The sequence below is a fragment of the Carcharhinus amblyrhynchos genome, chromosome 13, assembly GCF_965287045.1.
Source record: "Carcharhinus amblyrhynchos chromosome 13, sCarAmb.v2.hapA, whole genome shotgun sequence".
Lineage (NCBI taxonomy): Eukaryota > Metazoa > Chordata > Chondrichthyes > Carcharhiniformes > Carcharhinidae > Carcharhinus > Carcharhinus amblyrhynchos.
Window position 1 is genome coordinate 78,540,570 of NC_137336.1, and position 144,179 is coordinate 78,684,748.

At 45.1% G+C, this 144,179-nt stretch overlaps 2 protein-coding genes across 8 annotated transcripts; one reads left to right on the plus strand and one right to left on the minus strand.

Moving 5' to 3' along the window:
- The first annotated feature begins 17,084 nt into the window (after nt 1–17,084).
- On the plus strand, nt 17,085–20,886 carry LOC145351608 (uncharacterized). Its single transcript, XM_080201188.1, has 2 exons — nt 17,085–17,190; nt 19,163–20,886. The coding sequence occupies exons 1-2, from the start codon at nt 17,117–17,119 to the stop codon at nt 19,707–19,709; spliced, it is 621 nt and encodes a 206-aa protein (XP_080057314.1). The 5' UTR covers nt 17,085–17,116; the 3' UTR covers nt 19,710–20,886.
- Nucleotides 20,887–33,537: 12,651 nt separating this feature from the next.
- Nucleotides 33,538–102,759, minus strand: zfp91 (ZFP91 zinc finger protein, atypical E3 ubiquitin ligase). 7 transcript variants are annotated; one of them, XM_080201861.1, is made up of 13 exons: nt 102,376–102,756; nt 94,802–95,178; nt 74,047–74,078; nt 68,387–68,917; nt 60,639–60,968; nt 58,171–58,210; nt 57,617–57,709; nt 57,078–57,152; nt 54,184–54,234; nt 53,636–53,714; nt 47,187–47,301; nt 38,756–38,855; nt 33,538–36,523 (listed from the first exon to the last, which is right to left on the minus strand). In XM_080201861.1, the coding sequence occupies exons 1-13, from the start codon at nt 102,727–102,729 to the stop codon at nt 36,310–36,312; spliced, it is 2,391 nt and encodes a 796-aa protein (XP_080057987.1). In that variant the 5' UTR covers nt 102,730–102,756; the 3' UTR covers nt 33,538–36,309. The 7 variants fall into 7 exon arrangements, with proteins under 7 accessions (XP_080057987.1, XP_080057988.1, XP_080057986.1 ...); XM_080201862.1 differs by having other exon boundaries at nt 57,638–57,709; nt 60,639–60,971; XM_080201860.1 differs by having other exon boundaries at nt 60,639–60,971.
- Between the last annotated feature and the right edge of the window lie 41,420 nt (nt 102,760–144,179).

The window sequence follows — 144,179 nt, forward strand, 5'->3', positions numbered from 1 at the left end:
ATTGACTTTTCTTCTGTGTCGTTCCATCAGAGAAAATTAAACAAGATATATATAGAGAGAGAGAACTTAGAACACTACAGCGCAGTACAGGCCATTTGGCCCTCGATGTTGCACCGACCAGTGGAACCAATCTAATGACCCTCTAACCTAAACCATTCTCATGTTATCCAGGACCTCAGGGTCCTTGTGCATGATTCGCAAAACCCCAGCCTGCAGGTGCAGCAGGTGGTCAGGAAGGCGAATGGGATGCTGGCCTTCATAGCGAGGGGGATTGAATATAAAAGTAGGGAGGTCTTGCTGCGGCTGTATAGGGCATTGGTGAGGCCGCAGCTGGAGTACTGTGTTCAGTTTTGGGCGCCGTACTTACGCAAGGATATTTTGGCCTTGGAGGGAGTGCAGAGGAGGTTTACTAGGCTGATGCCGGAGTTGAGGGGGTTGAGCTATGAGGAGAGGCTGAATAAACTAGGCTTGTACTCGTTAGAGTTTAGAAGAATGGGGGGGGATCTCATTGAGACGTATAAGATGATGAATGGGATGGATAGGATAGAGGTGGAGAGACTCTTCCCGCTCAGAAAGGATAGTAGGACTAGGGGGCACAGCCTCAAGATAAAGGGGGGGCAGTTTAGAACAGAGTTGAGGAGGAACTTCTTCACTCAAAGGGTGGTGAATCTCTGGAATTCTCTGCCCGTTGAAGTGGTGGAGGCTGCCTCGCTAAATATTTTTAAGACGCGGGTTGATGGGTTTTTGATAAGAGAGGGAATTAAGGGTTATGGGGAGAGGGCGGGAATGTGGAACTGAGCCACGACAGATCAGCCATGATCTTATTGAATGGCGGGGCAGGCTCGAAGGGCTAGATGGCCTACTCCTGCTCCTATTTCTTATGTTCTTATATGCCTATCCACTGACCATTTGAACACCCTTAAAGTTGGCGAGTCCACAACTGCTGCAGGCTGGGCATTCCATGCCCTTACTACCCTCTGTGTAAAGAACCTACCTCTGACATCCGTCCTATAATTACCACCCCTTAATTTAAAGCTATGTCCCCTCATGTTAGCCATAAAGAGAGAGAGATTATTGCTTGAAACACCAGAATAAATATGTTAGTTCAGGCCTCACCAGATCCATCAATGCCCATGAATGTCATATTCAGCGTCGTAATTCAGCCAAGAGTCAATCGTAGATCAATCAAACTGCATTGGGGAAAGAGTTGTCAATCGGATATTTAAACACACTGCTACTGGGGGAGGTGGTAGCGTGGGGTATTGTCGCTAGACTCGTAAGCCAGTGACCCCAGGTTCATACTCTGGTCGACCTGGATTCGAATCCCCAGTATGGCAGCTGGTGAAATTTGAGTTCAGTGAAACAACAGTCTAATCAGTACCTGTGTTCATTGTTGTAAAATAACCATCTGGGTCACTAATGCTATTTTAAGGAAGTGTGTTGTTTTTACCTGGTCTGGCCTACATGTAACTCATCAGTCACAGTAATGTGGCTGACTCTCAGGAATGGACAATAAATGCCGAACGAACAAAAAAAAAGTTACTTCAAAAATGTCAATCAAGATTTGACTGTGTCATCATTTGGCATTTTTTAAATTTATTCGTGTGACATGGGCGTCACTGGCTTTGTGTAGTGGCCCTGGTTCAGAGAGCAGTTGAGAATCTAACTGGTTAGTGGAATTTGCTTTATTTGGCACCACAGATTCAGTTTGATTTAGTTGAGTCGATTCATATTAGCACAAAATTGGCAGTTACTGATCTACAGATCCAATAACCCATTGTGAGTGAAATTAGGATAAAATAAACGGGATGTACGTTGGCCGATCGTGCTTTTGTGGGTTATTTGACGGAGATATCCAATTAAGCCAAAATCCACACACATCCCATATAGGCTCAATTATGTACAATCAAGTGCTTGTTCTATTCTATTCTTAAAATCTACCTTTGGAAATGCTTCACCGTATTTCATAACAACTCAGTTGTGAAAATAATTGGTTCTCGTGCCGGACCCTTTATTTTGTTCAAGGCTGAGTTGGACAAATGGAACGACGGAGGTTGAGGGGCGACCTGATAGAAGTCTACAAGATTATCAGAGGCATGGACAGAGTGGATAGTCAAAAAGCTTTTTCCCAGGGTGGAAGAGTCAATTACTAGGCAGCGTAAGTTTAAGGTGCGAGAGGCAAGGTTTAAAGGCAGAATTTGTTGACCTCTGTCACTCCAGTGAGAACAAACCAAGTTTCTCCAACCTCTCCTCATAGCGAATATCCGTCATAGCAGGCAACACCCTGGTAGATATTTTCTGCACCTTCTCCAAAACCTCCACAACCTTCTGGTAGCGTGGCGACAAGAATTGAACACTATAATCCGAGAGCAGCCTAACTAAGTTTCTATACAACTGCAACATGATTTGCCAATTTTTAAACTCAATGCCCGGCTGATGAAGGCAAGCATGCTGTCTGCCTTCTTGATTATCTTCTCCACCTACATTGGTACTTTCAGTTACCTGTGTACCAGTACACACAGATGTGAGCAACAGGTAAAGATGCTGTTAACACATATATCTGTGCACCATAGAAAAATAGCATAAAGTTAGGTAGACTGGATATAGTCAGGCACATTGACTATATGTGCCTGACTATATCCACATTATAAGAACATAAGAACATAAGAAATAGGAGCAGGAGTAGGCCATCTAGCCCTTCGAGCCTGCCCCGCCATTCAATAAGATCATGGCTGATCTGTTGTGGCTCAGTTCCACTTTCCCGCCCTCTCCCCATAACCCTTAATCCCCTCTCTTATCAAGAACCCATCAACCCGCTTCTTAAAAATATTTAGCGAGGCAGCCTCCACCACTTCAACGGGCAGAGAATTCCAGAGATTCACCACCCTTTGAGTGAAGAAGTTCCTCCTCAACTCCGTTCTAAACCGCCTCCCCTTTATCTTGAGGCTGTGCCCCCTAGTCCTACTGTATGGAAACAACTGTGGTTTTAGTCACAAACATAGGACATAAAATTCGCTGCTTCTAACAGAGCAATAGTCAGGGACAATAAAAAGACTGCCTGTGGTGTAGGAATAACACCAGATGTGTGGGTCCAAGTTATAAAAAGCAAATGGTATACAAGATGTGTTGTTTCTACAACGAAGCATAAAAGGGGGAAAAAGGTCACTGAGATAGTCGGGACAGCAGTGATTAAGTTGGCAAAGGATTGATTACCGCCAATCTGAACTGGACTTGTAACAGTGTTAGATAAGATGGATGAGTTTACTAATGCACTCTTGTGATAACAGGAGACATTGTTAGATGGGGAGTAGAGGGGATGGAAACTTGGGGCACCTCGAGCCAATAGGGGAATGACAACACATAGATGGGACAGGGACCACCAATTAGGGGACAACAACACATTGCAAAGCCATTACAATGCTTGTAAAAAAGTATAAATAGGAGGCAGAGAGTGGGGGTCAATGGGTGCTATTCGGATTGGCGGTTGGTGACTAGTGGGGTGCCCCAGGGGTCGGTGCTGGGGCCTCAGCTATTTAGCATTTATATAGATGATCTGGAGGAGGGAACCAAGTGCAGGGTGTCGAAATTTGCTGATGACACCAAGATTGGGGGAACGGCAAATTGTGCAGAGGGTGTGGAGAGTCTGCAGAAGGATCTAGATAGGCTGGGCGAATGGGCCAGGAAATGGCAAACGGAATTTAATGTTGGCAAGTGTGAGGTGGTCCACTTTGGTAGGAAAAATGGTAGGAAGGACTATTACTTACAAGGCGAAAAACTGCAGCAGGCGACGGTGCAGAGGGACCTTGGGGTCCTTGTGCATGAGTCGCAAAAACCCAGCTTGCAGGTGCAGCAGGTGGTCAGGAAGGCGAATGGGATGCTGGCCTTCATAGCGAGGGGGATTGAATATAAAAGTAGGGAGGTCTTGCTGCAACTGTATAGGGCATTGGTGAGGCCGCAGCTGGAGTACTGTGTGCAGTTTTGGGCGCCGCACCTGCGCAAGGATATTTTGGCCCTGGAGGGAGTGCAGAGGAGGTTTACTAGGCTGATACCGGAGTTGAGGGGATTGAGCTATGAGGAGAGGCTGAATAAACTAGGCTTGTACTCGTTAGAGTTTAGAAGAATGAGGGGAGATCTCATTGAGACATATAAGATGATGAATGGGATGGATAGGATAGAGGTGGAGAGACTCTTCCCGCTCAAAAAAGACAGTAGGACTAGGGGGCACAGCCTCAAGATAAAGGGGAGGCGGTTTAGAACAGAGTTGAGGAGGAACTTCTTCACTCAAAGGGTGGTGAATCTCTGGAATTCTCTGCCCGTTGAAGTGGTGGAGGCTGCCTCGCTAAATATTTTTAAGACGCGGGTTGATGGGTTTTTGATAAGAGAGGGGATTAAGGGTTATGGGGAGAGGGCGGGAAAGTGGAACTGAGCCACGACAGATCAGCCATGATCTTATTGAATGGCGGGGCAGGCTCGAAGGGCTAGATGGCCTACTCCTGCTCCTATTTCTTATGTTCTTATGTTCTTATAAAAATGTGCTGCAAATCTATGTAAGGTGTACCTATTTTGTTGGACACCCGGTCTTGCAAGAACGTTAAATAAAATATCTTGCTCCTTCAGAACTTGACTTGACTAAATTGTTTGACTGTGAGCTGCGTTTCTCACACAGATTCCTTTGCCTATGAGTATTCTTAAGGGTCCTGCCACTTACTGTATATTATCTATCTGTATTACATAGTGGGTGCCTGCAACTTGTTGCCACGGGAGGTAGTGGAAGCGGATATGGTAGCGACTTTTAAGGGGCATCTTTACAAAAATATGAATAAGATGGGAATAGAAGGAAAGGGTTCCGGGAAGGTTAGGGGATTTTAGTTAAACCGGTTGGCATGGTCGATGAAGGCTTGAGGGCCGAAGGGGGTGTTCCTGTGTTGAAATTATCTTTGTTCTTTGACATCCAAAGTTATAAGGAATACTGCTGAAAAAAAAAATCTATCATGAGTCATGGGGCAATTTATAATGATGTGTGAGCAACAACAGAAATCAAAAGAAAACTTCGTTGCAGTCTTCATTGAGGAAGACGTAAAGCTTCTTAAAATAATAGTAGAGGATGAAATGATTAGATTGAATCGGAAATTAGAAGAAGCTAACGTTGCTAACAAAAAAAAACCTAGCTGAACAAACTAATTGGACTTAACTCGGGTAAATTTCCGAGAGCTTGATCTGCGTGACAAGTTGTTGGAATATGTGATTGTGGAGAGTCTGGATACATTGGTGGCTTATTCAAAATACTGTAGGTTCTGCATAGATTCCTACAAATTGGTGGGTAGCGAGTGTAGTCCACTGTTTAAGAAAGCAGGAAGAGAGAAAGACAATTTGTGAGCCTGACGTCAGTAGAAACAATGCTAGAATTCATTGCGAAGGACACTGACTTTCTTTCTTTCCTTCATCCTCTCTTTCTGGGAGGCACACTAGTATAGTGGTTAGCATTGCTGTCTCAAGGTGCCAAGGACCTGCGTTCGATTCCCAGCTTGGGGCACCCTGATAAGTGGAGTGCCCCAGGGGTCGGTGCTGGGGCCTCAGCTATTTACCATTTATATAGATGATCTGGAGGAGGGAACCAAGTGTTGGGTGTCGAAATTTGCAGATGACACCAAGACTGGGGGAACGGCAAATTGTGCAGAGGGTGTGGAGAGTCTGCAGAAGGATCCAGATAGGCTGGGCGAATGGGCCAGGAAATGGCAAATGGAATTTAATGTTGGTAAGTGTGAGGTGGTCCACTTTGGTAGGAATAATGGTAGGAAGGACTATTACTTACATGGCAAAAAACTGCAGCAGGCGACGGTGCAGAGGGACCTCGGGGTCCTTGTGCATGAGTCGCAAAAACCCAGCTTGCAGGTGCAGCAGGTGGTCAGGAAGGCGAATGGGATGTTGGCCTTCATCGCGAGGGGGATTGAATATAAAAGTAGGGAGGTCTTGCTGCAGCTGTATAGGGCATTGGTGAGGCCGCAGCTGGAGTACTGTGTGCAGTTTTGGGCGCCGCACCTGCGCAAAGATATTTTGGCCTTGGAGGGAGTGCAGAGGAGGTTTACTAGGCTGATACCGGAGTTGAGGGGGTTGAGCTATGAGGAGAGGCTGAATAAACTAGGCTTGTACTCGTAAGAGTTTAGAAGAATGAGGGGAGATCTCATTGAGACATATAAGATGATGAATGGGATGGATAGGATAGAGGTGGAGAGACTCTTCCCGCTCAAAAGAGACAGTAGGACTAGAGGGCACAGCCTCAAGATAAAGGGGGGCGTTTTAGAACGGAGTTGAGGAGGAACTTCTTCACTCAAAGGGTGTTGAATCTCTGGAATTCTCTGCCCGTTGAAGTGGTGGAGGCTGCCTCGCTAAATATTTTTAAGAAGCGGGTCGATGGGTTTTTGATAAGAGAGGGGATTAAGGGTTATGGGGAGAGGGCGGGAATGTGGAACTGAGCCACGACAGATCAGCCATGATCTTATTGAATGGCGGGGCAGGCTCGAAGGGCCAGATGGCCTACTCCTGCTCCTATTTCTTATGTTCTTATGTAAACTCCATACTGTCGGTGTGGAGTTTGCATATTCTCTCCCTGTGTGCTTGGACTTCCCCTCACAATCTAAAGAGGTGCTGGTTATAAGAACATAAGAAATAGGAGCAGGAGTAGGCCATCTAGCCCTTCGAGCCTGCCCCACCATTCAATAAGATCATGGCTGATCTGTCGTGGCTCAGTTCCACTTTCCCGCCCTCTCCCCATAACCCTTAATCCCCTCTCTTATCAAAAACCCATCAACCCGCTTCTTAAAAATATTTAGCGAGGCAGCCTCCACCACTTCAACGGGCAGAGAATTCCAGAGATTCACCACCCTTTGAGTGAAGAAGTTCCTCCTCAACTCCGTTCTAAACCGCCCCCCCTTTATCTTGAGGCTGTGCCCCCTAGTCCTACTGTCCTTTCTGAGCGGGAAGAGTCTCTCCACCTCCATGTGTATTCACACCAGAGTGGGGCGACTGGGGGAATTTCATATTCACTTTGTTTGCAGTTTTAATGCAAGCCTTACTTGTGATTAATAAATAAAGGTTATTTATTTATTAATTAGTGGCACAGGTAGGCTTACATTGACAATGCAATGAAGCTACTGTGACATATCACCTAGATGAGAAGTCAATATGGATTTATAAAAGGGAAATCATGTTTGACGGATCGTGCTGGTGCTTTCTTAGTATTTAGGTTTTCAAGAAAACAACTCAGAAAAACAACAATTGAACCTGAAGGGCATCCATCCTGACAGAGAAACTGACCAAGATGATAGGATAGAGGTGGAGAGACTCTTCCCGCTCAGAAAGGACAGTAGGACTAGGGGGCACAGCCTCAAGATAAAGGGGGGGGCGGTTTAGAACGGAGTTGAGGAGGAACTTCTTCACTCAAAGGGTGGTGAATCTCTGGAATTCTCTGCCCGTTGAAGTGGTGGAGGCTGCCTCGCTAAATATTTTTAAGACACGGGTTGATGGGTTTTTGATAAGAGAGGGGATTAAGGGTTATGGGGAGAGGGCGGGAATGTGGGACTGAGCCACGACAGATCAGCCATGATCTTATTGAATGGCGGGGCAGGCTCGAAGGGCTAGATGGCCTACTCCTGCTCCTATTTCTTATGTTCTTATGAAGAGAACTGGAAGAAAGTGCGTAAAGAGGTGGTGGACAGTGCTTATAAGGTGTTAAAATTTAGATCGGAGTTGAGGAGGAACGTCTTCACTCAGAGGGTGGTGAATCTCTGGAATTCTCTGCCCATTGAAATGGTGGAGGCTACGTTGTTGAATATATTTAAGTCACGGGTAGATAGGTTTCTGATAGACAAGGGAATTAAGGGCTATGGGGAGAAAGCGGGAAAGTGGAACTGATCCACTTCAGATCAGCCATGATCTTATTGAATGGCGGGGCAGGCTCGAAGGGCTAGATGGCCTACTCCTACTCCTATTTCTAATGTTCTTAAAAACTACACTTCCTGGGATGTTTGTGGCAGACCGAGGGAGACAATTATGGAAAACCTGTGTGAGGTATACCCTATTTCCATTGTGGTCAAGAATTTTTTGTAGCATTAAAAATGAAGAACAAATAGCAAAAGGTCGATTTAAGTGTGCAGAACATTCATTACATCATCATGGTGCTCTGTTCCGCATTCGGATGTCGCACTGAGTTTCGGGCAACCACTTAGCTGAAACTGAATGAGACACACGCGCACACGCACATCCATCCGCACACACATGCATGTTCGCTCACGTCCACGCACACAGTTTATCAAGGCTTTGGAGAAATTTCAACACAGATTTGTTAGGCTGCATGGTGTAGGGAATCACATAAGCAGCAAAAATTCAACTTTCAATGTGATGACGGCCAATATTGGTTTAGTTAGAACACTTGCTATTGTGGAAAATATGATGAAAATATTGAATACTGCAAAACGCATTGGAGATGTAATGATGAAGTGATAATTCAATGTGTACAGATATTTTACTGATTGATTTTTGATTTGATTTGATTTATTATTGTCATATGTATCAACATAGAGTGAAAATTATTGTTTCTTGTGCGCTTTACAGACAAAACATACCGTTCATAGACAAAGATCAAGAGAGTGCAGAATGTAGTGAAGTAATAGCTAGGGTGTAGAGAAAGATCAACTTAATGCAAGATAAGTCTATTCAAAAGTCTGACAGCAGCAGGGAAGAAGCTGTTCTTGAGTCGGTCTGTACCTGACCTCAGACTTTTGTATCTTTTTTTTCCCGAAGGAAGAAGGTGGAAGAGAGAACGTGGAAGAGACTGGACTCGCCCACATATCAGCAATATGGGAAGGCATATTTCGATAGAGTGTTTCGTTTTGAGAGCTCACTCTTCTTTTGGTAACATAAGAAGTAACTAAGTAATGATGAGGAATCATCCCCGTGAGATTTGGTTCCGGGTTCAAAGAGTATTGAAACAAAGGCATTCTTACAAGATGTTTATCTGCAAAAGGGGTATTGTTTTTGTTTGTATGCCTGCACAAATTAAAAATATATTGATTGAACCAATATCATATTTAGACCTATTTCGTTCAGCTCACCAGAAACCAATTTCCCAGGTTTTCCATCGCTGCAGATAATCAGCCTGAACTATATGCTCAGTCTGAACTGATCCTGCGTTGTGTTTAAGGTAAGTATGTACCAAATATCTGACTGAGTTGGCAAGAAAATAATTTTAAAAGATTCCTGAAATTCAGGAGCAGTGGAACTGCGTTGCAGGAATAGTTAGCACTGCTGCCTCACAGCGCCAGGATCCCAGGTTCAATTCCAGCCTCGGATGACTGCCTGAGTGGAGTTTCTCCCCTTGTCTGCTTGGGTGTCCTCCGTGTGCTCCAGTTTCCTCCCACAGTCCAAAGATGTGCAGGTTAGGTTGATTGATCATACTAAGTTGGCCCGAGTGTCGGGGAACTATCAGGGTAGATGCATGGGGTTACGGGAATAAGGCCTGGGTGGGACTGTGGTTAGTGCAGACTCGATGGACCGAATGGCCTCCTTCTGTACTTTCAAGATTCTATGAAAATGTAAAATGGGGAAATGGGGCCAATGCGGTAATTGTGATAAGTGCCGAGAAGTAGCTCTCCTGGACAGTGTGTCAACAAGGTCATATGCAAAGTCAAATAAACTACCCAAATCTTCATATTACCAGAAATTAGCTGAAACCTGAGATCTCTTTTTCTAAACGAAATCTTCTGTCTCTGTACTGCCATATGACGATTTTGATTTAGTAAAATGCCTTAAGTTCTTCTTGGGTGTGTTATGAAATCCAATTTGACAAGAGGCCACATATGACAATTTGAACATGTGCTGATAAAAAAATAGCTGAAGTGTCACGGTTAAATATGATCTGGGAAGGAGATTGAGAAGTGAAGCAGTAGATATCTTCACACTTTGTGTCAATAAAGGTGGTACCGCAGCTGCACGTTTTGAGTTGAAGGTCCTGGTGAATGTCTTACCAAAGTTCTATACAAGTCCAACTTGACCACTGCGTTTTTGAATCTATGCCTAACAGGAAGTTCACAGAAACATAAGAACATAAGAAATAGGAGCAGGAGTAGGCCATCTAGCCCCTCGAGCCTGCCCCGCCATTCAATAAGATCATGGCTGATCTGTCATGGCTCAGTTCCACATTCCCACCCTCTCCCCATAATCCTTAATCCCCTCTCTTATCAAAAACCCATCAACCCGCGTCTTAAAAATATTTAGCGAGGCAGCCTCCACCACTTCAACGGGCAGAGAATTCCAGAGATTCACCACCCTTTGAGTGAAGAAGTTCCTCCTCAACTCCGTTCTAAACCGTCCCCCCTTTATCTTAAGACTGTGCCCTCTAGCCCTACTGTCCTTTCTGAGCAGGAAGAGCCTCTCCACCTCTATCCTATCCATCCCATTCATCATCTTATATGTCTCAATGTGATCTCCCCTCATTCTTCTAAACTCTAACGAGTACAAGCCTAGTTTATTCAGCCTCTCCTCATAGTTCAACACCCTCAACTCCGGAATCAGCCTAGTAAACCTCCTCTGCACTCCCTCCAAGGCCAAAATATCCTTGCGTAAGTGCGGCGACCAAAACTGCACACAGTACTCCAGCTGCGGCCTCACCAATGCCCTATACAGCTGCAGCAAGACCTCCCTACTTTTATATTCAATCCCCCTCGCGATGAAGGCCAGCATCCCATTCGCCTTCCTGACCACCTGCTGCACCTGCAAGCTGGGTTTTTGCGACTCATGCACAAGGACCCCGAGGTCCCTCTGCACCGTCGCCTGCTGCAGTTTTTTGCCACGTAAGTAATAATCCTTCCTACCATTATTCCTACCAAAGTGGACCACCTCACATTTGCCAACATTAACTTTAGCTTTTCCAGAGCTGGACAGTGCTGAAGATGCCAGGCTATTGTTTTTCTTCAAATATTATTTTGTAAAGGAGAATGAAAAAGCTACGAGAACATGGTGGAATGATGAACGAAGGTTCTGGGCGAGCTTGGGTGTAGAATCATAGAATCACATGGTGCAAAGGAGGCCATTTAGCCCATTGAGTCCATATCACCACACAAAAAACTCCTGAACACCCATCTAATCCAAATTATCAGCACTTGAGCCATGAACTTGAATGTTATGATGTGCCAAGTACTCTTCCAGGTACTTCTTAAAGGATGTGAGGCAACCTGCCTCCACCACCCTCCCAGGTAGCACATTCCACACTGTCACCACCCTCTGGGTAAAACAAAGACTTTTCCTCACATACCCCCTAACCCTTCTGTCCCTCACGTCAACCTTATGTCCCCTCATGACTGTTCTTGGACTAAGGGGAACAGCCGTTCCCTATCCAATCTGTCCATGCCTCTTATAAACTTGTACCCTCGATCAGTTCGTTCCTTAGTCTTCCCTGCTCCAACAGAAATGGCCTTGGAGGGAGTGCAGAGGAGGTTTATAGGCTGATTCCGGAGTTGAGGGGGTTGAGCTATGAGGAGAGGCTGAATAAACAAGGCTTGTACTCATTAGAGTTTAGAAGAATGAGGGGAGATCTCACTGAGATGTATAAGATGTTGAATGGGATGGATAGGATAGAGGTGGAGAGGCTCTTCCCGCTCAGAAAGGACAGTAGGACTAGAGGGCACAGCCTCAAGATAAAGGGGGGGGCGGTTTAGAACAGAGTTGAGGAGGAACTTCTTCACTCAAAGGGTGGTGAATCTCTGGAATTCTCTGCCCGTTGAAGTGGTGGAGGCTGCCTCGCTAAATATTTTTAAGACGCGGGTTGATAGGTTTTTGATAAGAGAGGGGATTAAGGGTTATGGGGAGAGGGCGGGAATGTGGAACTGAGCCACGACAGATCAGCCATGATCTTATTGAATGGCGGGGCAGCCTCAAGGGCCGGATGGCCTACTCCTGCTCCTATTTCTTATGTTCTTATGTAACTTATCCAGCCTCTCTTCATAACTCTCCAGTGTAATCACATCTTTCCTGTAATGTAGTGACCATAACTACACACAATACTCTAGCTGTGGCCTTACCAAAGTTCTATACAAGTCCAACTTGACCACTGCGTTTTTGAATCTATGCCATTATTGATGAAGGCAAGTGTGCCATGTCTTTCTCACAACAGGGTACTAACATACCTTTCCACCTTCCAACAAGCACACCAAGGTCCCTTTGTTCCACAGAACTTCCAAGTGTTCTGATATTCATCGAATAGTTACATCTCAAATGTGAGAGTCCAAGGCAGACAAATAGAACATGGATTCATGGACCCTTGTTGGAATAAATCATGGATAACTGTTTCAGCAGTGTGTGAGCACACTGTCGAAATAAAGGAGGTTATGGAGACAGAAACTTCTCTAGTTGCGGCCAGACGGGTCAAAGCTCAGATTGAGGGAAGTATGAGACCTTATGGAGCTCATCAAGCTCCTGAATATTTTCCAACCCGGTGCAGCAGGTGGTCAGGAAGGCGAATGGGATGCTGGCCTTCATCGCGAGGGGGATTGAATATAAAAGTAGGGAGGTCTTGCTGCGGCTGTGTAGGGCATTGGTGAGGCCGCAGCTGGAGTACTGTGTGCAGTTTTGGGCGCCATACTTACGCAAGGATATTTTGGCCTTGGAGGGAGTGCAGAGGAGGTTTACTAGGCTGATTCCGGAGTTGAGGGGGTTGAGCTATGAGGAGAGGCTGAATAAACTAGGCTTGTACTCGTTAGAGTTTAGAACGAGGGGAGATCTCATTGAGACGTATAAGATGATGAATGGGATGGATAGGATAGAGGTGGAGAGACTCTTCCCGCTCAGAAAGGACAGTAGGACTAGGGGGCACAGCCTCAAGATAGAGGGGGGGCGGTTTAGAACGGAGTTGAGGAGGAACTTCTTCACTCAAAGGGTGGTGAATCTCTGGAATTCTCTGCCTGTTGAAGTGGTGGAGGCTGCCTCGCTAAATATTTTTAAGACGCGGGTTGATGGGTTTTTGATAAGCGAGGGGATTAAGGGTTATGGGGAGAGGGCGGGAATGTGGAACTGAGCCACGACAGATCAGCCATGATCTTATTGAATGGCGGGGCAGGCTCGAAGGGCTAGATGGCCTACTCCTGCTCCTATTTCTTATGTTCTTATGTTCGTAAAATTGCACTAGAAGGGAAACGCAAGAGGAGAAGGCTGAGGGGAGACTTGATTGTGATTTAAAGTCATGAAGGAGCTGGACAGAGTAAATGGGGAGAAACTGCTCCCATTCGTAAATGGGTGAAGAACTCACGAGTGCAGACCAAAGGTGAGTTGCAAAAGAAGCAAGTGTGATGATGTGAGTAAAACCTATTCACATAGGAAGGAAAGTCATGGGGTGGGGTCAAGTGAAGGCACAATGACGCAATAATCGGTGGGAGAGATTTACCATGGGGGTGTGTTCAGACTCACGTCACCAAAATAGACTCCATCCCTCTCACAGCAGATACCGGGGGAACTCATCAGGTAGAAGAGGCTGAGGGAGTTCTTCCACAAACCCAAGAGGCCGACAGCGAACACAATGACGCAGCCAATGAACTAGAACAGCCAACAGAGAGATCCACAGTGCAGCAACAGAAGAGGAAAGAGTGGAATTGGACTCCTCTGGAAGGCCGCTGCCTTCCACTTGACATGTATGCTCAAGCCATCAGGAGCTGCGCTAATACCAGGTTCATCAGCCACATTCACAAGACAGCCCCAAACATCACCCAAGCACAATGCAATGCCATGTACGCTCTCAAGACCAACCGCAACATTGTCACCAAGCCAGCAGATAAAGAAGGGGCTATCATCGTACTGAACAGAACTGGTTACTGCAAAGAAGTATACCTGCAACTGAACAACAAGGAAAACTACAGACAGTTACCCACAGATCCAACCAAAGAACACACCCATCAACTCAACAAACTGATCAAGACCTTTGATCCGGACCTTCAGAGCACTCTTGTGCTCTCATCCCACGTACCCCCCATGTTGGAGATCTCTATTGCCTCCTGAAATTACACAAGACAAACACACCCGGTCATCCCATTGTATCAGCACATGTTCAAATCGTCATACATGGCCTCCTGTCAAATTGGATTTCATAACACACCCGAGAAGAACTTAAGGCATTTTACTAAATCAAAATCGTCATATGGCAGTACAGGGACAGAAGATTTCATTTAGAAAAAGAGATCTCAGGTTTCAGCTAATTTCTGGTAATATGAAGATTTGGGTAGCTTATTTGACTTTGCATATGATCTTGATGACACACTGTCCAGGAGAGCTACTTCTCAGCATTTATCGCAATTACTGCATTGGCCCCATTTCCCCATTTTACATTTTCATAGAATCTTGAAAGTACAGAAGGAGGCCATTCGGTCCATCGAGTCTGCACCGACCACAGTCCCACCCAGGCCTTATTCTCGTAACCCCATGCATCTACCCTGATAGTTCCCTGACACTAGGGCCAATTTAGTATGATCAATCAACCTAACCTGCACATCTTTGGACTGTGCAGGAATGTCTCCGGCAATCTCGAAGGCATCCTAACACCCATTGTAGAAAAACACCCCAGTTTTTTTCGTGACACGACAGAATTCCTACAGAAACTCATCACACATGGAGCAGTTGAACCAGGAGCACTCCTTGTCACAATGGATGTCTCGGTGTTCTACACCAGCATCCAATGATAGCATTGCTGCAACTGTCTCAGTATTCAATGCCAACAACTGCCATTCTCCAGATGTAATTTTACATCTCATCTGTTTCATCCTGGACCACAAAGTCTTTACTTTCAACAATCAGTTCTTCATCCAGACAGATGGAACAGCCATGGGGATCAAACTCACACCTCAAATGCTAACATCTTCATGCACAGGCTCGAACAAGAACTGTTCACTGCGCAGGACCTTCAACCGATGCTGTACACTAGGTACATCGATGACATTTTCTTCCTTTGGACTCATGATGAACAATCACTGAAACAACTATATGATGATGTCAATGAGTTCCATCCCACCATCAGTCTCACCATGGACTACTCTCCGGAATTGGTTGCATTTTTGGACACACACATCTCCATCAAGGATGGTCACCTCAGCACTTCACTGTACCGCAAGCCCACGGATAACCTCACAATGATCCACTTCTCCAACTTCCACCTGAAACATGTTAAAGAAGCCATTCCCTATGGACAAGCCCTCAGTATACAAAGGATCTGCTCAGATGAGGAGGATTGCAACAGATACCTCCAGATGCTGAAAGATGCCCTCATAAGGACAGGATATGGTGCTCGAGTAATCGATTGAATGTTCTGACGCGCCACAGCGAAAATCCACACTGACCTCCTCAAAAGACAAACACGGGACACAGCAGATAGAGTCCCCTTCATCATCCAGTGCTTCCCCGGAGCTTTCAATGTATCATTGACGAAGATGAATATTTCACCAAGTCCATCCCCACAACCCCACTTCTTGCCTTCAAACAACTAGTGACCACGACACCACACAACCCTGCCACAGCAACCTCTGCAAGATGTGCCAGGACTTTAACCTGGTGTTGTGAGACTTCTTATTGAGTGGGAAGTGGAGCAGTGAGACTCAGGGGGCGGGGTTAGTTTTGTGGGCGGAGTAACAGTTGATAACAGGAGAAAGCTAGCACGAGGGGGCATGGCTTTAAATTAAGGGGGGGTAGCTACAGGACGGATGTCAGGGGTAGGTTCTTTACCCAGCGGGTGGTGAGGGATTGGAATGCCCTGCCTGCTGCAGTTGTAAATGCGTCTAGTTTGGGGGCGTTTAAGAGATCTCTGGATAGGTTTATGGATGAAAAGGGATTGGTATAGGCTAGTGGGTCATTGTTTTTGTAACTGGTCGGCGCAACATCGTGGGCCGAAGGGCCTGTTCTGCGCTGTAATGTTCTATGTTCTATGTTCTATGTTCTATAATTAGGGGGCGGGACATGCTGAAAGGCATGACCTCAGTGGGCGGGATTAGTTTTGTGGGCGGAGTAACCGTTGATAATTAGGGGGTGGGGCATGCTGAAAGGTGAGTGAATCAAAGACAGAAAATGCTGGAAGATTTTAGCAGGTCCAACTGCATTTGTGGGGAGGGAACAGAGCCAACGTTTCAAGTCTGGATGGCCATTCAGCAGAGCTAACAAAGCTTCGAAATGTTAGCACTGTTCTCTCCCAATGTGGAGGTGCTGGCGTTGGACTGGGGTAAACACAGTAAGAAGTCTCATAACACCAGGTTAAAGTCCAACAGGTTTATTTGGTAGCAAAATCCACCAGCTTTCGGAGCACTGTCCCTTTGCCAGGATTGGAATGCGGGTGGGGCTAGGCTGTAAAGACGCATTACTAAATAGGCGGGATTTCTTTGCGGGGCCATATTGCGATGACGCATTAACAAGAGCGGGATCAGGATGGAGGCGGGGCTCAGCTGTGATGACGCATTCACATGGGCGGGTTCAGGATGGAGGCGGGTCCCAGCTACGATGACGGTTGATAAGGGGGCGGGATCGGAATGGGGGCGGGGCCCATTTCATAAATGGGCGGTATTTGAATGTGGCGGAGCCCAGCTGCGATGAGGCGATAACATGGGCGGGATCAGAATGTGGGCGGTGCTCAGCCGCGACGACGGATTTTTAAGTGGGCGGGATCAGAATGGGGGCTGGGCCCTGCTGTGATGACGTTTTATAAATGGGCGGGTTTGAATGTGGTGTGGCCCTGCTGTGATGACGTTTCATAAATGGGCCGGTTTGAATGTGGTGTAGCCCCGCTGTGATGACGTTTCATAAATGGGCGGGTTTGAATGTGGTGTGGCCCTGCTGTGATGAAGTTTCATAAATGGGCGGGTTTGAATGTGGTGAGGCCCTGCTGTGATGACGTTTCATAAATGGGCGGGTTTGAATATGGAGTAGCTCTGCTGTGATGACGTTTCATAATTGGGCGGGTTTGAATGTGGCGTCGCCCTGCTGTGATGACGCATTGACATGGGCGGGATTAGAAAGGGGCGGGACCAGCTGTGATGACGCATTATCATGGGCGGGATCAGAATGTGGGCGGGGCTGAAAGCGAAGCTCCGGAGGGAAGATGGCGGCGCTGGTGGCGGATTACGGCTCGTCGGAGAGTGAGGGAGAGACAGAGAGCGGGAGCACGGAGCCCAGGTCGGCGGAGAGAGGGGGAGAGAGAGGGCGGGGAGGGTGCAGGGGTAGGAGGGCGCGGAGAGTGATTGGATTGGGGTGAAGGGGGAAAGAGCAGGGAGCGGAGACACAGTGGTTTGCACTGCAGCCTCACAGCGCCAGAGACCCGGCTTCAGCTCCCGGCCTCGGATCACTGTCTGCACATTCTCCCCATGTCTGCCTGGGCTTCCTCTGGGTGCTCCAGTTTCTTCTTCTCCCCCACCCTCCCCACCTCCCCTCCCCTCCCCACAACCTCCCCACATCCTCCCCTCCCTACAATCCCCCCCTCCCCTCCCCACAACCTCCCCTCCACCTCCTCCCCTCCCCTCCCCACAGTCCAAATATATGCGGGTTAGGTGGATTGGCCATGGTAAATTGAACCTTAGTTTTCAGGGGATTAGCAGGGTAAATACATGGGGTTACGGAGATAGGGCCTGGGTTAGATTGTTGCCAACGTTTTGGTTTGAATGGCCTCCCTCTCTTCTGTGGAGGGAGAGAAAGTGGATGTGCAGAGACCGGCACCATGGAGTGTGGGCTGGTGGGGTGCAGAGTGGGGGAAAGAGAGGCTGTGGGTCGGGGAGTGGTGGGGAAAGTGCGGCAGGAGCAGAGCTGGGCGGGAGGGAGAAAGATGGAGGATGGTGGGAGAGAGCAGGGATGGAGATCATGAGGTTGGGACAGGGGAGGGCAGCATATGTGTTGGTCTGGAGTCACTTGTCAGTCAGATTAGGGTAAGGATTTCCTTCCCTAAAGGGGCAGCAGTGAACGGTTTTCATAATCGTGAACCGTTAAGTAGCGTGAGCTGTTCGTTGCAGATTTTATTAATTGAATTTAAGTTGCCCTGGTGAGACTTGAACCCATGCCTCCAAAACATTTGTCTAATCCTGTGGGTTACTAGCCTAGTGACATTACCACCAAGACACAGATTTCCTCTCCCTCTCATGAGTCCCTGAGAGGAGAATTTACTCTTTGTTAGACATTTCAAGGGGTTTTGGGGTGAGGCGATTGTGCCATCGTTGAATTGTCATTGGACTTGTGATCCAGAGTCCCACACTCATACTCTGGATACATGGGTTCAAATCCCAGCACAGCAGCTCGTGGAATTTGGATTAAATTAAGACACTTGGAATTGAAAGCCTCAGTAAGGGTTACACAAAACTATAATCAATTATCGTAAAACGCTGTCTGGTTCACTAATGCACTGCCTTTCATTGCTCTGGCCTACAACATGAATCCAGTCCCACAGCAATGTGGATGACTCTTACCTGCCACTCTTTTTCAAGGGCAATTAGGGGTGGGCAAGAAATGCTGGCTGTGCCAGTGATGCAAAAATGCCGTGAGAGAGTACAGGAAATGTAGGAAATTGCATCAGTGAAAGCAGCAAGATCCCAAAAACTGCAATCCATAATGGACAGGGAATATTGCATCTGCTATATGTGAGAAAAACGAGAACAAGAGTTAATGTATCTGGGCCACGTCCTTATCTGAGCTGCTGTGTTGAATTTTTAGCATCTATAGTACTATTTTGTACAGGTCGATTGCTTCTGATGTTAGTTAACTGATAAATGTTGAGAACTTGCCTGTCTTAAGTATAAATTCTATTTGTCACAAGTAGGCTTACATTAACACTGCAATGAAGTTACTGTGAAAATCCCTTAGCCATCACACTCCGATGCCTGTTCAGGTACGCTGAGGGAGAATATAGCATGACAAATTCACCTAACCAGCACATCTTTTGGACTGTGGGAGAAAACTGGAGCATTGAAGGAAACCCACGTAGAATGTACAGGCTCCATATAGACAGTGACCCAAACCAAAAATCAAACCTAGGTCCCTGGCCCTGTAAGGCAGCAGTGCTAACTATTGTGCCACTGTCCTTAATTTAAGGGGACAGTGTCTTCGATGGTGGGAGTAACATTTGTGTCCGAACTGTTTTCTTTGTCTTTTGTTCTAAATGCAGAATCTTGAGTACAACTTCGGGAGTGAAGGCAGTGGAGTCTGAGAGTGAGGATGAGCCCACGGCTATCAAACCCCAGCAGAAATCGATGGGGGAGCCCCCAGATGCCTCAGCCCTCCTCAAGCTTCCACCCCCAGATTTGGAGGGAGGCCGGGGCCAACCAGTGGCAGGAGTCTTTACCAACCCTTTTGCCCAGGAGCGGCGTGAGCGGCTGAGCCTGCTGGAGAAGCACGTGAGGCTGACGGCTCGCGTCAGGACCGAGGAGTTCGGTGGCCGTAAGATCTGCCTGGCTTACCGCAAGGACGGCCGCTGTCGCTACGGGAGCAACTGCAAGTTTGCCCACGACAGTGACCTGCCGACCTACAATCCCGAGTCAGGCAGCCTCAACCCTCCGCTGGAGCCTCGCCCTCCGGAGAATGGTGGCAGAGAGGAATCGTGGCCCAAGAGCAGCAAGAAGAGGCCAGGCTTGGGGCCCGCTCTCATCCCTCCCAAGAGAAGCCTGAAAAACTACCAGGCCCAGCGAGCCAAGGAGGGGCCTGGCCTGTTGTAGCAGGCTCAGCATCATGAGCGATCCAGCCTCGTGTAGCATGCCCGGTGTTCAGACGGACCTGGCCCACTGTAACAGGCTCAGCACCATACGCCTATTTTTGACAAACCCAGTCTACTGTGGCTGATCCAGAACTAGGAGGGCCCCACGTACTGTAACAGATGTGGGACGAATAGGTACCCATGTACTGTAAAACCCAGGGTTGGGACAGCACTGGCCTTCTGAACCAGGCCCAGTGCCAGGAAGACTTCAAGGCCACTGGAACAGGCCTAGAGTTGGGAGTGGTCCCCGACATCAGTGCCAGGAACCTGAATTAGGAGCGCCCCAACCTACAGGAACAGGCCTACTGCCTGGACAGACCCAGCCTGCTGTATCATACCCAGTCCCAGGAGAGAACCAACCAACCATTAAAAGGCCCAGTACGAGGAGTGGGCCTGTTCTACTGGACTGGCCCAGTGTACTCAGATCAAGTCCATCCAAGTTTGGGCCTGAATGTGCAGACCAGGCCCAATGTTAGGGGTGTTAGCATTTTAGAAGAGACCCAAGGAGAGATGTGGCTTGCTCTTCAGGCAGACATCCACTGGATTACTGATACTGCCCCAACATCAGGAGGTGCCTCTTCCCATGTAACAGGGGTCTGGGTGAGGTCCATGATTGCCATTGATAGCAGTGGCCATTTGACCCGAGCTCCCACGTCTGAGGACCTGGAATCAGTTGGCCTCTTGCTCTGGAATCCTGTCCTTCTCCACCCCTGACAGTAACATACTTGGGCGGGTGGGATTCCCAGCGAGCCTCGCTATACAATGAGGCATTGGGTTCCCATCTGTCTGCCTCTGCAGAGTCCAGGGAAGGAGTGAAGAGGCCAGGGTACAGTGAGGTTAATCTCTGCTACTTGGTGGAAGGGTGAGAACTGGGGAGTGGTTGGAGGGTTGTGGATCTCAGCATTGACCAAGGTCTCTCTGCTGGCTGTGTGTATGAGGCTCTTCCTGGTGGAACAGCTCGCCACTGCTTCACATCTAGGCTGCCTAGATGTACAGGTTAACCAATGTTTCCCAGTCCACAGGAGCAAGCTGAGGCTGTTCCATTACTAACTGTGTTAACCTGGATGCCCTCTATGATAAGGGCCTTTGTTTGCCTGTGTATAATTTATTTATCTCTCTTGTTCTGACTGAATAAACTGATGAAATGATGAAACTGATCTGTGGAACTGATTCTATTTCCCTCATCTTTCTATCTCTCTTTTGTGTTTGGTGGACACGGGGATAGTTTGTGTGGGAGGGCACTGGGGTCCGTTATCGAATCCTTTAATCACTTTTTCCTTTGTTTTAAGTTTCCTTTGATACTCTGTTTACATTGATACAATATTCCTTTATGGGGCAGCTTTTTAATTTATTCATCACTGTTGAATTTATTTATTTGGTTAACCCACAAGAAGCGTCCCTATCTCTCTCTCTCTCTCTCTCTTTCTATCTCTTGCTGTCACTTTCCTCTTGTTTGCATGTTCTATCCCTCTCCCTCCCATTTCCCCACCCACGTCCTCTCCCTTTTCTTTACTTCCCTTTTGTTCTCCAAATTCCATCCTTTAGTCTCCACATTCTCCCTTTCTTCCCTGCTATAACATCACTCAGTCTTCCCTTTCTTTCCCAACACAGCTGCCTCTCTCTTTTCCCCTCCATTGGCTTCTTGTCTCTCTCCTCCCTTCTCTTCCTATCCAGTTCCTCCCCTCAGCCCCTTTCTTCACTGCTCCCTCAGCTCTGGGTATTGCCTGCTCACCTTTCGGTCTGAGCTGTCCCTTCACCTTTCTCTGTCTCCTCTTTTCTCTCCATTCAAATCCACCTCCCTCAGCTTTCTTTGCATCCCTGTCGTGTCACACTGTCCAAACCCATCTTCTTTCTTGCCTCTTCCCCTGCCTCACCCAAACCTGTCTCTTTCCCTCACTCCTTCCCTTTCCTCCGTCATCCTTCCCTCCTCCCATTCCCCCATCTCTATTGTGGGAATTGCTTGATAGGGCAGACGCAACACGGTTTCACTAAAGGGAAGTCGTGTCTGACAAATTTACTGGAGTTCTATGAGGATGTGTCTAGGGCGGTGGATAGAGGAGAGCCGGTGGATGTGGTCTTTCTGGATTTTCAGAAGGCGTTTGACAAGGTACCTCACAAGAGGTTATTGCAGAAGGTCAGGGGACATGGAGTTGGGGGTAGGGTGTTAGCGTGGATAGAGGATTGGTTGTCAAATAGGAGGCAGAGAGTGGGAGTCAATGGGTGCTATTCGGATTGGCGGATGGTGACTAGTGGAGTGCCCCAGGGGTCGGTGCTGGGGCCTCAGCTATTTACCATTTATATAGATGATCTGGAGGAGGGAACCGAGTGCAGGTTGTCGAAATTTGCTGATGACACCAAGATTGGGGGAAAGGCAAATTGTGCGGAGGTTGTGGAGAGTCTGCAGAAGGATCTAGATAGGCTGGGCGAATGGGCCAGGAAATGGCAAATGGAATTTAATGTTGGCAAGTGTGAGGTGGTCCACTTTGGTAGGAAGAATGGTAGGAATGACTATTACTTACGTGGCGAAAAACTGCAGCAGGCGACAGTGCAGAGGGACCTCGGGGTCCTTGTGCATGAGTCGCAAAAACCCAGCTTGCAGGTGCAGCAGGTGGTCAGGAAGGCGAATGGGATGCTGGCCTTCATAGCGAGGGGGATTGAATGTAAAAGTAGGGAGGTCTTGCTGCAGCTGTATAGGGCATTGGTGAGGCCGCAGCTGGAGTACTGTGTGCAGTTTTGGGCGCCGCACCTGCGCAAGGATATTTTGGCCCTGGAGGGAGTGCAGAGGAGGTTTACTAGGCTGATACCGGAGTTGAGGGGATTGAGCTATGAGGAGAGGCTGAATAAACTAGGCTTGTACTCGTTAGAGTTTTGAAGAATGAGGGGAGATCTCATTGAGACGTATAAGATGATGAATGGGATGGATAGGATAGAGGTGGAGAGACTCTTCCAGCTCAAAAAAGACAGTAGGACTAGGGGGCACAGCCTCAAGATAAAGGGGAGGCGGTTTAGAACGGAGTTGAGGAGGAACTTCTTCACTGAAAGGGTGGTGAATCTCTGGAATTCTCTGCCCGTTGAAGTGGTGGAGGCTGCCTTGCTAAATATTTTTAAGAAGCGGGTTGATGGGTTTTTGATAAGAGAGGGGATTAAGGGTTATGGGGAGAGGGTGGGAAAGTGGAACTGAGCCACGACAGATCAGCCATGATCTTATTGAATGGTGGGGCAGGCTCGAAGGGCTAGATGGCCTAGTCCTGCTCCTATTTCTTATGTTCTTATGTTCACTCTCCCCATCTACATTCCTCTCCCTTGTTTCTTCCTTCCTGACTCACTCCCTCCCTGTCCCAGTGCCTATTAAGATGATACGCAGGCTTGATACATTGAGGCTCGTGCTGTAGGTAAGTGATACTAAGCCACTAAGGGAGAGGTTGATGTCCAACTTGAATATTGTGTTCAATTCTGGGCCCCACACTTTCAGAATCATGTCAAGTTGCAGAGGAGATTTAAAATACAACTTCTTAAATTACATATAATGCTTTCACACTTAAACAGTCTGAAACTGTAGATGATGGAGTATTTATTGAAATATAGTTACTTTTATAGGCGCACATCAGGTATAATCGAACTTGCACAACTAACAATGTGACAAGAGTTAGTCAATGTGTTAGTTGTGCTGAATGAGTGGTAAGTATTAATCAGGACAACAGGGATAACTCATTTGCTCTTTGGGACAACACCATGGAATCTTTTGCATTCAAACAAGCAGGCAAATAATGGCTTCAGTTTAATGTTGGATCTGAAAACCAGTACTTTGGACAGTGCAGCAGTTCGTCAGCACTGTAAACAAGTTCTAGCCATGTTTTGTTTTAACTCAGGCCCTGGAGTGAATTTCAACGCACAACTTTGTGACCCTGATGAGAATGCTGCAAACTGAACCACAATTGCTCCCCTCCCCGCCCCTCCATACCCCCACAGATTTTACCCTGGCTAATCTACCTAACCTATAGATCTTTGGACACTCAGAGGCAATTTAGCACAGCCACTGCCCCCTCACAGCTCCAGAGACCTGGGTTCAATTCCCACCTTGGGTGACTGTGTGGAGTTTGCATGTTCTCCCCATGTTTCTGTGAGGTTTCCTCAGGGTGCTCCAGTATCCTCTCACACTCTAAAGATGTGCTGATTAGGTGCATTGGCTATGCTAAATTGCCCCTTAGTGTTCTAAAATGTGTAGGTTAGATGGATTAGCCATGGTAAAGGTGTGGGTTTACAGGGATGGAACGGGGAGAGGGCCTGGGTAAGACACTCTGTCAGAGATTTAGTGCAGACCTGATGGGCTGAATGGCATCTTCTCCACTGTAGGGATTCTATGATTCTAGGAATCCATCTAATCTGCACATAATTGGACTGTGGCAGGAAATCAGAGCGTCCGGAGGAAACACATGCAGACATAGGGAGGACGTGTGAACTCCACACACAAATACCCAAGCCAGAATTGAAACCAGGTCCATGGTGCTGTGAGGCAGCAGTGCTAACCATTGTACCATCATGCTGCCCTGATGTAGGTTTTGGTTAACAGAGAGGGAGAAACTAGATTAGGCTCAATGCAATCTCAACTGCACCATCAAAAAGTACAGCAGAAGTTGAGTTAATGTAACTTGGAAAAGATAATTGGATCAGTGCCTGAAGGGAGTGGAAATTGCAGGTGATAAAGAGTCTTTGCGAGACTGTACCTGGACTATTGTGTGCAGTGTTGCTGTCCTTACCTGAGGAATATAAAAGTAGGGAGGTCTTGCTGCAGCTGTATAGGGCATTGGTGAGGCCGCAGCTGGAGTACTGTGTGTAGTTTTGGGCGCCGCACCTGCGCAAAGATATTTTGGCCTTGGAGGGAGTGCAGAGGAGGTTTACTAGGCTGATTCTGGAGTTGAGGGGATGAGGAGGAGTTGAGATGAGGAGTTGAGCTATGAGGAGAGGCTGAATAAACTAGGCTTGTACTCGTTAGAGTTTAGAAGAATGAGGGGAGATCTCATTGAGACGTATAAGATGATGAATGGGATGGATAGGATAGAGGTGGAGAGACTCTTCCCGCTCAAAAAAGACAGTAGGACTAGGGGGCACAGCCTCAAGATAAAGGGGAGGCGGTTTAGAACGGAGTTGAGGAGGAACTTCTTCACTCAAAGGGTGGTGAATCTCTGGAATTCTCTGCCCGTTGAAGTGGTGGAGGCTGCCTCGCTAAATATTTTTAAGAAGCGGGTTGATGGGTTCTTGATAAGAGAGGGGATTAAGGGTTATGGGGAGAGGGCGGGAAAGTGGAACTGAGCCACGACAGATCAGCCATGATCTTATTGAATGGCGGGGCAGGCTCGAAGGGCTAGATGGCCTACTCCTGCTCCTATTTCTTATGTTCTTATGTTCTTATGAATAATATACAGGCCACAGTGTGTAAACATGTTCACCAAACTAATGCCTGAGATGGCAGAATTGCCTGATGAAAAGACATTGGCGATATTATGTCTATTCTCTTGGGTTGTGAAGAATGAGATGATCTTATTCGTGTATACAAAATTCTTAGGGGCTTGACATGGATGCAGGAAGGTTATGTCCACTGGTTGAATGGTAATAGAACCAGGAGGCACTTGTCTGTGGAAGTACAGGTAGATCATTTAAGACTGGGGCGGCACGGTAGCACAGTGGTTAGCACTGCTGCTTCACAGCTCCAGGGACCTGGGTTCGATTCCTGGCTTGGGTCACTGTCTGTGTGGAGTTTGCACATTCTACTCGTGTCTGTGTGGGTTTCCTCCCACAATCAAAAGATGTGCAGGTTATGTTGATCGGCCGTGCTAAAATTGCCCTTGGTGTCCTGACATGCATAGGTCAGAGGGATTAGTGGGTAAATGTGTAGGGATATGGGGGTAGTTCCTGGGTGGGATTGTGGTTGGTGCAGACTCAATGGGCTGAATGGCCTCTCTCTGTACTGTAGGGATTCTATGACTGAGGTGGGGAGGAATTTCTTCTGAGTCTTTGAATTCTCTATACAAAGGAGCTGTGGAAGCTCAGTCATTAAGTGTGCTCAAAGTAGAGGTTGATATATTTCTAGATACCAATGACGTCAAGTAGTGAGGGGACAGTGAGGAAGATGGCAATGAGGTAAAAGGTTACCTATGAACTAAGTTAAGTAATAGAGCAGATTTGCGATGCAGATGTCCTACTCCAGTTACAATGTTCCTATAAACAGAACAGGGTGGTGGAACTAAATGACTATCTCTGCGAAAGAAACAACACAGACCTGTGCAGTATAAAGGCAAACTGGAACATGGAGGTGGGTGTGATTGCAAGGTTTGGAGCAGAGATAACATTCTTATATAGGAGTCAAAGCCTCTTATGCTGAAATCCCTTTGTGGATTGGAGGACTGAGTCCAGGGTACCCCTACAGTACAGCATGGAGGAGAAGCTGCACTGGCAGATGCTGCAGTTAACTGAGACCCATCTTCGTCCCCAGTTCAACATAAAAGATCTCCTGGCACTATTTTGAAGGACAGCAAGAAAGTTCTTACTGATATCTCAAGCCCAATATTTTCCCTCACTTAGCATTATTAAAAAAGAACTCATCAGACCATTACCACATGTGTTTTTCTGGAACCACAAAACTATTACAGTGCAGAAAGACCATTTGGCCCATAATGCCTGCACTGGCTCTCCAAATGAGCACTATTACACCTTAGTGCCCTTTTGCTGCTATTTCCCCACACCACTGCATATTGTTTCAACTATTCATATAATACTCTTCTGAATGCCTCAAATTGAAACCGACTCCACCACATTTCCAGGCAGTTCATTCCAGTCACAGTGTGAAAAAAAAGTTTTATCTTACATCTCATTTGCAATTCACTTAAATCCGTGTCCCCTCATTCTTGATCCTCACACAAGCAGGATCAGTTTGTCTCTAGCTACTCTGTTTGCCCGCCCCCCTCATAATTTTTGAGCATCTCTATCAAATCTCCTCTTCGTCGCCTTCTCTCCAAGGAGAGTAGTCTCAACTTCTCCAATCTATCCTCGTACCTGAAGTTTTTCATCCCTGGAGCTGTTCTTATAAACCTCTTCTACTCATTCTCCAATAGTGTGACACCCAGAACTGTACTCTATTCTAGCTGAGATCTAAGTGGTATCTTGTATAGGTTCACCTATCAATGGGCTTTAAAAGTGATTCATTGTAAAGTGCTGTTGGTTTTGAAAATGACGGCATAAATGGATTATTTTCCTTCTGCTTCAATTGCAAACACATTTTTGAATCAAAGGAAGCTAGAAAAAAAACTTTAACTTGTACCCAGTGGACAGAGAAAAAGAAACATTGAATTCATCATTCTAAATTGAAGGTGGAAACCCAAAGTTTGATTCTTCCATAGAGCAGCAATCACCAGCAGGTTGTCATGCCACCCCTACTTTCATACTTCAGGTGGAAAATCTTTCTCATGGGGTGAAACCATGATCAGGCACGGGACGATGCTAGCCCATTGCTCTTAGGCTGTACTGCTGTCTGCGATCATAGTTTGTCTGTTAGGGTAGAGTAAAGACTATGGTAGTCAACAAGGTTAAACCAAGGCTTTACCTGATGCAACTTTTCAAACTGTTTTTGGCCTATTGGCTAAGGTGAAGCATTAGGACACACTCAGGAGGGGGTGCAATGCCTCATCCTCTCAGCATGAATCTTGCTTAATTGAGCCCAAGATGGGTTGCAATGATTGCCTTGTCAGCTTGGACTTGTTTGTGCCTAATGTGAGGACCATGATTGGACTTGATTGAAATTGGCTTTTCTGATTAGAAATAAAGTACTGAAAGGAACCAATAAAAAAAGACATTTCTCATATGGACTTCTGACCTGGACCTGCTGAGTAATGTGGAGCATACTTGCTCTTGCAGTCATTCCCTCGTACTTTCAGATGAACTATTCAGGGACTTTCGAACCACACCATTTATTTTGCAGCACCAACTGCAGTATTGGTGAGATCAAATCCTCCGGTCACTTTGTCGAGCTATGAAGAGAAGATAAGTATGAAAGGGAAGTGGGTGAGCAGCTCGAGGAGAAGGGGTTTGCGTTGGCAGATAGCTGGTCAGGGAGCAGCTGAGTGGTTGTGGTTGGGAGACTTGCATGGTCAGAGAGTGAGGTCAGGTGTGGGGTGGGTATTGGTTAGTGGGGTAGCCAAATAGGTAGGTCAGTAGGTCAGGGAGTTAATGCGGGGTGGGGGAGTTGGTTTCAGATGTAGGGCGGTTGGTCAGGAGCTGATGGAGTGCTTCAGGATGATGGGAGGGTACATAGTTGAGGTATGTGTGTGGCAGGGGTGGAGGGGGGAGGGAGGGGTGGGTGGAGGGGGGAGGGAGGGGTGGGTGGAGGGGGGAGGGAGGGGTGGGTGGAGGGGGGAGGGAGGGGTGGGTGGAGGGGGGAGACGGGAGGGAGGGAGTGTGTGCATGTGTTCAGTAATATACTTATCTGGGAATTGGAACTGGTTTTAATCCTAACATTTCCTGGTTAACTACTCTGAATGAGTCAGAACCATCTGAAGTCTCTGACTTGAAGTCAAAGTTATGGATGGCTCCCTCCAAGCACAGGATAATTATTCCCAGACAATTCCCATGCAGCTCTTGTTTGGGACTTGCCAGTGGGCCCCTCAGTGCATCTCCTGGGGTGTCTCTGGGTACAGTCTTCTGGTGAATGGAAGATATGGGCCCCAGTTAAAATAGATCTTTCACAAGCCATACCAGAGAATATTTGGTTCTACAGCCCACCTGGAAAGATGTTATCATTGGAGGCAGTATAGAGGAGGTTTGCTGAAATGACCCTGGATATGTGTGGGGACTGTCATATGAGGGAAGGTTAAATAAATTGGGTCTGTACTCCTTGGAGTTCAGAAGAATGAGTGATATGATTGAAACATGTATGATTTTTAAGGAATTAAAGATGAATTAACAAGGAAGTGATGCATCAAACTGAAGACAAGGTAAATGTTGGGAGTATGTTTCCACTCATAGGTGTGTGTAGGGCCAGACAGTGTAGTCAGAATCAGGGGGTGCTCATTCAAGTCAGGTTTGAGGAAGAACTTCTCTCAAAAGAGTGGTGAATCACCTGAATTGTTTACCCCAGGAATTGAGATTGAGGTTGATATGTTTGTAATCGGTAGGGGAATTAAGGTTTATGAAGAGAATGCAGGAACATGGATTTATTGAGTATTAGATCAGCTATGACCTTATAAATAGCAGAACAGTTCTGAACAACATACTTCTGCTCCTATTATGGCCTGCTGGATCTTTGGTGGAACTATTCAATTAGTCACACTTGCCTGCTTTTTTGGGTCAACCCTACAAATGTTTCCCCTTTAAGCATTTCTCCAGTTCCCTTTGAATGTCATGGCTGCATCTGCCCCACCACCCTTTTAGATAGTACATTCCAAAATGTGTTAACTCGGCCTCTGGCCAGTGTGTTTGCTATCACTTAAATTGAGAATGAGAGGGAGGTTTGAAAATAAAAAGGACAATCTGGGATGTGGTCATATTCGAAACAGCCTGATGTCAGGAATTTGCAATGTGATGATGTGGGAAAATATGAAAATTCCATTAACTAATGGAACAGAACAACATTAATGTAAAACATTGCGTATTGTAGGACAGGTAATGGGTGTTAAGAAACTACAGGTCTGAACAATGGATATCTCTCTGGAATTGAGTTTAATAAAAAAACATTTAAGTTCATTGTAAATGTAAAAACCTCATGAGAAATGAATACAGGGACCACTACACAAATACAATTTAGGTACCACAAGAGATAACACATTGTAACACACATTGTAGAGACTGATAAAGGTGAATTTCTGAAATGGGCAACAGAATTAAACTGTTGGACAAAATTTCACTTTCTTAAAATCTTTTAAATTAAATGTAATATGATGAATTAACAGGGAAGTGAAACTGAAGAAAAGGTACTTTTATATTACCTAACACAATCAAAAGACATGTCTTGCAAACTTTCTCATTGTGCACTCTTCTACATTTATACTGCATTGCAGGAACAGTTGCAAACTATTCCTCAACCTCCCTAGAAGAATCACTTCTGCCTGGCACGCTTGGTGAAAAATTCCCCATATCCTAAAATTCTTCCACTCAGCCTGAGTTTCCTGCATCAAATTTTCACCGTGAAGAGGCACCTCAATGATCCCTATTGCTTAAATCTGCAAGGGCCCTATTTGTTCTTTTTCATTTTCTTTCAAACAGAAAGTGAAGACTCACCAGCATCCTACTTGGTTGTTAATACATTTCAATAGATTTGTTTTCGATTCTCTCCCTGTAGCAACCAGTTCACGTGGACATGTTTCTGTGCTGATCCCTCTTTTTTGAACTCTTCGACATACTTAAAGGGATAATTTTAGCAACTTGTAAAATCCAGTATTCATGGCAAACCAGGCATCACAATGCAAAGGATACACAAGGCCACATCAGGAGATGGGAAAATCATAGCAGCTGGCAATATTATGCTTAAAGCAGAAAGGTTGGAGGGGACATTCAATGGTATTGTTGAAAATTGAGTTTTTTTTAAAAATAGAATAAATAAGTGGAAAATGATTTCATTGGCAGGAGGCTTAATCAGCAATAAGCACCATTTCTGCCTTCTATCACCCAAATGAAAGTAGCAGATATAGATGAACACCAGAACCTGCAAGGTCCCTTCCACATGACATCCTTGTCATTGCTTCATTGCCAGTGTTAAAATCCTGGAGTTCCCTAATAATAGGGGAGTAGCTATACTATATGGCCTACACAAGGTCAAAAATGTGTAGGGCAAGTAAGAATGGGGCAATAATGCCAGTGACAGTCTTATCACAAGAGCAAACATGTATTAAAGAAAAACAAAATCCTGATTAGGTCACTATTTAATTTTCTCTAGTCTGTGGAGAACAATTCCAACTTCACCTAATTAATGTTCCTTGTCACTGCCCTGAAGTATATATGAAGAGACGGTTACCCCATTATCCACGTGCAGACTTGTGTATTCAAAAGGAGAAGAAAAAAAAGCTCTAAAAGCGAGACAAGTTACTTGAAGGATACTGGGAGTGGCCAGGAAATGAAGGATCAAGAATAAAATGTTAAGAGCTTGATTCAATGACAAATAAAAAGTGCTGATGAGGAATGTCCAAGAAAACTAAGGGGAAGTTTCAAGAATTAGAAAATAATTATTTCCACGGCCTTACAGAGAAAGGAAGTAGAGAATCAATGTATTATAAGGAGAAAAAGAGTTGGGATTACATATGAACATATCAATAACAAGCAGTTGGCCATTGCATCCCGCTAGTCTTGGGTGCTGTTTAAAAAAGGTCTTAGCTGATCAGATAGTAACCTCAAATCTACATCACCAGCTGGCCCCAATAATCTATTGTCCCCTTGCTTATCAATAATCTGTCCACTTCTGCCTTAAATATTCAAAGAATCTGCTTCCAATGCCTTTTCATAGAATCCGTAGAATGCAGGAGACCATTTGGCTCAATCCCACTCAGCCTCTATCTCCATAACTCCACATATTTACCCCTGCTAATCCCCTAAATTGCAATATACCATGGCCAATCCACCTAACCTGCACATCGTTGGATTGTGGGAGGAAATCAGAACATCTGTAGGAAACCCATGCAGACACAAGGAGACTAAGCAAACTCCACAGTCCCCCAAGGCCGGAATTGAAAGAGTTCCTGGCGCTGCGAGACAGCAGTGCTGACCACTGTTCTGCCCTTTTCAGGAAGAAAGTTTCAAAGTTTGCAACTCTCAGTAAAAGTCTTTTCCTCATCACCCTTTTAAATGAGCGACCAGTATCTTTAAATAGTGGCCCTAGTTCTAGATTCTCCCACCAGAGGAAATATCTTCTCCACATTCCTTCAAGACCCTCAGGATCTCATATGTTTCAACCAAGTCACCTTTCACTCTTTTAGTGGAAACAAGCCCAGCCTTCCAACCTTTCTTCGTAAGGTAACCCACCCATTCCAAGTATTACTTTGGTAAACCTTTACTGAACTGCTTGCAACACATTCACATTCATTCTTAAATAAGGTGATCAAGACTGTACACAGTACTCCAAATGTGATCTCACTAGTGCCCTGTACAAATAAAGCTTAAAACAAACTCCCTACACTTAGTTCAATTCTCCTTGCAATAATTAACATCCTATGGCTTTCCTAATTACTTACTGTACCTGAACACTACCTTCTGTGATTCATACACCAACACTCAGATCCCTCTGAAATTTAGAACTTTGTAATCTGTCACCATTTAATGCCTATTTTTAATGCTTTCTTCCAAAATGGACAATTACACATTTTAGAATGTGGGGAGAATAAGCAATAGATGTGCACTATCTAGTTCCTGCAGTCCTTGTATCATTCCACATGAGATTATGGAATCATAAAACTCCTACAGTGCAGGAGGCAGCCATTTGGCTCATCAAGTCTGCACCAACTCTCCTGAAGTGCACCTTAGCCAGGTCCAACCCCCTGTCCTATCCCCATAATTGCATCATCTATCCAACTTGTCTTTGGGCATTAAAGGGGAATTTAGTATAACCAATCCACCTAACCTGCATATCTTTGGATTGTGGGAGGAAACTGCAGCAGCCAGAGGGAACCTACAGGTGGAGCGTGCAAACTGCAAAGTTACCCAAGGCTGGAATTGAATCTGGGTCCCTGGTGCTGTGAGGCAGCAGGGCTAACCACTGTGCCACAGTGAGGCCCACAGATCAGCAAAGCAATTAGATTTAGTTTAGAATGACAAATACAATGAAATCATTAGGCCCACAAGACTTGAGGCACATAGCAAGTCAAATGGCTCAGTCACACGGAAAGACTGTCAGGCACATATAGAAAGAGTAGGGAATCATGCCCACAGGGAAGAAAAGAGTCAACATCATGTATACAGAAAAGGCAAACAGACTGAGGCAGGCAGGATGAGCTGTTACACATAAACAAATGGCAAAAATACAAATTACTGTGAGCAAGACACAGATGGAGCACAGCCAGGGAAAGAGACATAATATAAACAGGTGTGTGTATCAAAGATGGCAGCCAAATTCTGCACATCAGGATTCATCAACCAGGATGAACGTTGGCTAAGGTATCAAGGAGAACCTCCCTGCTGTAAACTTAAATGTCAGAGGGTTTTTTTTAATGTTTAGCTGAGTGGGCAGGGGTTGAGCATCTCACCTGAAAAAGGAAAGTGTAACCATTGAAATAGTTTTGAAATTCATAAATAATCTGTTTCCATACTTCGTTACATTTGAGATTTCTTTATTTTTTTGAAAAAAATCTACAATTGAAAATTTAAAAACAGTCAGAAATGTGTCCACAAAAGGATTATGTGCAGATTCGGCACGTGGTCGTCATGGGTCCCATGTTTGGGCCCAATAAGCCATTGTTTACATTCATTTTTCCTTCATTATTCAAGACTTAAAACCCACTCTATGCCTCACTCACCTGAACATTCAAGCTTCCTGAGCAACTTGGGGATCACCACATTAAGTCAAGAATACCTCGATGGTGACTGGTGCAGAGAGTGGCTCAAGGGTCCAGGAGGCCAAGGCTACATCAACTTGGACAGTGTAGAAGTGAAATGAGATCAGCAACTCACAAAGGGGATGGAAGGGAAAGGGTGCAGGAAGGTTGTGTGTAAAACTATTCTTCAATAGCAGCATTGTATGGAACTTCAGGACTGGCCAATCTCCAAAAAAACTAATTTATCTGTCATGTCTTTCAATTACAAACATGGCCACAAAGAACTGCAGATTGTAACTATGCTGTATCCATAGTTTGGATACAATCCAAACATGGGAAGCACATGCAAAAAAATACACAAATGCAGAGCGTACAAAGAACTGAGATTATAGGAAGACAGATAGCATGTACACATGCTGACAGCCCACACAGACATATGTGGAGTATCCAGACAGATGGAGAACATGGAGATAAATAGAATCTACAGGTGCACACAGTGGACAAAGGCACAAGATTAGAGCCAGGCAGCAATTACACAGAACACCAAACATATGCAGAATATAGGCAGGCACAGAATAATGACAAACAGCATAGATAGACAGAGAACAACAGACACATGCAGAGAATACAGGCAATGTGTATAAAACAGACATGCAGCAAATAGAGTGCACAGAACAGAGGTACAGGAGAAGCAAGGCAGAGAGAACATGCAGGCATACAGAAATTAAGACATGCAAAGTACAGATATAGTTGCAGGCACTGAGGGAGCAGAGACAAATATTGAATCTTCAGGCACAAATGCAGAAAAGACAGACACAGAACACACACAAATGCAGAGATCCCAAGCAGGCATACAAGGAATACATGCTGGGAGCAGGGAGAGAGCACAGAGAATACAGACATATGTGGAATATACAGGTAGACACAATGGAGATGCAAAATGTACAGGCACACACATTGAACGGACAACACAAACAGACAGAGACATGGAGGGTAGATGGAAAAAGACAGACATATGCAGAGATTACAGATAGAGAATTAAGAGAACACAGACAGGCGCAGAGGGTCTATCAGACACAAAAGAATACCGGCAGAGATACACAGAACACAAACTCAGAGTTCAAGCAGATACACAGGTAATACAGACTTATGCAGATAATACAGTCACACATGGCAGTAACAGGTAAAGACAAAAAGACTGCAGAGAATGGGTAGATAGTGAACATGTATTCTTGAATACAACTGGGCAACAGTTGGACATCCAAGGAGCAGATACAGGCAGTTTGTATAGTCAGACATACAGAAGCACACCCACATAGTCAAACATAACAAAAACACAATTAGGGAATACAGGCAGACGCACAAATGAGGCACACAGATGCAGTGGAACCCGTAAAAAGACAACACAATGGAAGAAAATACTGTGTTTATTGCTCTTTTTTTTAATAGTTAATTATACAGATTTATTTCTACTAAACAGTGCTCACAGTGGAGTCTAATTGTTTTCATCTATGCAATCCATAACTTTAAACTGTAAGAAAAACCCCCGTGTGATTTCCCGCTCAGTATAAATCCAACTACAGCCATCAATGCCTTCTGACAGGGTCTGACTACAGGTATTTACACCATCAGGAGCAGAGAGACCTCTGATCCAGCACAGCACAACTGTAAGGAACAAAGACACACATACCCACTCTTTTGTGAACTCTCACACACGTGCTCAGATACATCTTTGCGCATTCACACACCCAGACACACACCCCACCCCGTGCAGCTAATCACACTTACCGTCTTACACAAACCTGTGTATGTGGGCACCCCCATGTGCTCTCAGTCCCATGTCTACATTCACATTTACTGGTGCATGTCTGGAGATCACACCCATTCATTGATAAACCCACACAAACGTGTGCGTATACCCAGACCCACTTGTGCCGGAGGTTTAGTCCCATACTCAAACTCAGTCCTATGTACACCCTCACCTATGTATAAGGACGCACTCACCACTCCCATTCCCACCACTGCCATGCATAAAGGAACATGCATTCCCACAAGCGCTGGTATTCTCATTGCCCCTGGTCGCCATGTCACTGCTTTCTTCCCGGTGAGCGGAAAGCAATGTGTGGTGATCCTATTTTAATCCTCCCAATGCATTGAATTTTGGAGCCAACACAACTTCCAAGGGCAATCAGATCCTACACTTTCCATAGTGTTGAGATGACAGGATGAAATGTTGCATGAACCTTGGATGAAATGCCCCTTTCCCTCCTTGCTGTGATGCCTCCTAACCACCCACTTACTGTCCCATCAACTGAGGGAAATGGAGAAGAAAGCAACTAGGACAACCTTCCTTCTCCAAACTTGACTCTCCGAGATCCCCAGCTTTCATCCTCTCTCTGTAATCCAGGCTGGCACTGGCCGTTGATCCAGCATACCAATCCTGGCTGATTTCCTTTCTCTGTCCAATGCAGGGGCCTGGATAGAAACCACACTGATCTCTCCCCACTCACAATCTTCCACCCCAACCTAATTTAGATTGTGCACAAGATGCCTTCCCTCTAAATTAACACAAGACACGCACATACATGTATACACACACTCACTCACACACACACACACATACATACATACCACCATGTGGTGCAGCACTCAGTTGATGCTTCTGGCAATCAATGAGCTGCCTTGTGAATGCAGTGATAAAGTTACCCCCCCCCCCGCACCCTGCCCAGGCCCATCAACAGTTTGCAGGACTCCCCAATGTGACTATCACTTGGCTGGTGGGTCTTGCCTTGTGGGCCTCGCCTTGTGGGCACAGTGGAGGGGTAGGGGTACAATCCGAGCGATGGTTAGGGCAGGAGAAGGGAGTGTGTCTGGGCTTGATTGAAGGTGTCACTCCTCCACTCCACATGCATACACCAGTTGAAATGAAGAGAGTCTCTTGTTTCTCTGTCTTTTCCTCCATCGCCAATGCCTCCTCCTTCTCACTCCGGCACTGAGGGGAAGGGATGGGGAGGTTCCGCATGGCACAAGTCTGACTCAGATGCACTGGGAGGGTCTCTAGGACTGCACAACCTCAGCACTCTCTGCCAGCGCCTCAGCGATGACCAGCTCTGGGTGGCTCTTGCTCTTGTGCGCCACCACACTGTCCTTCTTCTCAAACTTCTTCCCACACACATTGCAGGAGAACTGATAGTTAGCGTCAGCATCGTGTTTCTTCATGTGCCAGTTCAGGGAGGCCTTCTGTCGGCAGGTAAAGCCGCAGATCTCGCACCTAAGAGAGACATGGAGCGAGCAGAGGTCAGTGTTATTTCAAAACATAGTAAATAATGGCCATTTTGACCTTCGAGTTTGTTCCATTCATTATGATCATGGCTGATCATCCAACTGAATAGCTTGTAAATACTGAATAGCCTTCCCCCCCCATATCCTTTTATCTCCTTTGCCTCAATAGTTATGTCTAACTCCTTCTTGAAAACATATAACGTTTTGGCCTCAACTGCACTGTGTAGCAGTGAATTCCGCAGGCTTACCACTCTCTGGGTAAAGAAGTTCCTCCAAATCTCAGTCCTAAAAGGTTTACTCCATATCCTCAGACTGTGACTGCTGGTTCTGGACACCCCCACCATCCGGACCATCTTTCCTGCATCTCCCGTCTAGTCCTATTAGAATTTTATAGGTTTTTATAAGATCCCCGCCTCGTTCTTCTGATCTCCAATAAATATAATCCTAACTGAATCAATCTCTCCTCACGTCAGTCCTACCATCCCAGGAATTAGTCTGGTAAAAAAAATCACCGCACTCCCTCTAGAGCAAGGACATTCTTCCTCAGAGAAAGACACCAAAACTGCACACAATATTCCAGCTATGGCCTCACCAAGGCCCTGTATAATTGCAGTAAGACATCTCTGCTCCTGTACTCAAATCCTCTCGCTAAGGCTGCCAACGTTTAATTTGCCTTCTTTACCTGCATGCTTACCTTCAGTGACTGGTGTTCGAAAATTACCAGATCTCATTGCAAATTGCCCTCTCTTAATTTACAGCCATTCAGGTCTACCTTCCTGTTTTTGCTACCAAAGTGAATAACCTCACATTTATTCACATCATATTGCATCTGCCAATCATTTGCCCAGGCACTCAACTTGTCTAAATCGTGCTAAAGGATCTCTGCATCCTTCTCACAGCTGACCCTCCAATGCAGCTTTGTGCCAACTGCAAATTTGGTGATATTATATTTAGTTCCCTCATTAAAATCTTTGTACGGGGTCCTAGCCTGGATACTAATCCCTCCCTGTCACTTAGAAAAAGACTAGTTTATTCCTAGTCTTTGGTTCCTTTCTCTCAACTAGTTCCCTACCCCTCTCAATACACCACCACCAATCCCACCTGTTTTAATTTTACATGCTGATTACAATGGGGAGGTGCTGAGCACATAGGGAAAGGGCTGAGTACATGGGCAGGGAGCAGAGGGAGGGAGAAATAAGAGGGAGAAAGCTGCGGCAAGAAGGCTATAGGACAGCAGAGAAGTTTCTACAATGAAATGGAGAGGATGGCAGGAGTTTGATAGGACTGGAATAAGAGAGAGAGGCCGCATAAAGGCAGGGTACATGGGCTCTGGCGATGGGAAACTAAGGTATGGGGGCTGTGGGGAAGTGTGCACTGGCAAGTGGGGACAGAAAAGAGGGGACTATGGGTGGGTGAGGGGATTGGCGAGATGGGGCCATATGGGGGGGAAGAACAGGTGTGAGTGTGTGGTGTGGGGAGAGGGGGCCAGGGGGTTGTGGGTGAGGAAGGGGCCGTGGGACAGCCAAAAAGGGGAACTGGGCAAGAAGGGGCAGTGGCGTGTTCAGAATGGTAAGACAGTCCCATGAGGGTTAAGAAACTGGGAGAGATAGAGAGGCACCTCTGGTCTTTAGAACATAGAACACTACAGCACAAACAGGCCCTTCGGCCCACGAGTTGCGCCGATCACATCAACACCTACCTGTCCATAGACCTATCTATAACCCCCAATCCCATTAAATCCCATATACTCATCCAGAGGTCTTAAAAAGACCCCAGCGAGTTCGCCTCCACCACCACTGACGGCAGCCGATTCCATTCACTCACCACCCTCTGAGTGAAAAACTTACCCCTAACATCACTTCTGTACTTGCCTCCCCGCACCTTCAATCTGTGTCCTCTCGTAGCGACCATTTCAACCTGGGGAAATAGCCTCTGAGAATCCACCCTATCTATTCCTCTCAACATTTTATAAACCTCTATCAGGTCACCTCTCAACCTTCGTCTCTCCAGGGAGAAGAGTCCCAGCTCCCTCAACCTAACTTCATAAGGCATTCCTCCCAGTCCAGGCAACATCCTTGTAAATCTCCTCTGTACCCTTTCAAACGCTTCTACGTCCTTCCTATAGTGAGGCGACCAGAACTGCGCACAATACTCCAAGTGAGGCCTGACAAGGGTCTTATAAAGTTGCAGCTTTAAATATCAAATAGTCTATGATACGTACTGTAGTGGCTTCTCTCCAGTGTGGATCATCCTGTGAACAGCCAAATTGTGAGAACTCTTGAAGGCACGGGCGCAGTACTCACAAATATAATCCCTCTGATCTGTCCGGCATAAAGAGAGCATGATTAGGACCAAGAGGTGCGATAGAGACAATCAGACAAGCAGGGACACAGACACAGGGAGAAATACACAAAAAAGTCATTGCACAAGGGCCCATGGAGCTGGGTACAGTCAGCTAGCACAGATAGAGGATTGTGCAGTTTTGGGCGCCGCACCTGCGCAAAGATATTTTGGCCTTGGAGGGAGTGCAGAGGAAGTTTACTAGGCTGATACCGGAGTTGAGGGGGTTGAGCTATGAGGAGAGGCTGAATAAACTGGGCTTGTACTCGTTAGAGTTTAGAAGAATGAGGGGAGATCTCATTGAGACGTATATGATGATGAATGGGATGGATAGGATAGAGGTGGAGAGACTCTTCCCGCTCAGAAAAGACAGTAGGACTAGGGGGCACAGCCTCAAGATAAAAGGGGGGCGGTTTAGAACGGAGTTGAGGAGGAACTTCTTCACTCAAAGGGTGGTGAATCTCTGGAATTCTCTGCCCGTTGAAGTGGTGGAGGCTGCCTCGCTAAATATTTTTAAGACGCAGGTTGATGGGTTTTTGATAAGAGAGGGGATTAAGGGTTATGGGGAGAAAGCGGGAAAGTGGAACTGAGCAGCGACAGATCAGCCATGATCTTATTGAATGGCGGGGCAGGCTCGAAGGGCTAGATGGCCTACTCCTGCTCCTGTTTCTTATGTTCTTATGGTTCAAGGACAACAAATAGTCAGATAAATGTGTCACTTCCAAATTCATATGTTGTGACTAGCAAAATGCCACAAGAATTTGTGCACTCCATTCCAAATCAATGAGTTGGACAAAGGGACAGGGAACATTTTGTGCAACATAGTAAAACCAAAATGCTGCGGATGCTGGAAATCTGAAATAAAAACCAGAAATGTTGGAGAGACTCAGCAGGTCTGATAGCATCAGTGGATAGAGAAACGGAGCTAATGTTTTTAGTTTGGATGACTTCTGAGATAAAAAAAAAGGGTAGGAATGTGATAGGCGAGATGGTTGGGGCAGAGAGTGCAGCAGGGATAGGTCACAGCTGAGGACAGATTGACAATGATGTCATGGACACAAGACAAAGAGAATGTTCGTCGTAGCATTAAAGGATAAAGAAGTGGCAATAATGGCAGGAAGGTGGTACCAGATTATATTAGTCACGGAACAAGCATCAACAGTCTTTGAAAGCAAAACAAGTTGCAGTACTTTTATCCAGGTTTGCTGACGATGTGAAGCTGGGTGGAGGTGAGAGGGGTGGGAGTTAGACAACATGTGAAGAGATGAGAAGACTCCGATGTAGACAGGTTAAATGAGAAAATAAGATGGTGGCAGATGGAGAACAATTGTGGGGATCTGTAGGAAGAATATAAAAACTACATTGTGAGAAACTCCTAAGTGTTGGTATTCAGAAAGATTTTGATGTCTTTGTACAAGAAACACAGTGAACTTGTAGGTACTATAACTATCACAGCTTGTTATGATTCCTACTCTAAGATTGCAAGAAACTATAAAAGATCGTGAATGAGGCCTAGTCCATCATGCAAACCAGCCTCCCATCTGTTAACTCTGTCTACACTTCCCACCGCCTCGGAAAAGCAGCCAACATAATCAAATACCCCGAACATTCTCTTTCTACCTTCTTCTGTCAGAAAAAAATATAGATGTCTGAGGTCATGTGACAACTGACTCAAGAACAGCTTCTTCCCTGCTGCCATCAGACTTTTGAATGGACTCACCTCGTATTAAGGTGATCTTTTTCTACACTTTAGCTATGTCTGTAACACTACATTCTGCACCCGCTGCTTTCTTTGTAGGTATGACTTGTCTGTATAGTGTGCAAGAAACAATACTTTTTAGTGTATACTAATACATGTGACAAAAATAAATCAAATCAGATCAGTTAGATTATCAGAAACAGAAGTAGGCCATTTGGCCTATCTTGCCCACTCCATCATTCAATAATATCACGGTTAATCTGATTGTGGTCTTAACTACAGTTTCCTGACATCCTCCAAAGACCTCAACTCCCTTGTCAATCAAAAATCTAAGTCAGCTCTAAATGACTGTCAACACTGCTCTCTGGGGAAGAGAATTCCGCAGATTAAGACCCTAAGAAGCAATACACCTCATCTCCCGTTTTAACTGAAAGAGACTTTACTTCAAATTCCACTCCTAGTTCTAGATTCCTCTAAGAGGAGATGAAAGATTTTGCAACAACCCTGCCAAAAGCACTCAGAATCTTACAGGTTTCAATATGATGACCTCTCACTCTTCTGAACTCTAATTAGTATCATGCTAACCTTCCCCAAAGGATAGGCCTTCATCCGCAAAATCAGCTTAGTGAATGAACCTTCTCTGAACTAGCTCCTTTCAAGTATATTCTTCCCCAAGTCAGGAGATCAAAACCGCACAGGTCCAGATGGGAAGGCTAATGCTTTGCAGGCCTTAACTGCAGGGCAGTTGGAGCACCAAGAGTAACAAAAGTCTCGCTGCAATAAAAATAGAAAATGCTGGATAAACTCAGCAGGTCTGGCATCATCTGTGGAGAGAGAGAAAGAAACAGAGTTAATGTTTCAAGTCTGGATGCCTCTATTCAGAGTTAAAAAGAGGGAGACATGATGAATTATATGATGTATAAGAGGAACAAAAAGGTCAGTGATCGGTGGGAGCTAGGAGAGATTACAATAAAGATGCGGAGGACACAAGACTGAGAAAGTGTAAATGGCAGTGTTAAGGGCTATGGAAGGTGCTGATAGTGGCAAAAAGATAAATTGGCAGAATGTTTCAAGAGAAGAACTTTCCACCAACTGCAATGTTTTGCTTTTATTTTAAAGTCATGCTGCAGTTTTGGTCACTATATCCAAGGTACAATATCTGGATTCTATGATGGGGGGGTGAGGAGGAGGCCAAGATGGAACATCAACATGGCTCTTCAGGCTGAAGATGGCTTTGAGTATTTCAGCTTCATCTTGTGTTTACTTCTGCCATTGGTGCGGGGAGGCAGACTTGTGGAATTGTCTCTTCCAGGAGGTAGCTTAATTGTAAATCACCATTCACAACCAGACACGACAGGACTCAAAAGCTTTGATTGGATTTGATCATATAACTGCTGACCTATCTTTAGCATGCATATAACCCTGCGCTGTATCCTTAACACCTCAGCAGCACATTTTTAATTATGCCTGATGCTGCTGCTGGCATTTGTTACACACTTAATTTTATAAAGGGCTGGTCCCCTGGCTTGAAGGTGATGGCAGAGTGAAGGATATGTCAGTGAGAAAGTTGATTTCGGTTTTATCAATTCTGCTACCTGCAGTGCCTTATGGGCACTGTGTTTTGAGCTGTTTGATCTGTATTGTCCCATATAGCATGGTGACAGTGCTGATATGAAAATGCCCTCAAGACAGGATTTTATCTCCACAAGGACCATGCATTGTCACTCCCGGATTTTGTCCCAGCAACAGTGAATGTACGGCAATATATTTCCGAGTCAGTACGGTGAGTGACTTGGGGAGGTGGAGGAGAGACTGCAAGGTGGTGTACCTAGGTATCCGTTGCTCTTATCCTTCTAGACTGTAGTCAGTGCATCTTGTAAATGGTATACACACCAGCACTGTTTGTGGTGATGGAAGGATTCAATGTTCATGGAAGAGATAGTAATCAAGAGAGCTGCTTTGTCCTGGATGGTGTTAGGCCTCTTCAGTATTCTTGGAGCTGCACAGTCATACAGGAAACTGGAAAGTATGCCTTGTAGATGGTGGACAGGTAAGTCAGGAGGTGAGTTGCCCGCTGCAGGATTCATAGCCTCTGACCAACCCTGGTAGCTACAGTATGGGCGACGGTTAAATCTTCTCTTGTTGGAGAATGTCATTGCCTGCTACTCGTCTGCAGCAAATGTTAGCTGCTACTTGTCAGCCCAATCTGGATATTGTCTAGGTCTTGCTTCACTTCGACATGAACTGCTTCAGTATCTGAGGAATCATGGAGGTGACCATTGTGTACTCGTCAGCAAAAATCCCCACTTCTGACCTTTTGATGGAAGGCATTGATGAAGCAGCTGAAGATGACTGGGACTCAAACATTACCCTATCCTGGAGCTAGATGATTGACCTCCAACCACCACAACTACCTTTGTTTGTACCAGATTTGACTCTAACCAGAAGGTTTCCCTCCAATTGCCACTGACTCCAGATTTGCTAGGGCTCCTTGATACCACTCAGTCAAATGCTTGCTGCTTTGGTACTGACGACAGTCACTCTCAGCTCACCTCTGTTGTCCATGTTTGACCAGACCTGTAATATTTGAACCAAAGCTGTAGATTGTGAGGGATCAGTTCATGTAGTTCTTCCCTATTCTTGAGGGCTCAGTCAGCTTGGTCAGTAATGGGGCTACTGAGCCACCCTTGGTGATGGGCATTCAAGTCCTCTACTCTCTCTGCTCTCAGTGCTTCTTCCATCGTCAACATGGGGGATCATTGATTCATCAGCTGAGGGAAGGCAGTAGAAACGTCCTTGCCCCGTTTGACCACATGCAGTGATGCTTCATGGGTCAGATGATGGGGTTTCTAAGACATTGGCAGGAGGACAGCATCACCATGTCAGGCTGTTGCTTGACTTTTCTGTGGGACACCACTCCCAATTTTGGCACAAGACTCCATACGTTGGAGAGGGAGACCTTGTTAATGTTGTAATCCTGTCATAATTAAGTGCAAGCTCTAGTTGTAAATGGGAGCTGCTGCTATCAATTAGGAAAAGCTACTGGCAACTTTCTTCTGCTGAAGAGCCAGTTTCTACTTGAGTTGGTGGAGGGAAAGAGAGTCAGTGCCTTTGTTCTCTGGGTTTGATGAATACTTTAAACAAAACTGGATCCAGATTCCTCCCTTACTCACTAAATAAGCTGTAAATTAGAATAGACCTTGCAGCATTGAAAAGTCCGTGTATTCCTTTCTCAGGTCTGAATTCAATGCCACATTGAGTGGTCTTGCAGTAATTGTACAACTGAACAGCTTGCTGGCCCACTTTAGAGGGCAGTTAAGAGTCAACAGATTGCTCAAGCCTGGGCTCTGATATATATCAGACTGGGTCAAGGCAGCATATTTCCTTCATTCATGTTTGGTGAGCCAGATAAGCTATTACCAGTCCGGTATTGCACAGGTAGAGTTACAGGTAGAAGACTTGGTGAGGAAGAAGAGGGATGCATATGTTAGGTTGAAACAACTGGGTACGGAGAGTGCGCTCGAGGAATATAGAGAGAGTAGGAGGGAGCTAAAAAGGGGAGTTAGAAGGGCGAAGAGAGGGCATGAAATGGCTTTGGCTGATAGGATTAAGGAAAATCCAAAGGCATTTTATTCCTATATTAAGAGCAAGAGAGTAGTTGGAGGGAAAATTGGTCCTCTTAGGGACAAAAGTGGGGAGTTATGTATTGAGTCGGAGGGAATGGAGGAGATCCTGAATGAATACTTTGCGTCGGTATTCACGAAGGAGAGGGGTTCGGTGTCGTGCAGTGTCTTGGAGGGAGCTGTGGATCAGTGGCAGGAAATATCTATTACGAGGGAGTAAGTGCTAGGGCTTTTAGGTAGCGTGAGGATGGATAAAGCTTCGGGGCCTGATGGTATTTATCCCAGGCTGCTTAGGGGGGTGAAAGATGAAATTGCTGGGCCTCTGGCGCAAATCTTTGTCTCTTGTTTGGACACAGGTGAGGTCCCAGAAGACTGGAGGGTAGCAAATGTGGTACCGCTGTTTAAAAAAAGTAGTAGGGATAACCCTGGAAATTATAGACCGGTGAGTTTGATATTGGTGGGAAATTAATGGAAAAAATACTTAGGGGTAGGATGTACGAGCATTTGGAGCATTGCAATCTGATTAGGGATACGCAACATGGCTTTGTTAGAGGGGGGTCTTGCCTTACGAATCTGGTAGAATTCTTTGAGGAGGTGACAAAAACGGTTGACGATGGGAGAGCCGTTGATGTCATCTATATGGATTTCAGTAAGGCGTTCGACAAAGTCCCTCATGGTAGGCCGGTAGAAAAGGTTAAGGCGCATGGGATACAAGGCCAGGTAGCTAGGTGGATTGAGAACTGGCTGGGCAATAGGAGACAGAGGGTGGTTGTTGAGGGGACCTTTTCAGGCTGGAGGCCAGTGACCAGTGGTGTGCCGCAGGGCTCAGTACTGGGACCTCTCCTCTTTGTAGTATATATAAACGATTTGGAAGAGAGCGTAAGTGGTGTGATCAGCAAGTTTGCGGATGACACCAAGATGGCAGGGTTGGCGGATACTGAGGTGGAATGTCAGGTGATACAACAGGATATAGATAGGTTGGTACATTGGGCAGATAGGTGGCAGATGGAATTTAATCCTGACAAATGCGAGGTGATGCATTTTGGAAGGAATAATGCAGAGAGGAACTACGTGATAAAAGGTAGACCGATTATGAGTATAGAAATACAGAGGGATCTGGGAGTGCAGGTTCACAAGTCTATGAAGGTTGCGACACAAGTGGAGAAGGTTGTGAGGAAAGCATATGGAATGCTAGCCTTTATAGGAAGGGGTATAGAGTATAGGAGCTGCTGTCTAATGCTTCAGTTGTACAGAACGTTGGTTAGACCGCATTTGGAGTACTGCGTCCAGTTCTGGTCACCTTACTACCGGAAGGACGTGGAGACTCTGGAGAGGGTGCAGAGGAGGTTTACCAGGATGTTGCCTGGCATGGAGGGACTGAGTTACGAGGAAAGGTTGGAGAAACTGGGACTTTTCTCCTTGGAAAGACGGAGATTGAGGGGAGACATGATAGAGGTATATAAGATACTGAAGGGAATAGATAGAGTCAATAGTGAGAGGCTGCTCCCTAGACTGGGTACAATTACGAGAGGTCATGATTTAAGGGTGAGGGGGAGAAGTATAATTTGGATGTGAGAGGAAGGTTCTTCACGCAGAGGGTCATGGGGGTATGGAACGCGCTACCGAGTAGGGTGGTGGAGGCAGGAACGTTGGACTCGTTTAAGGTTTACTTAGATAGACACATGAGCGAAACGAGGATGGAGGGTTATAGTAGGGGGTATTAAATAGGGTCAGAGCCTCGGGAGACACCGGAAATGCAGACTTATATGTTAACGTTTTTGTCTTTTTATTCCGCAGGTGGAGGTCCACCTTGTTGTCAAACGAGGGGCGTGCACACGGTGGGTCGTGTGTGGGCTGCTCTTGGAGGTTCCGGGAGTGGCCTCGTACTTCGTGTCGGTGTGTGTGCTTGATCCTGGACCGGTAGACGGGCGCCGCAACAGCTCAGTGACTAGCACTGCTAGCTGTGCAGATACATGGATTTGGGCCTGTGTCTGTGGTTGCGTGGGTTTCCTCCAGGCGCTCCGGTTTCCTCCCACACCCCAAAGATGTGCTCTTAGGCTGACTGGTTTACCAAATTGACACTATTCTCCCCTGAATCTGGCTGAGTTAGGGGTTCCACTCGCAGACACGCAGGGCAGAGTAGGTGTAGGAGGATGCGGCGGCGCGGGCTCGTTGGGCCGAAGGGCCTGTTTCCCGTGCTGGGTTGTTCTTTGTTCTTAGGTGCTATACTGACTGATCATAGCTTTTTCACCCAAATTCTTTTGACTAACTGATTTTGAATCTCCCCTGCTGCTATGTATCTTGATCATTAAGTCAGGCCTCTGGATATCTAGTCTGATAACATAATCACATGCTACTATGATAACAGTATTGAACTCACTGATTATCAGGTAGGTTTTCATCTTCCTTGTGCATATACTGAAGTGGGAAACTGTTGCGCTACAAGGTGCTATGGGTTCATTAGAATATATTACACTTAAGTTTATTTATTACTGTCACAAGTATATCCAAAATGAAGTTACTGTGAAAATCCCCTAATTGTCTCACTCTGGGCCTGTTTGGGTACATTGAGGGACAATTTAGCATGGCCAATGCACCTAACGAGCACATCTTTCAGACTGTGGGAGGACACCGGAGCACCCGGAAGAAACCCGTGCAGACACGGGAAAAACGTACAAACTCCACACAATGACTGAAGCTGGGAATCGAACCCAGGTCCCTGGCACTGTGAGGTAGCAGTGCTAACCACCGTGTCATCCACTCACTAATGCATACAAAAGTAGTCTGTGGAACTTGCGTTTTGCCTTGGGTGATTTGTTTCTGAAATGTAAAGCTGCACACAGGAGCTGAGGCAAAGCTGCAAAACAGGGTCTGACAGCAACTGCAGGCATAAGTCACACAACAAAACAGGACCACTCCTTCATGATGGTGGCTCATGACCATCAACCTCACTGCCCCTGTCCCACTACCTCCCAAATGTTGTCACAAACCTGAGTGGTGCTTCGTGTGTCGTAGCAGCTGTTTCTGAAGTCGAAAGAGGCGGCCGCAGGATGGATGTGGGCAGACGTACTTCTTCTTTAGCATGTGCTGATACCTCATGTGGTGCTGAAAGAGGATGACAGTCATCGTCACAGTCACAAGGGACGAGGTTAGTGCAAAGACATCACACGTGCAGAGTGGTATAGCGACAACCTGCCAACCCATGGAGGAGTGACAACACTCACCATCACACAAAAGACGAACCAGTATAGCTACACTCACTTTCACACAGACAGACTACTATAACCATTGTTTGGTAGAGCGGACACAGCACGGTTTCGTTAAAGGGAAGTCGTGTCTGACGAATTTATTGGAGTTCTATGAGGATGTGTCTAGGGCGGCGGATAGAGGAGAGCCGGTGGATGTGGTCTTTCTTGATTTTCAGAAGGCGTTTGACAAGGTACCTCACAAGAGGTTATTGCAGTAGGTCAGGGGGCATGGAGTTGGGGGTAGGGTGTTAGCGTGGATAGAGGATTGGCTGTCAAATAGGAGGCAGAGAGTGGGGGTCAAAGGGTGCTATTCGGATTGGCGATTGGTGACTAGTGGAGTGCCCCAGGGGTCGGTGCTGGGGCCTCAGCTATTCACCATTTATATAGATGATCTGGAGGAGGGAACTGAGTGTAGGGTGTCGAAATTTGCTGATGACACCAAGATTGGTGGAACGGCAAATTGTGTGGAGGGTGTGGAGAGTCTGCAGAAGGATCTAGATAGGCTGGGCGAATGGGCCAGGAACTGGCAAATGGAATTTAATGTTGGCAAGTGTGAGGTTGTCCACTTTGGTAGGAATAATGGTAGGAAGGACTATTACTTACGTGGCGAAAAACTGCAGCATACGATGGTGCAGAGGGACCTCGGGGTCCTTGTGCATGAGTCGCAAAAACCCAGCCTGCAGGTGGTCAGGAAGGCGAATGGGATGCTGGCCTTCATAGCAAGGGGGATTGAATATAAAAGTAGGGAGGTCTTGCTACAGCTGTATAGGGCACTGGTGAGGCCGCAGCTGGAGTACTGTGTGCAGTTTTGGTCGCCACACTTACGCAAGGATATTTTGGCCTTGGAGGGAGTGCAGAGGAGGTTTACTAGGCTGATTCCGGAGTTGAGGGTGTTGAACTATGAGGAGAGGCTGAATAAACTAGGCTTGTATTCGTTAGAGTTTAGAAGAATGAGGGGAGATCTTATTGAGACGTATAAGATGTTGAATGGGATGGATAGGATAGAGGTGGAGAGGCTCTTCCCGCTCAGAAAGGACAGTAGGACTAGAGGGCACAGCCTCAGGATAAAGAGGGGGCGGTTTAGAACAGAGTTGAGGAGGAACTTCTTCACTCAAAGGGTGGTGAATCTCTGGAATTCTCTGCCCGTTGAAGTGGTGGAGGCTGCCTCGCTAAATATTTTTAAGACTCGGGTTGATCGGTTTTTGATAGGCAGGGGGATTAAGGGTTATGGGGAGAGGGTGGGAATGTGGAACAGGGCCACAACAGATCAGCCATGATCTTATTGAATGGCGGGGCAGGCTCGAAGGGCTAGATGGCCTACTCCTGCTCCTATTTCTTATGTTCTTATGATTCACTACTATAGTATTAGTATAACCACAATTCACTATTTCACTATCACACAGGCAAAGACAAGTGTAACCATGATCCAATCTTCCAAATTTCCCTCATAAAAAGGAAAAAAAGATAAGTAACAGGCTGTATCATAGAAGACAGAGGGTGGTGGAGGAGGGAAAATTTGCAGACTGGAGGCCAGTTACCAGCGGAGTACCACAGGGGTCAGTGCTGGGTCCTCTGCTTTTTGTGATTTTTATCAGTGACTTGGAAGAAGGGGCTGAAGGGTGGGTTAGTAAACTTGCTGACGACACCAAGATTGGTGGAGCAGCGAACGAGTTGGAGAGCTCTTGCAGGCTGCAAAGAGACATTGATAGGATGCAGAGCTGGGCCGAAAAGTGGCAGATGGAGTTTAACCCTGATGAGTGTGAGGTGATTCATTTTGGTAGGACAAACTTGAATGCAGATTACAGGATCAATGGCAGGGTTCTAAGAAACGTGGATGAACAGAGATCTTGGGGTTCATTTCCACAGATCTCCGAAGGTTGCCACTCAAGTGGATAGAACCATGAAGAAGGCTTATAGTGTGTTCGCATTTATTAACAGGGGGTTTGAGTTTAAAAGCAGTGGGGTTATGCTGCAACTATACCGGATGTTGGTGAGACCACACTTGGAATATTGTGTTCAGTTCTGGTCACCTCATTATAAGGATATGGAAGCATTGGAGAGAGTGCAGAGGAGATTTACCAGGATACTGCCTAGTTTGGAGGGTAGGTCTTATGAGGAAAGGTTGAGAGAGCTGGGGCTTTTCTCTTTGGAGTGGAGGAGGATGAGAGGCGGTTTAGAGGTTTATTAGATGATGAGGGATTGAAAGCGTGGACATGCAGAGACTATTTCCTCGGGTGGATGTAGCTGTTACGAGGGGGCATAACTACAAGGTTCATGGTGGGAGATATAGGAGGGATGTCCGAGGTAGATTCTTTACTCAGAGTGGTTGGGTTGTGGAATAGACTGCCTGCTGTGATAGTGGAGTCGGACACTTTAGGAACTTTCAAGCGGTTATTGGATAGGCACGTGGAGCACTCCAGAATTATAGGGAGAGGATAGCTTGATTTTGGGATTGGACATAGCTCGGCACAGCATTGAGGGCTGAATGGCCTTTTGGTACTGTAATGTTCTATGCTTCTATCCCCTATCATGAGACTAGTGTAACCACAATTACTGACACACAAGTGATAGTGTACTATTATTTTATTTCTAGATTATCCCATTCTAGATCAGAGTGGCAGGCACAGATTGACCAGATTCTAGATCAGAGTGACAGCTCAATGTTTAACCCTATTCTAAATGTGGCTTGCATTTTATTTTGAGAATTAGGTCCTAACAAAGGAAAACCAAAACTTCAGGCACCTGGTGAAGTCAAAGCCTCAGGTGCCTAATGAAGCTGAAATTTTGCTTTGGGAAACGGAATCTGCTAGAAATCAGATGAGAGATGGGATCATCCGAGTTCATCTCATTCAGTGGTAACCTCCACACAAGTTGAAGAAAAACAGCAATAACGTTTTTTGCAACTGTTTCTGTTCCTTAAAGTAATTGATTAGCCATACAGCACACAGGATTGACACCAGACAGGTTAGATAAGGGTAATACTAAGAGATCCAAGTCATCAAGACACTCATGAGCAGAGCTGGGGGCGGGGTGTGTGTGTGTTTGTATGTGTGTGTGTGTGTGTGTGTGTGTGTGTGTGTGTGTGTGTGTGTTTGTGTGTGTTTGTTTGTTTGGTGGTGCGGTCTGGAGAACTGTGCCAGGTTGGCTGGGAGGTGCTGTCAGATAGATTTAGCCATCAGATCCTTTGAAGAAAGGAATGCTACCAGAACTTTGAAGGAGTTTATGGTTATGGCTGATGTCATGTATGCAATGTGGGCTGCTGAGTTGATCCCAAGATCAACCTTTGATGTACGTGCTATTCCAATCTCTCGAATGCATGGACCGTGATTTGGTTTAATATATACTAATGATGGTTAAAATTACTGAAACAAAAGTTACAAGAAGTGAAATCTTGACCATTAATTTTCCTGTTGGGGGTTGGTCTTAGGTTTACTGATCTCAATGGGAATCTATGTCAATCAAGGTGAGTGCAAGTTAAATCCTATTCCAGATCCAAGTCAGAATGCAGAACATAATTCCGATCTGGATTTTAGTAATACCAAAGAGTTTAAACCCTATTATAGGCCAACGTGTAACTGCACAGTTCAACCTTATCCTAAATCAGTGACATGTTCAATCCCATTCTGAATTAGATTAACCAAGACAAATTTAACAAAATTCTAGGTCAGAGTGACACTGCATAGTTTAAACCTAATTAATTCTGAGTGACACTGCACTACCTAACCTGACTCTGGATCAGATAATCACAGCCCCAGGTAACTCCATTCTCCATCAGTGACAGTGTACATTTGAACCTAATTCTAGATATAAGTGACACTACAGTTTTAATCTATTTTAGATTAGAGTGACAGTACACTCCATAGTACTATTCAAGGTCAGATTGATACTTTAGCTATTCTGGTTCAGAGCAATGCTGCATTGCTTACCCATATTCTACATCTATGTGACACTGCACAGTTTCACCCCATTCTAGATGTGGATGACTCTGTACTATTTAATCCTATTCAAGTTCAGACTAAGCAGAATCCAGTTTAACACAAACAAAGTAATGCTGCAACTTAACCCTATTGTAGATCAGAGCAGCACTACAAAATATAACAAAAGCAAAACACAGCAACACTGGAAATCTAAAATAAAAATGTTGGAAATAGCCAGAAAGTCTGGGAGCTTCTGGGAGCAAATGTTTCATGTCAAATTCTCATTCAAATTTAATGAGTTCCGAAGATAGGTCCTCGAGTGGAAACAAACTGTTTCTCAAGAGAGCCCAAGAACATCATGGAAAGCAAGGGAAGAAATTGCAGGGCCCTTAGCGGAGATATCTGTATTATGACAGCCATGGGCGAGATGACAGAAGATTGGCAGGAGGCAAATTTTTTGCCGTCATTTAAGAAAGGCGGCAGAGAAAAGCCAAAGAACAATATACTGGTGAGTCTAATGTCAGTGGTGGGTAAGTTGTTGAAGGGGATTCTGAGACACAGGATGTACATGCATTGGGATAGGTAAGGACTGATTAGCAATAATCAGCATGATTTGTGCATGGGAAATCGAATCTTACAAATTTAACAGAATCTTTTTGAAGGAGTGACCAAGAAAATAGGTGAGACCAGTGCAGGAGACGTTGTCTACATGGACTTTAGCAAAGCCTTCAATAAGATACTGCATGGTACACTGGTCAGTAAGATTAGATCACATGGGATACAGGGAGATCTAGCCAATTAGAGACAAAATTGACTTTTCAGTAGGTGACAGGGTGGTGGTAGAAGGTTGTTTTTCAGATTAGAGGCCTGTGATCAGCAGTGTGCTGCAGGGATCAGTGCTGGGTCCCATGTTGTTTGAAATTTATGTAAACGATTTGGATGAGAATATCGAAGGGAAGGTTAGTAAGTTTGCACATGACACTAAAATTGGTGGTGTAGTGGACAATGAAGAAAGTTTTCCATGACTACAATGGGATCTTGATCAACTGGGCCAGTGCACTAAGGTATGGCAGATGGAGTTTAATTCAGATAAACGTTGAGGTATTGCATTTTGCTAAGACAAACCAGGGCAGGGCTTGCACAGTTAATGGCCGGGCCTTGGGACTGTTGTCAAAAAGAAAGACCTAGGGTGTAGGTACATAGTTCCTTGAACATCGCGTCATAGTTAGACAGGGTGCTGAAAAAGGCATTTGGCACACTTGCCTTGTTGGTTAGAGCATTGAGTACAGTAGCTGGGGCATTATGTTACAACTGTACAATACGTTGGTAAGGCCACATTTGGAGTGCTGCATACAATTCTGGTTGCCCTGCAATAGAAAGCATGTTATTAGACTGGATAGGGTGCAAAGAAGATTGACAAGGATGTTACCAGGACTGGAAGATTTGTATTCGAAGGAAAGGTGGGATAGGCTGGAACTTTTTTCCCCCGAAGTATTGGAGTGACCTTATAGAGGTTTATAAAATTATGAAAGGCAGAGATAAGGTGAATAGCCAAGGTATTTTTCCCATGGTAGGGGAGTCCAAAACTAGAGGGCAATGTTTAAGGTGAGAGGGGAAGATTTAAAAGTGATCTGAGCAGCAAGTTTTTCACAGAGGGTTGAGTGTACATAGAATGAGCTTCCAGAGGAGGTGGGTAAATTACAACATTTAAAAGACATCTGAACAGGTACATGGATGGGAAAGGTTAGAGGGATTGGGGCCAAACATAGGCAAATTGGACCAGATCATTTTAGGAAACCTGGTCAGCACGGATGGGTTGGGCCAAGGGCCTGTTTCCTTGCTATATATTTCTTTGACTTGCCGGATGCTGCTGAGTATTTCCAACATTTTTTGCTTTTACTGCATTGCTATAACCCCTTGTCTAAGTGTTTGGCACTGCGCAGTTTAACCCTATTATAGATTAGAGTATCAGTGCATGATATAACCCAGTTCAAAATCGGAGTCAGAGCACACAGTTAAACATCATTCGAGATCAGCGATAGCACACGGTTTGATACGATTTTAAATCAGCGTGACACCGACGAGTTCAAAACTATTCTCAATTTAAGTGGCACAGTATAGTTTGACGCAATTTTAAATCTGTGGAACACTGTGAAGTATAACTCTATCCTTGTCAGAATTACATTGACGTTCAAGCATTTGCAGTTCAAGACATTTGGTTAAAAAAAGGTATAAATGAATGGAAGTGTGCCAAACGGATTAGTTTGCACTGACCTGCAGATACCTTGGATTGGCGAGGATAGTTCCACAGCCTTCCATCTCACAGCGCACATACTGGATTGGGGGCTTCTTCCTGAGGCAGAGAAGGGAGAGTTAGATTTTTTTTTCCCCTCGAGTGGTTGCGTGGCTTTGGAACTCTGTTCCAGAAGACAGGTTTGTTAATATTTTTAAGCGAGAGGTAGATAGATTCTTGTTAGAGAAGAGAATGAATAGTTATCGAGGTCGATGTGAAGATAGAACTTGAAAGATAATCAGATCGGCCACAATCTTATCAAACGGTGCAGCAGTTTAGAGGGGCTGAGTGGCCTAACTTTGCTTTAATTTCATATATTCATAGACCTGGATGTTTAGTTACACTCAGCATCCTATTACTGTAAAACCCAGCCTCTCTCTCCCACCAGAATTCAGGCGCCCTAACTGAAGCAATCACGTTTGTGGTAAACTTCAACCAGTTGATATTGGAAGCAGAACTTCCCAATGGTGATACCTCTGTAGTGTAGTTATGCATCAGTCAATGTCCCACTCCCCGGCGCTGAACTTACCGTTTTTTGGGTGGACGAGGGCCTCTGTCTTCTTTGGATCTTCGTGGTCTCCTGCCAAAAGTTGAAGAGATGAGCTGTCAGCCACATTAATATGCAGTTTATATTATATTGCTGCAAATGACACATTATCAAGGTCTCTCTGAACCTTATGACATAGGCCGTCAGCTACCTCTCGTGCCAGTGGAATCAAGAACAAATTATTCACAAACACTGCTTTTTACCCATTAGCTTGCAAGTTAGTCCACTTCAAGTACATGTTCCTACGGAATCTGATTCCCACTTTCTGTGACTATGTTAAGGCACTCTAGATCTCAACAAGCTTCTGATGAATGACATTTCTCATGAATTTCACAATTTCTTTTAAACTCACGACCTCTGATTCCTGACCCAGTTACCAGAGAGGAAACCATTTCTCCACCTTTACCCTATCAAAACTCTTCATGATTTTGAACACCTCTCCTTGACCTTCTCTGCTCCAGGGAGCACAATCCCAGCTTTGCCAGTCTCTCCAAAATTGAAGTTCCCCATCCCTCTTATGTGGCAGGAGCTTTATGAAGCCACAGTTATCAAATTATTATTATTATTATACAAACTTGAAGTGCTGGAACAAAGAAAAAGCTCAGGGAGTGAAAGAATCCAAACAGCAGATGTTAGTCGAGAGGCATACTAGTAATATCCAGGAAACAAAGGATCAAGAATAAATGCAGTAAATGGGAAGAGCCGAGTAAGGCACTGGTTTGTGCCTCACCAAGAATGGACATGGTAGAATATCTTTTGCAACCTTATACACAGCACGTATTGAAGCAAGGTTGGTGAACTGGTGAACAAAGAGGAAGGAAACTGAGTGTTGATGATGGGCTTACACGCAAAGTGGCAGGATGCCTCGAGTAGTGATTCCTAGGAACTTAGCAGGCAAGGAAGTTACAATCAAGCTGTATGGTTCAGCCGTCATGCTCAGGCAGAGTACAACTCTGAACACCATACTTTGGAAGGACCTGAAAAGGGCGCGCAGAAAATGCACAAGGATGATACCAGGCAGAGAGAACTTCTGCTAAGTGGAAGAAGTGGAGCTGCTCTCCTTGCAGCAAGGGATGGTTGATCAGATTTAATTGAAGTTTCCAAAATTGAGGTTTTGGCAGAGTAATTAAGAAAAATCTACTTTAATTGGCAGATGGGTCAGAAATCAGACTATTTCAAACCTCTGAGCTCTAAATGGTTAGTAAGCCATTTCTCTAGTTTCTTTGCCAAACTGAAACATTTCATCCCTACCACCCTCTTGGCAAACTTTGTTCTGACCCTGTCTGGGGCTCTTGAATAATATCCATTAAGTTACATTCACACCCGGCTGTGTTGCGATGTGAAAGGCACTGTACAGTGCAACCAACAGGATGTGCACAGCTTACAAAAAAAATTAGAGGCAACATCAAGCATGACACTGCTTGACACAATTGTTTATTTTTCCTTTTTTGTTAATATTAATTTACAGGATGTGGAAGTCACTAGCTATGCCAGCATTTATTGCCGATCCCCAGTTGCCCTTAAGTAGGTGGTGGTGAGCTGTCTTCTTGAATCACTGCAGTTGTTGAAGTATAGGTACACCCACAGTGCTCTCAGGGTGGGAATTCCAAGATTTTGACACAGCAACAGTGGGTAAACGATGATATATTTCCCAGTCAGGATGGTGAATGAGTTGGAGAAGAACCTCCGGGAGGTGGTGTTCCAAGATGTCTGCTGCTCTTGTCCTTCTAGATGGTCACAGATTTGGAAGGTACCGCCTCAGGAACCTTGGTGAGAGCATGCACTGCATCTTGTAGATAGTACACATAGCTGCCACTGTTTATCAGTGGTGGAGGGACTGAATGTTTGTGAAGGAGTGGTAGTCAAAAAGCAATAGAAACACACACTGCTGTAAAATTTCAGTAGATCTGATAGTATCAGTGGAGAGAGAACAGAGCTTTTGACTAGATTATGGGTCATCTAGACTTGAAACGTTAGTTCTGTTCTCTGTCCATCGCTGTCACCTGCTGAGACTTTACATTTTCTGTTTTTGTTTGAGATTCCAGCATCTGCAGCAATTTGCTTTTATCTTAGCAATCAAGCAGGCTGCTTTGACCCGGATGATGTGTAGCTCTTTGTGTGTTGTTGGAGCTGCACTCGTACAGACAAGTGGAGAATATTCCATTACGCTCCTGACTTACGCTTTGTAGATGGTAGACAGACAGATAGACAGGGGGGTGATCAGGAAGTGAGTTACTCGCCTCAGGATACCTAGCCTGTGACAAGCTACAGCATTTATCTGCCTCACCCTGCTCAGTTTCAGGTCAATAGGTAACCCCCAGGAAGGTGATAATGGAGGACTCAGCAATGCTAAATGACATTGATTGTCGAGGCAATGGTTGGATTCTCCCTTGTTGGAGAGGGTCAATCTCTAGCATGTGTGAGATACGAACGTTACTTGCCACTTGTCAGCCCAGCCCAAGATATTGTCCAGGTCTTGCTGCATTTGGACATGAATTTCTAGCATCTGTGTGATACGAACGTTACTTCCATGAGAAGTTATGAATGGTGCTGAACATTGTGCATTCATCAGCAAAGATCCCTTATGATGGAAGGAAAGTCATCTATGAAGCAGCTGAAGATGGTTGGGCCGATTCAATGTTGCTATTGTTAACGTCATGTATCTGATACGTATTCAGAATTGCCTCACTAACTCATCTGTTTCCTTCACAGGTTTGTGCTTCAGTCCTGAAAACTGTGTCTGTTTGAAAACTGCACACGATGCCCAGATGTATAATTGATAAGGGAATGAAGCCAGATGGAAGGTTGAAGTAGGAATGGAATTGGGTGGGGAAATCATTGGAAGGGTCAAAGGGGGAACTCATGGATTCTGTTACCTTTTAGGAAGCTCCACCTGCTCCACTGTCTCCACTTTCTCTTTCCGTGGTTTCCGCCTCGGTTTCCCACGCTCTCTGAGGATTAAAACATATTGCAAATCAGAGCTCTTCAGAAAGTAATTCATAGCCTGAAAACACCGGCAATCAGACAATTCAATAGGCGAGATGGTGGAGAGGTGAGGGGGGCCAGATGAGATCAAGAAAAATGCAGAGAGAGCAGTACCCATGGGGGAAGAGGGAGGTCTGAGAGGGTGCCAGGGGGGTCGAGTTGTTAGAAAACGTGAGGACAGATGTTGAATTAGGCAACTGTGGAGATAAATTTAAAAGACAATTGGGGAGGAAGTGATATGGTTAAGATGGGTGGAGCAGGAAGAGAGTAAAGGTGGGAATGAAAAGGGAGGAATCATAGGCCAGCAGCAAGATGACGATTGGAAGGGCTAGAAGCCGTGCAGCAAGATGCAAGGGGCAGGAGGGTCAGGGCAAGTCAGAGGGCAGGCTCTGGCAGGGGTATGCTCCCACCTCTGTCTCCACCTTGTTACCTGTGTGGTGACGGTTCGTACATTTCATCTTTGGGATCATCGTGGAATGGAACGTCATCATCTGTCTCCACCAATTCCGGCTCTTCTTCCTCACTGCAGAAATACACAGGGGCTCAGTCACGGGGGTAATAACATCCTCTGTCCTGTCATCACAAACTGACTGCCCATTTCACCCCATTATCAGAATCTGACATTCCAACCCCCTTCATACCCAAAAGGAGCCCACACTACCACATGCCATAATAATCCTTCATCATCAAATCCCATCAACCTTCGCACCCTGGGACAACACACTTGTACAATGTCACACTCTGGAATAACACACCAACTCTCTCAAAATTGCCGTCACCACACCACCCTCCACCATCTGCACCCCCATTTCTAGAGAAACATCCTGTGCCTACATTGGACACGATGCTCCCAACACAAGCAAGAGGAAGGTTCATTACAATTATTATGTTTATGGAAAGCTGGCTGGAACAGGCTCAGATGCCGGGGGTGAGGGGTCTACACCATGAGCAGACCAATGCAAGAATGAGGTAAGTATCTCCTACCTATTTTCCAGTTCCGGCTCTCTGATGGAATCAGGCAGACCTGGGCAGAGGAGAGAAATTAAGAAATAAGAAGTGGAACAACACAATAAATACACAAGGAACCATTTACTTCTATGTTGCGCTTGGAGAACTTCAATTTCCTGAGATACAAGGCAGGAGAATGTCTGCCCAAGGGCAATTCATCTTGGGTAATGTCTGGAGTTCTAATCTGGTGAAAAGCAGAAGTTTTTTTTCAAAGCACTCATTAATTGGTCCCAATTTGTTAAGACCCCTACTCCCTCCCTTGTCTCTCGTGGAATGCTCCCTCTAAAGTGTTGTCTGATGCATGCAACGTGATTGAACAGTGCAACTTTGGTACCTAGCACAGTGATACAATCCTGCTTTTTGTTGGTATTTAAGTGCTGGAGTGATTTTCATATCAGAAGCTGTAAAGTAGCTCTCTGTTTGATAAAAGTCTGGTCCCTTCATGAGGCTCAAGTGCTCGTTTCTAAGTCCAAACATTTTTTTTGTCTCCTGGTTCGAGCTACTGAAAGCAATGCAAAATATCTGAGCCAGTGTTAGACAACACAGGTGAAGCTCATATATATTCACGGCAAGCATAAAGGAAAAAAACTCTTTTCAAACTCTCACGGGGTGCAGACGTGGGTGACAAGGCCAGCAATTGCTGCCCATCCCTACCTGACCTCAGAAGGTGATGAGCTACTTCCTTGAATCACTTGTTTCCACATGCTGTTTGTACTGCCCGCTTAGGGTGCTGCTTAAAGCGAGTGAGCACCAGATATTTAATGGTGAGGGTAGGGCAGGTATTTTTTGATATTTGCTAATGGGATGTGAGCATAGCTGGCTAAGACAGATGTCCTTGAGAAGGTGGTGGAGGGCTGCCTTCTTAAACCGCTGCAGTCAATGTGGTGTAGGTACACCCACACTACAGTTAGGGAGCATGTTCCAGAATGTTAACCCAGCGACAGTGAAGGAACGGTGGGTGATATATTTCCAATTCAGGTTGATGAGTGGACTGGAGGGGAGCTTGCAGGTCTTCCACAAATATTCAGACTCTCCAACATCGATGGACAATCGCACTAACGCCCACCATTCTTTTGGATTCACTTGAGGAAGTCACCAAAGTTCCTTAGGCAGCACCTTCCAAGCGCAAAATCACTACCATCTAGAAAGACAAGGACAGCAGATACTTGGGAACATCACCACCTGTCATTTTTCCTTCAAATCACTCACCATCCTGACTTACAAATATATCGGCTGCTTCTTCATAGTTGCTGAGTCAAAATCCTGCAATTCTCTCCCTAGCAGCAATGTGAGTTTATCTACACCTCAGGGACTGCAATGATTCAAGAAGGCAGGTCACTACCACCTATCCAAGGGCAATTAAGGATGTGCAATAAAAGCTGACCTAGCCAGCAACACCCACATTCCATAAATTAATTTATTAAAACTGGGTGGCGGTCCATTCCACCTGCTGCCTTTGTGTCCTAGGTGGTAAAAGTTGCAGGTCTGAAAAATGCTGTCAAAGTAGCCTTGTTGAGTGGCTGCAGTAATTGATGCACATGGTACACACTGCCCGCACTACATGTCGGTGGTGGAGTGAATGAGTAGGTACAATGCTAATCAAGTGGGCTGTTTTGTCCTGGGTGGTTTCAAGCTTTTTGTGTGTTTGGAGCTGCACTGATCCAGGCAAATGGAAATCATTATAAATATTTAAACCTTTTTTGTTTAATTGTTTAATCAATTCATGGGCAGTATTTACTGCCCATCTTCATTCGTCCTTGAGAGGTGGTAGTGAGAGTTGTAGATTTGGAAGGTGCTGTGAAAGGAGCCTTGGTCAAGTTGCTGCAGTGGATGTCGTGGATGTGCCTTTGATTGCTGGACTGTGATTGTCATGGTGGACTGAGCTAGCAAACCAATCTCATATTTTGAAGCTGCCTGGGAGTTCGGAGTCTGCCAACCACTCTGCCTTGGCAGCCTGTGATTGAGAGCGACTAGGGAGTGAATACTCCTTAGTCGCAACAAGTTGTGTTGAGGCTGTCCTTAAAGATCTCAGCTCACCTAGTGTCTAATGCAAGCATCCACTTACGAAAGAAGCATTTATAAAAAAATGTGTGGGGATGTTGCTGGCTGGACCAGCATTTATTGCCTGTTTCTACTGCCCTGTGAGGTGGTGATGACAAGTTGCCTTTTTGAACTGCTGCAGTCCATGTAGCAATCTCAGTTTCACGGATTGTGAAATTCTAAAAGTGCTGAGACACACACAGACTTGAATGAATGCTCTAATGCATGAACCACGGAAAGAACTTGAACAGCCTGCCGATATCTGTGCATGCATATGTGTGCACACACATAACATACACCACCCCCTCCAGCCACACACACCCAACAAATGAGTGATATGCAGTTAGGGGACTAAGGGTTAAGACTGGGGTTATCAGGACCATTATTGTTCCAGCTGTACTCACCAGCCAGTGAGATACTCTCGTCCTTCTGGTCAGGGTCTGGCACTGACTCGCAAATGAGCTGCATTGTCTCCGTCTCCATGTAAGGTTCTGTGTCAGCCGGCTGCTCTCCAACCAGTTCCCGGCTGTTGACCACGTGGGTGTGAATTTCCGGGGCAGGGAACGCAGAGGGTGAGGCCTTTTCCCAGTAATGGGCCTCCCATTGGGGATCTGAGGCGGGGTCGGGCTCCGGATCGTCACACGCACTCTTGGTTCTCCACCGCCCTCGGCCCAGTTTAGTCTTCATCAAAACTACAGGGGCTGTCTTCAGCACTGGGAGCTCTGGCAAGGGCTCTACTGGGGGGTTGCAACAGAGAGAGAGAAATCGTGAGAGAGTAAGAGGCAGTTGAATGGTGTGGGTGGAGAAGGTGGGGGTGGGGAGGAAGGGAAAAGGAAGATCCAGAAAAAGAGAAACAGGGAGACAAATAGAAGAACAGAGAACTTTAGACACAAAGAATGAGGAACTGGTTAGTAAGTTTGCAGCCAACAAGCTCAGTGGCACAGTGAAGTTATCTCAAATTGTAACAGGCTTTTGACCAATTGGGCCAGTGGGACGATGAATGGCAGATGGGGTTTAATTTAGATAAATGTGAGGTGATGCATTTTGGTAGGTTGAACCAGGGCAGGACTTAGTCAGTTACTAGTAGGGCACTGGGGCGAGTTACAGAACAAAGACATCGGGGTACATATTCATAGCTCCTTGAAAGTGGAGTCACAGGTTGACAGGGTGATGAAAAAGGCATTCAGCATGCTTGATTTCATCGATCAGAACATTGAATAGAGGAGTTGGGATGTCTTGTTGAAGTTGTTCAAGACATTGGTAAGGCCACACATGGAATACTGTGTACAGTTCTGGTCACCTTATTATAGAAAGGATATTATTAAACTAGGAGGAGTGCAGAAAAGATTTACCAGGTTGCTACTGGGACTTGGTGGTTTGAGTTATAAGGAGAGGCTGGATAGACTGGAGCGTAGAGGAGAGGTGATCTTATAGAGGTCTATAAAATAATGAGGCGCATCCATCAGCTAGATAGTCAATATCTTTTTCCATAGGGCAGTCTAAAACTATTGGGCATGGGTATAAGGGGAAAGGGAAGAGATACAAAAGTGTCCAGAGGGGCAATTTTTTCACTGAGGCTGGTGAGTGTCTGGAACGAGCTGCCAGAGGTAGTAGTAGAGGTGGGTACAATTTTGTCTTTAAAAAAAGCTTTTAGGCAATTATATGCGTAACATTGGTGTGGAGGGATACGGACCAAACACAGGCAATTTGGATGAGTTTAATGGTATAAACTGGGTGTATGGACAAGTTGGCCGAAGAGCCTGTTTCTATGCTGTAAATCTCTGTCTTTATAACTTTGAGGAAGAGAGAGTGCATGGATTGTGAAGAGTGTAAGACAGAGAGAAAAGGAGAGAGAAAGATGCAGAGAGGAGAACAGAGAGAGAGAGGAGGAGGGAAAGAGAGAGAGAGAGAGAGAGAGACAGTGGAGGAGGGAGGGAGAGGGAAAGAAAAGAGAGAAGAGAGAGTGAGAAGAGAGAGAGAGTCAGGAAGATCAAGAGCTGAGTGGTAAAGATACTGTGGTGAGAATAAAACTGTGATGGCAGTGGAAAGAGGGAGAAAGAGGGAGACAGAGGAGGGAAGGGAAGAAGGGACGAAGAAAATGCAGGAGAGAAGTGGGAGACGAAGAGGACTGTACTTGATAGAGAGATAGATTATGCGCGAGAAAGAGACAGTGGAAGGAGAAAAGAGAGAGGGAGTCATAACAGAGAAAGAAAGGCTTGCATTTACAGCAGGAACATGAGGCATCTCAAAATGCTTAACAGCCAATGAAGTACTTGTTGAAGAGCAGTCAGTACGATCAGGCAAGGCAGCCAAACTAATCTGCACTTACAAAGCTCTTATTAACAGTGTGTCAATGAGCAGATAACGTCTATATGATGTTGATTGAGTTATAACTGACACAGACTACACGGTTGTTCATTGAAAGAGCACTATGGGATCTGTTACATGCAACCAAATAGGCCTTGGGGCCTCGTATAAAAGATAATACATTTATCCATGCCGTGTTCCCTCAGGATTGCAATGGATTGTCAGTTTTTATTTGTGTGCCCAAGCTCTAGAGTGGGACTTGATTTGATTTATTATTGTCACATGCACTGGGATAGACTGAAAAGTATTGTTTCTTATACACCACTCAAAGCATACCGTTGATAGAGAAGGAAATGAAAGTGCGCACAATGTGGTGTTAGTTATACTTAAGGTGTAGAGAAAGAGCACTGTTAAGAGTGTTTAAAAGAGAGAGAATGAAGTTTTGAAAGCATAGGACAGGAGTAAAACATAGAATTAGGACTATGCTGGGCACAGCTTGCAAGAAGTTGCCTTGCTGCGGCACCATCTTGGGGGAAATAAAACTTAAACCGGAACTTTATGATGCAGAGGTGAGCGAGAATGCCACCAACCAAGTGACAGGAGAGACACTAACAAAAAAGAGGAGAGGTTGACAGAGAGAATGGGACAGAGGTGATAGAGAGAAGTGGAAAGACAGAAAGTCAGAGAGCTTGAGAGGGAGAGAAAGAGAGGGAGGATGGAGGAAGCAGAGGCAGAAGAAAGTGATAGAGGAGATGGAAAGACGGGGGTGGGGGGACAGAAACATCAAAATGAGTTGGATGGAGCAAGCGCGAGAGTGGTGGGGTGGGGGGGGGGGGCGGGGGGGGGGGCGGGGGGGAAAGCAGGCAAAGCACGTGGGGAGCCAAAGGGCGGGAGAGGAGCAACGAGAGGGGCAGTGGAGAATAAACTGTCATTTTTAGATTTGGAATGCTTTGAGGAGTTTGCAGTAAAGCAACAGGCTGTGTGGCACCCTTTGGTGCTGTAACTTTCAATAAGTGTCAATTAAAATCAGTTTAGGCACATGCATTGAAATGCTCAATAAGTAGTCTCACAATATCAGGTTAAAGTCCAAAAGATTTATTTGGTAGCATGAGCTTTTGGAGTGCTGCCCCTTCATCAGGTGAGTAGTCGCCTGATGAAGGAGCAGTAGTCTGAAAGCTCGTGCTACCAAATAAACTTGTTGGACTTTAACCTAGTGTTGTGAGACTTTTTACTGTGTTTATCCCAGTCCAACGCCGGCATCTCCACATCATGGCACTGAAATGCGGCAGCACCTTGCAAGCTGTTGCTGCTACCTGCTTCTCCCACCAGAGGCCCTCAGCGACCACATGCAAGGCATGAGTGAAGCAGCGCCCTTGTGTGGCCACCCTGCAGTACTGCTGTCCTTCATAACATTACACTGGGAACAGAACCACCAGAAAATACTCTCACCAGTGACCATATTACAAAGTGCCAATGCTCTGCTGGGCATTTCGACTGACATTTTTTTAAAGCTTGCAGAGGCTCCACACAATCTTTTGCTTTGGGAGTTGCTCCATCCATTTGGCTGGGCAAAATGAAGAAAGTGGGCTGGGGTAGGAATGAAAGCAACACTTCAGTGGAGGCCAAACTAGTATTTTTTCTATATAAAGTTTTATGTAGCTTCCTTGCTTTTGAACTCAATGCTCCTGTTAATAAAGTCTAGGATGGTGTATGCTTCATTAATCACTCTCAACCTGTCCTGCACCCTTAATGATTCAAGTACATTTGCACCCAGTTCCCTCTGCTCCAGGGCCCACTTTAGAATTGTGCTCTTTGTTTTATGCATATTTCCTCCAAACACAAGATCACTTCACACTTCTCTGTATCACATTTAATCTGAGATCAGTCTCAGATTAAGCTCTCTATCTCTTTTTAAAATTCTATACTGTCCTCCTCACAAGTCACAATATTCTAAGTTTTGTATTATCTGTGCCAAGATGCAAGATCTCTAAACATGAAAATAAACATAACAGCAAGAGCAAGGATCCCAACAACGACCAGGGGGAACTTCACTTTAAACTTGTCCAAACAAAATTCATCAATCACTACCCTGTTTTTCATGTTGCTATCATCCCTTTTATTCCATGTGCTCCAATTCTGCCACAACTACTGTATGGCACTTCATCAAATGCCTTCTGGAACTCTATGTAACAGCATTATCCTCATCAATCCTCCAGTACCTCTACAAAAAAAAGTTAGTTACACAGGATTTTCTCTTTAATTCATGCTGACTTTGCTTAAGAAAGCTGTGCTAACTCAAGTTATTATTAATTTGGTCCCAAATTACGACTTCCAGAGGTTCTCCACCCCATAGGTTAAATGGACTGGCTGGGATTTGCAAGGCATGTCTTTAAACCCTAATTCGCCAGTCCTCTGTCAACAGCTCTGAGTCAAGGAAGATTAGAAATTTATAATCAGTGTCTCCTCCCCCCATTTCTACTCCTTTATATTAGCTGCAAGTTTCTTTTCATACTCACTTTGCATTTCTTATATGGTTTTTGAATTTCCCTCAATCTCCTAAATTTCAGCCTGGCTCTTGGTTGCACTGGTCATCTAACATCTGTCAAATGTACCTTTGACAAAATATATATAACAGCAGAGAGTTTGTATGGATACAACTGAAGGTGGCAGGATAACTGCAGCTTTCTACATAGACATTAATGGGACACAGGGAAAGCTGCCCATCCACCACACAAGGACATTCCTTGGGAAAGAGATTGGGGAACCGAGAGTGGGGAAGGCGGGCCGGGAGCAATGAGGAGGTTGTTAAGGGACTTAGATAACTTGAGTGAATGAGCAAACACATGGAGGATGCAGTACGACAAGGGTAAATGTCAAGGAATCCATTTTGGATGGAGAAAGACAATGGCAAATATTAGTTAAATAGTGAAAGTAACCAAGCTGTTTAACACACTAGCTTAACAAATTAGAAGGGAAATGGTGTTGGTAAAATTAATGGGATTGAAGGCTGATAAATCCCCAGAGCCTGATAATCTACATCGCAGACTACTTAAGGAAATGGCCCGAGAAATAGTCGATACATTGGTGATCATCTTCCATCTAGACACTCTAGAATAGTTGCAACACATTGGAGGGTTGCCAGTGTAACCTCCCTATTTAAAATTCAGAGAAAACAGGGCCACCTGTGGCCTAACCAGCATTTTATATAGCTTTATCATTGCATCCTTGCATTCGTATTCAAATACTTCACCCAATAAAGGAAAGCATTCCATATGCTTTCTTGACCATTTTATCCATCTGTCCTGCTACCTTCACGTACCTGTGGATATGCAATCTCAGGTCTCTCACTCCCTCAACCCCTCTCGATATCTTCCCATTTATTCCGTATTCCCTTGTTTTGTTTGTCCTCCTCAAATGCATTATCTCACACTTTTCTGGAATAAATTCTTTTACCCATTCAAATCAAACCATTGATATCATTTTGGAGTCAATGGCTATCACCTTCACTAGCAACTGCATACCAACTTTCCCAAACATGCCATCCACATTTAAGTCTAAATAATTGATATATATATATATGAGTGAGGGTTCAACACTGAGTCCTGTGGAACAGCACTGGAAATTGTTTCCATTTGCAGAAACATCTATCGACCATTGAACTTTGTTTTCTACACTGAGCAAATTTTGACCCAACCTGCCAGCTTCCCCTGCATTCTGAGATCCCACTTTCCTGGCCAGTATGCCATGTGGAACCTCAAATATATTACTGAAATCCAGGTAACAATATCCAGTCATTATCCTCACCAATCCTCCTCATTACTTCCTCAAAAGATGTCCTCCTTGGCTTTCTTTAACAGCCTGGGATACAATCCATCATATTGTGGTGATTTATTCACCTTCAAGGATATCAATCCCTCCAGTATTTCCTCTCTCACTGTGCTTATTGCAGGTGATATTCCACACTTGTCTCCAACTAGAATGTCTGAAACATCCCTCTACTTAATGAAGGCAAAGGCAGACAGAACTCATCGAGAACCCTGCCCACATCTTCAGAATCAACTCAAGTTACAATGCACATCTCTGACAGAACCTACATTCCCCTTAGTAATTCTTTTGCTCTTAATATTTTGGTAAAACACATCAGGATTTTCTTTGATTTTACCTGCCAATTTTTTTGTACCCCCTCTAAGCCTTCCTAATTTCTATTCTTACTTCACTCCTGTAATTTCTATACTCCTCCAGGCTTTCTACAGTATTAACATTTTGTGACTGTCATAGGTTTTCTTTTTCTGCTTTATCTTGGCCTGTATGCTTCTGGATGTGTTTACCCCAATCCAATGCCAGCATCTCCACATCATGCTTCTGGCTAAACAGGGGACAGTACCACCCTTTTTCTTTCTGGGGACATGTCTACACTGTGCCCTTAGAATCTCGCCTTTGAAAGCCTCCCAAAGATATGACAAGATTTTCCTTCCAACTGTTGTGTCCAGTCCACTCCAGCCAGCTCATCTCTCAACTTTGTAAAATTCTCTTCCCAATTTTAGAACTTTTACTCTTTTCTGCGCTTCTCCATAGTTATGCAAATCTGACTATCTTGCAGTCACTATTTACAAAATGGTCCCCAACTGCTACTTCATCCACTGCCCAACTTCATTTCCAAGGATATATCCAGAATTGCACTCCCTCTCGTTGGGCTTGTAACTTGCTGGCTAAAAAAGGGTTCTCGCAAATGCAGCTCGAGAATTTGGTGCCCTCTGTATCCCAATTGACATTAGTGTAGTTGAAGTCTGCAACAACTACAGCCCCAGCATTTTTGCAATCATAAATCTGTCCAGATAATTGCTCTTCTAACTCCCTCACATTATTTTGGGGTCCACAGTACAGTCACAGAAGTGTGGCTGCCCCTTTTTCATTTGGTCTCATATGGTCTCTTTTGACACCTCATTTAGTACATCATCCCTGCTCACAGCTGTAATTAATGTTTAACTAAAAATGGTACAGCCTACCTTTTTAAAACTTATTCTTGCTCCTATCCTGCCTGAAGTTGCTATATACAGGAATGTTGAGCTGCCATTTTTGCTTCTCCTTCAGCCAAGTTTCCATTATAGTTGTTTTATGCCAATTTAAATACTGTGATATTGATTAAGTTAATCATTCTATTGCAAGGTGTGCCTTCCTGCTTCTTGAGGATATTGATTAATTCTTCAAATTCTGCTTCTCTGCCAGTCTAAATATCCCGTTTGTGAACAGAAACATAAAAGAAAATGTTACTATTTGACTGCATCGTCTGACAGGGGGTAGAGTATGAAAAATAAACCTCTGAAAATCAAAATTTGTGGCTCCCCAAAACCAGAGAGAGAGGTTTGAATTCCTGTGCACTCACACAAACAATACCCACACAGAACTCAAGAAGCCTCCCCACACGTTTCGCACAGACTCTTCCCTATCTGTCCATTACACAGGTGGAGGCACCGCATTCGGTAGCAAAATGGTACCGTGTACAGGTTACTGAAGTGGACTGATCAGAGTTCAGGCAAAAGGGGCTACACTAGCCATTTTCAAGCCCTGAGTGTGATGAGGGGTAGGGCAGCTGTTTGAGAGGTGCAGTCCATTTAACACAGACTGCAAATCAGTTTATGGTGACCAAGTCGTTCTTTTAAAGATGCAGTCTGCCCAAGAGTTTGGATAGGGCGGAAGGAGCAGGCTAGAGAATGGAGTAGGGGACTTAAGAGATCCTGCACTCTCAGGTTTAATACTACAAGGTCTGCGGAAGGTTGAAGGGTATGACGAGTACCGTGAGGAGGGAAGCATTTGAGGGGGTGAGCAGAATGGGCGGGTAACGTACTTGGGTCGAGGCCCTCCTCCAGCTCCTCTTCCTCTGAGTGCTCATCCTTGCAGGGGATCACCTTCCACCCGGGCTGGGGGCCCCTGCCTCCCGGCCCCTGTTCCTCCAATTCACATTCCACAATCCGCAGGGAGGTTACAGGATTGGACACACAGTCCCCATCGCTCACTTCTTCCTCCTCCTCCTCCTCATCCTCTGAGCTGGGGCCATGTTCAGTCTCCCGCTCCGAGCTAGGCCCACACTCCGTCTCCTGGGACTCGGACGTCCCCACCGATGATCTGCCCGTCTTCGTGGCGCGGCGACGCCGCCCTCTTCGCTTCAGATCCCGGCCCGCTGCACTCCAGCGGTAGGTGTGGCCAGCCTGGCAGGCCCAGACAGCCACGGCGGTGGTGCTGCCTCCGGGCGGCAGGTACCTCAGGCTGGGTGGGTGGTGGCAGCCCTGGCAGTGGCTGTGCGTCCAGCCCACCAGCTCCACCAGGGCCTCGCCACAGGTGCGCAGGTCCAGCCGGTTTGCCGGTGCCTCGCCGTTTTCTGCGGAGGAGAACAAGACTCGAGGTCACCGCGCTGGCACTACAGGGGTGGACTTCCTGGCAATGCCAACTTCCTGAGGGCAGCACCCAGCGACACCATCAATCCTGACACCGGCCTCACCCTAATGTTCTGACCACGAGGTACAGAGGAACTCATCTCCAGAGTCCCACACCCAGGCAAACCCCAGCAGTGGGACTGATGTAATCGCTTGTTCACTCACCCACCAACTTCCCTCTCTTTTCCCATGCCCTGACCACCTCTGTCCGTAAAAATTGGTGAACTCCTCCTACTCTGGTACTGATTTTAAAATCGCTCCATCACTGACAGGCAACTGTGTGTTCCTTCCACTGCAAACACAACTCAGAAACTCCTACCACAAACATTGCTCACCTCATTTGAAACCAGGCTTAAATCCCAGCTCTTCCATTTCTGTCTTACAATCTCTGCCTGGGACTCAATGCCACCTTTTTGGTGTGGCAATTCTCCTGTGCTGTTTTACTACATGATAGGAGCTGTTATAAAAGCAAGCTATGAAAATTCCCCACCCTATAGCACTTTGTTCCCCCACAGTTGACCCGCCACTTTTCCCCGAGGCTTCCCACGCCACCTTTCCTAATCTGTTCTCTCCCAATTCAAGCCCTTTGCTCCCACTCCACCCATCTGGATTATACCACCCCCCACATTCTTCTGGGCATTATTCCCCCTACCCTCCCTTTGTCCTGGGTGATTCCTCCCTCCCCCATAAAGATTCCTGATCCAGCAGTTGTGCTGTACCTACCACTCGCTATTAATTGGTTACCCCACAGTCGACAAATTCTCCAATAACTTTTCACCAAAATCCTGATTCAATTCCATTCTCCGGCATCCCCATGGCCACTGCTCCCGATGCCTCTTTCACCAAACCTGGGTGGGGGGAAGGTGCCTCTCTGAGATACACAGTCCTCTGCACATTCATCACATCCTTGTTTTATACCTCCCCTTTGTGATGCTCACACTATTGTCACAGCAATTGCACTGACTGCTGCGATATCTGTACTGTCCCATAACCCTACACAAGCCATTTCCATTCCCCTATACTCCTCCTCCTCCTCCACAAGCAACTGCTGCCCCTTCCTCGCTCCCATAATCACCCCCCCCCCCCCATCACCCCCTCTTGTCCGTTCTCTTTGATTCAAGCCCTTTGCTCCCTCCCCACCCATCTGGATTATACCCCACCCTCCATCCTTCTGGACATTATTCCCCCCTCCCCTTGTCCTGGGTGATTCCTTCCTCCCTCCCTCCCCCATGAAGATTCCTGCCCCATCTGCATAGCAACACCTGTACTTCGCCTGCAGCTGTGCCCTGTGAAACCAGGCATGTATGCAAGGCCTCTCCCTTTGTGACTCCTGCCCAGTCTCGTACTCTACGTGATTCCCGCTCTGTTCAAATTGCTCCAGGGGTACTTGCTCTGACCCACAGTCCGCCTAATTTCTGTCCCCGGCAATTCCCGCCCCCTCCCAAGATCCTTCCACCCACTCTTCCTCCCTGTGCTCCTATCCACTTCTCCCCTGCACTCCTCACTTACAGCTTCTGCTTCCAGTCATTTTTCCATCCTCAATTCTCATCTCCTATGGCTCTTGCCCTCTGTACACAGCCCCAGCTCCCCAGTCTGAGTAGTTCCACACGGTCACCATTTCCTGTAATCTCCTCTGTCCCATAGAGCTGCTGGGCTGTGGTAAGGTTCATGAGCCTCGAGTGATTTAATTGATTGAAATCCATCCCTCTAATCCAAGTTGCTGGACATTGGTCAAGGTCAGGTACCCTGTCTGATCCACCTCTCTTTCGCATCCAAAACTGCACTCAGCAGTGTCCATGAAGCCAGTATATAATCCCAATGACCCCTTCCAGCGGTGAGACCACTCCAGCTCTCTGCACGGTTGACCTCAAGGCAGGATTGATGGTATTGCACTACATCACGAGAGGTGCCTGGTGCCATTAGCAAGCTGACATTCCGAGAACCCCACATCCCGAGCAACAAAATCGAATCGAGGAGCGTCCAGCAGTCTCCAGCCGCGGGAAAGCTCGCTTTACAGAACTACCACGCTCCCCGATTCTGGAATCTGGCTGCAGGATTGAGAGTGCGGAGAATGGACACATGGGGCAATGTAGGGGGGGGCGTGTGGGAAAAGCAGGGTCTGGGGACATGGGTGGCTGTATGACCTGCGTTTGTGGGATGGGTGGGAGCCGTGGGGTGCTGAAGCAAGTGAAAACGTGACATGGAACAAGAGCGAGTCACAAAATAGAAACTCCAATTTAAAAGGGCGGGGCAGAGGGACAAAATGTCCCTCTGTTTCCAAGTGTCCCATTTAAACCTTAAATAAAACAAAACACAAATGAAATGCTTAAGTATTGCTCTGGATACAAAACCGAGACTAAAGTAAGTTCCATTCTCCAGCACTATCATCCATCACCTCAAAGGACAACTAAAGCTTTATTCCAGAGTGTGCAGATGATATAGACATTAGGAAATGTTGTCACCCTAATTCCTATCCTGGATCCATACAAAGGTGAACCCTGTCCCTACTTGTTCCCCCTCCTACTCTGTCCATCCCTGCACCGCAACACACACTCCAGCTCAGATTTTAGTTGTCCTTTAAAAAAATACAATTATTAACAAGGGCAAAGGTACAAGGCACAACACAACAAACAGTGCCAGCAAGATGTCGCTCACTAGCTGAATGGCCTCGCCAGTGAGCGGTGAGAACATTGACAGCGGGATGAGGTGAATGAGCAATGGATGCAGTTACTGGAGGGGGTGGAAGACAAACTCTGCGTCCCATTGCCTTCAGCAGCAGTGCACACCCTGTGTGCCTGTGAGCCATAAGAACAATGCTGCCCTCGGATGGCACAGGACTGGTAACATGGCATTTCTACCATCCTCAGGTCCTCCACCCACCCTTAACCCTCAGTTTCAATTTGATTCTATTGAAACCTGTCTCAGACAGTCACGATGTTTCCCCAACCCCAACATACTCTGCCCAAAAGAAAAACATACGCAGGTGGGACAATATAATTCTGCCTAGAGTTATGAGGTGCAGAAGGTGGCCATGTGGTCAATCACGCATGTGCTAGTTCTGTCAAAGAGATGTCCAATCAAGCCCCAATCATCTGCCTTTGCACCAAGCCTGGCAACTAGTTTCCTTTCTCGCTTCTGAAGTCCTTATGCAATCCCCTTTTGAACATTACTCTTGAATCTACCTCTTTTACCCAATAAGCAGAGTCTTTTGGATCACAAAACCAAGTTAAGTTAAAAACACATCAATCTTATTATTTATCTACGACTTTAAATCTGTCCTCTCTGGTTATCCACAGTCTTGATGTGGAGATGCCGGTGTTGGACTGGGGTAAACACAGTAAGAAGTCTCACAACACCAGGTGGTCCAACCAGTTTATTTGATAGTAAACCCACAAGCTTTCGGGGTTTGTCCCTTCGTCAGGTGAGTGGAGAGTTCTGGTGTCAAACAGAGGACATAAAAGGCACACGCAGTTTACAGAATACTGATTAGAATGTGAGTTTTACAGCTCACCTGCGATTCAAGTCTTAAAGGTGCAGACAGTATGAGTGGAGTTAGCATCAGGCACAGGCTAAAGAGATGTGTATTATCTCCAGACAGGACAGTAAGTGAGATTTTACAAGTTCAGGCAAGTCATGGGTGTTACAGATAATGTGACATGAACCGAAGATCCGTATTGAAGCCGTCCTCATGTCTGATAGCCAAGTTCTACGCACATGAGGACAGCCTCAACAGGTTCATGTCGCATTACTGTAACACCCGTGACTTGCTTGAACTTGTAAAATTTCACTTGCGGTCCTGTCTGGAGACAATACACATCTCTTTAGCCTGTGCCTGATGCTATCTCCACTCACATTGTCTGCATCTTTAAGACTTGAAAAGCAGGTTATCTGTAAAGATTCGCATTCTAATCAGTATTCTGTAAGCTGTGTGTGCCTTTTGTAAGCTCTGACACCAGAACACTCTACTCACCTGCCAAAGGGCAAACCCCGAAAGTTTGTGGGTTTACAATCAAATAAACTGGTTGGACTTTAACCCGGTGTTGTGAGACTTCCTACTGTATTCACGGTCTTGTCAATGGAAATAGTTTCCCCCTATTTACTCCACTTCTGGCACCTCTTGTCCCCCCATGGCATTTTGAGCACGTGTAGAATCTCTTCTTAACTTTCTCTGCTCTAAGGTGGACAATCCAAACGCTCGAGGCAACTGAAATCAAGTACTACTCTTCTGCACTCTCTCCAAGGCAGAGGTAGACAGATGTTTGACTAACAGGAAAGCCAAAGGTTAGTTGGGGAGAAGGCAGAATCTGGAGTTAAGGCCACAATCAGATCAGCCACAATCTTACTGAATGGTTGAGCAGGTTCGAGGGGTCAAACAGCCTATCCCTACTCCCAATTTGTGCCTTGGCTATATTCTACTCAAAATGCTGTGATCAGAATTTTGACACACTGCCAGTTTAAGTTTGACCAGTGATATATTAAAGTTTAGCAGAACTTCCTCCTTGTCCTCCATGTCACAAGTCATGAAATTCACAGTCCTGAGAGGTCTCGCACAGCCTTAACTTGCTCTATACATTTGTGGATTAGTGTACATGAACATGAAGATCTCTCTGCTCTGGCAATACTTTAACTTATTTTAAAAACTATTTAATTTCTGTAGCCTCACTACCTTCTTTCCAAATAGCATCACATACTGGCAGTCATGGATTTCAAACCATGCAATAATCCCTGAGGAATCATGACAATCAAATTATCAGTTCAAACCATTATTTCGAGTGGTTGGAACAACCTTGCCACACATTATTGCAAAAGTCTCACTCTACAACAGAAGCATGGGGCCTTACAGGGCTCTGCCAGATCAGCAAGACAGTCGAGTTACATGCGGAGTCAGACCTCCCTGCTACTCTGCCCTGGAATGACACTGAAGCGGCAGTGGGCAGCGAACTGGGAGCTCTGCAAAAGCAGTGCCAACTGACACTAACAAGCTGCGATCTTGGGAGCTGCTGATGGGAAAGTGGGGAGAGGAAGTGGGAAGAGGGAGTGGGTGGTTAATGAATGGAGCGTGGAGTTTGCTTACCTCTGTGAGCAGCACCGAACCGCTGCAGATCCCTGTAACAAGAAGAAAGAACAAGAGTGACAACAGGTGGGGGAAAACAAAGACGCACCATTTTACAGCCAAAGCAAAGTACTGTGGGCAGTTCAAATCTGAAATGCAACAAAAATGCTGCAAATGCTGTGATCTGGCAGCTTCTCTAGAGAGAGAAATGGACTTGACATTTCTGATGAAAGGTGGCCAACTCTGAAACGTTAGCTCGTTTTTCGCTCCACAGAAGCTACCGGATCTGCTAAATACTTCCACTCGTTAGTGAATAACTTGAATTTACACAGCAACTTCAAAGTACTAAAAAAGGTTCTAAATGAGCGAGTTAGCAATAAAAACATGTTCAACACTAAGCCACAGCAGAAATCAAAACAAAATGTATAAAAACTGCATCCAAAGACACGGATGTTAAATTGAAGACCGAGCCGGTGACTGAAGGAATTCCTCTAACTGTTGTAAAACACACCACGCTAATGGAGCAAAGTGATACTGCTCATTGCTATAAAATCCAGTACAACACAAGAGCGAAGGGTCATACAACACAGGTCACTCTGCATTGTGTCCTCTAAGAACACTATTTGTCTCACTGCCCTCCTCCTTTCCCTGTTGAATATACATCCAATTCCACTTACAATGTTGGAATTCGATCTGCTGCCACCATTCACGCAGCATTTTCCAGAATGCTTGCCACATTTTTTAAAAAGATTTCCAGGTTTTTCCACTACTTTGTTCCAATCTAGATTCTCTGATTAATAATGCTTCCGCCAATGAAACCAGTTGCTTTCTCCCACCTTTGTTGAAACCCTCAATTTTGAGCAAATCAAAGAAAGCCAATCAAGGAGAGGTTGTCATTGGGGAATCAAGAGGTAGGAGCCATTCAATGAGATAATGGTTAACCTTCAATCACAATTCCACTTCCTCGCCCAGCCCCCATTTCCCTTGAATACATAAATCGCAGGCACCAATGATTAAAATGGGGAGGCAGCAGTATTAATCGCTGGTGCAGTAATCCAGTGACCCAAGGTTCTATAATGCTCTGTGCACCCAGGTTCGAATCCCATCACTGCAGGTGGAGGAAATTGAATTCAATAAAGAATTATGGAATTAAAAGCCTACTGATGGCCACAAAAACATTGTCAATTTTCATAAAAACCCATCTGATTCACTGATGTCCTTTAGGGAAGGAAATCTGTTGTCCTTACCTGGTCTGGCCTACATGTGACTCCAGAGCCAAAAGGAACGTGCTTAAATTTTAAATGCCCTATGAAACGGCCGAGAAATTTACTCAGTTGTATCAAGCCAGTTAAAAGTCTCACAGGAGTCAAACCAGATCAAACCATGGACTACCTGGCATTGACATAGCATGGGAAATGACAACGGCAAACTCAACATGTTGACCCTGTAAGGGTCATCACAATATCTGCCAACATGTGCCAATATTTCGAGAGCTATCTCATACGCAAGTCAAGGCTAACATAGTCATGCTGTTGGGTTCATACCTTCACATAATGCCTACACAGACACCATGATCAAAAGAGGTAGTGAGACAGCACTGGTATACAATTGTTAGGGAGATGCCCTGGGAATCCTCAACATTAACTCCAGACACCATGAAATCTCATTGCATCAGGTCAAAAATGGACAAGGAAACATCTTGCTGATTACTATTTATCATCCCCCTCATCAGCTGAAGAATCAGCACTTTTCCATATTGAATACCACTTGGAGGAACCATAAAGTTGGCAAGGGCACATTATGCACTCTGGGTAGGAGATTTCAATGTCTATCACCAAAAGTAATTTGGTAATATTACCACAGACCGAGTTGGTTAGTTCCTGATGGACATAATTGCTAGACTGGGACTAAGGCAGGTAGTGATGGAATGAACAAGAGGGAAAAAACATAACCGGCCTCAGCTTGACCAAACCCACCTGACTCAGATGTCCCTCTGCATGACCATGTTGGGTGGAGTGCCCACCGCACGGCACATGCAGAGACAAAGACCAGTCTTGCCACTGAAGGTACTCTCTAGTGTGTTGTGTGGAAATCCTCCGGGAGTAACTCATTTCCTGACTCCCTAAGCCTGCTCACGATCTACGAGGCGTAAGTCAGGATTGTATTGGAATATATATGATTGCAGCTCCAACATTCAAGAAGCTCGACACCATCCAGTACAAAGCAGCCCATTTGATTTCTACCTTTCCACAAATATTCAATCCCTCCACCACCGACGAACAGTGACAGCCATGTATACCATCCACAAGATGCACGACATGAACTCACCAAGGCTCCTTAGGTACGCCTCCAAACCCACAACCATATGGGATGTCAAGAACAGCAGACGCCTGCGATCACCAGCATCTGGAATTTCCCCTGCCAGAGCACTCACCATCCTGACTTGGAAATATATTGTGTTCCTTCATTATTGCTAGACTTCCCTCCCTAACAATACTGTGAATGTACCTACACCTCAGAGCCTGCAGCTGTTTCGGACAGCTGCTCACCATCACCTTCTGAAGGGCAACTAAGGATGGGCAACAAATGCTGGTGTAGCCAGCAATGCCCACATCCTGTAAAACGAATTTAAAAAAGATAGCTGAGTGTTGCAACGATCAGTGGTGGGCTTCAGTTACTTACGATCTATATCAATCCCTTGGATGAAGCAAAAAGAAGTAATGTATCTAGGTTTTCTGATGATACCAAGTGGAAAGGTAAGTTGGGGGTAGGGCACAAAGAGGCTGTAGTGGGATATAGACAGAAGGTTAGGTGAGTGGGTAACAAGATGGTAGACAGAATTCCATTTAGGGAAATGTGAAGATATTGACTTTGGTCGTAAGAATAAAAAGGCAGAATATATTTTTGTAAATACTTGTGAAATTTCTAAGTATTGATGCTCAAAGAAACTTAGATGTGCTTCTACAAGGAACATAAAGTTTTCCTGAGGGTGCAACAAGCAACTAGGCAGGCAAATGGTGTGTTATGCATGAGAAAAATAATGAGGAGAAATCAGAATCCCTACAGTGCAGAAGGAGGCCATTTGGCCCATTGAGTCTGCACGGACCACAATCCCACCCAGGCCCTATTCCATAACCCCACGTATTTACCCTGACACTAGGATCAATTTAGAACAGCCAATCAACCTAACCCGCACATCTTTGGACTGTGGGAAGAAACTGGAGCACCCAGAGGAAACCCACACAGACTCAGAAAATCTGCAAATTCCACACAGACAGCGAGTGACCCGAGGCCGGAATTGAACCCGGGGTCCCTGGCACTGTGAGGCAGCAGTTCTAACTGCTGTGCCACCATGCCACCTCTAATTTTTTCACCCAAAGAGTGTGAGCCTATTGAATTCTCTATCACGGAAATCAGTTGAGGCCAAAATGTTGTACATTTTCAAGAAAGAATTACATACATCTGTTGAGGCTAAAGGAATTAAAAGGGGTTGCGGGGGAAGAACATGGTCACGGGTTGCTGAGTTGGATGATCAACCCTGACCATAATGAATAGCAGAGCAAGGTCAAAGGGCTGACTAGCATACTCAGAATTGAATATAGATTCTCTTGTTCCTATTTTCTATATTTATATTTTTGTGTCATCCTCAAACTTGGCAATTTCACTTTCCTCGTCCAAGTCATTTATATTGTAAATAATTGTGGAACAGCAACGATCACTGTGGCACTCCACTAGTTACATGTTGCCATTCTGAAAGTGCACCTCTGATCCCAACTCGCTGTCTTCTATTATTTCGCCAATCCTCTATCCATGTTAATATACTACCCCAAAACCACGGGCTCTTATCTTGAAGTAGTCTTTTATGTGTTCCCTAATCAAATGTTTTTTGGAAATGTTGACTTTGATCGCAAGGGGATTGAAGCACAAGAATAAATAAGTCTTGTTGAGGTTGTATAGGGTTTTGACGAGAATGCAAATGGATTACAGTGTGCAGTTTTAGTCTCCACATTTAAACGATACACTTGAACTTTAGGCAGCACAGGAAATAATCACTCGATTTGTCCCTGGATGAGAGAATTGTCCTATGATGAGGCTGCGTAAACTGGGTTTATACTCTTTGGAATTTAGAAGAATGAGAGGTGATCTCATTGCAGCCTGCAGGATTCTGAATGGGTTTGGTGGGGTGGATGCTGAGAGATTGTCTCCATTTTTCAGGAATCCTATAAAAGACTCAGGCTAAATATTTTTTCAATTAATGGAGTTCAAAAACAGGGTGGTTATGTTGCAGCTGGATAAGGTGCTTGGAAGGCCTCACCTGTAGCACTGCATACAGTTCTGGTCTCCTTGAGAATGGATGTACTGTACTGGTGGGGACGCAGAGGAGATTCACTAGCTTGATTCTGGAGTTGAGACGGTTGGCTTATAAGGCCAGACTGAATAGATTGGGACTGTACTCATTGGAATTTAGAAGAATGAAGGGGGAATCTTATAGATTGTGAAGGGAATAGATGAGATAGAAGCAGGGAGCTTGTTTCCACTGGTAGGTGAAACTCAAACTTTGGTGCATAGCCTCGAAATAAGGGGGAGCAGATTTAGGACTAAGTTGAGGATGAATTTCTTTCACCCAAAGGGTTGTGAATCTGTGAAATTCCCTGCCCAGTGAGGCTCTCTCGTTGAATGTCTTTAAGGCAAGGATACATAGATTTTTGAACAGTAAAGCAAATAAAGGGTTATAGTGAGTGTGTGGGTAGGTGAAGCTGAGTCCACAGACAGATTAACCATGATCTTATTGGATGGCACAGCAGGATTGAGGGCCAGATAGCCTAGTCCTGCTCTTAGTCCTTATGTTCTAAGGGACAAATCATTTAGGCCTGAGATGAGGAGATATTTCTTCACTCAGAGTGTTGCGCATATTTGAATTCTCTAACCCGAGTGTTGACGGTGTTCCATCGTTGAGTACATTTCACATTGAGATAAATTCTTGGTATCTCATGGAATTAAGGGATATAGGAGCATGTGGGAAATGGAGTTGAAGTCCAAGATCAGCCATGAGCTTACTGAATGGCACAGCAAGCTTGATGGCTATGCAATCTACTTTTACTCCTATATTTTATGCTTTTACAGCAATGGGCCGAATAGTTTCATTCTGGACTGCAACATTTCTGCTTTCTGTCCATTTGCCAATATTTTTTCTATGCAGATACTTGCTCCTGTCATATAATGAGCTAGTATTGCAAACATTACTGACACTTATCAAAGGACAAATGTACAACAATCACAATCCCCTCAACAATGCTCCACTCCTTCATTGCAGAACTCAAATCCAGTTGGTCAGATGAGACTTGCCTTCAACAATATCCAATGAGCTGGTAGTGCTCAGCACACAATAGAGCAAGCCAGAAGAACAACAAAGCACGAGAAATTTGGTGGGCAAAACGTGATGTGGCAGTGATGTCTTAATGCTGGAGTAGCCCATCCATGCATGCACCGATTGAGTGAGGCTGCTCCACGTGCAGGGGAAGCAATTTAACGGAAGAGACCGAGGGATTGTCAACACTGGGCTCTGCAGACAGAAGCAACGCTGAGAAGGACAATAATGACACTCACCCAAAGAGAGCTGACACAGTATGTCCAGAACAACTTGTATTTAAATGGCACCTTTTAACTGATCATCCAAGGGATTTAAGCACTCATGTAGAATATAACAAAACGGATGTACTTCTGAGGCTGTATAAGACTCTGGCCCATTTGGAGTACTGAGAGCAGTTTTGGGCCCCATATCTAAGGAAGGATATGCTGATCTTGGAAAGGGTCCAAAGAATATAAGAAATAGGAGCAGGAGTAGGCCATTTAGCCTTTCGAGAATGCCCCACCATTCAATAAGATCACGGCTGATCTGAAGAGGATCAGTTGCACTTTCCTGCTTTCTCCCCATAACCCTTAATTCCCTTGTCTATCAGAAATCTATCTACCCGTGACTTAAATATATTCAATGAAGTAGCCTCCACCACTTCAATGGGCAGAGAATTCCAGAGATTCACCACCCTTTAAGTGAAGAAGTTCCTCCTCAACTCCGTTCTAAACCGCGCCCACCCCCCCCACCTTACTTTGAGGCTGTGCCCTCTAGTTCTGTTTTCCTTTCTAAGCAGAAACCTCTACCTCTACCCTATCTAGCCCCTTCATTATCTTGTAAGTCTCTATAAGATCCCCCTCAGCCTTCTAAACTCCAAGTACAAGCCCAGCCTATTTAATCTCTCCTCATAAGCTAACACCCTCATACAAAGAACAACATAGCACGGGAAACACGCCCTTCGGCCCAACGAGCCCGCACTGCCATCTTAACAATGTATTCTTCCTACACCTCCCTTGACCCATGTCTATGCTTATGGTACCCCCATTGGAAACCAGATTCAGGGGAGAATAATTTAGGGACAATTTGTTATACCAATCAGCCTAACAGCACATCTTTGGTGTGTGGGAGGAAACCAGAGCACCCGGAGGAAACCCACGCATCCACAGGGAGAATGCGCAAACTCCCACAGACACTGGCCCAAATCCATGTACCTGCACAGCTAGCAGTGAGTCACTGAGCTGTTGTGGTGCCCATCTGCTGGTCCAGTTTTAATGTGGATATGCCGGCGTTGGACTGGGGTAAACGCGGTAAAAAGTCTGACAACACCAGGTTTTAGTCCAACCGATTTATTTGATAGTAAACTCACTAGCTTTCGAGGGGTTTCCCTCTTCTTCAGGTGAATGGAGAGTTCTGGCCTCAAATAAATCGGTTGGACTAAAACCTGGTGTTGTCAGACTTTTTACTGGGTCCAGTTTTAAGCATACACAAACGACGCAAAGTACTAGGCCACTCGCGAAACATCCAAGAGCAGCCCACGCATGACCCACCATGTGCATGCTCCTCGTTAGACAACAAGGTGGACCGAAGCACCTGCAAAGTAAAAGAGACAAAACATCATCTCCAGTATCAGCCTGGTGAACTTTCTCTGTACTCCCTCCAAGGCCAATATTTCCTTTTGCAAATAAGGGGACCAAAACTGCACACAGTACTCCACTCGCAGCCTCACCAGTACCCTGTACAGTTGCAGCAAGACCTCCCTGCTTTTATATTCTATCCCCCTCGCTATAAAGGCCAACATTCCATTCGTCTTCTTGATCACCTGCTGCACCTGCAGACTGGGTTTTTACAATTCGTGCACAAGGACCCCCAGGTCCCTCTGCACTGTAGCATGCTGCAGCTTTTCACCCTTTAAATAATATTCCCTCCTACTATTATTTCTTCCAAAGTGGATAACCTCACATTTGCTAACGTTATGCTCCATCTGCCAGGTCCTCGCCCACTCACTCAGCCTATCCAGATCTCTCTGCAGACTTTCCGCGTCCACCACGCAAGTCGCTTTTCCACTCATCTTCGTGTCGTAAGGAGGTTCACAAGAATGATCCGTGGAATGAAGAGCTTGTCGTACGATGAATGGTTGAGGATTCTGGATCTGTACTCGTTAGAATTGAGAGGGATGAGGAGCGATCTTATTGAAAATTACAGGATACTGGAAGGGCTGGATAGACGTGGAGAGGATGTTTACATTAGTAGGAGAAACAAGAACCAGAGGGCACAACTTCAGGCTAAAGGGATGATCCCTTAAAACAGATGAGGAGGAATTTTTTTAGCCAGAGAGTGATGAATCTGTGGAGCTCTTTGCTGCAGAAGGCTGTGGAGGCCAGGTCATTGAATGACTTTAAGACAGAGGTAGGTAGTTTCTTGATTAATAACGGGATAGAGGGGTATGGGGAAAAGGAAGGAGAATGGAGATGAGAGAGAAAAAAAAGTCAGCCATGATTGAATGGCAGAGAAGACTGGATGGGCCAAGTGGCCTAATTCTGCTCCTATATCTTATGGTCTTATTTCATAGGAATACTATCTAACAAGCCAACACTGAATCACACATGATGATTTCAGAACAGGCAAGCCCAAGGTTTAATCATAGTGGCCTGTTTTCAAGAAGGAGGAGTGAACAATGGCAGAGAGAACTTTCATGAGCATATTTGTGTTTTGGAAGTTTGGTTGTTCATGGCGGACCAAAATAAAATGAGGGGTGCAAAAGAACGACGGAGTGCAAAGGTCTGAATGGATTGTTGGGCCAGAGGTGGACCATGGAGGGATTTCAAAACAAAGATGAGAACTTCCAAAATGAACTGCAGCCAGAGTGGGAGCCAATGTAGTTCAGCAAGCATAGGAGATGAATGGGTTTTCGAGCAAGTTAGGATACATGCAGCAGATTTTGATGAGCTCAAGTATGTGGAGCTGAACTTTCCTCCCCTCTCTCTGGTCAAGAAGCCCAATGTTTTGGCTGGACAAACAAGTGGTCCTTTGATCTCACTTGTACAATGGCTCATTTAAGTAACACTGGCCCTGTTGTTACCCCATGCAGGATCCCATTACTTTCTGGAATCACAGCTTTGGGTCCTCCTTTAAAGAAACAGTGCCCCTTTTGTCAGGCTGCTGGCTGGAGATTGCTGCCTCCTGACACCACTTTTCATGGTCTCCTTTAACAGGCTTTCTATTGTTCAATTTAACAATTATGCTGCACACTGCCACGCTTAAAGGCACAGTCCATTTTCCCTGACCCACTCACTCTAACTGGGGCAACTGGCCGAGAATCATACAGCAAAGACTATTCAGCCATTTGGATCTATGTTGGTGCTTTTTAAGAGAGCCATCCAATTAGTCCATCCCAAAACCTTTTCCATAATCAGGAGATATTTGTAAAATATGATTGCTACACAAAAGGCTGGGAAGGGGAATCACAGTAACTCACCAGTAAAAACATTTCCCTTATCATCCCAGCTTATTTCACCAATTGTCTTAAATCGGTGAGCTCCGGTGACTGATCATCCTGTCACTGGAAGCAACGTTTCCTTATTTACTCTATCAAAACTCTTCAATGATGTTGAACAACTCTCATGATAATTTCAGGTGATCTTCTCCAGCTGAAAGAACAAGAAGCCAGTTTCTCTCATCTTCCCACCAAACTGAGGACTCCCAACTTTGTGCTGCGTTTTGGAAAGGCTGCGTTTTGGACAAAAGGTTAAAACGAATCCTCTCTGCTGGTCACAGAAGATTACATGGCTCCATGTGAAAAGAAGCACCACTCCACCAATACCACTAAAAAAAATGGTTAAGTCATTATATTGCTGTTCGTGGGGGTTTGTCACTCACCAAACTTTGACAGTACTTCACTAGATTTGATTTCATATGTACCCTCTCTGGAATCTTGACCATTGTCCTAAAGTGTGGTGATGATGTGGAGATACCGGCGTTGGACTGGGGTAAACACAGTAAGAAGTCTCACAACACCAGGTTAAAGTGTGATGCCCAGGATGAGACACAATACTCCAGCTTGGACATAAGTGATTTTAAAACTCCTCCATCATTAAAACCAAAAGATCCCTTCTATATTTGAAATGAAAAACAGCTTAATTTATGCCATCTCTAAAAGATGTGCGTATGTGAACCCTGGGTCTCTTTCTGACCCACCTTGCAAGACAGACATAAGAGGAGGTTGATAAGGCTTTGCTTTACTTTCTCTATTCTTTTCTGGAATGTGGGAAGTCACTGCTGAGGCCAGCATTTGCTGCTCATTCTTAATTGTATGTGAACTGAGTAGCTCGCTCTGCCATTTCAGAGGGCAGTTCAGAATCAAGCACATGATTATGGGTCACAGCAAGTGATGATAGTTTCATGGTCACCATTACTGCGACCAGCTTTTAATTCCAGATTTTATTTGACTTCCTTGCTCTTTTTCTCTCTGTGGGTATTGTGAGGGAACCACAATTTGTCCTAGGGCCGAGCAACTTACCCTCATTCTATACACTACACTGATGATAAGAGATATGAAATTAAAAAACTTGCATCTCTTTGACCCCCTTTACAACTTCAGGACATCCCAAAGTGTTTTAACAGCCCGTGGATCTCTTCTGAAGCTCGGTCACTGTTGCAATGTAGATCTTTGCTGCAGACAATTTGCAAACAGAAAGATCCCAGAAAAAAGCAACTTTGCTGATGGCCAGATCATCTATTATATTGATGTTGGTGTCTGTGTGGGGGGATAATATTGGCCAAGGACACCGCGTACAAATCTTGTGTTCTGATAAGAGGATAAGAATGTAAAAACAATGCAAAAAGACATCAGGAATTCTCAAAGATTCCATCAACTGCTTCAGCACAGTTTGTTAACTTGGCATGGGAGCCTAACATCATTGTCCAAAAATCCACTCTGTAAACGAACAACTTCATTTACTTGCATCATTGAGAGATTAGAATACTCTGAGGTGTAGAATTAGAGAGCATTTCACGCAGAAAGCCAAAAGAAAAATTTGTCAAAGAGGTAACTTCACAGGAGCACAGCTGGAGTATTCTGTGCAGTTCTCATAGAATCCCTACAGTCCAGGAGGCGGCCATTTGGCTCATCAACTCTGCACCGATCACAATCCCACCCAGTCCTTACCTCCATAACCCTACCTATTAACTACCTACTAATCCTCTGACACTATGGGGCGATTTAGCATGGCCAATCCACCCCACCCGCACATCTTTGGAGACTCAATGGTGACTCAATTCACATACAATCCACCTAACCCACATATTTCTGGTCAACACAATACAGGAAAGACTGGGTGCAGAGAAGGTTTACAAGAATGTAACCAGGGCTAGAAAAGGGTAGCCATGAAGACAGATTGGATAAGTTGGGGTTATTTTCCTTGAAACAAAGTTGGCTGAGGGGTGGCTTGACAGAGGTGTACAAAATGATAATGGGAAGAGATAAAGTGGACAATATTAAATTGTTTCCCATGGCAGAGAATTCTAGAACGTGGTAACAGAGCATCATACAGCGCAGAAAAGGACCTAGGGCCCATCAAGTCTGCATCGAGAATAACTGCCACAAAAGGTGCACTAATCCCATATCCTTGAAAGTTATGATATTTCAGCTGTTTATGCAAATATTTTTTAAAGGTTGTAAGGTTTTCGGCCTCGACTACCATTCCAGACAGTCCATTCCAGGTTCCCATCACCCTCCGAGTGAAAAGCTTTTTCTCAAATCCCCTCTGAATCTCCTATAAGTTTCCCCTAAAACTGTGCTCCCTCATGATTGATCCCTCAACCAACAGAAACAGCTGCTCCCTACTCATGCTGTCTGTACCCCTCATAATCTGTTGCACCTCAATTCTGGCCTCCCTCACCCTTCTCTGCCCTAAAAAAAGTACAAACCTATCCAGTCTCTCATTCTAGCTCAAGTGCTCTATTGGGCAACATCCTGGTGAACTTCCTCAGTATTCCCTCTAGTGTTATCATATTCTTCCTATAGTGAAATGACCAGGACTACATGCAGTACTCCAGCTGTGGTCTAACCAATGCTCTCCGTATAACTCTAACATTACCTCCTTGCACTTATATTCCATACGACTGATAAAAGCAAGTGTCCCATATGCTTTCTTAATTAGCCTGTTCACCTACTCTGCACCTTCAGGGATCTGTGAACAATTACCCCAAGGTCCCTCTGAGCTATCAAATGACCTGCTATTCATCTTGTTTCTTAACCAAGGTGCATCATCTCAGACTTATTAGGGTTAAATACCATTTTCCAATATTCTGCCCATCGGACCAACCCATCTATATCTTCCTGTAACCTAGAACCATCCTCTTCTTTGCTAGCCATCCTACCAATCTTGGTGTCTGCAACTTAACACTCGTTCCACATTTTTATGTATGCCATTTATGTATATAACAAACAATAAGATCCCACAGTACTGATCCTTGTGGCACACCGCTGGACACTGGCCTCTGGTCACTCAAACAGCTGTCCCTACTCATTGTGCCCTAAGACAAAGCCAGTTTCTGATCCATCTTGCCAAATTTCCCTGAATGCCACGTGCTTTAACCTTCTCAATCAGTCTCTCGGATTTTAAAGTTTATTTATTGTCACAAGTAGGCTTACAGTAACACTGCATTGAAGTTACTGTGAAAATCCCCTTGTCGCCATATGCTGGCAGCTGTTCGGGTACACCAAGGAAGAATTTAGCAGGGCTAATGCATCTAACCATGTTTTTTGGACTGTGGGAGGAAACCAGAGCACCCAGAGGAAACCCACGCAGGCACAGGGAGAACGTGCAGACTCTGCACAGAATGACCCAAGCCGGGAATCGGAAACAGGTCCCTGGTGCTGTGAGGCAGCAGTGCTAATCACTCTGCCACCTTGCCCCTTGTCAAAAGTTTTGCTGAAATCTATATAAGCTACATCAACAGAACTTTCCTCAGCCACAAACCTGGTCACATTTTCAAAAAATACTCAATTTGTTAGGCATGACCTCCCTCTGAAAAAGCAAACTGACTGTCTCTAAATAACCCATGCCTTTCTCTCTTCTTCAAATTTTCTCCAGTAGTTCCCTTAGTATTGATGTCAGATTCACCAGTCTATAATTTCCTGATTCATCTCAATCACCATCTTAAAAAGTGCAAACACATTAGCAGTCCTTCAGTACTCTGGCTCGTCCCCCGTGGACAGAGAGGAATTAAAGAATTCAGTCAGACCTCCTGCAATTTCCTGCCTCCCATAGCAGCCTGGAACGCCAAGGAATTGTTGATTTTTAAGCCTGTCAGACCCCCCAATACCTACCCATTTCCTTTATCAAACTGCAAGTTCTTCATTCCCTTTCCTGAATTCTGTACCTACATTCTCCTTTTCCAGAGTGAAGACCGAAGAGAAGTCTTAATTTAACCCCTTCAACATCCTGCGGCTTCACACGCAGATTGAACCCTTGGCCTCTACGCTTACAAAAGGTCATCTGGACTCGAAACATCAGCCCGTTTCTCTCTTTACTGATGTTGCCAGGACTGCTGAGATTTCCAGCATTTTCTTTTTAGGTTTCAGATTCCAGCACCCACAGCTTTTATTTTGGTCTCTACTCTTTCTCTGGTTTATCGATTCCCTTTAATGTATTTATAAAACATCTTGGGATTCTCCCTAATGTTACTCACAAGTCCTTCCTCATGTCCCATTTTACCCTCCTAATTGCTTCTTTAAGTTCCCTCTTTCACTTCGTATATGGTTCCAAGGCTACAACTGAATTGCTCCTTTTGGATTGCTAAAAACCTCTCTTCTTCTTCATCCAATCGTGAATTAACTTAGACATCCAGGGTTCTCTGAACTTATTTCCCCTACGTTCCACCTTAAAGAGTATATGTTCAACCTGTATCTCACCAGCTACCTTTTGAATGTTCCCTATTGCTTCACTGTAGACTTTCCCACAAAGAGCTGTTCCCAGCTGATGTTGGCCAGATCCTGCTTTAATAAAATCTGCCTTCCCACAAACCAAAAGCCATTTTTGGCAGGTCATCTTTCTCCTTGTCCATAACAAATTTCGCCCAAGGATCCTCTACTCCAGAACATCATAAGAACATAAGAACATAAGAACATAAGAACATAAGAAATAGGAGCAGGAGTAGGCCATCTGGCCCTTCGAGCCTGCCCCGCCATTCAATAAGATCATGGCTGATCTGTCGTGGCTCAGTTCCACTTTCCCGCCCTCTCCCCATAACCCTTAATCCCCTCTCTTATCAAAAACCCATCAACCCGCTTCTTAAAAATATTTAGCGAGGCAGCCTCCACCACTTCAACGGGCAGAGAATTCCAGAGATTCACCACCCTTTGAGTGAAGAAGTTCCTCCTCAACTCCGTTCTGAACCGCCCCCCCTTTATCTTGAGGCTGTGCCCCCTAGTCCTACTGTCTTTTTTGAGCGGGAAGAGTCTTTCCACCTCTATCCTATCCATCCCATTCATCATCTTATACGTCTCAATGAGATCTCCCCTCATTCTTCTAAACTCTAACGAGTACAAGCCTAGTTTATTCAGCCTCTCCTCATAGCTCAACCCCCTCAACTCCGGTATCAGCCTAGTAAACCTCCTCTGCACTCCCTCCAGGGCCAAAATATCCTTGCGCAGGTGCGGCGCCCAAAACTGCACACAGTACTCCAGCTGCGGCCTCACCAATGCCCTATACAGCTGCAGCAAGACCTCCCTACTTTTATATTCAATCCCCCTCGCTATGAAGGCCAGCATCCCATTCGCCTTCCTGACCACCTGCTGCACTTGCAGGCTGGGTTTTTGCGACTCATGCACAAGGACCCCGAGGTCCCTCTGCACCGTCGCCTGCTGCAGTTTTTCGCCACGTAAGTAATAGTCCTTCCTACCATTCTTCCTACCAAAGTGGACCACCTCACACTTGCCAACATTAAATTCCATTTGCCATTTCCTGGCCCATTCGCCCAGCCTATCTAGATCCTTCTGCAGACTCTCCACACCCTCCGCACAATTTGCCTTTCCCCCAATCTTGGTGTCATCAGCAAATTTCGACACCCTACACTCGGTTCCCTCCTCCAGATCATCTATATAAATGGTAAATAGCTGAGGCCCCAGCACCGACCCCTGGGGCACCCCACTAGTCACCAACCGCCAATCCGAATAGCACCCATTGACCCCCACTCTCTGCCTCCTATTTGACAACCAATCCTCTATCCACGCTAACACCCTACCCCCAACTCCATGTCCTCTGACCTTCTGCAGTAACCTCTTGTGAGGTACCTTATCAAACGCCTTCTGAAAATCCAGAAAGACCACATCCACCGGCTCTCCTCTATCCACCGCCCTAGACACAGTTCTGCCCTCCACCTGTCAATCTATGCCTTTAACGGATCAGTTTTCCCTAATACATCCTCTGATCTGGGCTGTTCTAATGCTCAGATGTCCAGCCTGCCTCCTTGATTTTTGTATAATCTTAAGCCCACCTTAAAACTCTGCTGCCCCTTTACTAATTCTCACCATTCAACAACTACTACTGGATCCTAGTCCGGTACTACCTCAATTTTAAAATTCTCATCCTTGTTTTCAGATCCCTCCATGGGATTTTTTCCTTTCCGATCTCCATAACCTGCTCCAACCCTATAATCCTGTGAAGTCTTTGCACTTCTCCAATTGCAGCTTCTGCTCCAACTCTGATTTTTGTCATTCCACCATCGACTAGCTTGCCTGCAGCTTTCCCGGCCCTGAACTCTCTTCTTAAACTTCTTTGCCTGTCACCTGGCGCCATTTGAAACCTTTCTTTTACTGTTGCTGGATCAAAATCCTGACAGCATAGTGGGTGCACCTACGCCATGTGGGTTAGATACAGAGTAAAACTCCCTATTGGGTCCCCATCAAACACTCCCATGACAGGTACAGCAGGGGGTTAAATACAGAGCAAATCTCCTGCAACACTATCCCTATCAAGCACTCCCGGGATAGATACAGCATTGGGTTAGATGCAGAATAAAGCTCCACCTACACAGCCACCTGCTAAAATAGAGCATTTATTCTGAAATACTTCAGAGATGCTACCTTTTATTGAAAGGAGACTGCAATATAAGAGTAAGGAGCTCCTGATGCAATTATATTATGACTTTGGGGAGACCACATGGAGTACTGTATGCAGTTTTATCCTCATGGAAGGAAGGATATACGTGCATTTGTCGTGGTGAAAAGGGTCCATTAACTGATTCCTGGGATGAGTGGTCTATCCTAGGAGGTCAAAAAGGTGAATTTATGCTTGCCTTTGAAAGAATGAGACATGATCTCATTACAAAGTATAAATTCTTGGAACGTTTGAAGAATAGTTGCTGGGAGTTCTTTCCCCTCCGGATGGGAGTGTCAAGAACTAGGGGTTATAGTCACAGGGTAACAGTTCAGTCAGTTAGGACTGAGGTGAAGAGAAATTTCTTTGTTCTGGGGGGTATGGCTGCTTCACTCACTTGAGTATATGCAGAACTGAGACTGCTATTTTTGGCCATTAATGGAATCAAGAGTAACAGGGAGCGAGCTGGTCATTAAAACTGCAACTCATCTGTAGAAGGGGTAGGGATTGCACCATGGGTGGCTTGTTCTCTGTTCTCCTTGATACTATACTCTGCAAAAGGAATAGAAGCAAGAATAGGTACATGGAATTACACAGGATGTACAGCAAAGGAAAAAAAAACAACTCATTCAGACCTATTCCTACGCTTTACATAAACCTCCTCCTTCCCATTTCTTCTAATCCAGCAGCATAATCAGCACATTCTTTCTTCTTTTAATCCACCCTGGCCCAAAATTGCACAATCATAAAGGTTGGCATCTGCGACTTCTTGTCTAGCAGAGATCAGCAAATTCAGATTACCGAGGAGCCTCCTAGTTTCATAGAATCATACAACTGTTACTGGAGGAGGCCATTTGGCCCATTACATCAATGCAAGGTCTCTTCAATAACAGCTCAGCTTGTTGCACTTATTTTCCATTTTTCCAAGGGGTATGGGCATCTGAAAGGGCCAGCATTGTTGCCCATCCATACTTAAACTTGAATGCAGTGACTTGTTCGGCCATTTCAGACTGAGCTGAAAGTTGACCACTTGGCTACGGATCTAGAATAGCATGCAGGCCAGAAGGATATGCTTTCCAACTCTAATGGGACGTTAGGGGATCAAATGGATTTTTATCACAATCGATGACAGTCATCATTTCTACGGCAGATTTTCAATTCCATATTTTTTAAATTTTGAATTGAATTCAAAATTCCACCAGCTGCCATGGTAGGATTTCAACCTGCGTCCCCTGGGCACAGACTGGGTTTCTGTATGACTTAGCCAGTGACATTGCCGCTATGGCAGTCTTTCACGTCCCTGCTTTATTCTTGTAGCCCTGAAAGCATTTTCCCTTCAAGTGCTTATCCAATCCCCAGACTCGGAAGCATCTGCCTCCATTACATTGAGACAATGCATTCCAGGTCCTGACCCTTGCTGTGCAAAAAAAAAACTTTTCTTTGCATTATCAATGTTACTTTTGTCAAGAATCTTAAGTTGTTAGCCTCATTAGTGCCAATAGGAACAAATTATTCTCAAGCAATTTCATCTCGACCCCTTCCCTCCTTGCGATTTTCATGTTCCTTGCAATCACCTCTAAAGAAAACATACCCAACTGTTCCATTCTCTTACCCACCTAACTGAAGTTCAAGTTCTCACTTGTATTATCAACCTGACATCTGTCACCCGCACAGTTTTTCATTTCATCTTATACTCATGGCATCCAGGAGGCTCTGGGTTTGGTTAAATCGCCTGCACGATTTTTCCACTTCACCTTACCCCCTCAACATCCTTCTTATGGGAATGCACCTGAATCAGTTCCCCTTCAAATGTCAGCCCACTGATTCGGCGAACATAGGGAACAAAGGTTTTAAGCGCAAGAGTAGGCCACTCGACCTTTGAACATGTCCTGTTATTTAATAAGATTGTGGCTGATCTTGTTGTCTTCTCACCTCCTGTCTGCACCAATAACCATGGACTGCCGGGTCTACAAACACTTATCTAACTGACCTTTGAATAAATTCAATGACCTAGCCTCCAATGGTCACAGGCAAGAAAATTCTGACTGCAGGCCCTTAGAAAAAAAAATCATGTTTGTCTTCAAAGAGAGACCTCTGCCTTTCATTAGGATCACTTAGCCTTGGTTCTAACATTAAGAAAACAGCAGAACTGAAGAAGTGAGGCAAGACTAACAGCCCTCGATAGCATGATTGTGATGAATGGCGGAGCAGGGTCGAAGGGCCAAATGGCCTCCTCCAGCTCTACCTTCAATGTTAAGGCAGCATTTGACTTAACGTAGCAACAAGGAATGTAAACAAAACTGGAGTCAATGGGAACCAAGTGGAATATTCTCTGTTGGCTGGAGTCATATCTTGCACAAAGATAGTTGTGGTTGAGGGAGATCAAACATCTCAGTTCCAAGACAAGATTGCAAGAGTTTCTCAGGGAAGTGTCCTAGGCCAAATATCTTCAGCTGCTTTATCATGACATTCCTTCCATCATAAGGTCAGAAGTGTGGATGTTCGCTGAAAATTGCACAGTGTAAAGCACCATTCACAATTCCTGAGATAAGGAAGCAGCTTATGTACAAATACAGCAAGAACTGGATCATATTCAAGTTTGGGCTGACAAGTGGCAAGTAATATTCACGCCACACAAGTGCCAGACAATTACCAGCTCCAACAAGAGAGAAGCTAACCACCATTCAATGACATTCTACAGTCGTAGAGGTTCACGGCATGGAAACAGGCCCTTAGGCCCACCTTGTCCATGCCGCCCTACTTTTTAAAAAAACCCGTAAGCTAGTCCCAACTACCCACATTTGGCCCATATACCCATCTTCCCTATGTAACTGTTTTAAAACGCTTTTTACAAGACAAAATTGTATCCTCCTCTATTAGTACTTCTGGCAGCTTGTTCCAGACACTCTCCGCCCTCAGTGTGAAGAAATTGCCCCTCTGGACACTTTTGTCTCTCTCCCCTCTCACCTTAAACCTATGCCCTCTAGTTTTAGACTCCCATACCTTTTGGAAAATATATTGACTGTCTATGTGATCTATGCCCCTCATTACTTTGTAGACCTCTGTAAGAGCACCCCACAGCCTTCTACGTTTCAGAAATAAAAGTCCCAGTCTATCCAGCCTTTCCTTATAACTCATACATCAAGTCCCGATAGCATCCTAGTAAAATTTTTTCTGCATACTTTCTAGTTTAATAATATCCTTTCTGATATAGGGTGACCAGAACACCACATAGTATTTCAAGTGCTGCCTTACCAACGTCTTGTACAACTACAACAAGATGTCCCAACTCCTGTATGCAACGTTCTGACCAACGAAACCAAGCATGCTGAATGCCTTCTTCACCACTCTGTCTGCCTGTGACTCCACTTTCAAGAAGCTACGAGAGTTCTTAACTCTCCCCAATGCGCTACCATTAACTGAGTAAGTCCTGCCCGGTTCAATGTACCAAAATGCATTACCTTGCATTTATCTAAATTAAACTCCATCTGCTACTCATCGGCCCACTGGCCCAATTGATCAAGATCCCATTGCAATCCAATATAATCTTCTTTATTGTCCGCTATGCCACCAATTTCCATCACTGAATTTCCCACTGTCAACATCCAGGGGGTTACCATTGACCAGAAACTGAACTGAACTCACGGTGCAAATACTGTGGTTATAACGATGTCATAGGCTCGAAATCCTGTGGTGCGTAACTCATTTCTTGGCTCACCAAAGCATGTCTAATCTACACGGTGCAAGTCAAGAGTATAACAGAATACTTTCCACTTGCCTGTGTAAGTACAGGTCCAACAACACTCAAAGCTTGATACCGACCAGGAAAAAACAACTCACTTGGAGGATCACTCACTCCACGACTGATGCAGAGTGGCAGCAATGTGTACTACCTACAAGATATGCTACAGGAACTCAACAACATTCCTTTGGCAGCATCTTCCAAACCTAAGACCATTACCATCTAGGAGGTCAAAGGTAACAGGCACATAGGGACACCACCACTTGGAGGTTCCCCTGCAGGTAACCTACCATTTTAACTTGGAAAGATATTGCTGTTCTTTCACTGTTGCTGCATCAAAATCCTGAATTTCCTCCCTAGTAGTACTGAAGGTGTACCTACACCACGGGGGTTGCAGTGGTGGAAGAAAGCAGCTCACCACCACCTCCTCAAGGAGGATTTGGAATGGGCAATGAATGCTGGCCCAGCCAGGAACATCTAGACCAAATGAATGAATATAAAAAAAGGTTTGAGTCTCACCCACAAGGGGAAATATCCTCCCAGTATCCATCCAATCCAGTACCCTCAGGATTTTATACATCTCAGTCAGATTATATCTCATTCTTCTGAAGTCCAATGCGCGTAGTCACAACCTGTTTAACTTTTCTTCTGAAGATAAGCCCCTCATTCCAGGAATGAGGTACGTGAATCTTCTCTGAAGTGCTTGTAACGCAATTATATCCCCTTTCAAATAAGGAGACCAAAACAACATATAGTATCCGGTATCACCAATTCCCATAGGGCGAGCTGCAGTAAAATATTTATATTCCATACCCCTTGCAATAAATGCAAACATTCCATTTGCTTTTCCAAACACTCACTATGTCTGCATACTAGCTTTCCATGCAGTTTTGCTTACAATAATTCGTTCTCACCTCAAAGGAATAGGCACCAGTTTAGTGCATTGTTCCTCATCCTTTTTCTGTTGCTCACCCAAGGCTTACGATATTTTGATCACAGATCCTGGTCATTTTCTTAGCTGACACATGATGCACCTGATCCATGGCAGTCCCAAAAAAACACATATGGCAAAGTCCCCTTCCCCCTCAGGCCAGAAAGATGTTGAGATCAAAAAACTTCGGCTGTACGCAGGCACATAAACCCTTCCCGTTCTCAGATCTTTATCCTATTATGCCCCTATCAACACTCAGAAGACTCAACTCCCTCACTATCACTACACTTTAGCCTCTACATATTGCTGCAATTTCCCTGCAAATTCTGTTTTCCATTTCTTTCCTGCTATTTGATTGCCTATAAGTAGATACAATTAGTATATCAAAACTTTAATTGGTGTGGCTCATACACATGTAAAAAGGGGAGAAGTGATCATAGTCTGTTTGATAATTAATCACTCTTCAAAATTGCAACAGGCGCTTGTTTGATTGGAGCCTTCAACGCATTTCTCTCTCCGCCTGGTGCACTTCTTTGTCTCAGAACCTGATCTCTTGCCAACTGGATATTCTACTCAGACCCACTGCTAACCCATGAATTCGCTAACGCCAGGCAGCTCATCGACTACTGGAAGCAGTCGCCACCACTTACCGGATATCCATTGGCTCCTCGCCCTCTTCGAGACGGCCACTGTTCGGGTCCACGCTGCCGAAGGTGAATGAGATGCAGCTCCGCCGGCGGGGATATTCCGACTTGCGCCTGCGCTGTGCTGGGGAAGCCCCAGGTCTGTCGCGGGCCAGGCCCTGGGGTGCTTTCGGTGGATGCTGCTCCTGGCCCCGCAGACCAGCCACCGACACCAGCACCTTCCCTGGTTCGTCCATGTCCTGGCTCCAACCCTCCGAGCGTGACCACACCAGCCCACCAGCCTGTCCGGCAGCACGATCCCACTCCACCTCCTGGCATAGCACGGCCTCCTCTACCCGCTGCTGCTGCTCATCTACAATGAGGATCCTCCGCTTTTCAGAGAACTAGAGAGAGAGAGGTATATGTATAGACAGCCTGTTAGTATTAGTGTGAGAGAGGAACTATCACATGAACGATCAGATCAACGAGCACATCAGTCAACCTCGTCACTGGGTATATCATGGTGGCCAGAGAAGAACATCACAAGCCACAGGCAAGACAGCAAATACCTGGCCGCATTTATTCACGCACTCAGTGATCCTAATATGTGGGGAAATATTCAGGTTGCACAAAACCTAGTAATATCATCAAACAATCAAAAGTCAATCCAAATTTCACACCGACCGAGTACATGGTTTGGAACTCACCTACGGTGCAAATTTACACAGGTACTTCTTGTCCAGTGACTTTTGCTGCACTGGACAGTGGATGCGAGTGTCTGAAAAAAAATACATTCCCCAACAGTTCACAGTAAACGTACTCCTGGATTTGAGGCTGAATCAAAGGCAATTAATAAGCAGCCACGGCTCAGGCCTAACATCTTCGACTCAGTGTAGAAAAAGGTGAGGAGTTTGAAGGCCCTGCCTCTAGAGACTTGAGTCCACAATCCAGGTAGATGCTCCCCCAGCAATAAACTGACAGTGTGACACACTATCAGACGGTCATGACTGCCATGAAAAATACTTGCATTTATGTTGTGCCTTTCATGACCAATGGATGCCACAAAGTGCTTCACAGCCAAAGTATTTTTGAAATGTTGTTATTGTCATGCATGGAGCACAGCAGTCAGTATGTGCACAGCATGATCCCACAAACAGCACAAAATAATGACTCGATAACCTTCTTGCTAATACTGACCAACGGATAAATATCAGAATTGTGTTAATTCTTCAAAATGGCGCCATGGGATTTTTCAATTCCACCTGAGGATGATATCTCTTGGCAAAGACAGATACCCTCCCTCAACATGGCAGTCATGTATCAGCTTCTCGACTGTGTGCTCACGCCCCGGACTGGGACATGAAAGAAAAAACCTGAGACACAGAGACGGGCAGGCTACCGACCGAACAGAAGGTGACACCATCAGAGAAACCCACAGGAGCAATACTGAGATCTTGTGCACCAGCAGAGAGGTTGTGGTCCATTTTCTCCATCAATTAGGTAAAGATTCCATGCCACTGTTGTCAGGAGCAGGGGAGTTAGTCCAAGAGTTTTGATCAATATAGATCATTAAATCAACACACAAAAGGATCAGATATTTTTTCAGATTGGTGGAAACTTCCTGTACACAAATTGGCTGTCGTGTTTATCGTGACCCCCTCAACACCAAGAATCAAGCATTACAATACTCTTGCCTTGCCCCGCACACCCCACAAATGCCCTGGAATAGGAGATTCCAAATGTGGGTCGCAACTCATCATGGGATTTATTTATGGGGGTCCAAGTTCTGAGGCAATCATGGGGGCTGTGGAACTTGGACTGAGACTTGACAATTATTTTTCTCTGGCTTAATTGTCTCCTCTGAGGCCTGATTGGTTTAAAAGCCAGAAGTTATAATAAAGGTGTATCTATGTTTTTCTTTTAACAGAAAGCAAATTCAGCAGGTTAAATCCCCTGTTCCAATCAACACTCAGCCCCCACTCTCAACACCCTTCCCCTCTTGCCAATTTTCCAATGTTCACTCTTGAGTGATGCAAAGTCGGATGCATTAAAATGGGACCACATCAGGACAAGTTTTGGAAACCACTACCCCAGCCCAAATACACCAAACTATTCTTTTGGAACACATCAGTGATTTGCTTAAATGCATGGTAGTGCACTTGCGATAACTTAAAGGCCAACTTGAGGACAGCAAGCTTCTTACCCTTGCTGACCCCTCAGTTTGCTGAGTCATTGCCAGAGGCCTGCAAACTGTACAACAATCCCCCATCATAACGCCAAGGCTCTCACACGTACAGAAGCTTCAAGATCCTCAAATTGCACGATAGCAGCCACCCCAATCCCCTGCCATACTTAAGACTTCAATCAAACTTAAGACTCCCATACTGTACAATATGCCCCTCATACTGTATGATGATGCAAGCTGTCATAGCTGAGAGATACTCACACTGAGACACAGTTGCTCCTACCACAGCTGAGACCCTCATACTGTCCAAGTGCCCATTTATAACCCTGAGGCCTACACACTGTACAATGTTCCTTGCTGAGACCATCTAGGTTTGAATCATACTGATTATGCCCCTCATTACTTCTCAATCTATCAGCCTTCTACAGAATCCATCATCAATTAAGATAGAACAAAACCTCAAGTGAGACCTCAGTTTGAGCTTTTACAGACAGTGTTAAGGTTCACACTATATTGTGGCAGAGGTACATTACAATCCAGATGATGGGGACAATATACGAATGGCATTCAATATAGCCTAACTGGCCTAATCTGGCATTTATGCTTCACACAAACCTTCTCCCTCTTTGTGTCACCACACCAAGAAGTTCCAGAGAAATGTTACATTGAACTCTAAACATCAACTCTATTCCCTGCTCAGTTTACCCATTTTTATATTCTTCTACTTCTTTTCCCCTGAAGTCTTTATCCATCTATGCTTCATATGCATCTATGCTGTACACCTCAAGCACTTCCCATGATAATGAGCATTCCTAACGTTGTCACCACTCTCTCGTGTAAAGTAATGTCTCCCTTATTCTCAATTCTATTTGAGAAAGTTAATGTCATAGCCCTTAGATCGGGGCTCCTCCAAAAGTAGAAACATCTTAAGCCTACATCCTTTCACAATTAGAAAGCCCTCCAAAAGGAGGAAAAGCCACAACGTATTCCAGCTTTCAGGCTCCCTTCTGGGATCATACTTGCACATGTATTTCACACCTTGTCCAGAGCTTCCAATTCTTCCTTTATGAATGCAATATACAATAAGTGGGTTTGAATCAACACATTTTGCAGGTTTAACACGATTTCTCTGCTGTCCAATTTGTTCCTCAAGAAATTGCAGAGGTTAACAACAAAGGGCCAAAGATTTTACATACTTGTTCATGAGATGTGGGCATTGCTAACTAGGTTAGCAGTTATTGCCTATGCCTGGATAAGATGATGGTGAGCAAGCTTTTTGAATCACTGCAGTATGTGTGGAATAGGTACACCCAGTGTCTGTTTGCAAGGTAGATCGAGAATTGCAATCCAGCGGCAGTGATGGAATGATGATATAGTTCCAATTAATGTGTGATTTGGAGGGGAACTGGCAGGTTATGGTGTTCTGATATATCTACTGCCTTTGTCATTCACGGTGGTAGAGGTTGCAGATTTGGATGATGTTATCAAAGGAGGCTTGGTTGAGTTGCTGTGCCGCCTCATGTAGATGGTACACTCTGCTGCTATGTGCATTGGCAGTGGAGGGAGTAAACACTGAAGGTGATGGATGGGGTATTAGTCAAGCCAGCTGATTTGTCCTAGACAACGTTAAGCTTCTTGAGTGTGTTGGAGCGGTGCTCACCCGAGCAAGTATTCATTCATACTCCTGACTTATACTGGTGGACTGGCACTGGTGAGTCAGGAGACGAGTTGTGCTTTGTGGTATCCCCAGCCTCTGACCTGCTTTTGTAATCATAGTGTTTATATAACTTGTCCACTTCACTTCCAGGATGCTAATAGTGGGGGAATTGATCAATGCTCATTCCACTGAATGTCAAGGAGAGATGGTTGGATTCTTCCTTGTTGGAGATGGCCATTGCCTGGCACTTGTGTGAAGTAAATGACTATTAAATCAATTTATAGGAGAATTACAGAAACACCCCTAGAGATATGGGACTGTGGTATCTAATTCTACAGTTAGTGGCTGCACCTGATACTATGCCAAGATTAGATTGGATAGATTGATGAAATGGGAAAGGGCAGGTAAAATGGACCAGAAAGATTGCTGGCATGAAGGACAAAACACCAACACTTGGTTGAAGCCAAATCCTCCGTTTCCAGTGAAGTAAGTTTTCTAACTCTCTTTATAAATATTAATCACTCTACCACTGTAACACTGATCCTGCCCCTCACATCAATACTGGAAGTAACTGAATATGCTCCTCTGCTTTCGAAAGGTAGCATTATTAGCTTGATGTATTACTCTCAGTATTAATTGCTCACCATATTATTTGGCATTACCCTTCACATCAGTACTGTGCATTAATAACATCGACTCTGGGGGTTACTAATTGCAAAAAAATCACGAGGGGGATAGCAGGGTGGATAGTTAGAGATTCTTTCCTTGGGTTGACGTGTCAGTTAGAAGGAGGAACAAGTTCAAGGTGAGGGGGTAGGTTTAAGAAATATGTGCAGGGGAAGCTTTTCATGCCAGAGATTGTGGCGGAAGTAGGCACATTAGTAAACTTTAAGGGCCGTCTGAATGGCTACACGAATAGGGAGGGATTAGAGAGATACAGACCGAGCAAGGGCAGAAAGCTTCTTTTTAGTTTAGTTAGGGCATCATGCTCGGCACATGCTTGGAGGGGGCGAAGGTTTTGTAACTTACCCCCTGTTCTATTCACTGTCTGCCACACACGTATCCTGAAGGTATAGGGAGGGTGGGTGTTTGTTCCACATACTCTGAGAATTACTAACTGTATTAATATTCTGCCCCTTGCTCTATTAAATATATCAAAAATCTAGACTTAGTTGGGCCGCATTCTAAAGTTGCTCGATGATACAAAATACTGAAAAGTCATAGACAATGAGGAGAAGGCAAATAGACTTTGGGAGCAAATGTTTGAGACTGGTGCAACAGACGCACACATATCACTGATTAAATTAAACATGCAGTAAAGTGGATGTTTTGGAAGGAAGAATGGGAAGATAACTGATGAATTTTAAAGAGCTTGCAAGACCTTACTGTATATCAGACCCTAGACTTCAGCATCAAGAGCTCAAAAACAGGATTCAAACCTTGACAAATCACAGGTTGGACCCAGCTGGAGTATCATGTCCTATTCCGGTCACATCTTAGGAAGGACGGAGAAATATGGGAGTTTTACAAGAATTAATAAAGCATATGGTATTCTGGGCCTTATTAATAGGGGCATAGAGTACAAGAACAAAGGGGTTATGCTGAAATTATACAGCACACTAGTTAGGCCTCAGCTGGAGTATGGTATACAGTCTGGATACCATACAATGGCAAGTATGAGAACACATTGGAGAGAACGCAGAAGAGGTTTACAAAAATGGTTCCAAGGATGGGAAACATCAGTTGGGCGGGTAGATCAGGACTCTCCACTTTGGAGAGGTGGCGGCCAGGAGAAAATTTGATCAAGATCAAATCATGAGGAGTTTGGAGAGTAGATAGGTAAAATCTGTTCCTACTCATAAAAGGATCGAGAGTAAGAGGCACAGGTTTCAAGTGATTTTCAAAAGAAACAAACGTGATGTAAAAAAAAACATTTTCACACAAGTGGTTCTGTTTGGAAAGGTTTCTTCGAGGTATTCAAGAGGACACTGGATGATTACTTGAATAGAAACAATGTGCAGCTGTATGGGGGAAAAAGCAGCTGAATGGCACAAAGTCATGACATTCTTTTGGTGAGCCAGTGCAGACACAATATGCCAAATGCCCTCCCTCTGTAGGGTAACAATTCTGTGAATGATGCCAAGAAGTCTGTGATTTCCCCTCAGCTCTGGGGAAAATTAACAGAAGTGTTCAAACTCATGAAGGTCCTTGATAGCGTAAATGAGAAAGTATTCTCAGTCGCCAATAGCTTGGGAACTGGAGGTCATAGACTTAAGGTAACTACTAAAAGAAACCAAGCAGAGGGGAAAAGAATTTTTCATTTTGTAAACACGAGTTACGAGGTGGAATGCACTACTTGAAACAAGGGAATTGCAAAACTTCTCAAAAATGCAAACAAAAATGCAATGTGATGGGGAAAAGGCAACAAAGTGGCAGTTGGTAATTCTTACAATAATGCAACACAGGTCTAATGGACCAAATGGCCTCCTCTTATGACATACGGCTAGATAAATTTATTACAGATTGACTTTGCATCTCGCACTGACACTGGGGAAACTCACCCCTGCTCTATTACAGACTGTTGATCACAAACTGAGATCGATAAGGTTTCTCCATTCAGTCTATTACTCACTGTCACTCACAGTGAGGTTTACTGACAGTGTCAATCCTCCTGCTTCTCATGGGCTATTGATGGCATTAATACTCTACCCTTCACATTGAGGATCACTGAGTTTAATTCTTCTGCTCCTCACATTGAAGGCAACTGACAGTAATAATTTCCCCTTCCCTTAGAGGATAACTGGAGATTTTCACAGTAACAATTGCAGAGTTAATGTAAGCCTGTGTGTGACATGAATAAATAAACTTAAAAACATAAACTTATTAATTACCCTGTCTCTCAAACAGACAGCAACTGAAAGTAATTCATCCCCCGTCTCTCAAAGGGCCACTGACAGTATTAACCTTCCTCTCCCTCAGGCAAAGGATCAAAGACAGTATTAGAATCATCGTATCCTACAGCGCAGAAGGCGGCCATTTGACCCATCGGGTCTGCACTGATCACAATCCCACCCAGGCCCTACCTCCTTAACCTCATGCATTTAACCTAGGATGTCCCCCTGACACTAAGAGGCAATTCAGCATGACCTGCGCATCTTTGGGCTGTGGGAGGAAACCAGAGCACCAGACACAAGGAGAACGTGCAAATCCACACAGACACAAGGAGAATGTGCAAACTCGACAGAGACAGTGATCCAAGCCAGGAATCAAATCCAGGTCCCTGGCACTATGGGGCAGCAGTCTTAACCACTGTGTTACCATTCTGGCCTTTCAGACACAGGAACATTGACTATATTAACCCTCCCGTCCCTCAGACAGATGGTCACTGTCAGTTGTAATTCCCCCGTCCCTCAAATATGTCATTGGTAGTATTAACCATCCTGTCCCTCAGACGTAGGGTCAATGGCATCATTATTCCTCCGTCCCTCAGACAGTCACGAACATTATTAACCCTTCTGTCCCTCAGAGGATCAATGGCAGTTTTAGCAACGTTCCTCAGAGTCCGACTGTATTAATTCCCCTTTCAGAGGGTGAATAATAGTATTAACACCCCAGTCCCTCAGAGGATCACTAACAGTATTAATGCCCCTGTCCCTCAGACTGTTACTGGCAGTGTGAACACCCCTATCCCTCAGACAGAGAGTCACCGATATTAATCTCCCTGTCCCGACAGTATTAACCCCCTCCTCTCTCACTGACCTGCTGCCGCTCTCTGCCGGAGACCCCGCTCCTGCTCTGGGCCTGTGTTGCGGGGTAAAGCGGGCAGGGGGTCTGCCCGGGCCGGGCCGCCTCCTCCTCCTCCAGCTGCTGGATTTGCACCTTCACCACCTCGTCCTGCTCCTCCTCCGGCTGCTGCTCCTGTTTGACGGCGCAGGGCGCGGCCAGGCCCAGAGCGGGGCCCTGCTGTGGCTGTCTCCTCCTCCTGCGCCTTTCCTCCTCCTCGGAGCCTGCCTCCAGGCCGCCTGCTCCGGCTCCGGCTCCAGGTCCCGGTCCTGCTCGGTGACACTGCGCCGCGGGACCGCTCGGCTTCCCCGCCGCTGCTGCCGCCGCCATGTTGATCGCAGCCGAGGAACAACACAGAGAGACGTCACTGCGCGCGGCCCCAACAGCGCGCACGCGCGCGCCCTCCCTCACCAACCGCCGTTTGACCAGGCGAGAATGCGCACGCACGTGCGGTCGGAGACGCGCTCGCTCCTCCCACGCGCAGCGTCTTTTTTTTGGGGTCCGGCGGGACGTGTGTGCGCATGCGTGGAACGGAGCCTCTGTCCCTGCCCGTTTCTGATCCCGGAGCTGCTGCGCATGCTTAGCCTTCCCTTCACGCCCCTTCCCTGTCCGGACTGACATTTCGCCCCGCCCCTCCACTCTGATTGACATCTGGTCTCTCCCCCCCCCCCCGCCGACGGTAACGTCACCGAGCGAACGTGCACACGTTCTTCACGGCCCACTACATCCGCCCCCTACAGGTTGGCTAGAATCAGTACAGGACCCCTCGCCCCGCCCTCGCCCCCGCCCCCTACAGGTGGGTGAGGACCAGTACAGCTCCTTGCTTCCCAATCGTTGGTGGTGGTCTTTTGGGTCAAACCAAGTAAACTAACTTAAATTACGTTCGGACAAAGAAAAAGGGGGCAGCTCCCCAAAAGGAGAGGGAACGGCCCGAACAGAAACAAAAGGTACAAAGGAAACTTAAGACACGTCAAATCAAAATGTGATTAAGAACATAAGAAATAGGAGCAGGAGTAGGCCATCTGGCCCTTCGAGCCTGCCCCGCCATTCAATAAGATCATGGCTGATCTGTCGTGGCTCAGTTCCACTTTCCCGCCCTCTCCCCATAACCCTTAATCCCCTCTCTTATCAAAAACCCATCAACCCGCTTCTTAAAAATATTTAGCGAGGCAGCCTCCACCACTTCAACGGGCAGAGAATTCCAGAGATTCACCACCCTTTGAGTGAAGAAGTTCCTCCTCAACTCCGTTCTGAACCGCCCCCCCTTTATCTTGAGGCTGTGCCCCCTAGTCCTACTGTCTTTTTTGAGCGGGAAGAGTCTTTCCACCTCTATCCTATCCATCCCATTCATCATCTTATACGTCTCAATGAGATCTCCCCTCATTCTTCTAAACTCTAACGAGTACAAGCCTAGTTTATTCAGCCTCTCCTCATAGCTCAACCCCCTCAACTCCGGTATCAGCCTAGTAAACCTCCTCTGCACTCCCTCCAAGGCCAAAATATCCTTGCGCAGGTGCGGCGCCCAAAACTGCACACAGTACTCCAGCTGCGGCCTCACCAATGCCCTATACAGCTGCAGCAAGACCTCCCTACTTTTATATTCAATCCCCCTCGCTATGAAGGCCAGCATCCCATTCGCCTTCCTGACCACCTGCTGCACCTGCAGGCTGGGTTTTTGCGACTCATGCACAAGGACCCCGAGGTCCCTCTGCACCGTCGCCTGCTGCAGTTTTTCGGGGTTATTATTGGGGTCTATAAGGCACCTCAGCCCCTGCGGTGCCCAACGGGCACGGAAGGCCGCCAGGCCCAGGAGCAGGTTCACGAGGAGGTTGGCCTCCCTCCCCTCCCCTCTCCGCACCGGGTGTCCGTAGATCAGGAGCTTGGGACTGATTCCCAATCGTTGGTTTCCTCATCACCCCTGCCGCAGAACCCAGTCTTAGCAATTCTGTTCTTTAGGACTTGAACGACGAGAGAATTTTCACAGTAACTTCATCGCAGTGTTAATGTAAGCCTACTTGTGACAATAATAAATAAACTCAGACTAGGAGGCAAAGAATTTCTTCTCTCAGAGGGCAGTGATTTTGTAGATTTCTTAGCTGCAGAGACCCGTAGAAGCTGATTAATTACTTACTAAGTATGACCAAGGCTGAGATAGGCAGATTTTTAACCAGGAAAAGAATGAAGGGTTATAGAGGTCTGATGAGAAAATGAAGTTAAGGATTATAACATCAGATCAGTTGGTCACTGGTGCGGTCATGATGTGGAGATGCCGGTGTTGGACTGGAGTAAACACAGTAAGAAGTCCTTCGTCAAAGGAGCAATAAGCACTCCCAAAGCTAATGGCTTTTGCTACCAAATAAACCTGTTGGACTTTAACCATGTGTTCACCTGATGAAGGAGCAGTGAGCGCTCAAAAGACTTTTGATACCTGTTGGACTTTAACCTGGTGTTGTGAGATTTCTCACTACTGAGGTCCCTGAGGTTTGGAGGGTAGCAATGTTGTCCAGTTATTTAGACAATAATACCATAAGACATGGGAGCAGAATTAGGTCACTCAGCCCATTGAGTCTTCTCCGCCATTCCGTCATGACTGATATGTTTTCTCATTCCCAGTCTTTTCCCTATAACCTCTGATCCCCTTATTAATCAAGTACCTATCTATCTCTGGAACACATTCAATGATCTGGCCTCCATAGCCTTCTGTAGCAAAGCATTCCACAGATTCACCACTCTGTGGCTGAAGAAATTCCTCCTCATCTCTGCCCCTTTAGCCTCAAGTGTTGCCCTCTGGTTCTAGTTTTTTTTCCCCTAGTGGTGGAACCATCCTTTCTATGTCCACTCTATCCAGGCCTCGCAATATCCTGTATTCAATAAGATCACCCATCATCCTTCTAAACTCCAATGACTACAGACCCAGAGTCTTCAACCATTCCTTATACAACAAGGTCTCAATTCCAGGGATCAATCTTATGAACATTCTCTGGACCCTTTCCAAGGCCAACACATCCTTCCTTAGATATGGGTCTCAAAACTGCTCACAATGCACAACTCACTCCAAATGGGGTCTGATCAGAGCCTGATACAGCCTCAGAAGTACATCCCTGCTCTTGTATTCTAGCCGTCTTGGCATGAATGCTAACATTGACTTTGCCATCCTAACTGCCAACTGAACTTGCGTATTAACCTTAAGGGAATCTTGAACAATAACTCCCAAGTCCCTTCATGTTTATGATTTCCTAAGCATTTTCCCATAGTCTACGCCTCCATCCCTCCTTCCAAAGTGCATAACCTCACACTTTTCCTTATTGTATTCCATCTGTCCCTTTTTGTCCACTCTACTAACCTATCCAAGTCCTTCTGCAGTCCCCCTCTGCTTCCTCAATACTGCCTGTCCCTTTAGATGTCTTTGTATCATGTGCAACAGTGCCTTCAGTTCCTTCCTCCAAATCGTTAATGTATATTGTGAATATTTGTGGTCCCAGCACTGACCCCTATGACACATCACTGGTCACTGGCTGCCCCCTGAAAAAGACCCCTTTATCCCCACTGTCTACCTTCTGCCAGTCAACCAATCTTCTATCCAAGCCAGGATCTTACCCTTAACATCATGGGTGCTTAACTTATTTAACTGTCTCTTGTGCAACACCTTGTCAAAGGCCTTCTGGAAATCTAAATAAATTATGTCCACTGGATCTCCTTTGTCTAACTTTGTTGTTACCTCCTCAGAGAACCCTAACAGATTTGTGAGACATGACCTACATTTGACAAAGCCGTGCTAACTCAGTCGTACTTTATTCTGCACTTCAAAGTACTCTGCAATCTCATCTTTAAAAATTGACTCTAAAATCTTGCCAATGACTGAAGTCAGGCTAACCAGCCCGTAATTTCCTGTCTGCTGCGCTCCTCCCTTCTTAAAAAGTGGTGTTACACTAGCTATTTTCCAATTCTGTGGTATCTTCCCTGCCTCCAGTGATTCCTGAAAGGTCACCACAAAAGCCCTCCACAATTTCCTCAACTATCTCTTTTAGAACCCTAGGTGTATTCCAGCCAGTCCAAGTCATTTATCCACATTCAGAACTTCCAACTTCTCCATAGTGATTGGTGCTATTCTCGTCTGTGCCCCCTGATTCTCCTGGAGTTCTGGCATCCCACTGATGCTTCCAACGTATAGACTGATGCAAAGCAGCTATTCTCATCCTCTGTCATTGTTTAATTTCCTATTATTATTTCTCCAGCCTCATTTCCCACTGGTCCAATGGCTACTTTTGCTTCTCGCTTACCTTTCATAAATTGAGAAAAGAACTCTTCCTATTTTCTTTTATATTACTCATTAGTTTACACTCATATTTCATCTTCTCCTCCTTATTTTTTTTCGTTGTCCTCTGCTCGCTTTTATAGGTTTTCCAATTTTTTGGCTTCCCACTAATCCTTGCTTCTTTGTGTGCTTTTTCTTTTACTTTTATGCTGTCCTTGACTTCCCTCATCAGCCATGGATGCATCGTCCTCCCCTTAGCATATTGCCTCCTCCTTGGGTTGAATTTCTGTTGTGTCTTCCGAATAACACTCAAAAACTCCTGCCATTGCTTTCTACTCTCTTTCCTGCTAGGCTCCCTTTCCAACCAACTCTGGCCAGTTCCTCCTTCATGTCTCTGTAGTTACCTTCATTTAATTGTAATATTGTTACACCTGATTCCAGCATCTCTCTTTCAATCTGCAGGGTAAAATCGATCATATTGTGGCTACTACTCCCTAAGGGTTCCTTCACCTTAAGTTCCCTAATCAAGTCTGCCTCATTAGACATCACGAAATCCAGAATTGCCTGTTCCCTAACTGGCTTTGTCACAAGCTGCTCCAAAATAAAACATGTCTTAGCGCCTCAGGGATCAGTACTGGGTCAACTGTTCTTTGTCATTTATATTAATGATATGCATGAGAATATAGGAGGTATGGTTAGTAAGTTTGCAGATGACAACAAGATCGGTGGCGTAGTGGACAGTGAATAAAGTTATATTGGATTGCAAGTGAATCTTGATCAATATAGAACATTACAGCACAGTACAGGCCCTTCGGCCCTCGATGTTGTGCTGACAATTGTCCAGTTGGCTGACAAATGAGAGATGGACTTTAATTTAGACAAATGTGAGGTGATGCATTTTGAGACATTGAACCAGGGCAGGAATTACTCAATTAATGGTAGGGCATTGGGTAGAGTTACAGAACAAAGAAATCTAGGGGTACTGGTTCATAGCTCCTTGAAAGTGGAATCACGGGTGGATAGAATAGTGAAGAAGGCATTTGGCATTTCATTAGTCAGAACATTGAATACAGGAGTTGGGACGTCTTGTTGAAGTTGTACAAGACATTGGTAAGATCAAAATTGGAATACTATCTGCAGTTCTGGTCACCCTATTATAGAAAGGATATTATTAAATTAGAAAGATTGCAGAAAAGATTTACTAAGATGCTACCATGGTTTGAGTTACAAAGAGAGGGTGGATAGATTGGGACTTTTTTTTTCTCTCTCTGGAGCGTAGGAGGCTGAGGGGTGACCTTATAGAGGTGTATAAAATAATGAGGGACATAGATAATGTAGGTAGTCAATATATTTTCCCAAAGGTAGGGGAGTCTAAAACTGGAAGGCATAGGTGAGAGAGGAGAGATACTAAAATGTCCAGAGGGACTTTTTTTTTTCCACACAGAGAGGAGAGAGTGTCTGGAACAGCTGCTAGTAGTAGTAGTAGAGCCGGGTACTATTTTGACCTTTAAAAAGGATTTAGATAATTACAAGGATAAGATGGATATAGAGAAATATGTGGGCAATTGGAATTAGCTTAGAGGTTTAAAACTAATGGCTGCACGGATAAGTTGGGCCAAAGGGCCAATATCCATGCTGTAAGACTCTATGATCCTATGACATTCTACAAATTCCTTTTCTTGGGATCCACTGCCTACCTAATTTGTCCAATCCACCTGCATATTGAAGTTCCCCATGATTATTGTAATATTACCTTTTTATATGCCTTTTCTGTCTTCTGATTTATTTTGTGCTCTACATCCTAACTACTGCCAGCGGGTCTGCACGTAACTCCCAAGAGGCTCTTTTTATCTTTTCAATTCCTCGACTCTATTTACAGAGATCTTATGCCTTCTGATCCTATATCACTTCTTGCAATCGATTTAACTTCATTCATTTCTAGCAATGCATTCGTGCCCCCTTTGCCCATCTGCCTGTCCTTTCAACGGGACCCATATCATAAGAACATAAGAACATAAGAAATAGGAGCAGGAGTAGGCCATCTAGCCCCTCGAGCCTGCCCCGCCATTCAATAAGATCATGGCGGATCTGTTGTGGCTCAGTTCCACATTCCCGCCCTCTCCCCATAACCCTTAATCCCCTCGCTTATCAAAAACCCATCAACCCGCGTCTTAAAAATATTTAGTGTGGCAGCCTCCACCACTTCAACGGGCAGAGAATTCCAGAGATTCACCACCCTTTGAGTGAAGAAGTTCCTCCTCAACTCCGTTCTAAACCGCCCCCCTTTATCTTGAGGCTGTGCCCTCTAGTCCTACTGTCCTTTCTGAGCGGGAAGAGTCTCTCCACCTCTATCCTATCCATCCCATTCAACATCTTATACGTCTCAATGAGATCTCCCCTCATTCTTCTAAACTCTAACGAGTACAAGCCTAGTTTATTCAGCCTCTCCTCATAGCTCAACCCCCTCAACTCCGGTATCAGCCTAGTAAACCTCCTCTGCACTCCCTCCAAGGCCAAAACATCCTTGCGTAAGTACGGCGACCAAAACTGCACACAGTACTCCAGCTGCGGCCTCACCAATGCCCTATACAGTCACAGCAAGACCTCCCTACTTTTATATTCAATCCCCCTCGCTATGAAGGCCAGCATCCCATTCGCCTTCCTGACCACCTGTTGCACCTGCAAGCTGGGTTTTTGCGACTCATGCACAAGGACCCCGAGGTCTCTCTGCACCGTCGCCTGCTGCAGTTTTTCGCCACGTAAGTGATAGATATTAGATCCCAGCCCTGATCCCCTTGCATCCACATCTTTATGATGCCACAACATTGTACCGGCCAATTTCAATGTGCACAACAAGCTCATTGACTGTGTTCCATATACTGCACACATTTAGGTACAACACCCTCAGTCCTGCATTAACCACCTCTCTTCTCTTACTTGTCACCCTGTTTTTATTCGATCTGAGGTTAGATTCCTACAACCTTCTACACTTTCTGTTCTATTACATGGTTCGGAAACTTTATTAACCTTTCTTGAATTCTCATCTCCATTAACCCGCACTTCTACCCTCTCCTTTAATTTTGATTTTCTAATTCCCCATACAACTGAACCCTCCTGCCCCTCCCCCCTCCCACGACTTTTTAGTTTAAAGCCCTATCTACAGACATGGTTATACAATTCACCAGGACTCTTGTCCATGATTCAGATGAAGACCATCCCCTCTTCCCTATCACTGGTGCCAATGTCCCATGAATTCAAACCCATTCCTCCCGCATCAATGCACTTATCTCCTTAATCTTATGACCTTGTGCCAATTAGCTAGTGGCTCAGGTAGCAACCCAGAGATTACCTTTTTGTATCTGCTTTTTTAAATTTAGATCCTATCTGGGCATATACTCTCTTAGCAGAGCCTTTGTTCTATCCATTGGGACCTACGTAGACTACGATAACTGGGTCTTTACCCTCCTATACCAAGTTCTTCTGCAGCCCAAATGAGATATCCCGAACTTGAGCACCGGGCAGGCAATATAATCTTTGGGATTATCGATGCTGGTCACAGAGAACAGTTTCAATGCCCTTTATAAAGAAGGGTAGCAAGAGTAAACTGGGTAACTGTGGGCCAGTGAGCTTGATGTCGGTGATAGTGAAATTGTTGGAGAAGATTCTTAGGAATAGGATCTATATGTCTTTGGAACTTAATGGTTTTGTTAGCCACAGACAGCATGGTTTTGCCTGAGGGTGGCCATGCCTCAACAATTTAATTGCATTTTTTGAGGAGGTGAAAAAAATGATTGACGAGCGTAGGACTGTGGATGTTGTCTACATGGACTTTAGTAAAGCATTTGACAACGCACTTCATGTCAGGCTGATGAAAAATATTAAAACTCACAGGATCAGAGGTGAACTAGACAGATGGATTCAGAATTGGTTTCGCCATAGAAGATGGAGAGTATGATGGAAGCGTGTTTTTATTTTTCTGAATGGAGATCTGAAACTAATTGTGTTCCACAGGAATCAGTGCTAGGATTCTGATGCTTTTAATATACATAAATGACTTGGAAGAAAATGTAGCTGGACTGATTAGCAAGTTTGCAGATGATACTAAGATTGGTGGAATTACAGATAGTGATGAAGATTGTCAGAGAGTACTACAGGATACAGATTGGCTGGAAACATGCATAGAGAAATGGCAGATGGAATTTAATCCAGACACATGTGAAGTGATGGATTTTGGTAGACCCAATTCAGGTGGGAGCTGTTAAATAAATGGCAGAAATATCAGAAGCATAGGCACACAGAGAGATCTGAGAATACACGTCCACAGATCCTTAAAAATGGCAGCACATTTGGAAAAGGTGGTGAAGAAAGCACATTCCATGTTTGCCTTCATCGGACAGGCCATCAAGTGTAAAAGTTGGCAAATTATGTTACAGTTGTATAAAACATTGGTTAGATCACATTTGGAATACTGTGTTCAATTCTGGTCACTACACAGAGAACGACTTGGAGGGTTTGGAGAGCGTACAAGAATGGTGGACCAGGGTATTGCATGGAATGGAGGGTATTAGCTACGAGGAAACATTAAATAAACTGGGATCATTCTCCATGGAAAGATAGAGACTGAGGGGCAACTTGATAGAAGTTTATAAAATGATGAGAAGTATAGATAAAGTGAAGAATTTGAAGCTTTTTTTCCCAGGGCAGAAACGACAATTACAAAGGGACAAGAGTTCAGATGGGGGGGAAGGTGGTGGGGGGTGTCAGTGGAAATATACTGGGGAAGTTTTTTTACACAGAGGGTGGTGTGGGCCTGCAAAGCACTGCCAAGTGACATGGTTGAGGGAGCTAAGTTAGACATATTTAATACTTATCTTAATAGGCATAAAAATAACGGGGAATAGAGAGATATAAGCAGTTTGTCTAGAGAGTTAAGCATGATTGATGCAGGCTTGGATGCTTTGTTCTTTGTTATCAGGCATGATCTCATTGAACAGTGGAGTAGGCTTGATGGGCAAAATGGACTACTTCTGCTCTGAAGTTCTTTGATTTTACTGAACCACTCGATGGGTGTTGGTGAATTAACCAAAGTGACTGGTACTGTCTAAAGTTTAAACAATGCAAGACTTTACAATGCTGGTATCTCAACAAACCGTAATTTTATTTAAACCAATTGCTGTCAGGAGACTATTAAAGGTTCAGGATAGCTCTGAGATAGAATTGCCAGACCTCTCTGATGAAATCTGGCATATACAATTCAAAACAGATCAGTTATAGGTATTATTATTTATTCCCACCTTTCAGTAACTTTAATCAATCACCTTCAGGATACTCAAATCAGCAATAATACCTGTCAAATACTTTAGCCACTTTATTAGTACTTTATTTAGTTCATGAAATCCTGAAGCTAACTCCTATCTTGGCTAACCACATTTCCCGGTTGCTAGTAGCCTCAGATGCTCAAACCAGAGTTCAAATAAATATTCTCATGGGTTACCTGAAATGTCATGGTCTAACCAGACTAACTCGTGACACAACACTTGGGCACCAGTCTATCTCGTCTAGAGTGTGAATAAACCCTAGACATGAAAAATGAATCAGTGCTCTAAACGTTCCTTCCAACTAAAACTTAAACTAATAATAAATCTTTCGTAATTCCAAGGTTCAATTATTGTCTCAAAATATAACTTCATCCTTTTTTTTAACTGCAGTGCCTCACAGTAAATTGCTTTTGTCCAAAGTGAACAGCATTTCTTAAAATCAATAATGATATATTCAAAATATCAGCATATATGTTTTACAATCAAAATCAATTTACAGCAACCATCTTCAGGAATGACAAATCAACAATCATACCTGTCAAATACTGCAGCCAATCACACCCCACTTCCCAGAATAATGGTACTTTATTAGATCATGTAATCCTAAAGCTAATTCCTGTCTTGGTTGTCCCCATTTCCTGGTTGCCTCGTAGCCTAAGTTTGGATCAATAACTACATCTCACATCTGCAAATCACTTCTTGTGATCTCATGAACTTATTCTAAAAGTCATTTAACTGAATGCTGCTGTTTCTATCACTGCCTTATAATATGTTCATGGAGTCTATAGAATCCTATGGTGCAGAAGGAGGCCATTCAACCCATTAAGTCTGCATTGACCACAGTCACACCCAGGCCCTATCTTTATAATCCCATGCATTTACCCTAACTAGCCCCCTGACACTCAGGGGCAATTTAACATGGCCAATCCACCTAACCCACATATCTTCTGGAGCATGGGAGGAAACCAGAGCACCAGAGGAAATCCCTGTATCAGAGGGGGAATGTGCAAATTCCACACGTACAGTGATTCAAGTCACGACTCGAACCTGGGTCCCTGACACTGTGAAGCAGCAGTGCTAACCACTGTGCCATTGTGCTGCCCTTTAATGTCTAATGATTTTTTAAAAATCCTATCATCCCATTAGGGGTTCCACTTACAGTGGACAACTAAATTCCCCTATCCAGTGTACATGTTGCACCCTTGCCACCCCCAGTGCTTCCTCCAGCTGGTGTTTAACATGCAGCTTCAGCTTTGTGGGGGTGTGAATTGAGGGGATGGTATGTGGTAATCAGCAGGAAGTTTCTGAGATCATGCTTCAACTGATTTCTTAAGATTTTATGGTTTTCAGAATCAATTTTGAAGACTTTCAAGGCAACACCCCTCTGATTCTATACCAATGTGCCACTAGCACTGCTCACTTTGCCCAGATGGTGGGTTATATCATACTGGTGATGAGGTAGTGTCTGGAACAGTGTAATTGCTATTCAGTGGCTATAACTATGTCAGGCTGCTGTTTGATAAGACTGTGAGACAGTTCTTCTGTTTTTTTGCAACGATCTCCAGATGTGACTAAGATGGACTTTACTTGAAAAGATCCACAGTGCTAAGGTTGCCATTGCTGTTTCTGCTGCCCAGTTTGATGATGGGTTCTTTATCTAGTTTCGTTCCTGTGAGACATTTAGTAGTTTTGTACAAGTGAAAAGCCTTTTAGGGCACTGAAGAGTGAATGGTGTTAGAACATAGAACACTACAGCACAAACAGACCCTTCGGCTCACAAGTTGTACCGATCATACTCCTACCTACCAGGCCTATCTATAACCCTCAATCCCATTAAGTCCATTAAATGTTGTTGTGGGTGTGAAGTCATGTGTAAGTACGACTGGGTGAGGATGTCAGATTTCTTTCCCTAACAGTCATTTTGTTTTATGAGAATCAGCAATGGTTTCATAAGAACATAAGAACATAAGAAATAGGAGTAGGAGTAGGCCATCTAGCCCTTCGAGCCTGCCCCGCCATTCAATAAGATCATGGCTGATCTGTCGTGGCTCAGTTCCACATTCCCGCCCTCTCCCCATAACCCTTAATCCCCTCGCTTATCAAAAACCCATCAACCTGCGTCTTAAAAATATTTAGCGAGGCAGCCTCCACCACTTCAACGGGCAGAGAATTCCAGAGATTCACCACCCTTTGAGTGAAGAAGTTCCTCCTCAACTCCATTCTAAACCGCCCCCACCCCACCCTTTATCTTGAGGCTGTGCCCCCTAGTCCTACTGTCCTTTCTGAGCGGGAAGAGCCTCTCCACCTCTATCCTATCCATCCCATTCATCATCTTATATGTCTCAATGAGATCTCCCCTCATTCTTCTAAACTCTAACGAGTATAAGCCTAGTTTGTTCAGCCTCTCCTCATAGCTCAACCCCTTCAACTCCAGTATCAGCCTAGTAAATCTCCTCTGCGCTCCCTCCAAGGCCAAAATATCCTTGCGTAAGTGCAGCGACCAAAACTGCACACAGTACTCCAGCTGCGGCCTCACCAATGCCCTATACAGCTGCAGCAAGACCTCCCTACTTTTATATTCAATCCCCCTCGCTATGAAGGCCAGCATCCCATTCGCCTTCCTGACCACCTTCTGCACCTGCAAGCTGGGTTTTTGCGACTCATGCACAAGGACCCCGAGGTCCCTCTGCACCGTTGGACTGATTCATGTTGTCTCCATTGTTAGATGTTGATCAAGAGATAGCGCCCTCGTCAATTACCCGCAGACACGGCGGAGAGCGGAAAGTGATGGGTTTGTGAATATGAAGAATTCAGATAAACTGTTAGCAGGATTTTACGGGCTCGCTTATCCTGAAACTGTAAAATCACGCCGGAGGTGAACGGACCTTTCCATGGTCTGACAATCGGGTTGGGAATATTCCTGGAAACGGGAAAACTATGGCCTATAAGTCACTGCGGACAGTGTTTCCAGTCGCGTCTGCCCAAACTAAAAATGCCTGCCCGAAGTCAATAAACCTTCAAATGGTCCAGTGAATTTTCCGTTCTCCCTGCGACCATTCCTGCGGCGTGCAGGACCAGAACGTTTGCCCGATTTCATAGAATTCCTACAGAGCTGAAACAGCTCATTCGGCCCATCGAACCTACATGGACGGTCTGACACAGCCTCTTCCCAGACCCATTCCCCGTAACTCCACATATTTACCCTTCTAATTCCCCCTTACACTAGAGGGCAGTCTTTGAACAGTACGGGCCAATTTAGCAGCTAACTTGCACATCTTTGTAGGAGGAAGCCGGGAAACCCGCGCAGACACGGGATGAACGTACAAACTCCACACAACCACCCAAGGCTGGAATTGAACACGGGTCCCTGGAGCTGTGAGACAGCAGTACTAGCCACCGTGCCACCGTGCCTCCCCTATTCAATTGGAATCTGTCAATTAATTCAACTGAGTATATCATTCTGGTAGCAGAGCTCTGAGGCAGTGCACACCGACTCTCAGATGTCCGATTCGCTGAACCTCAAGAATGATGCTTCCCATTCAATCTGAGATGGAAAACGTTCACCGACATTTGACCTGTTTAATCTCAGAGAGCAGTAGACCTAAAACTGACGTCTATCAAAATAACAAAGAGTTATGTTCCTAATGAAAAGACAGCACGTTATGTTGTAACTGCGCTCTAAATAGAGCAGGAATCTTTGGTTTGAATTTTCCTCTTTTTCACTAATGACCAGATACATACCCAAGGAGATTTCATGACATGAATGAGCTCTTCTCTGAATTTAGCTTGTGTAGCTGCATAAATGCACGTATTGCCACAAGACTTCAAATGCGTGAGCATATATCCGCACATCAGGGCAACATATCGACGATCAGTATAGCTAAACCGCTCATGTTCCAGCGGGGTGCCAACCAAATGAAGGACTACCGTTGTCATACTCAGCAATATAAAATTGGCCGACACGGCTAAGAGTAAAATAATTGATTTCCGTCGGCTCTCTATCTCTGGGTCACGCTGATTCCGGCCGCTGTTATCCCGGAGTCTCCTACGGACAATATTGGTCATTACGATGTATCTGACTGTCAAGCAATTAAACAGCAATATCAAAGCAAAAGGAACTAATGAAATGAAGACACTTTGCAACTTGAAATACGCTTTACCGGCAGGCGACGCGAAAAAGTCAATTCTGGGGCGGATTCCCACGGAAATGTTGTTAATTATTTGTCTGTGTTCATATGCCAACCAATAGGGAATGTTCTCTAAGCATATTAGGATGGAAGCAATTGTAATGGTGGTGCACGCTGTTCTCAGTTTGCAATACCTGGTTTTCAGCTTCTGGCAACAAATAGCTACAAACCGGTCAAATGTGAAACCAACTGTGAACCACGCGGACATACCTATGCTGGTGCAAGTGAAATATAACATCAACTTGCAAACGACAGTGTAGGAGAGAAATGAATTTGGAAAGCGTGGGAGCAAAATCTGATCCGCAATTCTTGTGTTGAGCGTGATCAGCAAATCTACTGCTGCCATGGCCACCATGTAGACTGAGAGACATTTGGAAAGACCGCAATTTCCTCTGCAGAGCGTCACAATTGCCAGTATGTTCACTGTAAGAAAGAGAAGCATTAACATAAGAACATAAGAAATAGGAGCAGGAGTAGGCCATCTAGCCCCTCGAGCCTGTCCCGCCATTCAATAAGATCATGGCTGATCTGAAGTGGATCAGTTCCACTTTCCCGCTTTCTCCCCATAACCCTTAATTCCCTTATCTATCAAAAACCTTTCCACCCGTGACTTAAATATAGTTAGCGAGGTAGCCTCCACCAGTTCAACGGGCAGAGAATTCCAGAGATTCACCACCCTTTGAGTGAAGAAGTTCCTCCTCAACTCCGATCTAAACTGCCTCCCCCTTATCTTGAGGCTGTGCCTTCGAGTCCTGCTATCCTTTCTAAGCGGGAAGAATCTCTCTACCTCTACCCTATCCTTCATTATCTTATACGTCTCTATAAGATGCCCCCTCATTCTTGTAAACTTCAACGACTACAGAGCCAGTCTATTTAGTCTCCGTTCATAGACTAACCCCCTCATCTCCGGTATCAGCCTAGTGAACCTCCTCTGCATTCCCTCCAAGGCCAATATATCCTTCTGCAAGTGTGGTGACCAAAACTGCCCACAGAACTCCAGATGTGGCCTCACCAGTGCCCTGTACAGTTGCAGCAAGACTTCCCTACTTTTATATTTGAACCCCCAGCAAGGGCTAAATAAGTCTCAGATAAATGTTATTGCAAATTTTGGCAAAGTACAGTTCTCTTTCTTCATTGATGGAATGTGGGCCTCGCTGGGTAGGGCAGTCACTGATGCCCTTGAACTGAATGACTGGACAGTTATGAGTGGATTCACAGCGTTTTACATTTCAGGCACCCGCAGTATTAGAATCATAGAATCTCAAAAGTGCAGAAAGAATCCATCCGGTTCATCGAGTCTGCACCGACTCTGCATCCCAACCAGGCCCTCCCCTACCCCGCATGCTCATAATGCCGCGCATTCAACATGGCAAATTCTCCTAACCTGCACATCGTCTTACAAATTCTGCCCCAATCCCCAACGCAGTGATTTGGTGGGTGTCTCTTCCAAAATTTCTGCCGTTGCTTTCGAAACTAATTGGCTACTGTACATTTTATATCTTTCAGGCATGTTTTCTTTATAAACAGAGTGGTTCTGTTTTATATTAGTGAATGGTAAAGAGGAAAGAACTCCCCCCATCCAAACACTAATAAGGCAAGGCATAGGGGTACCGGGAGAAGGTTCAGGAGGAGGCGGACGCAGACATCAACAGTCAGCCATCTGTCATGTGTCTCTTACAAGTTATTTTTCCATGGACATCGCCTTTAAATGCAAACAAGCCTGCATTCAGTCGACATCTGTGCGATTCAGGAAATTCGGTAGGTCATTTGAACGTAGCACCCTTAACATAGAAAAAAAGTTCTAAAACGCTTAATCAAATTGTTACAAAGCATAAGTAAACACAGTGTCACATATATTAGGAAGGTGACTCAATGATTGATCAAATAGTTACATTCTTAGGACTATCCAAAGACACAGGCCAAAGAACCTGTTTGCATGTTGTAAATCTCTATGACTCTCTAACATGCATCCCAGAGGTGGGTGCCATGGGCAGGATGAATTTGAAGTGGGATTGATGGCAATAGGAGAGAAACTGGGATAATCTCAGAATTCACAGCGAGGGCAGTGGCATTTTGATAGAGGTGCATTTGCCTTTGAATTGCAGAATATAGCCCCAATGCCTATATAGATATAGAACAGCTAAATGTGGGGATTTGTGCCAACATGCGGGTGAATAATGAGGTAAGGAATGGTTAGGATGTCTTTATCAGTGATTGATACAATACAAATTAAGTATTAGAAATCAGGTATAGATGTAAGTGGTCTTAATTTGGTGGTTCTATTCAAGAAGAGGAAAACTAGTTAGATTCATGTTTGACAAACGTTTTTGTATGTGTGGCGTAATGTTAGTTTAAACTGCTTTTTTTGTGCTTAGAGAGGGTTATTGCCTGAAAAGTAAACATGATGGGAGAAATATGATTGGAGGTGCAGCAGGTGGTCAGGAAGGCAAATGGGATGCTGGCCTTCATAGCGAGGGGGATTGAATATAAAAGTAGGGAGGTCTTGCTGCAACTGTACAGGGCACTGGTGAGGGCGCAGCTGGAGTACTGTGTGCAGTTTTGGTCGCCACACTTATGCAAGGATATTTTGGCCTTGGAGGGAGTGCAGAGGAGGTTTACTAGGCTGATACCGGAGTTGAGGGGGTTGAACTATGAGGAGAGGCTGAATAAACTAGGCTTGCACTGTTATAGTTTAGAAGAATGAGGGGAGATCTCATTGAGACATATACGATGATGAACGGGATGGATAGGATAGAGGTGGAGAGGCTCTTCCTGCTCAGAAAGGACAGTAGGACTAGAGGGCACAGCCTCAAGATAAAGGGGGGGGGGAGCAGTTTAGAACAGAGTTGAGGAGGAACTTCTTCACTCAAAAGGTGGTGAATCTCTGGAATTCTCTGCCCGTTGAAGTGGTGGAGGCTGCCTTGCTAAACATATTTAAGATGCGGGTTGATAGGTTTTTGATAGGCAAGGGGATTAAGGGTTATGGGGAGAGGGCAGGAAAGTGGAACTGAGCCACGACAGATCAGCCATGATCTTATTGAATGGCGGGGCAGGCTCGAAGGGCTAGATGGCCTACTCCTGCTCCTAGTTCTTATGTTCTGATGTAAAATGTCCTTGCTTTGCAACCGAGGCTCCTTTATTGTAGTAAGGTTTTGGTGATTTTGTGTTGTAACTGAACTCATAGCAGTTAGTTAAAGATGCCAGAGGAAAAAGAAATATCTGTCTCAGCTTTGCCAGTAGAAAAGTCATACCCTGGAACAATGGTTAAGGAAAGTAGGGCTGGAAACTTGAAGAGCAGCGAGTTCAGGAAACTTAGGCAATGCAGAGAAGCTTCCAAGAAGTCTGAAGTTAAAAGACCAGAGCAAACTGAGAACAAAGCAGGATATTGTTTATTAAAGCCATAGAGAGATGAAAAAGAATTAGCTTGTGAGAGGCAGAAAATTTATCAGACATAGTTCTAATGTTTAAGATATCCTACTCCACTTTGTGGAATGTTATTTTGAAAGAAACATGGAAGGAGTGGTGGAAAATTGGTGGAGTTGGATTCTTTATTGAAAACAGTGGAGCGAAAGCTTTGTTTGAATGGATAGTTGGACAACTAGGAGCTGGAATTTTACTGAACAGCTGATGGAAAGCATTGTTTGGAAAGTTGTAGACCGTGACTTTTTGAGAGTGAAATTTGGAAACACTCATGTAACAATCATCTGGGGTGACTGAGAAAAAAAAATCCATGGAAGATCGGTTGAAAGACATCAGCTTTTTCAGAGTAGGAAGTTATCTTTGAAAACAGTATATCACTTAGGGGAAAAGTAAAGGAATATTGCATTATAATCAAAGCTTTCGTGTGTAAAAATGTCTTTTTTTTTGTTAAAAGTTAATTGGAAGTCCCATGACTCTCCGGAATCCAAAACAAAAGTAAAATGTTATTATCTTCTGAGCCAGGGTTCCTTTCTGGGACCTACCCGTTCATAGTTAGACCAATTGGGATCATATCACTTAAAGATACTTGAACATCCAAACATTTCTGTGCAGAAAGCCAAAAAACATTCCTCATGAATCTTGTACATTATGATCCATCAGTTACAGACCCCTGGAGCGGATGATGGGAGTTTAGCTCCATTGTTTTATTTGGAGACCAAGATGGTGAGAGAAGCATGAGAAGCTAATAACAGTCAAAATAGTTTCCCAATAACGGCTCGAAAAGAATCAATTTGAATAAAGCATTCAACCAAGAGAAGATCATTTGGTATAGCACAAATATGCTGCGCTATTTTTCTTCACAACGGCCAGAGGGAGCTGCTCAGAGCTGATGGCGACTAATGGACTGGTGGTTCCTTCTAGCCGAGATTTGGGAGCAACAAGAAATATTTCTAAAAAGGTCCCATTCCATTGCTTTACGTGTCTGCAGTTGAAGTGGCCGGGTACCAAAAAGAACTTTGACATGTCACCGTACTACTATTGAAGGGCAATTAGGGAATGGCAACTAATTTCCGCATTGTCCTATCCTATGAAGGAATAATTAAAAAAGAAACTCACATTCTTTGGCGAGCTATTTAGATGCGGGGGATCATTTTCGGCTACCATAGAGAGGGACGTTACCGTATCTCTCATTCTACCGAACAGCTGCCATGTGTGGAATCCTAAATATCCTGTTTATATTCAGGGCAAGTGGCCCTGAAAGGAGAACATTCTCATTCCTCCTTACCGTAAATATCAATAAGGTTTTCAAAAGCTATTAAACACCACGTTTCACGGACTTACCGGGAGTGCCAATGGCTGTGAGCACGGGATAGTAAATATTATTGATCCATATAATTAGTGGCAGTTCCATTCTTCAGGATAATATTCTGCTAATGCCCTGTTTTGCTCTTCGGATTGGAGTGTATCTGAAATCATTTAGTGGCCCCCTTTATAAAGCAACCCGGGACCAGCTGAGACAAGAACAAAAAAAAACAGCTTGCACAATTTTGCCTTTGGTTACAGTCACATGGCAAACAGAGAACTTTCATTTCATTTCAGTGCATTCAGAATAGAAATGGGGAAATTGAACACGGCGGTCCTGGAAAACGCCTCTCATGAAACATAAAATCAGCAGTTATAAATCCCAAAGAAAGTGTGTTTCATTTGTACAAGTCATGGGATATAATTACATACATATTCAAGGTAGTTTTTTTAATAAATTCGTGGAACATGGGCGTCGCTGGCTGGCCAGCATTTATTGCCCATCCCTAGTTGTCCGAGGGCAGTTGAGAGTCGACCACATTGCTGCGGTTTCGGAGTCGTATATAGGCCAGGCCAGGTAAGGACGGCCGATTTCCTTCCTGAGAGGGCATTAGTGAATCAGATGGGGTTTTCCAACAATCGACAATCAGTAGATTCTTATGTACAGCTACTTTTTTTTTATTGAATCCAAATTCTGTCACCTGCCGTGGTGGGATTCGAACCTGTGTCCCCAGAACATTAACTGAGTTTCTGGACTAGTACTCCAGCGATAATATCAGCATAGCTAAACCAAGACATCGCCAACCCGCGGATAAAATGTGCCCAGAAACAGCCTATCTTCAATCCAGTAGCGTTGAATGAAAAAAAGGACAAAGTTTAGTTAGTAATATTTTGACAAACTTCAATGTCGCTGAGTCAAAATCCTTGAATGAGTCGGAATGAGTTGTTGTGCCTACTTCACATGGATTGAACAGCTTCAGGAAGGCGACTATCACATCGCAGGAACAATTAATGATGGGTAATAAATTTTTGCCTAGCCATCGTCACCCACATCCCATGAAAGAATACAAAAAAATGAAATATGGTTGATAATATCTCTTGCCACATTGCACCCAAAATATTTTCCTTCACCGCTGTTGTTGCATTGTGGCCTATTCTTCTCTCTGTGAGGACAGTTGCCTTTATCGAGAATGTCTGTATCCAACATGCAAACTTCCAGCCTCTGCTGAACATAAGAACATAAGAAATAGGAGCAGGAGTAGGCCATCTAGCCCTTCGAGCCTGCCCCGCCATTCAATAAGATCATGGCTGATCTGTCGTGGCTCAGTTCCACCTTCCCGCCCTCTCCCCATAACCCTTAATCCCCTTGCCTATCAAAAACCTATCAACCCGCGTCTTAAAAATATTTAGCGAGGCAACCTCCACCGCTTCAACGGGCAGAGAATTCCAGAGATTCACCACCCTTTGAGTGAAGAAGTTCCTCCTCAACTCCGTTCTAAACCGCCCCCCGCTTTATCTTGAGGCTGTGCCCTCTAGTCCTACTGTCCTTTCTGAGCAGGGAGAGCCTCTCCACCTCTATCCTATCCATCCCGTTCATCATCTTATATGTCTCAATGAGATCCCCCCTCATTCTTCTAAACTCTAACGAGTACTAGCCTCGTTTATTCAGCCTCTCCTCATAGTTCAACCCCCTCAACTCCGGTATCAGCCTAGTAAACCTCCTCTGCACTCCCTCCAAGGCCAAAATATCCTTGCGTAAGTGCGGCGACCAAAACTGCACACAGTACTCCAGCTGCGGCTTCACCAGTGCCCTGTACAGTTGCAGCAAGACCTCCCTACTTTTATATTCAATCCCCCTCGCTATGAAGGCCAGCATCCCATTCGCCTTCCTGACCACCTGCTGCACCTGCAGGCTGGGATTTTGCGACTCATGCACAAGGACCCTGAGGTCCCTCTGCACCGTCGCCTGCTGCAGTTTTTTGCCATGTAAGTAATAGTCCTTCCTACCATTATTCCTAGCAAAGTGGACAAACTTCAGACTTGCCAACATTAAATTCCATTTGCCAGTTCCTGGCTTATTCGCCCAGCCTATCTAGATCCTCCTGTAGACTTTCCACACCCTCTGCTGTCTATATCTATCTATCTATTTATCTTTATCTACAGATAATTGTGTGTGTGTGTGTGTGTGTGTGTGTGTATGTGTGTGTGTGTGATACGTGTATCTATCTACCTACCTAACTACCTATCTATCTATTTATATCTACAGATATCTGTCTGTGTGTGTGTGAGAAAGAAACGCCTATCTATCTATCTATCTATCTATCTATCTATCTATCTATCTATCTATCTATCTATTTATCCATATCTACAGATATCTGTGTGTGTTTGTGTGATACGTGTGTGCACAGTCAATCTAAATACAGACCTTCTCTATCTGTCGGCTCCGTGAGTTTCCAATCTGTCTGTTTGACAGGTGTCGACCCTTATTTATTCCTGCGCCCAGCCCACATTTCTGTTGTGCGTTCTCAAGTGTGCACATATTCATCCCCTGCTTTTCCTGCGTTTGGATGTCAATCAAACGTATAGCCAACCTATTTATGTCCAGTAGGTGGGTATCCTGTCTTGCTTCTTCCTTATTTTTATGACAAATCATTTTCTTATCTGACTAATAGCTCTGAAGCAGTCATAGTGGATCGTACTTTATTTCTCCGCCCATGGAAGGTGCCAGAGTATTCCCACCATTTTTGTGTTTTGTTTTTGTTTCAGATACCCAACATCAAAAGTATTTTCGTTCTATTTTGTTATCTGGTTTTGCAGCCGTTCACGGCACGATTTCTCAGCAGGCTCTTTGGCCGTCAGTGCGTGCAAAGAGTAACTTTCTCAACCCCTCAGGTGCAGTCTGTCAGAATCTATCTGTGTCCAGTATATCTGTGTTCAGTCTCTGTGCGCAGCATGACAGTGCGTCCAGTCTCTCAGTAACCATTTTGTATATATATCCATGTTTGTGTGTTTGTCCAATTTACACGTGACAAGTCTCTGCACATTCAGACCGGTGGTTGTCATTTTGAAAGTGTCCAGACTGCGTGCGATCATTCTGCATCTGTCCAGCGCATTCGTGTTTTGCCTGGGGGTTTGCAGACTTTGTGAATGCAGTATTTGTGAACCTGCGTTGTCCAGTCCGAGTGAGTGTAGTGTGTTTGAACCCAATCTGTGTAAATTCAATCTATGTGAGAACAGTATGCTCGAACCCAAATTATGGGTGTACAATGTGTGCCAAGTCTCGCTGCTCAAAAAATTGTGTTCATGATCTTTGTGTGTCCTTGTGTGTGTGTGTGTGTCTGTCTGTCTGTCTGTCTGTGTGGGCGTGCATATCTAGTCAACGTGTGTTCTGTCAGTGTATGAAAGGTTATTATCTCTGGTCTGTGTGTCTGCAATGCATGTAGCCGGTGTGTGTCCCTTCTGTGTGTTTTGAATTCACATGTGTTCAGTCTCTAACAGAGCACTCTGTGTTTCTTCGCTCTGTGGTGTTCGGAAGGAACAAGAATGTTAGTGCAAAATAAAGCTCATAAGTAAAAAAGGAGGTTTGAAGGCATTTTCTTTCACATCGGTAAAAGAATAAAGAGCCAGGGCAAGTTGAGAAGGCGATGAAAAGACAAACCGGTTTATATGATATTGAAATAGACACACCCCCATCCCTCCCCACCCCAAACTTTTAAATCACCTCTGATTATGTCGTCCTACCAAAATAAATCATGGCCCCAAGAAGTCTGCTAATTGAAATAACTTCTGTACATCTATCATTTTCAAAGAGCACCGCTGTGTGTGTGAAAATGTTTGTTTGGGAGTGAGACAAATTGTGTATGTGAAAGAAACTGTGTATGTGAGGGAGAACGGGAGTAAGGGGGATTGCAGAGAGGAATTGTGGGCGGGAGGAGGAGTGTGTGGAATGGAGAGAGAAGAGATTGGGATCGAGAGACAATATGGTCGGGAGACGTGGAAAGTTTAAGGGGAGATAGTTGTGAAAGTATGGGGAGAATGTTGGAAGAAGGGAGAGCGTGTGAAGGAGGCAGCGCATGTAGGAAAGACAAACAGTATGGGGAAATGAGAAAGAGAATGAGAGTGGGAGAGGGAGAGATAATGTGTGGGGGGTAAGTGTGTGTATGAATAAGAGAGTGTGTGGCGGGGTGGGGAGTTGGGGAGGGGTAGGTAAACTATGTCAAGGAGTATGAGGGGAGAAAGAGAGAACATGGTAAAGACAGAATCTGTGAGAAAGAGAGAAGGAGCGAGAAAGTGAGGGAGAGCTTGGGAAGGGTGTGAGAGGGAGAGAGGCAATGTGACATTGTTTGTGGGGTGGGGCAGTGAGTGTGTGTGAGGAGAGTCCGTGTGAGGGAGAGATAAATGCTGTGTTTGTCTGTGGAGAGAGGGTAGGGTTAGAAGGTGAGTTAGGGGACCGGGCAGACAGTGTGTATGAGTCAGATTTCCCCGGCCGGCTGCAACGAATGGACCTTTGGCTGAGCGCCCAATTTTCCGTCCTTGCTGACAGTTGCCAAGAGGTGTTAAAGGACGGGCAATCGCGGCCAATGTGCGGGAGTGCGCTGGAGTTAGAATGAGTTACTAAGAGTGTGTGTTTTGTGTGTCAGTTAATGACTGAATTTATGTGCATGGGACGTACAGTGAAAAACTAAGTATGCGCAAGAGTGCATTTAGAGTGAGTGACTGACAGTGTGTGTATGTGTTTGTGTGTGTGTAGAGATAGAGAGAGTGGACGTTAGTAACTGTGTGTGTCACAGAGGAGAGTGAGTGCGTGGAGGGGGTGCGAATTGATGTGTGAGGGCGAGAGACTGAATAAGTGTGTGGAAGTGAATAAGAGAGACGGCGTGCGTGTGTATGACTGGGGGAGGGTTATGAGGGACTATATGGCACACTGTGCGAGTGTGTGAGGGTGAGCGTGCTTGTTCTCTCTCACGAACACACACTAAACAAACCCCAGCACCAACTGACAATATTCACACTCATCCATAAGCACTTACACTCTCAAACACTTGTTACTCAGTGTGTTTGATTTTTTTCCTACACTTTTGCAGTAGTTTTGTTCAGCAATTGAGCATTTCCTTAACACCTCTTTTTTTTAACAGTGTACTGTTGTATCAAACCTTATCATTCTGAAAGTTACTCATGTTTCCCTTGAATGAAGAAAACATGCCGATTGCACCAGTCAGAAATTGAAAGTCTGCAGTGCGTTGCCCGGGGGGTCGGTGCTGGGGCCTCAGCTATTTACCATTTATATAGATGATCTGGAGGAGGGAACCGAGTGCAGGGTGTCGAAATTTGCTGATGACACCAAGATTGGGGGAAAGGCAAATTGTGTGGAGGGTGTGGAGAGTCTGCAGAAGGATCTAGATAGGCTGGGCGAATGGGCCAGGAAATGGCAAATGGAATTTAATGTTGGCAAGTGTGAGGTGGTCCACTTTGGTAGGAAGAATGGTAGGAAGGACTATTACTTACGTGGCGAAAAACTGCAGCAGGCGACGGTGCAGAGGGACCTCGGGGTCCTTGTGCATGAGTCGCAAAAACCCAGCCTGCAGGTGCAGCAGGTGGTCAGGAAGGCGAATGGGATGCTGGCCTTCATAGCGAGGGGGATTGAATATAAAAGTAGGGAGGTCTTGCTGCAGCTGTATAGGGCATTGGTGAGGCCGCAGCTGGAGTACTGTGTGCAGTTTTGGGCGCCGCACCTGCGCAAGGATATTTTGGCCTTGGAGGGAGTGCAGAGGAGGTTTACTAGGCTGATACCGGAGTTGAGGGGGTTGAGCTATGAGGAGAGGCTGAATAAACTAGGCTTGTACTCGTTAGAGTTTAGAAGAATGAGGGGAGATCTCATTGAGACGTATAAGATGATGAATGGGATGGATAGGATAGAGGTGGAAAGACTCTTCCCGCTCAAAAAAGACAGTAGGACTAGGGGGCACAGCCTCAAGATAAAGGGGGGGCGGTTCAGAACGGAGTTGAGGAGGAGCTTCTTCACTCAAAGGGTGGTGAATCTCTGGAATTCTCTGCCCGTTGAAGTGGTGGAGGCTGCCTCGCTAAATATTTTTAAGAAGCGGGTTGATGGGTTTTTGATAAGAGAGGGGATTAAGGGTTATGGGGAGAGGGCGGGAAAGTGGAACTGAGCCACGACAGATCAGCCATGATCTTATTGAATGGCGGGGCAGGCTCGAAGGGCCAGATGGCCTACTCCTGCTCCTATTTCTTATGTTCTTATGTTCTTATGTATATTTTAGATAACCAACTGTTTCGCAAGAATGTTTTGGAGCTGAGTTTCCTATTCAGTGCCTGAGCTTGCGTTTATTTGACCTGACTGACTGCATTAGATTTAACATGTTTATAATTTTAACTCGCAATGTTTGCCAACCCTTTGCTGCCCTTGAGTATTGGGAGACCTGGAAATGCTTAGTCGGTAAAGCATCAATCTTTTAATCTCAGGGTCCAGGGTTCAAGTCCTTACTGAGGTAATGGCCTAGTGATATTATTGCTAGGCTACTAATCCAGAAAGTCAGCTAATGTGCTGGAGACCCGGGTTGGAATCACACCACTGTAGGTGGAACTTGAATTCAATAAAAAAAATAACGAATCTACTGATGACCATGAAACCATTGTTGAAACCATTGTCCACTTTGGTAGGAATAATGGTAGGAAGGATTATCACTTGCGTGGCGAAAAACTGCAGCATGCAACGGTGCAGAGGGACCTCGGGGTCCTTATGCATGAGTCACAAAAACCCAGCCTGCAGGTGCAGCAGGTGGTCAGGAAGGCGAATGGGATGCTGGCCTTCATAGTAAGGGGTATTGAATATAAAAGTAGGGAGGTCTTGCTGCAGTTGTATAGGGCACTGGTGAGGCCGCAGCTGGAGTACTGTGTGCAGTTTTGGTCGCCGCACTTACGCAAGGATATTTTGGCCTTGGAGGGAGTGCAGAGGAGGTTTACTAGGCTGATTCCGGAGTTGAGGGAGTGGAACTTTGAGGAGAGGCTGAATAAACTAGGCGTGTACTCGTTAGAGTTTAGAAGAATGAGGGGAGATCTCATTGAGACTTATAAGATGTTGAATGGGATGGATCGGATAGAGGTGGAGAGACTCTTCCCGCTCAGAAAGGACAGTAGGACTAGAGGGCACAGCCTCAGGATAAAGGGGGGGCGGTTTAGAACGGAGTTGAGGAGGAACTTCTTCACTCAAAGGGTGGTGAATCTCTGGAATTCTCTGCCCGTTGAAGTGGTGGAGGCTGCCTCGCTCAATATTTTTAACATGCGGGTTGATAGGTTTTTGATAGGCGAGGGGATTAAGGGTTATGGGGAGAGGGCGGGAAAGTGGAACTGAGCCATGACCGATCAGCCATGATCTTATTGAATGGCGGGGCAGGCTCGAAGGGCTAGATGGCCTACTCCTGCTCCTATTTCTTATGTTCTTATGAAAGGCGGAAACGCTCAACTGGTTCACTAACGCCCTTTAGGGAAGGAAATCTGTCTCCTTAGCTGGTCTGACCTATATGTGGCTCCCGAGCCGCAGCAACGTGTTTCACTCTCGTGTTGGCCTTCTGCCAACTCGGGATGGGCAATAAGTTTTGGCCCAGCCAGCAGCACCCAAATCCCACGAATGAATAATAATAAAAAAGATTTTCAGTCATAAATAGAACCAACTCATCACATTCCTCCCAAAAGGAATCGCGTTGCTGGTCTTAATTCCAGAACAGTTGGTGAAAAAGTCATATTTCGCAAACGTTGGGATATTACATTCAACAGATTGTTAAATGTCGGTGCAGGAGTCAGCCATTCAAGCGAGTTCCACAATTTAAATAGAATATCATAGAACTCCTACAGTGCAGATCGAGCCTGCACTGACAACCATCCCATACGCGCACCTCCCCGTAGCCCTACGCATTTACTCTGCTATTCTCCTTGACACAAAGGAACATTTTAGCATGGCCAATCCACCTAAGCCTCACATCTTTTGACTGTGGGAGGAAACCTGAGCACCCGGAGGAAACCCATGCAGACACGGGGAGAACATGCAAACTGGGAAGACAGAGCTTGAATTTTTCGGTGCATGTTTTAATCCGTTTCCCATGGCAGAGAGAGAAAAAAAGACAATTATAAATGCCCCTTGATCTGCTGAAATTTCAGGAGACAATATTAGATATCTTTGTGAGATGTGCGCAAAATAAAGTTTTCTGATTTCATATCTGGGTGGCTTTACTCTAATTTTCAGGTTATTTGCTTGTTTTGACTTCATTGGCCCGAGGAAGACGTCGTTTTGTGTGCAATGAGCGCTATGCTATCATTATGATGCTAAGTACAGGAACTAAAGCCCGTTTGCTGCATAGAGCCACATCATTTACCATCACCGCGAATGTTGTGCTTTCTTTTGACAAACCGGACGAGATCAACCTGAAAAGTCTTTCAGAGGAGGTGACCTCCACCTTATTGAAGGACCAAAAGAACAGGGAGAAACAGAGACAGCTCGTACAGAAATGAAGCATAGAAGCATCGGAAATAGGATAATAATTAAGCAATTAGACCCTTCGATTCTCGACCATTGATTGTAATCAGGACTGATCAAAAGCTCAGTAAACTGTTCCCACGATTCCCATATCCTTCAAATTATTCATCATCTCTTTACATAACGCCTTTTTGAATCATACTATTTGTTGACTTAAACTGTTTTCTGCTGTAGCGAACTGTACTAGCTCACAAGTCTCTGCATGAAGAGTTTGCTCCTCATCTCAGTCCTAAATGGTTGACCCCGTATCATTGGACAGCAACCCCTAATTCTGGACTCCCTGCCATCGGGAACATCCTTTCTGATCCATACTGTCTAGTAGTTTTAAAACTTTATTTCTTTAGCATTCTTGTAAACTTTCTCGTAAACTTCTAAACCTCCCTAGAGAATATATTGGTAACCAACTCAATCTTTCATTATACATCAGACTCGGCATCCTTGGAATTAGTCTGGCAAACCTTTGCTGCAGTCCCTCAATAGCAGGGACACCCTTTCTCGGATAAGGAGACCAATATTCCAGGTGCGATCTCGAAAAGGCCCCATATAATCATCGAAATACATCTCTGTCCCTGTTTTTGAATCACATATGTATGAAGACCGACATATACTTTATCTTCTTCAACGTCTGCTCCACTTGCGTGCCTAAATTCAGCGTCTGCTGTACGAAGACACTCAGGTCTCGTTGAACATTGTGCTCTCTGCATTGACAAATTGCACAAAGTAATTGTGAATATACAAAAAATGAAATCTGTCTTTTGTGAGATGATGCGAAACCGATGTAAGGTAATAGCAAGTGTGAAAAGAAGTATTCAAACAAGCACAATTAAAAAAAACAATACAGGAGAATAGAGGGATGGTGGAAGAAATCTCACATTGCTGCAGAATAAATTAGAAAAAAAACCTATGGAGCAAACATTGCACAGCCAATATGAAGGAGAGAGAATAAGCTGATTGAGATATAGGTATGTTTCGTAAAGGTATAAGTGAGAGACAGGGAGAATGTGTGGAAGAGATGGAGAGGAACAAGGGTCGAAACATTTCACAATGAAAGGGAATGAGTAAGGGCTTGAGTGAAAACGAGATTTCAAGGACACCATTCAAATTTTAAATAGAAAAAAAACCCCTAATAATGGTAGCGTTTCTGAATGCCCACTCATTATATTTTGCACTTGATAATGGAGGAGGGAAAACGTCCGTATCAGTGTGTGTATGTGTGTGATGGATAGTGAAGAAAGTGCGCAAAGCTGCAATAGAGAGGGATCTTGTTTTTGCACACGGACCAGCAACATTTAGTAGGAGCATAGAAAATCCTGGGGACAATGGACAGACACGGTGTTGAAACAAAACTTCCTACTATGGGAAAATTCGGACCGGGGGTGCAGTTTAGAAATTAGGTTTCGTACATTTACGACAGAAATTAGAATCATAAATTCATAAAATCCTACAGTGCAGAAGTGGCCATGGTCCCATCGAGTCTGCACTGGCCACAATCCCACCTACGCCCTATCGCTATAACCCTATACATTCAGCCTAGCTGGTCTCCCTGACACTAAAGCACAATTTACCATGTCCTTTAGCTTGCAGGACTATCCATTTTTTAATAGCTTGATTAGCTTCAGTAGCTTGAAGGCCAATAGGTTTTTCACTGGCAAGGGGAAAACGCTATCGGGAAAAGGTTATGAAATTGGAGTTAAATTAAGTCTGTCATGATCTTATTGAATGACGGAGCAGTCTGGAGCGCCAAAATGCTTGTTCCCGTTGGTATTTAGTGGGTGTTAATGTGAGCATACAGGCAGAGCGAATAATGAGGAAGGAAAATGGAAATGTGACCTTAAATGCAAGAAATGGAGGGTAAAAATAGTAACATTTTTCTAGAACTGTTCAGGATATTGGTCAGAATACAACAAGGGTACTGTTTGCAGTGTAACTCACCTTACTTAAACAAGGGCACCCTTCTGTTGGATGCAGTTCGGATTGGCCTGATTCTTGAATGAGAGGTATGTTTACGAGGAAGGTTTGATGGCTCAACTATTTCTTGTTCTGTGGCAGCTCAGAAGATAATGAAATGAAGAAAGCTGTGCACAGATGGTGACTTGTAAAAGACTGACCCAGTGTAATGAAAAACAAAAATTAAACGATGATAACTGAGGCACTGATCAGTGAAAATGGCCACAATATTACCTAAATCTTCCACTCTGCTGCTCTTCCTTCTAAGCCTTCCCCCTATCATAATTGCTTTGCTCCCTTTAAACACACACTTCTGATTCTCTGTACAGATTTCTCACACCTGATTCCTTCTGTCCCCTACTCCCCCAGCACCCATCAATCAGCAAGCTGGCCAAAATGATTTGGGCATCTAATAATGCACACCTACCCATTATACATCTGATTTACATCACAATTAAAAATCCTCCCCTTGTGTTTTTTTTTATTTCTGGGGCATGCAATGTTTATTTATTGTTCATTATAGAATAAGTAATGTAAGTTTGAATTTAAGAAGTGCCAGTATAAAAATCCAATTCTTTCTTTTGCTCACTCCCCTTCCTATCACCAAAATATTTTAGCTCTCATCAAAATTTTCTCTATCTGGAAAAAGTACGCCATCAATTCTTGCAGATTGTTGCCTGGAACTTGTGTGATGCAAAGGTCATATATCACTTATCAACCCAAGCCTGTCATATGTACCAGCCTCAAGATGCACCAAAACAACTCACCAAGGCTTCTTTGAAAATATCTCCAAAACCCAAGGCCTCTGTCCCCTCAAAGAATAAAGGCAGCAGGCGCATGGGAAAGTCATCACCTCCAGTTCCCCTTCCAAGTCACATACCAACCTGACTCAGAAATACTTTGCCACTTCTGGGTCAAAATGAACACTGTGGGAATACCCTTCTTACATCTACTGCTGTAGTTTAAGAGGTGGCTCACCACCACCTTCTCAAGGACAGATTGGAATAGGCAATAAATGCTAGTAAAACCCACAACCCATGAATGAATAAATTATTTGTCTTTTTATTTAAAAAAAATTGTTTCCCAAATGTGCCCATGTCCTATCAATGTGGAACTGATACCTAAGCTATTACTCATTCCTGCAAAAGCATTTACACACATTGCAAATGATTCACTTGAGACAGGCCAAACTGCAGTTTATGTAAATATCAAGAACACCGTGGACTTTGCAAAGTCATATTGACCTTTTCGTTAAACTCTGACTATTGATTGGCATGTTTCAAAGGTTAAGCTAACTGGTGACAACAGTAGCTAGTGGTTAATAGACTATCTAAATAACTTGCAGGTGTTGCTTTACACCATTGATATTGACTTACACAGGAAAGTGTGTTTTCTGCTAAACACACTTAAACAATCATACAGCTAACTTGATCAGAAGTAGAAAGAATAACATGTTAGGCTATGAGCTATTGATGGTGTTAGTCTTAAACAACATTCTTTGCTTTCATATCCTTACTTGTGGCAACAGCAGATTATTTCATTTATAATGGGTGGTTAAATAGTACAAATGTACGATGTTTGTGGCTGCATATTTTATACAGTAAATTGAAACTCACTTCAATCCAACAGTTTGCAAACAGCACAGCTTAAAAGTGAACCTGATATAGAGACAGAAAAATATATATAGCTACAAGATGGTAAAGGAATATTAAGAAGTTAAGAGAGTAAGTCATGAGTTAAAAATTTAAAAAGCCTTAAGTTCTAAAAAGCAATTAAGATTCAATTTGCATCACCAACAACAACAAATTGTATTTATACAGTGCCCCTAACGGCATAAAGCATGCCAAGTTACTTTGCAGGCATCTTCTCTGGAATTCTCTGCCCGTTGAAGTGGTGGAGGCTGCCTCGCTAAATATTTTTAAGACGCGGGTTGATGGGTTTTTGATAAGAGAGGGGATTAAGGGTTATGGGGAGAGGGCGGGAATGTGGAACTGAGCCACGACAGATCAGCCATGATCTTATTGAATGGCGGGGCAGGCTCGAAGGGCTAGATGGCCTACTCCTGCTCCTATTTCTTATGTTCTTATGTTCTTAATAGGTCAGATCCATGCTCATTGGAGTTTAAAATAATGAGGGATAGTCATCTTGAAATATACAAGATTCTGAAGGAATTTGACATATAGATGCTGAGGTGATGTCTCCGCTCGTGGGCAAATATACACCAAGGGCAAACATTTTACAAATAAAGGATATTGAAGTTAATAGGAGGTGAGGACAAATTTGTCTCTTTCAGGGTCATTAGCATTTGAAAAAAAAATGCTCCTTCCATCTGGGAAGGCTGCATCATTCATACTCTAGTCAGCATTTATTAATCAACAGATTAATCTGTTAATTAATCAACAGATATTTGATTAGCAACACAGTAAAAAGGTTATTAGAGATAGTCAGAATAAAGGCCTCAAAAGCATCGGCCATGGCGTTTGTTATTGAGAAAGTTGCTTTCACTGGTTAAAAAGAAAGGCAACTACCATTTATTTTCTACTTATATTCCTAGGAGTTCCCATCTCCTCCTAATAAATCCCCACCTCTGTAAATAGTTAAGATCTCTAGTCTGTTGCCACATTGTTTATTAAGCAGCCTGAAGGTAACAACATTGAGAATGGATCATTTTGGAATCACTGCGGATTCATTAAGTTATGAATAAAAGAACACATTTCTTTCCATCTCATTATCCTGGTTAACTCCAGCTGCAGCACCAGGCTGTTTGAGACAGACAATGCTTCGCTCAGAACCAAGTTTCACTGAGGCCGTATTCTACCCCATTTTAGGCGCTGTTGGAGTACCTGGTAAGAAATTTCAGGAATGTGTTGATGCATCATCTTGTCCAACTGATTCAATTATCAGTCTCTGTGAATCTACAATGTGGAAAGTTCATAGCAGATATTTTACCCTACAATCTTCTGTTCACGTTCTTTTCATCTCCAGTTCTGTGTGTAATTGTGTTTTTATTCTTCTTGTCCTTATCTTCTCTCCTTCTACTTTTGCCCTTTTGTTTCTAGGTGATGTTGTCCCTAAAGCTCGTGATATTTGTATTTCTTGATTATTTTTGCCTCGCTGGTGCTTCATACTGATTCGCTACTGTTTCATACTTTTCATCCATTTCCCTGCTATTCTTGTTGCTGTCTTTGTTACTTTTCATTTTGACCCTCGCCACGTAAACTGGTCTGGCTGGTTTTATTCGTGCAGGTGTCCTCTCATAGTTTCGATCACTGGAGTTACCTTGTCTCCTGCTTGGTAGTGTTTGCCTTTGCATTTTTTTAAACTTTTCCATCGTTTTCTCTCCTGCTATTTTTATCATTCTTGATCCGATCTCATCTTCTACCCTTATCAATGTCCCCTCTTCTTTCTTTCTCCTTTTCTTCCTCTTGACTTAGACCCATCTGTTACATTAGTCTTCTTACTGTCCTAAATTAAAGTCAATTCACCCATATTACAGTCTGCTCTCCTGCTTCCCATGAAATGTTTGCGTATTCTCTCCACCACCTTTATGTGTGTTGCTTCCTTGCTTATGGTGCATTTAATCTCTGGCATGGGCCAGGAACTGGCAAATGGAATTTAATGTTGGCAAGTGCGAGGTGGTCCACTTTGGTAGGAATAATGGTAGGAAGGACTATTACTTACGTGGCGAAAAACTGCAGCATGCAACGGTGCAGAGGGACCTCGGGGTCCTTGTGCATGAGTCGCAAAAACCCAGCCTGCAGGTGCAGCAGGTGGTCAGGAAGGCGAATGGGATGCTGGCCTTCATAGCGAGGGGGATTGAATATAAAAGTAGGGAGGTCTTGCTGCAGCTGTATAGGGCATTGGTGAGGCCGCAGCTGGAGTACTGTGTGCAGTTTTTGGTCGCCGCACGTGCGCAAGGATATTTTGGCCTTGGAGGGAGTGCAGAGGAGGTTTACTAGGCTGATACCGGAGTTGAGGGGGTTGAGCTATGAGGAGAGGCTGAATAAACTAGGCTTGTACTCGTTAGAGTTTAGAAGAATGAGGGGAGATCTCATTGAGACGTATAAGATGATGAATGGGATGGATAGGATAGAGGTGGAGAGATTCTTCCCGCTCAGAAAGGACAGTAGGACTAGGGGGCACAGCCTCAAGATAAAGGAGGGGGAACGGTTTAGAACGGAGTTGAGGAGGAACTTCTTCACTCAAAGGGTGGTGAATCTCTGGAATTCTCTGCCCGTTGAAGTGGTGGAGGCTGCCTCGCTAAATATTTTTAAGATGCGGGTTGATGGGTTTTTGATAAGCGAGGGGATTAAGGGTTATGGGGAGAGGGCGGGAATGTGGAACTGAGCCACGACCGATCAGCCATGATCTTATTGAATGGTGGGGCAGGCTCGAAGGGCTAGATGGCCTACTCCTGCTCCTATTTCTTATGTTCTTATTGGATAATATTATGCTAATTTTCACCTTCGTGCTGCCCTTTTTAACTTCCAGTTACCTCTTCTCCATATTTATTTGATCCTTCCTTCCTCTGTTCTCTTCCAAAATGTCAATGTGATAATACAGCGTCAGTCTACAGTAAAGGCTAGCAAATATATTGTTGCATAAAAAATACCCACCACATAAAATAGCCGTCCACATCAGGAGGGTAAGGAGGGCCATAAAATGCACCAACCACAATTCCACCCAGTTCCCGTAACCCTACATGTTTATCCTGCTAAACATTAGAGTTAATTTAGCATGGCTAATGAACCTAACCCACACATATTTGGACTGTGGGAGGAAACCGGAGCACCGTAGGAAGCCCACACAGTTACTGGGAGAACTTGCAAACTCTGCAGACAGTGTACCGAGGTCAGAATTGAATCTAGGTCCCTGGCGCTGTTAGGCGGCTGCGCTAATCACTGTGTCATTGTGCTGCCCATAGGTACGGTGACACAGTGGTCACTAAAATGGTTAAAAAGGGTTGTGAAAAATCCTTGACAAACAGGAAAATCTGAAGACATTTTATCCGTATGTATACAGCAAGAGAGTAACCAGGAAAAGGGTTAGTTTACTCAAGGAAAATGGAAGGAATCCACGCATGGAACCAAAGGAAATAGGCGTGATACCAAATGAATATTTTGCCTCATATTTACCAAAGAAAGGGACTTGACTGATGGGGAACCTAGTGGAAGGTGTGTAAATATTCTGGGCCATGATGATATGAAAAAGAGGAGGTATTGGGTGTCTTAAAAAGCATTAAAGTAGCTAAGACCCCAGGGCCTGATGGGATATAGCATGGATACTGAGGGAGGCAAGGGCAGAATTTGCTAGGGCCCTTGACAGAAACCTTTGTGTCTTTTTTGGCTACAGGTGAAGTTACAGAGGATTGGATGATACCCAATGTTGTTCTATTGTATAAGAAGAGCAACAGGTAAATTCCAGAAAAGTATAGGCCCAAATAACTGTACTTCACTGTTAGGGAAATTATCGGAAAGTTTTCTTAGAGACAGGATTTACTCCCATTTGGAAACAAATGGACTTATCAGTGACAGGCAACATGGCTGTGCGAAAGGGGATATCATGCTTCACGAACTTGATCTTGTTTTTCGAGGAAGTGATGAAAATAATAGCTAAGTGAAAGTCAGTGGATGTTGCATACACACTCGACACCTCTGGCTGATGACCGTTGAATATGGTTTAACCTTATCTTTTACAATGATGTTGTGGGCTGCCCCTCCATTGAGGCGAGGAATATTTGTGGAACCTCTTCCTCTATTGAACTTTCTAAAATTGTCCACCTCGATTCAGGGCATGATGTGTCTGGACTGCTGATATTTGCAATTACCCTTTGGTGGTAGAATCCACCAGCTTTGTTTCATGCTCGCTGCAGATTAATTTTGTTTGCAAATTGTCCTGTGCTCGAATTCCATTACGTTGACAGCTCATTTTTTCATACACTTTGTGTTGATCCTGCAATCATCATTGAATGAGCTTTCATTCCTTGGATTCCTGATAACAGTAGGTTGGGATATTTGACTAGCCGGGAGGATACACTTTGTGGTTGGGTACAATCTGAGATGATATTCATGTCCCCTAAAAGCTCAGAGATTGCCTGCCTTGAACTGCTGGGCTTGTTTGAACTTTACACATTTAGCATGGCTGTCATCCCACAGAACATGATGACAGGTTTTCTTTCCGTGAAGTCGGACCTTCATTTTAGGAATTATTATGCCCTGTTCACTCTATTAATAATCTTAAATGCACTGGGAGCAGGCAGGTGGGGGAGGATTTTTTTTTGCTTCCGTTGGGTTTCCGCACTGCTTTCCGCTGACACAATTCTTGCAGTTCTATCCATCTAAGCGCCGGCGAGCTGGTGTTCCCGAGCCAGGCTTCATTATGATATAGAAGGCCACCATCTAAAGTATACAGTGCCCTCATACCGCCATCCGTCCTTCGTGAAAATAGGGCTCAACATGGAGAAACACTGAATTATATGCTGAACATAGTTACGTGATGAAGGCCTGAGGACAGCTCCACTGTGTTTTTTTTATCAGGTATGACCATTTTGTATAATGTTAGAACCTGATTTTAACCCAGCAATGATTGTGCTTCCCTTAATTGATAATATTCAGCACTAACCTCTTAAGAACATAAGAACATAAGAAATAGGAGCAGGAGTAGGCCATCTAGCCCTTTGAGCCTGCCCCGCCATTCAATAAGATCATGGCTGATCTGTTGTGGCTCAGTTCCACTTTCCCGCCCTCTCCCCATAACCCTTAATCCCCTCTCTTATCAAGAACCCATCAACCTGCTTCTTAAAAATATTTAGCGAGGCAGCCTCCACCACTTCAACGGGCAGAGAATTCCAGAGATTCACCACCCTTTGAGTGAAGAAGTTCCTCCTCAACTCCGTTCTAAACCGCCTCCCCTTTATCTTGAGGCTGTGCCCCCTAGTCCTACTGTCTTTTTTGAGCGGGAAGAGTCTCTCCACCTCTATCCTATCCATCCCATTCATCATCTTATACGTCTCAATGAGATCTCCTCTCATTCTTCTAAACTCTAACGAGTACAAGCCTAGTTTATTCAGCCTCTCCTCATAGCTCAATCCCCTCAACTCCGGTATCAGCCAAGTAAACCTCCTCTGCACTCCCTCCAGGGCCAAAATATCCTTGCGCAGGTGCGGCGCCCAAAACTGCACACAGTACTCCAGCTGCGGCCTCACCAATGCCCTATACAGCTGCAGCAAGACCTCCCTACTTTTATATTCAATCCCCCTCGCTATGAAGGCCAGCATCCCATTAGCCTTCCTGACCACCTGCTGCACCTGCAAGCTGGGTTTTTGCGACTCATGCACAAGGACCCCGAGGTCCCTCTGCACCGTCGCCTGCTGCAGTTTTTCGCCCCGTAAGTAATAGTCCTTCCTACCATTCTTCCTACCAAAGTGGACCACCTCACACTTGCCAACATTAAATTCCATTTGCCATTTCCTGGCCCATTCGCCCAGCCTATCTAGATCCTTCTGCAGACTCTCCACACCCTCCGCACAATTTGCCTTTCCCCCAATCTTGGTGTCATCAGCAAATTTCGACACCCTGCACTCGGTTCCCTCCTCCAGATCATCTATATAAATGGTAAATAGCTGAGGCCGCAGCACCGACCCCTGGGGCACCCCACTAGTCACCAACCGCCAATCCGAATAGCACCCATTGACCCCCACTCTCTGCCTCCTATTTGACAACCAATCCTCTATCCACGCTAACACCCTACCCCCAACTCCATGTCCCCTGACCTTCTGCAATAACCTCTTGTGAGGTACCTTGTCAAACGCCTTCTGAAAATCCAGAAAGACCACATCCACCGGCTCTCCTCTATCCACTGCCCTAGACACATCCTCATAGAACTCCAGTAAATTTGTCAGACACGACTTCCCTTTAATGAAACCGTGTTGCGTCCGCCCTATCAAGCAATTCCCTTCAAGATGCCTCACAATTTCCTCCTTAATGACGGATTCTAACATTTTACCTACCACAGACGTTAAACTAACCGGCCTATAATTCCCCGCCTTTTGCCTGGCACCCTTCTTAAACAACGGCGTAACATTAGCCGTTTTCCAATCTTCCGGCACTTCCCCGGAATCCAGCGACGCCTGGAAAATAACCACCAAGGCATCCACTATAACCTCCGCCATTTCTTTCAGAACCCTCGGATGCATTCCATCCGGTCCTGGGGACTTGTCCACAATCAGCCCCTCCAGTCTGTCGAGCACCACCTCTCTAGTAACCGTAATGTCATTAAGACCCTCCGTTCCTACCACCTTTCCATCGCTAACACCCGGCAAATTATTCACGTCCTCCTCCGTGAAAACAGAAACAAAAAAGTTATTCAAGACCTTCGCCATATCCCCATCCCCTACCACTAGCTCCCCTTTCTCATCCTCTAAAGGACCAACGTTCACCCTAGCCAGCCTCTTCCTTTTTATATATTTATAAAAACTCTTGCTATCCTTTTTTATATTAAGTGCTAGCCCAGCCTCATAGCTTCTCCTACCCTCCTTTATCAACTTCTTTGTCAATCTTTGTTGACATTTAAACCTTTCCCAATCCTCTTCTCGCCCACTGCTCTTAGCTACTCTAAATTCCTCCGCTTTTAATTTAACACTTTCCTTCACCTCCTTCGTTATCCACGGCTTATTACCTCTCTTCCTACTGTCCTTTTTAACCATCGGAATAAATTTCTGCTGAGCACCAAGAAAGATCTCCTTAAAGATCCTCCACTGCTCCTCAGCAGACCTACCTTCCAACGCACTCCCCCAGTCCACATTTGCCAATTCTTCTCTCATCCTACCATACTCCCCTCTATTCAAACAAAGGACGCGTGTCCGGGAACCCACTTTCTCCTCCTCCATCTGCACCAGAAACTCCACCATACAATGATCACTCTCTCCAAGAGGATCCTTCACCGCAAGGTCCCTAATTCTACCCGCCTCATTACATAGCACCAGATCCAAGATAGCTCGCTCCCTCGTCGGCTCCAACACACACTGTTCAAGGAAATTATCCCGGCAGCATTCCAAGAACTCCTCCTCGAGCCCACCTCGTCCAACATGGGTCGACCAATCAATATGCAGATTGAAATCTCCCATAACTACTGCCGTCCCATTCCTGCACGCCGCACTTATTTGCGTGTTAACAGCCCGCCCCACCTCCAGATCATTATTCGGGGGCCTATAGACGACACCCACCAGCGTCTTCCTCCCTTTGCTGTTCCTAATCTCCACCCACAACGATTCCACGTTCTGCTCTTTGGCTCCGATATCATCCCTTGCTACCACCTTGATGCTGTCCTTAATCAGCAGAGCTACGCCACCCCCTCTTTCCTCCTGCCTATCCTTCCTAAACACTTGATAGCCCTGTACATTCGTCTCCCAGTCCCTGTCACCTTGCAGCCACGTCTCTGTAATGGCCACCAGATCGTATCCATTTGTGTCGATCTGCGCCACCAGCTCATCCACTTTATTCCGAATGCTTCGTGCATTCAGATAAAGCGCTTTCATCCCAGCCTTCACCTGGACCCTATTTGCCGTAACGCCACCAATTGGGACATCCTCGGCCTCTTCCCTTACCTGTACCCTATCCTTAACTTTAGACCTCGTAGCGTCACCTACCCTCGCACCCTCCCCCCCCCTAATTAGTTTAAAGCCCTGTCTACAGTCCTCTTTACTCGATTCGCCAACACTCTGGTCCCAGCACGATTCAGACCAACCCCATCCCGCCCGAACAAGTCCCACCTACCCCAATACTGGTGCCAATGCCCCATAAATTCGAACCCATTCCTCCCACACCAATCCCTGAGCCACCCATTCACTTCCTTTATCCTGTCAACCCTACGCCCGTCTGCACTCAGTTCAGGCAGTAGCCCAGAGACGACCACCTTGTCGGTTCTACTTTTTAATTCCATTCCCAGCTTCTCATACTCCCTCCCCAGATCCTCAGTCCGCACTTTGCCTACGTCGCCGGCACCCACATGTACTACAACGACCGGGTTCTCACCCTCCCACTCCAGATTCCTCTGCAGCCCAGCTGCGACATCCTGTGCCCGAGCACCAGGCAGACAACACACCCTTCTGTGCACTTTGTCATTGTGACAAAGGACAGTGTCAATACCCTTCACCCCACTATCCCCAATCACTACTACGTTCCTTTTCCCCTTCTCTTTGCCTATGTCCTGCTGCATCACTGTACCGTGTGCAGTTTGCTCACCAACCTCACCTGCCTCGTCCTCTTCCAGACTGGAAGCAAGAACCTCAAACCTGTTATGCAGATTAAGAGGCTGAGGCCTCCGCTCCTCACCCCCCTTCCTCCTCCCAGCAGCCCCCTTTTGTCCCTGACCCTTAGATTTAGCCAGTCTAGGGGCACCCTCTCTCCCCCTGATGAGCCTCAGTGTCTGTAGCTCAGAGGCCAGCTCATCCACCTTGAGCTGGAGCTCCTCCAGCAACCTGCACTTACTGCAGACATGGTCACTGGGAAGGACCCTGGGGTCCGCCAGTTCCCACATCATACAGAAACCACACATCACATGCCCCTCCATTATTCACTGTAATTTTTTATGGGGAAAAAATTTTTTCCTTGTTTCTTGCTGTAGTAGTTTTGAAAAAATTTTTTTCCTTGTTTCTTGCTGCAGTAGTTTTGAAAAAATTTTGAAAAAATTTTTTTTCCTTGTTTTTTTTTCAAACAAACTCACCTGGCCTTTTTTCCTCCAAGCCCTTTTTGATATTAAGCCCTATTAACTCACTCTGCTTCCCACTCACTCCGCTGCCCGCTCAGACGCTGCCCGCTGTCTACACCAGGCCTCCTTTTAAACCTGGCGCTGATTTAAAGCAGGCTGGTCCACAAATGCCTTTTCACCACACCCTCAGAATTCTTAAAGCAGTAAATACAATAAATAAATGCTTTAAACAGTTCTACAAAGAGTAAAGTGCTTTAAACTTATTTTAAACAGGTTTTTAACAGGTAAAATCTTAGCTCTCTCTCTCTCTGCTCCAGCAAACAATGGCTTACTCCACATCATGTTTTCCTTTCGTTCACACAACTGTTTTTAGGCTAAGTTTCTCAAGCAAGAAAACAAAATGAACTGTGTATTTGCTTATCAGAAGTACAGTCCTATCTCTGTGGCTATTACAGCACAGTGTAATTTGCTGAGTAATATTGTATGCATTGACCACTTGAAGGATCTAAAGATTACACTCATTTGATGGATAAAACACCTGATCGATGGCATAGCGAGATTTAATCAAGAACTGCATTTTCTAGAAGTCTGTTACCCATGATTATTCTGCCTTGTGTGAAGAACTAATACATGTTGCAACCAGTATTTGTTTTGTAGGGGGGGCGGGCTATGGAAGACTGTATAGTTGGCTTCAAGAAGCTAGAACTGAGTCAACATTTCAGTGTATTGAGCCAATACTCCTTCGTATCAATGCTGCACAACTCTGGAATAGTGATCCACTGACGAGAGTATAAGAGCCAGAACGGGCATTTTGGGGTCATTTTGTAATGTAAGCACCGGGGGAATGCTAACATGTATACATAAGAACATAAGAACATGCGAAATAGGAGCAGGAGTAGGCCATCTTGCCCTTCGAGCCTGCCCCGCCATTCAATAAGATCATGGCTGATCTGAAGTGGATCAGTTCCACTTTCCCGCTTTCCTCCCATAACCCTTAATTCCCCTGTGTACCAAAAACCTATCTACCCGTGACTAAAATATATTTAGCAAGGTAGCCTCCACCATTTCAACGGGCAGAGAATGCCAGAGATTCACCACCCTTTGAGTGAAGAAGTTCCTCCTCAACTCTGATCTAAACTGCTCCCCCCCACTTATCTTGAGGCTGTGTCCTCTAGTCCCGCTATCCCTTCTAAGTGGGAAGAATCTCTCTACCTCTACCCTATCCATCCCCTTCATTATCTTATACGCCTATATAAGATCCCCCCTCATACTTCTAATCTCCAACGAGTACAGACCTAGTCGCTATTCATAGTCCAACACCCTTATCTCCGGTATCAGCCTAGTGAACCTCCTCTGCACTCCCTCCAAGGCCAATATATCCTTCCGCAAGTGTGGCAACCAAAACTGCACACAGTACTCAAGCTGCGGCCTCACCAGTACCCTGCACAGTCGCAGAAAGACCTCCCTGCTTTTATATTCTATCCCCCTCACTATAAAGGCCAACACCCCATTCACCTTCTTGATCACCTGCTGCATCTGCAGGCTCAATTTTTGCGACTCATACACAAAGACCCCCAGGTCCCTCTGCACCGTAGCATGCTGCAGCTTTTTGCCTATTAAATAATAATCCCTCCTACTATTATTTCTGTCAAAGTGGATAACCTCACACTTGCTAACATTATACTACATCTGCCAGGTCCTCGCCCTCTCACTCAGCCTATCCAGATCTCTCTGCAGACTTTCCACACCCTCCATGCAATTTGCTTTTCCACTCATCTTCGTGTCATCAGCAAATTTCATCACCCTACACTCAGCCCCCTCCTCCAGATCATCTATATAAATGGTAAACAGTTGAGGCCCCAGCACCGATCCCTGTGGCACTCCACTAGTCACCAACTGCCAACGAGAATAGCACCCATTGATACCAACTCTCTGCTTCCTATTAGACAGCCAATCCTCTATCCACGCCAACATCTAACCCCCAACTCCGTGCACACTAACCTTCTGTAGCAACCTTTTATGAGGCACCTTATCAAATGCCTTTTGGAAATCTAAAAACACCCCATCCACCTGTTCCCCTCTGTCTACTGCACTAG

Excerpts from the sequence above, each read along its gene's own strand:
- LOC145351608 (XM_080201188.1), top strand. The coding sequence starts at position 17,117 with ATGGCGGCGCTGGTGGCGGATTACGGCTCGTCGGAGAGTGAGGGAGAG. Across the intron at positions 17,191-19,162 it reads AGCGGGAGCACGGAGCCCAG|AATCTTGAGTACAACTTCGG; the intron begins GTCGGCGGAGAG and ends TTCTAAATGCAG.
- zfp91 (XM_080201860.1), bottom strand. The coding sequence starts at position 102,729 with ATGGCGGCGGCAGCAGCGGCGGGGAAGCCGAGCGGTCCCGCGGCGCAG. Across the intron at positions 74,079-94,801 it reads GAGGAGCCAATGGATATCCG|GGATCTGCAGCGGTTCGGTG; the intron begins GTAAGTGGTGGC and ends TTCTTGTTACAG. Across the intron at positions 68,918-74,046 it reads GTTCGGTGCTGCTCACAGAG|AAAACGGCGAGGCACCGGCA; the intron begins GTAAGCAAACTC and ends TCTCCTCCGCAG.